General features: G+C 36.0%; 3 protein-coding genes across 4 annotated transcripts; 1 reads left to right on the top strand and 2 right to left on the bottom strand.

Annotated features, from left to right (window-relative positions):
- Positions 1 to 5,300: 5,300 nt before the first annotated feature.
- Positions 5,301 to 17,615, top strand: LOC134529444 (uncharacterized). Its single transcript, XM_063363591.1, has 5 exons — positions 5,301 to 5,510; positions 10,602 to 10,654; positions 12,597 to 12,725; positions 13,725 to 13,832; positions 16,476 to 17,615. The coding sequence occupies exons 1-5, from the start codon at positions 5,301 to 5,303 to the stop codon at positions 16,633 to 16,635; spliced, it is 660 nt and encodes a 219-aa protein (XP_063219661.1). The 3' UTR covers positions 16,636 to 17,615.
- A 40,002-nt stretch (positions 17,616 to 57,617) lies between these two features.
- LOC134529398 (uncharacterized) lies at positions 57,618 to 94,309 on the bottom strand. Its single transcript, XM_063363471.1, has 4 exons — positions 94,154 to 94,309; positions 90,015 to 90,169; positions 70,055 to 70,159; positions 57,618 to 57,848 (listed from the first exon to the last, which is right to left on the bottom strand). The coding sequence occupies exons 1-4, from the start codon at positions 94,307 to 94,309 to the stop codon at positions 57,713 to 57,715; spliced, it is 552 nt and encodes a 183-aa protein (XP_063219541.1). The 3' UTR covers positions 57,618 to 57,712.
- Positions 94,310 to 98,153: 3,844 nt separating this feature from the next.
- On the bottom strand, positions 98,154 to 106,918 carry LOC134529178 (uncharacterized). 2 transcript variants are annotated; one of them, XM_063363017.1, is made up of 5 exons: positions 106,891 to 106,918; positions 104,826 to 104,946; positions 102,642 to 102,841; positions 101,049 to 101,156; positions 98,154 to 98,520 (listed from the first exon to the last, which is right to left on the bottom strand). In XM_063363017.1, the coding sequence occupies exons 2-5, from the start codon at positions 104,937 to 104,939 to the stop codon at positions 98,373 to 98,375; spliced, it is 570 nt and encodes a 189-aa protein (XP_063219087.1). In that variant the 5' UTR covers positions 104,940 to 104,946; positions 106,891 to 106,918; the 3' UTR covers positions 98,154 to 98,372. The 2 variants fall into 2 exon arrangements, with proteins under 2 accessions (XP_063219087.1, XP_063219092.1); XM_063363022.1 differs by lacking the exon at positions 106,891 to 106,918 and adding an exon at positions 106,697 to 106,733.
- Between the last annotated feature and the right edge of the window lie 826 nt (positions 106,919 to 107,744).

Raw genomic sequence — 107,744 nt, 5'->3', positions numbered from 1 at the left:
GAAAGCCAATTAGTTGTTATATGTAAAAGTAACTATACGTTTTTATCAAACATACTAAGAATAAAAAAATTATTTATATTTAATTCCAAAACGATGGCTGTCTGTAAATTGTGGTGAGTAACTGAGTAGTGCATATATTCATAAAAAATAATGTAAATCGTCCGAATAGTGTATAGGCTTGTAATATATTGAACTCTGGAACTGTGCTTATTGAAGGCTGAAGGCAGCGTGTGCTAACCAATTGTAAATAATGTTACTTTGTGAGTCCAACAGCAAATATTAACAAAGAGCGCTGAAGTTCGAGCAGTTCGTTGACCAGCTAGCGCACCAAATATTTGCTTTGACAAGTCTGAGGAAACGTGCAACGTGTTGAAACGCATTGCTTCACTTATCAGGCGAGCGATGAACGACGCAGGGAATGTATCAGTACATGGGCAAGTTTGCTTAACTGTAGGAGATGAAACTTTTAAGGTAAATACTTCTATTTTAAATAATTTTCTTTTTCATTTTGATGTGTAAACATCTTAGCTCTCGGTTTACGGCATTTGGTAGGAGTGATTTCATGAAAATGGAACGGATATGGGCGACAACGGTGCTGCGTCTGTGCAGAAGTATCAGAAACCTAAAAAAAGATGGCGGATGCACGTGTATTAACATGAAACCGTTTATCGTCACTTTGGTAAATATTATGCTACATAGATACCAATCTTATTGGTTGGCCCAATGAAACTTTATAATAGTGAAACTAATCTGGAATATATTTTGTAAACTAAAATTGTCTTGTTACAAATTATTTCCAAGTTTTAAATGACTTAAAAATAACTGAATTTACAATAATTAGAAACCTTATTCTCCTTTGCGTTCGGTAACGATCTTGGTAGAATGGCATTAAGGTGTGCGTTTTCATAAGATTTAAGTCCTTTGTTCAAATCTCACCGAAATAATTTTTTTAACTTTTTAATATAGTAATATTATATAATAATAATTTTAAGTCAGCCTAGTAAGGCGAGAGTTGGTTTGTAGGAAGTATTTACAGACTGATTTCACTCGTTTAAGTGGAAACAAATACACAAACATATACTTAGCGTTATGTGTTTTAAAATGTTTTAGGTTAATATTTTAATGTAAAAAAATAAAATTATTAATTGTTTAAAGAATTTTAAAAAAATGGGCAATATTTAAACATAATAAATATAATTTCTTGCCAAAAATAAAGTCTAAATCTGAGATATATTGGACTTAAACTATCAGTTTGAAAAATACCTCAAAGAATGCACCACGACCATATTGCTTTAGAGAACCGATAAAATGTTAAAAATATGTGATGCCATTTTCGTACCTACACAATTTTCCTGGCTAATATACACCTATATATTTTTAAAGTGGCTATTATATATTGTTATGAATGTTCAAGTTTACAAAATGTATTCCGGGATAGTATCACTACCATCAATTTTATTTACCACAACAATACACTTATCCCCGTGGGTTCACCATCTTGACGACTTCAGCTCGTGGCTATAGCAGTTTATACATGCGTGCGCATTAGACTTTTTAACCTGTCCGATTTGTGTTGTGTAATGCGTGCTTATTTAGTTGCATTTCTGGTGCATACCAAAATTTCACCTTCAAAGTTCCTAAATAAGTATAAACTCAAAAACGATAGTACCATACTGCGAAACAGAAATATAGCTATGTTTTAAAGAGGGAAAGCATATTTAGCATTGTTTTAAAGAATTCCACGTTAAATTTGGTGTCCGAGTTTCGTATTATAAGTTTATTTGGAACATGAGAACTCATGAATTTTCTCGTTACCGAGGTTAGATGTTACACATCACTGACGAGTACTGAGGGACTCAATAATTTTTTTTTTTAAATTTGATTTAATATAACTTATTCCTTTTCCGTCTTTACATAGTAGTGTTTGCTTATTTATCAACATAATTGATAATGTTTAAAATACTGTGCTTTTACTTATTTGAAATGTGAGCTAATGATTCTAAACATAATAAATGTTTTAACGTTGACCCAAAGCAAAGAAGCTATTTCGTAAATATTTTTTTTTCTTTGTGCAAAAACATATAAATCTACAAAATACATTATTAATATTTTATCAATATTATTTTAAAAATACTGAAATGATTTAAAATTTTAACTTTTATCCATGATTGAATGTAATGCTTCACAACTAAAAAATATAAATGCATATAAACTGAAGACTATTAATTTAAAAAATAATGAGGGTAGGGTGTACAGCCGCCAGGATTTTGTTTAATGAATTTCCATTGAGTTGAACGGGAAGATTGTATATTAAATAAATATAATAGGTTAACAAGATTGATGTTGCTTTATTTTTTGACATGAATTTGATTAATGACTTACTTGATGGTCGGGCGGCCACGCCAGAAAAATTGCGACACCAAAAATTGCAACACCAAACCGCGACAAACTTGGCCCATCGTTCACAAACCACTGGCTCCTCTGACTCCATATCAACATCAGAATCATCAGAGAGAATATCCACGTCCGTTACTAAATATTTTCTGCATTCCCCGTCGCTTCTCGCGAGGTAGACGGCTGAGGCTCGCTCGAGCGCAAATTTCGCGCCTCGTTCGGGGGCTTGTTTTTCCCCACTGGCTCATTTCTCTCGGCTACGTTTTTCCTCATATAATACCTACGACACTTCTCGGCATTTTTAAATGCTTCTGCTCGGGTGAATTTGCTTTTTTTCTTTCTATTCTTTAATATAACCTGTTTTCTCTTAGACATTTGGTGATTACTAGCTCCAAAACTAGTTAGTAACTTTATAGTATTCTAGTAACTAGCACCATTCAGTGCTTACTCGCGAGCAATTTAAAGTTAAAATCACGCAAATCGGTCTATTACTTTCGGAGTTAAGCTCTCACTGACTTCAATTCGACGCTCCCTAACAACGCTCATTACGTCATCACCGCAAATGTTAACCGGGCGATTCATACGTAACGACCACGAGTTTTAAGCTGTGTCGAATCTTCAGCTGAAGTGACACCCATCCCAAAATTAAAGACATTCATATTCCTGTCGCAAATTCCTGTCAAAAAAAATTATAAAACTAAAATTTCCTATTCCAATTACAGCTTAACTCAAATATTGTTACAGTTTTTTTTTATTTCTTGTAAATATCAATCATAACAATTAAATATTATAATCCAACCACTGGCAGTAGAAGAACACCTATACAATGAAACAAGATAAACTCTCTTTGTCAAAAAATACTTAGTAGAATTAAAATATTTTATGATGTTAAATTGTTTCCATGATGTCCAAACACAATAAATATCACTTTAATACTTGCTTTTGCGATGAGTTAGAGTACATTCTCTCATGTAAATACTTAAAAATGATCGGTTGTATATTTTTTATTACAAGTTTCAACATAAATAAATTTAAGTACATTATATTTATTATTTTTTGGTTAATTTATTACTTTGCAATCAGATAAAATATCATCTGATTTAAAAATATTATTCTTGTTTAGGCATATTATTATAATATAATATGATGAATTTGTTTTACTCTAAAGATAGTTATGAATACGTTAAAGTATTTATATAAATTCCGAATAATTTTTTTGACAATTTATTCCCTTAATATTTTTTCTTTAAAAAAACATAGTAATGAAGTACAAAGTAAAAAGTACATAGTAATGACGCAATAAAGCACTCTTGAACAAGATTTAGTACCTATAGGTAACGAAAAATCCAACTTATGGCTTATACATATAACAAAGGATGGAGAAAAGACAAATTTAAAAGGAGTAAATTTGTTTTTGTTTGTAAAGGGAAATTTTGGAAAAGGAGGGGGAGGGGGTGTCTATTTTTTTATTTTGGCCTAAAGGCGCGAGTATATATTAAAATTTCATAATTTTTTCTTACATTCTGTTACTTTCTGAAATAATGTTTTAAATCTTTTAATAATTCTCATCACGTTACTTACAAATCTTCAACCCGTCTGGTAATAAAATGTTTCATCTCTTTTCGAACAATTGGAATCTGTAAACATCATTTTTTCCCTAATACTTCATAAATGTTTGCAATATTGAAATCTATACTAATATTATAAAGCTGAAGAGTTTGTTTGTTTGTTTGTTTGTTTGAACGCGCTAATCTCAGGAACCACTGGTCCGATTTGAAAAATTATTTCAGTGTTGGATAGTACATTTATCGAGGAAGGCTATAGGCTATATTATATTAGCAATAAGGGATCCTTACTAAAAGTCAAATTAAGAATCAAATGTGTTGGAGGGGGTTAGATACAACATGCAGTACACGTACGAAGTGTGTGTTGACAATGCCGCAGGCGCTAGAAGTCATATATATATATATATATATATATATATAAGCAAAATACCACTCACTGACTCATTCATCACGAGATCTCTAAAACTATACACCCGATTGACTTGAAATTTAGCATAGTTACTCATTTTGTGATATAGACGCTCACTAAGAACGGATTCTTCGGAAATCCGATCCCAAGGGGAGTTTTGGGGGCGTAATATATCAAAATTTCCAGTTTTTGGTAGTAAATCACCTTGGCAACGGCTGTTGCTTTGTTGATGCTTCATTCGTCTCTATGGCAACGACTATTTCATTGTTAGTTCAGTCCTCACCACCGTTGAAATTTTGCGGGTACTTTAAATATAAAAAATTGCCCTTTTTTTCAAGTATATATATTTTACAGACTTGAAACTTCACAGTAATGTTCCTTATGTTACGCAGGAAGACATTTTCCGAAAATTAGATCCCATGGGTGGTAAAAAAACCAGGCAACAGTGGGTACTTTGTCTGCATGAGAACAGGATTTTGCATTGTTCATGCCTTCTGCGTCTCCATGGCAACGGGCATCGCGCGGCAGTGGCGTACCCACAAGGAGGGGCATGTATAATGAGCGGCGCAAGAGTGATCTGCCTGTAGACTGCCGTAGCGAAGTACGGGTACATCAGTTGTACGTTGCGTGCACGAGTCGGGAAACCATCGGTGCTATTCATTTTCTCTCTGGTACATTATACAGCATTGTAATAAATTTTCACTGTATTTGTTTTATTTACCATTACTGTAAATGGGAGATGTGGCTTAATTTTTTTCCATTAGTATAGCCGTGCGAAGCCGGGTTCGGGCAGCTAGTATTTTATAAAATGACGATTTTTTCTGTTAATTATCTATTACTGACAGGTTGATACAATAATTTTTTTTAATTTGGCAATTAATACTCTATGAGATAGATTAACGGCTGTTTATGACAAATATAAATTTAAACCCATGCCTTACCTGGGACACAAACCCAGAACCCTCGCGCCGAACGCCGGCACGCACCCAACTGCACTCCGCGAGTCGGCACCGCCCGGGCCACGGCGAGTGCTCTCTGATTGCAGGGGCGTGGTGACGTCACTGGCACTGCTGTTGGTGCCAGTGGCTGCTGTGATCAGGATGCCTCGCTCGCTCGTCTTCATTGACGGCGGCACTTACAAGGTCAGTTTGGTTGGTTACGTGCGCTTATCTGATTTACCTGCCTCGTCAAGTCCGCGGTCATAACACTTCTCCCTTGAGCCCAATATCCACGGCGACACCGTTTGTGTGATTTAAAAATGACGACTTCCTTCAAAGTCCAAATATATTTTAGCTATTTGTTTACTAAACATTCGGCTACACAATATATTTTTATGGTGCTAACAGTAATGACACATATTAGTTAAAGGAATACAATATTTATCTAAAACAATTTTCATTGACTGATGCCATTGCTGGCTTACAATGGTTTGTCAGGAACAACCTCCAAGAACGACTACAGGAATGAATTATTTAACAAGTGATGAAAACGCCAACATCAGCTGAGGCCAAATTATACGTGCCTAGATAGCAATCAGTGTGAACCGACAATGGCAGATGTTTATGAAATTATTGCATTAATAACAAAAATATTCTATTGGGCAAAGAGTGGTGGATGGAGGTGAAAGGTAGCGATGAAAAATATTTAACCCTAAGGATCTATGGATCGATAAACGAAGAAAAATTATATGCATCGATTTATACATATATTTTACAAAACACTATTTTACTATTAATTTCGTACTTTAGTTCACGTGTCAGTACATTTACGATGGATGGATGAATAATTAAATTATAGTTTAACTGGAATGAGGATTAGTTTAAGAAAAATAGGGAAGCAATAATTAATGCTTAAAATTAGAAACCAGCCCAGCAATTATCTGGCGTTATTTCGGTAAGCCATGGAAACTGAAACATGATGGTCAGTCTATGTTTTTAACTCGGGTTCTCCGAAACACAAGTTCAGTTTTTCACCACTGCACCAACTCACTCGATAATCAGAGTGTAATAACTTAAAATAGCATTCTTGTTTTGATAATTGCTGACACATTTCGATTAATACTTGGCAATATTTCTTGTACGTCCGTAAAAATGTTTTTACGTATTTCTGAAGATCTTGTACCAAATGTAGGCGATTCTAATGTATTTAGGTGTATTCTATGAGAAACGGCCCATTTATTACAAATCGTAAAATCATTCACTAGTATCTTTGCATAAATTTACTGACAATATTTTTTTATTACAAGAGTTAAGAAAATACGTAATTAATTTTAATTTATGGGGCAGTTGAAACAAGTGCAGTAATTGTAGTGTATGTGGCAGTGTTTTTGACCAAAAAATGTCCTGTAACAAAATTATAATGCACTTCCATGGTACCAAACTATAATGATGTAGTGAAAATAATGTTAAAGCAAAAATTTGTATTCAAATTCAAAAACAAACACTTAAATTGATGATTATCACTTTAGTGGCGTTTGTTGAGTTCATTTCCACTTTAAATTCAGTTTCTAATTTTTTTGGACAAATGTTTAAAATTTAGTCGTGAACTCAGCTTCTTGTTTGTAAGAATACCATTGTAAATGAATCAGTCATTTGAGAAACACCTCATGTCCATTTTTTGTCGAATTTGAGTTAAACACACAACATTGTTAGTAAAGGCAAGGTACATCATATATGTATAAAACACATTTCCAATACGTAAACACAGTATAATAGATGTTCAAACATTCGTTCATTTGAGAAAAACCACATTTCCTGGAAATGTGTTGTTTCTCAAATGACATGATTTGTAGCTGGTGGCAGCAGTGCTCCTACATATTCTATGCTAACCTAAAGTAAAACAGCTGTAAATGTGTTCAGTTTGTTGTTTGTTCTTGTCACGCTTTGTTTCTGAGCAAATATGAGTTCAAGTGTATATTAGTAATTTTTAAAGTTTAAAACGTAGAAAAGTGCAGAATCAATTAAATATAATTGTGAAAGTGTACAAAAAGTCACGAGTGAAGAAAGAAGAATACGAAAATTGGAAAGGAAATTTAGTGAAACCAAAAGAACACGGATTAGATTGCAAGTAAGTGAACCTATAAACATAGTATAGCCTAATTGGTTTGCATATGCTTGTAAAGTTGGTGCCATTAAATATAAAGCTTACCTTGTTGAAAATTTTAATTATTTTAAACACTAGGCCTACTTGATTAACCTATCTGCCAAGGTTTGTTAAACATTGAAAAATATTTTTGAGGATGTTTCGTTTAATCTAAGCCAAAAAATTCAAAATATCTTTTAATTATTCACGTTTAACATAAATGTATAATATCTTAACGGCTTTTAATTATTTTGATCTAATGTTGTTTGTATGTATGTTTAGATGTAGATTGAAATGTATCCTGGATAAAGTTACAGAGGACAAAGAAACTGAAACATATATAAAGTTCACTGATTTAAGTACCAAAAGCGAATAAAATGCTTATCTTCAGTCATTGATTAAGTGCAAGCAGACAGAAAGAAAAAGACGTAAAACGGACAATGGTGAAACAATAAGTAGTAAACTAAAGTCGCATTCTTTTACATATTCTGTGTCTACGTCTATTGGAAATGTAAAGGTATGTAAACTTGAGTTTCTTTCTGCCCATGGCATTTGTTCTGAACGTGTCAAAAGACTATGTAAACTAATGTCACAAGCAAGTAACCAAGAGACTTACGAGGGAACGCTAAACCAGGATATATTATAAAGACTATTGACTACTATATTGCTTCTTTTCCCCCGACAGAAGCCTATTATACCAGTAGATCTTACAAATAACTAAACTTAAACCTGAATGTAAGAATTATGTGGCAACTTTTCAAACAAAAACATCCAGATCTGAGTGTTGACTACAAGTTTTATTTGAGATCCTTCCATGGCATTTTTATTTTACTTTTAGTAGGCGAATTTTTTTTTTTTTTTTTGCAAATGTGAGAAATTATCTGTCAAAATAAAAAGTCCCGCTTTAAATGACGCTGCTAAAAGAGTTTATGTTGCTGAGTTCCTTGTCCATAAAAGGAGTGGAAGGAAGATTTTTAAGACAATTGAAAATATCAGATGCTTAACATATAAAAACGTAGCTGGTATCAGTATGGATTTTATGCAAAACCTTCATCATCCCCAAATACCAGTCCAAGAAATCTTCTATTTGCGACAGTTGACGGTGAATGTTTTTAACATTCATGATATTAAAAGTAATAAAGCCAGGAAAAGGCCTAATGAAATTTACACATTTCTAGTAGATTATATCAGTGAAGTTCTTGATGCTGGTGTTAGGCATCTTCATTTTTTTTCTAATGGTGCAGCCGGACAAAATAAAGACAATGACGTTGTGAGGCTGATTCTACCCTAACATAAACCGGCCGATTTGACAGCATTCGTCTCTACTTTCCCATTCGGGGTCATTCGTACCTCTCATGTGACTGAGACTTCAGTGTTACTAAAAAATAAATTTAAAAAAACTGACACGATTTTTTTAATGAAGCGATATGCAGAGCTAATGTCACATTCATCTGTGGTTTATGACACGTTCCAAGTTGAAATTGTAGAAAGTGAAAAAGTAAAGGATTTTCAATCATGGTGGCCTCGGTTTTATAAAATGAATGTAATACCAACTGAAACTCAAGCTAGGAAGATTCTTAGAGAAAACAAAATAAAATTCAACATTTAAATTTTTATGGATTTTCATTACTCTAACAAACATGTGGGCCAAGTTAAAGCAAAAACCATTATTGATGGACTTAACGAGCATACTTTTGACTTGAAAAACAGGAAGAATATTCACAAGAACTTCCAACAATCAGTGTCTACCTAAAAAAAAGTGTTCCTATAAATATTAACAAAAATAATAATCGCAAGAAATTCAAAAACTCAAGTGACTGATTCAAATATGTATAAAAAAGGTTTTATGTACGTTCTTCATCTGTAATAACAGCGTTATCAGAATAAAGCCATTTATAACCACGTTAATTTCTTACTGAAGAGTTGGATTGTACAATTTTCTGCTAGAGTCACTTTGAAGAGCAAAATATAGAACATCTAATAACCATATTCATATATTCTCAAGTAGGTACATAAAAATTGCTCGTGTCTTATCAAGCTATTGATTGGTCTAGTATAAAGGTACATCAGGGAGGTATTCCAAGACATTTTGGTCAGGTAGCGAATAAGCACTACCTCGTTGGGATACAACTGTAACCTAACTCGCAGACTGTATTCCAGAACGTGTCTAAACCCAATCTCTGTTAGGTAACGAAAAAGCAACTCTGCACTAGGCTATAAACTGATTTCAATGAATTCTAGCGGACGTTTGGCAACCATCGATACCTTTGCTACGCCAAATATCCTACAGATAGCAGTACTAGCGTACGAATTAAATTCGGTAATTTAAATTTTCTCAGGTACTTTTAAATTGCTATTTTTTATTGTTATGACCAATGAAGTGTACAATCTGTATTCCAGGATAGTTTCACTAAAATAATGTTTCATTTGGCATTCAAAAACGCTTGGTACGTTTCCTGATAATCATAAAAACGATTGAATACGAGTTAATGGCACCAGATGCGATTCTGCCATGTGAACGAAATCAACGAAAAAGTTAGCTCTGAGCATGCGCGTAATATTGGCAACTGGCCATATATGGTTAAGGTACAGGTTTAGCATTTTTAACACCTGAACCCTGGTTTTTGTGTCTTGGAATACCGACGTAAAACAAACTTCATTTTTATTATTTGTTAAGTTTTTGCTATATTTATATATTTGGCTTAAAAAATCACGCTTTTCGTATCACATGTGTTTTCAGACACATTTGGCTTCCTCCACCAGACTTATACAATTTTCAGTTTGACACAGGTGGTGGGCTCTATAATTGAGTTTTCCATGTGATAGCCCCTTGATAACCAAAATAAAGTATTAACGTTTTATTTATTTGTAACCTTTCATTTTATGTGCACTTTAATTCCAAAATTAGGTCGTAATGTTACTTTAGGTAACGAAAGTTAAAATTATATAGATAATTAAAACAATTGGTAAGTAAAGTTCTAGATTGAATAATTTAATAAACACGTTTAATTATTTATCAATAGGTCTATGTTAATAAACAACAATTTAAATAATAGTTTTGTTATATATTTCGTAAATCTCAGTTTGTTATAGGACTAGCGGTTCCTGTAGAATTTCGGACAAGGTTTCTTTCTTGGTCCTACAATTTCCAGTTCCAGTACACACTTCCAGACAACATCACAGAATTCACCACAGTATCTTCCAGGCAAGTAACTAATAATTCGAACAAATAATATAAATTTAATTATACTTGTTATGAAATGATAACCACAAAAAAGTTCTTTCATAAGGAAAAAAAATTAAAAATTATTGTTCTTAAATATTATTTTTCTATGCTTCCATGGTGTATTTTAAGAATCACCCAATGGTTAATATTATATATATATATATTATATATATATATATATATATATATATATATATATATATATTCAGCGTCCATTTGTTTGTGCTCACAAAACTCTAAAAGTAGTCGATAGATTGACTTGAAAATTTAGACGCAACGTTGCGTTTAAATACGCAAATGATTTTATGGTAAAATTTTCCAATAAAATCCGGAAAATTTCCGGGAAGTCCTTCATTTTCAAAGTAAGAAGCATGAATTTTGATACTATAATTTTCGGTTTTAAATAAACATACCTATACGGTTGAGAACGTGTTTGGAAAAAAAATGTATACAATTTTTAATAGAATTTTTATTCGTTTTAATTAAATTATGATAATATGTAGTTTATATCGATATTATCTCTGGCAAGTCCAGCAAGAAAGGAGATTAGACTCTTCAGAGAATGAATATATTCTCGTTGAAATTCGTGAGCGAATATATATATAAAACATTTTTTCTCCGCCATCTTTGGTTATCGCTTGCCATAGTACGTGTTTCACGAGTTGGCTCACAAGAAGTCATTGGAAGCATTAGACGATACATTAAAAGAGTTGAGAAATAATCAGGTTCAATTTGATGAAGCCTCGGTGTTACTCTACGGTGACTTCAGGCTAACGCTTCCAGTTATACCTCGCTCAACACTAGTTGATGATTTGAATGCCTGTTTGAAATATTCAACTTTTTGGAGCAAAGTAAAAAAAATTAATTTTACAAAAAATATGAGAGTTCAGCTTCAGACGTAACCAACAGCTAACATATTTTCAAGACAATTACTCGAGGTTAGTAACGGCACTGTACCTACAAATCCTCAAACAGGAAAAATCAACTTTCCACCTAAATTTTGCAATATCATGAATTCAAAAGAAGAATTAGTAGACAAAGGTTTGAATCAATTATCGAAATCACGCATGGTTAAGTGGAAGAGCCATTCCCGCGGCTAAAAATGTTGACGTTAACGATATGAACAACATAATTCTAAACAGAATCGCAGGTGAAACAGTGACATACAAATCCATTGAATCCATGATAAACCAAAATTAAGTAGTGAATTTTCCAGCGGAATTTATTAATTCACTCGATGTTACTGGATTACTGTCACACATTATGAATTTTAAAATTGGAGTCCCAATATATAACTCCGAAACATCAATCAGCTAAAGTTATGCAATGGCACACGATTAGTAGAAATTTAAAAAAAAAGTATAAACATCCCTTAGCAAGTGATTTGGAACACAAAGTTTACTGAATCGTAACCATGGCTAGTTATCTTCAAGTAAGCAGGCTCTCCCTTATTTAACTGATATTTTTGCTAGTAAATTCAAACCAAAATTAATTGAGTAAAATATCATATGGCTTTTTATATAGAGGTAAAAAAGAGCTCTATGACAGTCTCTGCGTCATTATTTGTTTTATTTGTGTTTAATTTATCGGGGCATGGATATTATTTTAAGTTAATATATTTTTAAATTTTTTAAGTGAATATATTTATGTACAAATGTTTGCATATATTCTTTCATGCATGCATTCCTACATGTATGTATTTGAGATAACATAGAAGTACACAAGTAGTTTTTTTGCTTAATATATTTACAGCTTTATGAAGAGTTATAGTTGTTTTACAAATTTATTGAAAACATTTAATCAAAATATTGTTGGTAAAACTCATATGATTTCACTGTAAAAATAAATTGCCAAATATGCGAAAAACTTTAGCTTCGTAGCGTGCTTTGAAACTGTTTCATTTGGTGTTGTTTTACAGCAGGTCGTTAAGAAATGCGCCAACTGTCTTCCAAACAAACAATACTAACATCAACAGTAATACGACTGCTGCAGAGGGAGGTATTATCCACCGAGGAGTTATCTACAGGTCTCTGGAGTCTGCGTTGAGCAGGTGGGGTGTAATGGCTTCATGCATTCATCCACGTAATAACCAAATGGATGGCAACTCCCTTTTTTGTTTTATCTCACGTGAAACGATTCTGTGTGTGTAATAATTTTTTCACAATGATGTTTTTACCAGTTATTTTCTCATGTAGTTTATCTAAAACTTGTAATAACCCGCTGCTTCGCTCGTGCAATTTCAAGGTTTTTGATTGTATCTTGCCATTGAAAGAAAAGTATGTGATTATTAACGGACAGTAATGTCCATGCAAATTTTCAGAACTAAGTAAATATGGCAGCATGCGTTAAACAAATAAAACCATACCGATCCCATTTTTTACCACAGATGTGAACTCCAAAATATTTATAATTAACTTATATTTACAGTGAATTTTAATTTATTTTGACAATTATGATTAAGGACTCAACTTTTTTATTATTTAGAATTATATTAACCCATGTTCCAACTTAAAAAGGTGATGGTTCAGAAAACTTTTAATAAGAGAGGGTAGCTCAAAGTATTTTTTATAAATTACTACCAATATCTTGAATTTAGTTTAAATTGATTTAAAAATATTACTGTTTGTTAAATTATTCAACCATATTAACCATATTTTACCCTTTGAGGAATAAAACTTCAGCGAGAATGATAAAGGTACGTAGATGTTGTACTTTTTTTAACAATATCTCATAACACACATACTGATTGATTACATCCGATGATACGTTTTTTATGATAAAAATTACACCCCCTGTTTTATGTTTTTCATTCAACAAAACACATATCAAAGATTAGGCATCCAAAGTTTCTTTTTATGCATTTAACAAGCATTCAGGCGGGACTTGGACTTGAATAGCCTATGTGGTTTTTAAATGTTAAGAACGGTTTCGTTTGTGTTAAAACATCTGTTTCTGAATGTTTAAATTTTCAATTACTGTTTGCACGAGGGAATACTGACTCACTCATCAAAGATAATGGAGTGCTGATGTTTAGATGTTTACCTTGCAGAAAGGGCGTGGACGGTCGCGCATGCGTTCTGCGCAGCATATGCGAGGCAGCAGAGACGCCACTTCACCACGACGGGCTGATTGGAGAGTTGCTGCACACTGTGCTGACGTGAGTAGCTCCTGTTATACGAGATGTGGCTATTAAATAACAGGACTGATGCTGCTCCCAGCAAACTGCGAGCGTGTCGTGACATGTCCGAACATGACTGTGTCTGATGGTCCTTCCCCCACCCTGAGCCAAGCATTTATTATTTTATTTTTTTATTTTATACTTTTGGTACACCAAATCACAGATACATATATACTTTTTCAATTATTTAATAATTACAAAAGAAGAGCAACTTATGAAGTACACAGCCCTACGACAACTTAATGTTAAGCATTTAGAGAGACTAAATTTTCGATATTTGACATACATAAAACAAAAAATATTCAATCAAACTTTTACGTGAATTCAGGAGAGGATATACGTTAAAAAATAATGTTTCTTTAGCACATTAATATTTACCACATTCTCATATCATGAATACATTTTTTAATCTACTTTTTTATAATTGTTACTAAATGTTTGTAGTCTACCTAACGTTGAATGGTCATAATTTGTATTGAAAAAGATTTTTTTTTTTAGAATTGGCCCTCTGTGAGTACATGAATCAAATAAAGTGAGAGAAAATCTATGTGAGCTCCAGAAAAATTTCTAAAATGTTTCTTCTGTGTCACAAAATAATCTTATTACACTTCAATTAACAATAAAGCTCACTGTTGTATTATTTAAGAATTTGCTACAGTAATTTAAGCTGTTTAAAAACAGTACTTAGATTGTCTTCATGAAATTAGTGTTTTTTTTAATTGTGGTACACTTTAACTAGTACAGAGTAGATGAAATATTATTGTTTTCTTTTTCTATCAAAGTAACGGCAAAATTTAAAGTTATGTTTAATATATTTTAAATATTTGTGTTATGTCGCTGCTTGCATAACATGAATAATTATTATGTATTGAACATGTTTGGTATTGCGTAAAGACACATTTTATGTCACATAAATTTTTATGTATTTATTTAATTTTATTAATTTTTTTTTGCTCCCACGTAATTTTTGGTTTCCGTGTTGTGATTGGTTGCTGCCAGAACAGCGCACAATTAAATGTTTCAATCATCTAATCCTTTCATAGATTGTTGAGCCATTTAGAAGATCAGCCATATGTGTAATGGAAGATAGAACAAAATGTGTTTAACTGGCTAAGGTAGCTACTAAACTTTATGAACTTAAGTGTGATTAAATCGATTGGTAAATTTGTATTATTGTGACATTCGTACAATTTAAGTGTGTAGTGTGTGTCCGGTCGTCTAGAAGGCTTTAGTAATAATTTATTTGGCATTATTTACAAGTGTGCTAAAATTTGATAGCTTAAAATCAGTCACGCCGATGAAAGTCTTGTTGGTGATCTATGGTGAGCCGTTCATACACAGTCTATTGATCCCGTTGTGTTTTCTGGCACTTAGACGAGCACGTATGTAAGAGTTATTTTACTATACAAACAAATGTTTAATATACTTTAACATATTTTTACGCCAATAGCATCTTTTTTTTTGTGAAATACGCAAATACGCGGTCGTGTATATAATAGGCCTAGTACTACGAGAATAGCTGTAGGAGATAAAGAGCCCATGTAATATTAGCCGAGAATTGCTGGTACAAATTTAAACTGTTTGTTGCTGAAACTCCTAAGATAAATTTTAATGTATTTAGAAAAAAATCTGAATAACTGAGCTAACTTTTAGTGATTTGAGTTAAATTTTTAATTTATTATTTTTAATAAAGTTGCACGTATCTGAGATAAAAATTCTAAATAAGAAATTTTGTAGTGGTATGCCCATCATAGAGACGGTAGATACGGAAATTCGGAATTAAATATTATAAATTTTATAGATTGAAGTATCTTAGGAATATAAATAATTTTCCATAACTTTTTATTTAAGACTGTTTCATATCCAACCAGACTATAAAGTGCCTGTGTATAGTGTAAATATATAAACCTTGCCTTGTAGCGCATGTTGAAGTGTTGTTGTGTGCCATAAGCTAATGACGTAAATATTTTTAATTACTCTTTCCACGTTACATTGTGTTTAATTACAGTAATGAAGAATCCCTGATATTTCATTATTTGGGACAGGAAAATGTCATTGCTATTTATTAAATTTATCAGAAGCCTGTCGGTCTTGGTTTGATGTGCATCTCATATGTCATTCAACACATAACTGTGTTTAAAATTACAGAAGTTATAACTTAATATAATTTAACATACTTGTAATACAACTTACAGCCTTGTGTGCAACTAAAAATAATAATACAATATTAATTCACGCTTTTTTCTTGCGGTTATTTATCAAATGTTTATTTTCAATAAGGATATTGATCCTCCAAACAAATAACATTAAATTTACCCCTGAGCAACTTTAAAAATAAAATATTCTCGTTTTAAAATTGTAAAATCTTTTATGAAAGCTAATCATATCATTGCGTCATAAACACGCAGCGTAAAAATTTACCAACTTTATTTCAACAAAATTTTGGTTTTCTTAGCTTTTCCCCTTTTGTTCATAAAGTCATTACATGATTGCTGATTAGTATTTTGTTTGTGTTAGTGCGAATACTATAGTTATAACAGTTTTTATTAATTTCGAGGTGTTCCGACTGTGTAACGTAAATTAAAGCCATTCAATCATACTGTATAACATTTTTTTTTGTAGACCTGACTACGGCTCCAGCAGTGTGGAACTCATAGACGCAGACTACCTGAAGGCCCAGCAAGCAGGAAGGAGAGGCAGGGTGGACTGCAACTACCTGTACCCAGAGTGTCCGCGAGGGTTTGGTCTTCTGGATCTATTCACGTTCCAGCAATACCTCTAGAGAACCGATTACGCTTTCCGTGATATTCCTGTATGGCAGGATAACGATAAAAGGTTGAATTAATTATCTTGTAATGAAATCAGGACTGGAATTTCTAATATTTTATAATAATGATTACAAGCAAGTGTTTAAAATTTACCTTAATAAGTATAAATGTAACGAGTGTCTAGCAAATTTAACCATTAAAACTTTTTCAAGTATAATATACATTTCTTGCTTTGTTTCCAAACTGTAAGTGCTTATTAAAAACGTTACTGCAGTCAATGAAGATATTTTCGGCAGGTCAGTAGCTGCTCCGAGCGCACAGCAGTTGTGGTCTGCGAACCCATTCTGTTTCCTTCTAACGAGCGGGTCATCGGAGACTACTTCAGTGAGCCCGCCTCTCCTAACCGGGCCGGTCTCATGGCCTCTGGGTCGGGCGGACGAGATGACTGCACTGATGATCGTCTTACACAGACACTACACCTCACTCGCCCAGCGAGTGACTTACTCGTTGCCTATCCCTGTTCCCCAAACGGGCCGCTTTTTCCTTCACAAGCAGTTCCTAGGACGAATCGTTTCCATTACATGGTTGCTTCGTCGTCCTTGATCATGCAGCTTCGGCGCAGCCTGTGGGGAACTACTGACTGGATTCTGGACCGTCTGAAGAAGTTTCCCTATTTAAACCGTCCCGCCAATCTTCTAGAGAGTTTGACATTGTTCTTCGCTAGTCTTGGTTTCAAAGACATTCACGTGCTTCGTATCTGCGCGTGGCTTGCGGTCAGGCGGGGATCTCACGCACGTCAAAGGGCGCTACGCTGATAGGCGGTCAGCGCATGGCGGGCTCCGCGGACCGCGGCAGGTCCCAGGGCGACTGCAGCAGCGCGGACACCAGGGACAGCGGACAAGCGTCGGCCCACGGGCGGCAGTCCTCGTGCTCGTACGCCGACTGGTACTGCTGCTGGGGCTCCGGGGCTGAGTAGCTCCCCTGTGGAGGGAACCTGCAAGCACGGCGCAGCGCAACATCACGGAGTGCGTCTCGCGCATCACGCACAAGTAAACAAGTATGTTTTAGTTTATAGTTTTTTGACAATTGGTAAAAAAAATGTATTGTAATTTTGATGGCCGTAACGAAAATTGCAACATTACAGAGTGGGGAATAAGATTCCAAGATGGCGGAAAGTTCTAGAAAACCAAATGGTGGAATTCAAAATGGTGGAAAGTTTTAGAAAACAAAATTGCGGATCCAAGATGGCCGCCGGGGTAAAGGTCAAGGTCAAAGGTCATCTAATATGGCTGCCGTGATGTCAAATCTAAGATGGCGGACACCGACACCTCACGAGAATCTCTATGCTCGGAAGAACTAGTTGGCACCTCGCACCTCGGTCTGACCCTAGGTCCGATAATACTTTTCTATTCTACTGGCAATTAACTTAAAAAAAAAAAAAACAATATGGGTGTCAGTATTAACGCCCTTTCCACCAATCACTTATTTAGTTCTTGCAAAAAATCCAAAATTTCTATCAGTAACCTTTATTTCTTTCATATAATTTTTTTTTTTTTTTTTTTCATTTTACAACGAGTTTCGTTTTGCACCTCAGGCCAAACTATTAACCCAAAACTCTATCGCGTTTTCTAATACGTATAAAGCCAAATAATTAAAGCCAATTTATTGTATTCAATATAATGTCTTGATTGATTAACAAATATATCCAAAGCAATATTTATTACATCATATTAAAAAGAGGGACATATTGTTAAAAATTCTTGTAGAAGATAAATATCAGAACACAAAATTTTGAATTTTAAAAAAATATTCAATTTTATGATGTTATTTGAGGTATTTAAGCGAATATCTCCAAGAACACTTGTTTTGTTTTAAAATATAGTAAACACGCAAACACTACCAATTTTCTCACTGATTACTGTATGCAAAGGTTTTATACACATATGGCAAAGCATATTATGTGTTTTATAACTTAATGTTGGAAATATATTAATATAAAACAGTTAAAAAAAATACTAGATTGTTGCTTTACAATCTAACAAGAAATATTAATATTCATGTTATTAATAAGAACTTTTATAATAGTAAAATCATTTTATAAAACTCACGAGCAATTTTTTTTTATATTACAACTGCTTACCCACCTTAAGCCTCACTTTTACAGCCAGCCCTTTATGAACAGGCTGACATGGCCGGTATATTGTTTCGCAGGTGTGTGTTTACCTGAGGAGCACGTGCAGCAACTCTCTACGCAGGGACCTGCTGGGTCGCAGCAGCCACTTGGACTAGCACCTGCAATGTCCCTAAGTGGTTGTTTACCTGAGGAGCACGTGCAGCAGTTCTCTACGCAGGGACCTGCTGGGTCGCAGCAGCCACTGGGACTCGCACCTGCAATGTCCCTAAGTGGTTGTTTACCTGAGGAGCACGTGCAGCAGCTCTCTACGCAGGGACCTGCTGGGTCGCAGCAGCCACTTGGACTCGCACCTGCAATGTCCCTAAATGGATGTTTACCTGAGGAGCAAGTGCAGCAGCTCTCTACGCAGGGACCTGCTGGGTCGCAGCAGCCACTTGGACTAGCACCTGCAATGTCCCTAAGTGGTTGTTTACCTGAGGAGCACGTGCAGCAGCTCTCTACGCAGGGACCTGCTGGGTCGCAGCAGCCACTGAGACTCGCACCTGCAATGTCACTAAGTGGTTGTTTACCTGAGGAGCACGTGCAGCAGCTCTCTACGCAGGGACCTTCTGGGTCGCAGCAGCCACTTGGACTAGCACCTGCAATGTCCCTAAGTGGTTGTTTACCTGAGGAGCACGTGCAGCAGCTCTCTACGCAGGGACCTGCTGGGTCGCAGCAGCCACTGAGACTCGCACCTGCAATGTCACTAAGTGGTTGTTTACCTGAGGAGCACGTGCAGCAGCTCTCTACGCAGGGACCTGCTGGGTCGCAGCAGCCACTGAGACTCGCAAACCGCGCGCAACACGCAGGCTCTGCCGTTCAGGCCGTATCTGCGGCACACAGGCATCACATCACTCTACCAAGAAGCTTTCTTACTTATATACTTATCATTAATATTTTTTAAGCTATGATATCATGCTTTAGTGGTTTCCAGATTATGTTTAATATTATTTAAATAATAACCACAATAAGTTTACCTCATTTTACATGGAAATCTAAATTCGTAAAATAAATAACACATATTTTTTGTGTTCGCTATTCTTATCCTGCTTTTCTAAACTTAAATATTTTTACCTACTTCGGAGTTATATGTTATTACTTAACCATTCTTACACATTTTATTACCTCCTTATAGGTTATTTATAAATAAAGCTTTGAAAAGTATGTTTATAAAAAGCAAGGAACATCTTAAATTCGTATTTATTACTGACTATTTGATTATTTAAGTATGTATTAATTTAATATTTAATTTTATTTTTATAACTTTGGGATTATTTTAAAAATTCTCCTACAAAACTGTGCTTGTTATTTACATTAATTTTTTTATCTTCCTTTTTGGTAGAGTAAAGATACGTATTTATCTTTACACAATACTAATATTGTTGCACCCATTATTTTAAAATTTAGGGAAGTATTATAGTTAATTTTTTTGTATAATTTTTATTCAAACCTAATTTTTACATGCCAATTATATAACACTTAAAATTTTATTTGTTTTCTACAGAAATTAGCTAACACATTTTCAAATAAAAAACAAACAATTTTGAAAGAAAAAAAACTTTACGTTAGTCTTTGATTAAATTTTTTAAGTAATTTCTTGGAGGTCATTTTTAAGATTCGAAGATATGAATTTCTTAGTAAAATAAAATAATGACTTTTAAATGCCACTCTGTTTAAAAGCAAAAGAAAATATTAGAATTAGTGGATACACTATAAGTTTATTATTTATACCCAGTAGGATCCTTAATACTGATTTTTATGTTTTAACAATATGGTTATTAAGATAGACTGATTTCCCAATTTTATGCCTCTAAATAATAGAATAACGTAATATATAGGCTACTAATAATAATACTATACAAGTTATAAAGTCTGTTTAGTGAATTAAAATATTAAATAATACTATATATAGGTATTAACTATATTTAGAACTTACTGTATAGTTTATACAATTGTTGTCTATTTTGTATTTTTTTTTAGAAAATCAATCAAAACAACTTAATGGATTTTTCCTCGATTTTCAAAGTTAATATTTGAGGATTATAAAGATGGTTGATGTGATGTTATAATTGGGTGGAATGTTCTAGAAAACAAATGGCGGAATTTTCTATAAAACAAAATGCCGGAATCAAAGATGGCCGCCGGGGTCAAAAATCAAGGTCAAATTCAATATTTCCGCCGGAAGCGACGTAATCCAAGATGTCCGCCGTGGCTCCCTGGCTCCCCAGCCTCCAGCCCCTGCCCTCATACCTACTAAATACACTACTAGCATGCAGGGCGAAGAAATGCTGTCTCAGCTGTCTGACGCGGCGATAAGCTGGTTTTATGATCGGCACTGTAGGGGTGAGCTGCCGACTACTACAGCCAGCGCAACGCTGTGCAGCAAGTTATAAGTTATTTTTATCCAGTTTGGTATGGGTAGCAAAGGTCCGGGAATTATTATTAACTGTACTTAACCCTTCTGCAAAATGACTAGTTGAATGTGTACGGTAAACGATGACCTCCGATTCCTATATGGTATGGGGAATTTTACCGGAGATATTACGTCGCAGTAACTGTGCTGACTTATTTGACTTTGTGGAAGTTTAAAGTTCAAGTGGGAACGATCGGCGAGAAGATATTGGGCAAGAGTCTGGTTGCGGGAATTAGTGACACTCATTTGCCTTTTGGAGTACTGTTTGTTTTATTGGCAACGAAGAGTTAACTGCGAAGTATTAGCTGGAGTCAAAACAATATTTAGCAATGACTGACGATGCAAACTATTTTTGTCTTCGTGTTCTGTTCCCTCGGTACTAGGGCGCAAGTTGTTATTAGTAAGCAACGAAGGAAAGTGATGTTTTTGACGTGAAACGTATTTAAGTTTGGTTAAGTGGGGGTCACTTGCTAAAATCGCATGCAACGAAAACATCTCGCCACGGTGATGAGTGTAGCACTGTAACTACGTGCCAAGAGTCATTCATTTATATATAGTTGAGTAGAAATAGCTAGCCATTAATCACGGCCTCTGACTCATGCAGCTAGATGGCGCCAGTGCCGCGTGACACACGTTACAGTTTGGGCTAAACATTGACGCTTACAAGGCTTTCGTTTGCTTATAACTAGTCAGATTAAGACGGAACAGGTCGCGTTATTTTGATTTGTGGCCCTTTAAGTATGTCAAATATAAATAAAATTAATAATATGTGCCCATCAATAGCTAAAGTGGATTTAACTTTAATTTTATTGAAAAGCTCAGATTACTTCAGCTATGGCACTTCCTAGACGTACCAGTATGCATCAGAAACAGCAGGAAGCTGCTAAAAAGAGCAGAGAGGAGGCCGAGGGACCCCAACCACGGCCAGGCACCTCGACTGAACGGTCCCGAAGACGAAGTCAAGCACAGGAGTCACACCCGTGCCTTAATGCTGCTGGACCGAGCGGGTTGTCGCGGCCCTGAACTGAGACAGCCGAGTCGTCTGCAGCCCCAATAGAGGTAGACGAGACCTCCAGCCCATCAATGCGCACCCTGGGTAGCCAGGTTAAGCCCAACCTTCCTAGCGCTTCAACTCAACCAAAGCAATTTAACATGCGCCGGAGTACTCTAGGTAATGGGAGTTTGCCACAGAATGCTTTAGTAATTTGTTTATGAACAATGAGTTCGGCCACAAGTGTGATGTAGAATGTGATCGATTGAGGTTCTTGAAGGACCTAAAGGCCGCGACTGCAACTGCGGCCCAATTATTGAAGAATGCGTTCCCTGGTGAAGATACGGTTCGGTTCACGCTCTGCCGGAACTGCTCAGAAGTGTGCCCTCACTGAGAAGGGATAATGGGTACAGCTACCCGCCGTACCATATCCATCTGCCCAAATTGAGCCCAATCTAGGAGCGGCTGTTGACGAAAAGACTGCCATATATGCCGATTACGAAGCGCAGACCAGTACAGAATCATTGGCCAGGTTATCAACATACCCGTCGACGTCAGCAATATGGTGCAGACCCTGCCACGTCAGTTGGACGGCGATGATGAAATAAATGTAAGCATAAAGAGGGCCATCATGCATAAGTCATCGTTCTTAAGCGGCGTAGTAAGGAAATCTACAATGAAGGTACGGCTGCGTTACTTAGAAGAAAAGCAGCAGTATCGAGCGAACAATATCACAGTCGACTGGGCCATGTTGGAGCTTGACTTCGGCGGTAAAATCGCAGGCCCGAGCAGAGCGAACGAGGAAAGAACTGAAAATGCAGCTATCGAGCCATGGGATTGCCATCACGTGTCAGATTCTGAGATTAGTTACGCCCATCAGCAGACTATGCTATGGGACGAGGCTAAATGCATACTTACCTGTAGGTATATCACTCTACCATGCATCTCATTGAGCGGCACATTAGATGTTTCACGGAAATTACTGCTGTGGCGTATTTGATACCAGCTATCCTAAGATTTTTTATTTGGTTCGGCTTGCTATTTTCTTAAAATGAACTACAACAAATCACTTATATGAAGAAATATGATGTAACTTTTGTAATTATGTTTTTTTTAGTAGTATATTATGGGCTTCTAAGCGTGTAAACGATTTAATGTTAATTATTCCTCTTTATAATATAGAGATACAAAATGGTAATTGGATTGGCATATTTTTTTAGCTTGCACTCAACTAGGCAATAAATCTGTCAGGTTAAGAAGTTAAGTGGGATTGTAAATTTAAAGGTTAAATTGTTAGTGTTGTAACTTTTGTTTCGTATATAATGCAAGTGGTGTTGAGGTTATTTTTGAGCAAAAATTGAATTTTTTTTTTGGTCAAAGATAATATTATTGATACAATCACTAATTGCCACTACTTTTTCCTTTAATTTACAATTTACTGTCCCTTTTGAAAACATCGATTGTAGGGATTGGGTGCATGTGTTTATTTTTGCACTTAAACTCGGCCGATGGCAAGGTTTTCGGTGTTGGCAGGACCCCAAGAAGTAAACCCAATATCGCAACACATTATCTTTAAAATTTATTAACTATTAAAATAAAAATCGCCAACCTAGATGCCAAAATCTTTACTTCAACTACCTTCATTTTCAGCTAATATTTCCTCTTTTTACAGACCAGAAAACCAACACCAAATATAAAAAAATGGTTTTACCAAACATTAAAAAAAATAATATATTAACCTCAACATTTAAAGTGCAATATTTTTCATAAAATCAAATTAATTATTTACTTTGTTACCTGGAGTTCAAAAATTGTTGTTAGAGTGTAAGTTGTGTTTTATATATTTGTAAAAAAAAATTGAAAAAAAAGTGGGGTTAAGCAAGGTGTATGATGTGTAACCTTGCGATATTTTTTCCTTGGGGGAGTGAAAGGTTTAGTTTTATAGTCAGACATCATATAACCAAAAAAGTAATCACAAGGTTAAAAGAACTGAGTATTAGTAATTTTCATATTTAGTAATAAAGCATGTTCTTTTTTGAAACTGTGCTACAAAGGATGTGTAAAAAAAATTTTTTTAAAGAAATTATTTCTACGAAACAAAAAAGCAAGAGGTAAGAATTGAGCACATATAATTTACATTATGAGTTGCGTAGGTTTTTAACTATTTTAAAGAATTCTACCTCAAAGGAGTTAAAAAAAATTATAAGGTTAGTTGTATAGTAAACAATAAAATCATATCTGAAGAAAATCAAGCTGGAGGTAATAAATGAAGACAGAAAAATGTGCAGAATAATTTCCGTAGTGTGTATTTCCCATTTTAAAGAACTAGACCCTGAAGTTAGTAAAATGTAGGTAAGTTTTGTTTATAATAATAATAATCATGTGCTTGAAAAAAATCAAGCAGGAAATAATAAACTAAGCAACAATAAATTTTACAAAAGTTACAAAGCATGTTTTAAATATTTTATTGATAGTCTTTCTGGCACTTACTTGTCTAGTAGCTTTCCACCAGCACGAACTCAGAGCACAGGGCCTTTATCGCAACAGAGAACTTTGTCGTTGGATGTACGGTAAGTGCAGGTAGATTTTGGCACTTAGAAGTCCATTTGCTCATTCACCCCGCAGTGTCATCTGAATGCTTATCATACAATCCTAACTCTACGTGCCAAGCAGCTTTCCACCAGCCGGACCACTGCGCTCTTGTCCCAAATGTAAAATAAACTGCGTGGTTGGGAAATTCCGAACGTGCAGGTCAAGTTGGGCATAAAAAGTACAGTCGCGCACCTATTACTTAGTTTCACCTAGCTGCTTTATCGTACAGTCGTGGTACTTACTTGTCAAGGAGCTTCTCCAACAGCCTTAAAACAGCACTCCTGTCTCAGCAGTGAACATCATGCTTGGTGATTCCTGAATGAGCAGGTCGAGTTGGGCACTTAGAAGTCTATTTGCTCGCCCATCACGAGGTTTTACCTGGCCGTTTTATCGTACAGTTCTGTAACTTACTTGTCGAGCAGCTGCTCTGCCAGCCCGAGCACAGTACTCCTGTCATGGCGGTGTTGCTCATTTTGAGGAAGTGCGCTGAACGCGCGGGTCGAGTTGGGCAGGAAGAAGTCCAGCTGCTCACCCACCACGACGTTCCACTTTATCGGCAGGTTGAATGGCAGCCCCTTCAGAAACTCCACCAGCACCTGCTGGCATGGTCAAATGCTGAGAGTGGTTTTACACCAACGGTCGAGGACAGGCGCACATTGACATGCAGGTTTCACAGACAGGTCTGCTCGTTTCTGGGACTCATGTTCGAGAGTAAGACACTGCGAACTGAGAAACATGGCAGGATACTACTGAAGTACCGCGCCCCCTACTGCAGATTTTCACACACAAAATGTGAGACACACAAATTTCTTAATATCTCAGTTTGAGATACTTAATTGTATTTTATTTGTAAAAATTAATTTTTTGAAAAATATTATTTGACATTGAGCATACTAACCTGTAATATTTGACACAGCAGTATGGAAAACCTTGATTGAGTTGTAATAATATTTCTAATACCGCATCCAAATCAGACTCTAAAGCTCCAATTTGATTAATCTGTGAAAATGTCTGTAATGGTGTAGAGTATGTTATTTCCTTTATTTTGGCTACACCACACCATGCAGGAGCTTCGACAACTACTTAACAAAAATTTCGTCCAACCTACGTGGATATTTTTGCATATCATTTATCTTTCCCACCCTGATATGTTCTGCCCTACTCACACTCAAACACGCAGCTCAATGTGCGTCTGGATTTATGGTTTTGTAGACTACTTGTATTTACATGTGGCTTAAACATAAATTTCACAATTGACCTCCTGAACTGTTAAAATGAGCTTCTGTATTCAAAGATGGAAGATGGATTGCAGGCTTTCAGGGTAAATATATATAAAAAAACTATCTTAGCTATTTTGAATAGGCCTAAGCCACATCGAAGAGCACTGATCCTAATTAGATGTTCCTCCTACGGCTGGGTGCCAATGCTGGGGTTGGCCATCTTTGATTGAGATGTCAGGGTGGCCATCTTGGATGACCTTGACCTTAAAATTTGACATCTTGGAGTCCCTCAGTTTGAAATTATGACATTACATCCGCCATCTTAAAATACCGTAATTAATATAGTATTAAAAAAATAGGAAAAATTAAAAATTTGCAATAAATATTATAATTTTAATTTCAAAAACACACTAACATCGCGTAGCTTGGAGTCCTCAGTTCGAATCTGACGAGGCCATTCGATTCAAAATGGTGAATGGTCCCTCCTTATTGATTTCGTCAATCATAAATATCCCCCCCCCCCAACACTTATATCAATGAATATACTACGTCAACCAGTATGACATCATGGCGATTGTCTTGAACCTAGCCTTTTTTTTTATCGTTTTTTAGAGATCGCTGTCCCGCCAAATTGGTTTTTTGTTTACCCACTAGAGTGCAGTGGTAATATTTATAACCGGGCAGTCAACTATTATCATATGAAAAAAAATTCAATAATATAATTATTGGTTCGATTGATTACCGTCCTCAGTTCGATCTTTGTTCGATGGAAATAAAGGTAATTTTAGAGAAAAAATATTTATTTAGTTTAATATCACTTCAGATTACCATAAAAGTGACCAGTTCAAAAATGAAACACAACATTATCACAAACAATTATCATTACGTAAATTCTTCATTACAACAAGCAGAATGAAGCAAATTATTAAAGTATGAAGCGTTTCTTGGTATCTGCATTTGCTACCCAAGAATTAAAGAGAGGTAGCAGCAAGCGCCATCACTTGACGTAGGATCGTCCATTTATTCTTCTCAAAATCTTCGAGGTATTAGGTCCTAGGCTCCGATTCGCGAACGTGAGTCACACCGGAAAGTTCGGAACTGCAATTCGCAATGAAACCTTTCTCGGAAACGCCTTTCTACTTGGAGCTCCGCAAAATGTCTCTGACGTTAGCTTTAGGGTTTTCGTGGATATTTCTTTTTCGTGTTGGGAAGCACTGTTCGAAGCAGGTGACCTTCTTGTACGTCATAGTGCTTCATTTTTTTGGAAGAATGCAGCGTAGAATTCTATTTGCTTATTAGTATCGGCAAGGTATCCAGCCATTTGTAATTTCCGTTAGCAGTGAACTGTCACCACATCTTGGTGCGCAAAGTTCTGTTAAAACTTTTGAATACAAAGGCTTTGACATTACTAAATTTAGAGTAGGGTTTGATGCGATACTTCTTCATGAAAGCCTTGAAGGTCGCATTGTAGAATTCTTTGCTGAGAGCCGTTTCAAGGTTCGACGGAACACGACCATCGCGCGAAATGTCCGCCATTGGCTTGGTTACGTTGGTCGCATTCTTTTATTTCATAGGTCTGGCCCGAGCGAACTTGCTATTCATGTCGATGACAGTCAAATTGTAACTGTAAACTTTATTCATTCGGAAATATGGTATCATTGCATCAAGATTCGCTTGAGAAAAAAATAATCAAGTCCACGCAGTACGACTTTACATCGAAGGTATTTCCGTCTTGCAAGAGCGTGAAACGACTCCATAGGCAGCGGATATCTCGATGTTGACTTCGCCTACTGTTTGAGCAGTGTTTGCGCCAGCAGAAGAGACATCGGAGCCTTCCGCGGTTGAAGTTTTGTCACTGTTTTCAGCAACCTCGGGGACTTCAATGAACAACGGACGTCAATTGGTATGTTTAACGCACCAATGCAAATACTATGGTATGTCTTTCACTACAACTTCATATACTTATCGGCAATAAATGAACAGATACCCGAATAATGCACAAGTAAAACTGTTTCATTGCATCAAATGCAGTAAACTAATTGGCCGACAAGACAGCCTAAAACAGCATATAAAATCTGTATTGTGACACTTAAGTGCAAGCAAGAACCTTATTGTAAATTCCGTGGCAAAACCGTTATGCTAACACAGCATGCTTGACGACCTGAAGACGGGAACTGTCCATGAACACGACGTTAAGTTCGTCAAAATGCGAAAATTGTTTTGTCTTATACCGAAGTTGCAATTATTTGGCAGTCTATCCTTAATACTGTAAATCTACAAACTGAAATTTTATTGGATACACAATGTCACACGACTGTTGCATATAAATTAATAAATGACTTGCTTTGGGTGCGACTCTCAGTTCACCTTTGTGTAAGAATGAGAACAGACTTTCACAGTTACTAATCGGTCTTAATCCATATTCGGACTTGAAAGCTGAAACGACCAAGACATTTGTAGTTTCAACAATGGACGGTTCTTTGGCTCGTTCTCATCCATCACCTTAAACAACAGTAATGGGGCCGCCCGCTGCAGCAATGTCGATTGCGACGGAGATCCCGATGACAACTACACCGGCAGCGCTAGATGAGACTTTTAATATGTGCAGTTACGTGACCCGAGGCGAACTTGGTGTCTATAGTACAACGGCATTGAATTAATAATCTACTAATGCTGTTGGGCTATCATCGTCACGTATGCTTGATTATCGTTGCATCTATTGTGATCAGAATTAGTGTAGGATAGCCGGTCCGAGATCTGGCTTCTGGCTGTGGTGCTTGGTGCCGGTCAGTCATCTTGGATTTGTGACGTCACGGGTGGCAAAAATTCCTCAAAATTCCTCAAAAATGACTCAAAATGACTCAAAAATTCCCGTTTTAAGAAAAAAATTCCCATTTTCGAGGGAAAAATTCCCGTTTCGAGGGAAAATTTCCCGTTTTAGTCCTTAAAAATCCCAGCGGCTAGAAATGTCCTAAAAGAGGCTTAAGCATCCTTAACTCAAGCCTCAGTTAAGCCTCTATCAGGACTTGACCTTGACCTCGACGACCATTTTGGATCCGCCATCTTGGATTCACCATTTTGGATGACGTCATTTTGTTTTCTCGAACATTCCGGAGTTGTGTTTTCCGCCATTTTGAATTATGACCTCACCACTGCAATTTCCGTTACGCCCGCCATCTTTAAATTTACTATCCGATTTTAATGAAAAAGGTTTAAAAATTATAAAAAATTCACTTAATAAAATTTAATAATGTTTTTATAAAAAAACATACATTTACGACACGGAGCTCGGAGTCCTCGGTTCGAACCCGGTGAGGGCAAAAATAAATAAAAACGGCGACCGATCCTTCCCTCGCGGTGGCTGCAGGCATACTGACTCCCACCACTTTTTTTTCAAAGCATATATATCGTCAGGTAGTATGACGTCATGTCCGCCATCTTGAAAATCCGTAATTTTTATGTTAGAAAATCGGGAAAAATTCTAAAATTCATCAAAAAATTCACTCATTCAATTATGATTCATTCGAAACTTGGTTCGATCCCTGGCAGACAAAAAATAATTTTATGTAATAAATAATATCTTCAATAAAATCACGACCATAGTCCTACAAAAAGAGACTTTAAATACTCTACTACCAGCCTCGAAACGGGAATTTTTCCCTCGAAAATGGGAAATTATTTCTTAAAACGGGAATTTTTGAGTCATTTTGAGTCATTTTTGAGGAATTTTGAGGAATTTTTGCCGCCGTGACGTCAAAAATCCAAGATGGCTGACCGTCACCAAGCACCACAGCCAGAAGCCAGATCTCGGACCGGCTATCTTACACTACTATTAGAGTTTTGTACATTGAGGCAATCGTAAGTGCTATGAAGCATATTACTCGAAAAATCTGGCTCCAGTGCAATACGAGTGTGTCACATGTGTTAATCAAATGTCACGAAAAGATTCCCCGTAAAGACATTCCGAAACATGTAAAAGATTTGTTAAAATATAACGTAGAACTGAAGACAATGATGGAGAAATTGTATTTTGTTTGTATTTATAGGAGTGTAGAATTTATTCAGTAAATTTTGTTTGTAAAAATGTTTTGTTTTATTTTTTGAATGATTTTAAATGAAATAAATATTTTGAACATAAAATCAACTTTTTTTATCGTGCAAGAATCGAACTAAGGAAGGGAATATATCAGATAAACCATTATACTATTAAGTAATTTGTTAAGATTTGAGGAAATTTTCCGAATTTCTAGGTTAATGATTACAGATTTTTAAGATGGCGGCCATGATCATTGTCAAAATGGTGGATGTGATAGTAGTTGGCTGTCTGGTAATAAATACTACCACTGCACTCTAGCGGATAAGCCATAACCAATATGGCAGGGAAACGATCTCCAGCGGATCCAAGATGGCTGTCATGTCTTCATACTGGTTGATGATATATATTTTTTATATTAGCGGTTGGGATCTTGTATGATTGAGGAAATTAATGAGGAGCGGGCAGTCATAATTTTTAATCAAATGGCCTCGTCGGGCTCAAACCGAGGATTCAGAATTTCATGACTAAATTGCGAATATTTTTTTTTTAAATTTATTATAACTGTAGTTAAATTTTTTATTAATTAATATTTCAAGATGGCGGATGTGACGTCATAATTAAAACAGGAGATGTGAAATGTCAGAATGCTCTATAAAACAAAATGGTGTAATTCAAGCTGGTGAAATTAAAGATGTCACCTGAGGTCAAGGTCAAAGTTAAATGTTAAGGTTAAAGGTCAAGGTAAACGGTCGAAGTCATCCAAAATGGCAAACGTGACGTTACCATCCAATATGGCGGACCCCGGCACCGACACCACACTCGGCGCCCAGCCGTAGAAGGAACATTTATATACTACTATCCTATAGCAAACAACAAATATAAATTATCTTGGCTTTTGAAGCAGGAAAATACCTGCTGCAATGCAGGGTGAAAAGTCGGTATAATATATCACTTCGATGCGACTAAATTTCAAAGTTAATATAGGTAATATAATGGCAGGCGATCTGAGAATTATGCGTTACTGCACAAAAGAAAATAAGCATAACAATAACAAAAGAATTTGTTTTAATACAGTATTACAATGAATAATTAACCAACATTTAGTTTCAGCAATCAAATTAAACATATAGAAAACATTCCAAACCATAAATAATAACGGAGAAATGTAAGTTCAAATCCAGTTTTAGTTTAACATATTTCAAAAACAAAATTTTTAAACCATATATAATTTTATCATTATAAATTTATTTTGCAAGCTTTAGGATCCATTTTCTAGTAAACGTTATTGGCTTACCAGGTTGAGCTCTGCTGAAATGGTAGATTGTTACAAAGTTTCAATCTTCACTGCAGCAGGCATTTCACTGCCTCAAAAGCCAAGATAGTTTATAATTGTAGTTTTGGTATACGATAAAATTTAAATTAATATCAATACAACCTTAAAGATGCCAATGGCAATCAAACTCAGAAAATACCAAACATATATATGTAAACTGGGACACAGGAAATGAGATACTAAGAAGCCAGTGAAATAATTATAGCCGAAAATGAGTTCAAACCGAAAACCCCAAAATAACAGTTAAAAAAAATTGTCAACAATTACATGTGCGTTTAGGAAAAAATGGTTTTTAAATAGGTATATAGAGTAATTATTACTGTAGGCATTTAATTTTTAGTTGTGTCCAACATGAAAAAAATCAATACTTTGTGTTAAGAGAATTTTTATATTTAAAAAAAAAAAAGATTCAATTGCGTCCTTAGTTACGTTGGCAGATACTAAACCGGTTTTTGTTGGAATCTCAAAAAATGTTATTGCAAAGGTATAGCACGACTTGTCTCTCTCATAGCTGTTGTATATTTGAGAAAACTTTAATGTAGTGAAGATGTATTTAAATTTAATAAATTATTTTACTTACTTTAATTACTTGACAAAAGTTTGCATGACATGCCATGGAAGACCCTAAGTCACTAATAAAAAAAATAGAAATTGTTTTGAAAATTCATAAAATACCCAGTAAAAAATATGAAGAGTGTCATGCATTGATATTGGTATATGTGCGCAATGAAGTGGCTTGCCTGTGTACTAGACTATCTTGAGTCCAGTCTTGGGTGGAGTAAGCCGCGATGGAACCGTCGTTATAGTCATAAGTTATACACTGAATTAGGAGCACGCCACAGCCATTTGAGCCTAGAAGTATTCTGCATTTGGTCAAAAAATATATAAATGAATGTTCTTAAACATTTTTCCTTCTGCTGTGCATTAACTGTATTATTTTACAAATGTAATAGTAACATATAAATAAAACTGGCACCATTAAGTGTTTTATTGCGACGTGCCTATCAAAGGTATGAGATGACCTTTTTTAATTGATTGACTGTTTATGTTAAACTAGTTATATTACTCTTAATATAATTGTCTTTTAGATTTAAAATAAAAAAATACAGGCAAATTAAATTTTTAAAAATCTTAAAGAAATATTTGAAAACTAAAACTTAAACATATGACCACGTTATAAACGTGTGTTATCTGTCATTTGCCTTATACACTAAAGCATGGAAGGTGGGGAAAAAATATTATCATGGAAAAAAACAAGAAATGCTTCAAATTATCTTACCTGCACAGTGCTACCATCTGGGAACACAACGTATCTTCTTTTTCTCGTAAGTATTTCCGCACTAGAAGCTGTGCAAATGAAGTATGATAAAATTGCCACGCAAAAGCAACACGTGATTAAATTTAGTTTTTTACTTTCCATTTTTATCTCATGTGAATAACTATAACGTTTCCAGAACCTACCCTAATTCGTTATTATCAAAAATATATATTGTTACAATATATAATCATCTTTTCATTAATTACCAAGTTTATAAGCACGTATGTAATTAGAGCAATTTAAGTAAAACGTTTAAAGAGATTCTTTGTTACGTGCGCGACGTCCACTTCACCTGAGCACTAATAACGTTTGCTTCTTGTGAGGCGGAACAGAAGAGTGGTAACTGATGTTAATTGTTAACGGTTGTACTCGGTGCGTATGGTAGTGCTCCAGTTAATGAGCGCATTACCATCCTTCAGTGACGCGTAAAGAAACATGTTATACAATCATAGGTACTTAAGTACCTACCAAGTAAAAATAATACTTCGCCAATTTAAAATTGTATAAATAACAATAAATCAAAAATACGCCTTTATTTAAAAATAAATACAATGTAGAAAAATAACGATATATTAAAAGCGATCTTTATAGGTAAATTAACAAAATTTACTGTAAATATTCTTATGTGTGTAAAATATTTGGTGAATGTTATAGATCTACCCAATCAACGTTGTAAATAAAAGGTTGTTATTTGCACTGCCTTGCAAATAATACAGTTAGTGTCACATGACAGCTGCTACAGACCGAAATTGTTTAACCCTTATACGCATCGGACGTGCAGTAGTAAAGTGAATTGTAGCTGTCACAGAGTTTTATGGTTCGTAAAAAATAGGTTTCTGTACTATGTACGCGCGTCAGCTGTTATTTTATGTTTCATACACTAAACTATTTTGAAATTAAAAGTTATAAACACATTTGATAAAAAAATGTGTTGTAACAGAGAAAATATTTTACAGGACAATGAATATAGATTTAATAAAATTATATATGTATATATATGAGTTGACGTAATCCGTATTTACCGGACATTTCGCAGTGTGAAAACGGTATTTTTTTTGGAGTGTAATTCAAATACAATATGTAATATTTATATCAGAAAATTAAAAATGCTGATGGATGGATGGAGTCGAAAGTGGGTTTTGTATTTTCTAAATCAGGTAAAACCAACAATTTGTCTTAATTTAAATATCAACTGTGCAATATTTTATTAAGAAATGTGGTGTTTTTTTAATTCTCATGCAGACATTGATTTACATAAATATTTTTTTTTTCAAAATTAAATGTAGACTGTAATTTTTGAAAATGTGCAAATTGTCTTAATTTTTCTCAAAAAATTTCCTTTAAGTTGTGATAAAAAGTATATAATGGTTTTTATTAATATTATATAGGCAGTGATATTCCTCGTTTTCAAAATTCGATTACATTATTATGTACCAAACTTCAGCTATAAGGGGTGGAATGTACAATATGATGTTTGTTTTTTAAATTTTATCTTGACAGTGATAATCATATTTTATCGAAACAGATAAAGTCTTTATTTCCATTTTATTATATTTGTAAAATGGGCAAATATCATTCAGAAGTGCCCGAATTCCGTTTTTTTTTTTTTGGGTGGAAAAGGAAGATGAGGTTGTTTTTGCTAATTGGCATGAAAACAAAACATTTTCTAAATTATATGTTAACGGAATACATTCCTATTATTTTGAAAACCAGTAATACAATATTTCATGAATAAGTACCAAAATCTATTTTCAGGGGTGTAGTATTATATAAATATAGGTCTTGCGGCTGGAGACGGAGCGAGGATTAAGATTGTCGGTGCCCACCATCTTGTATTGTGACATCACGGCCACAATATAGAATAACTTTGATCTTATAACTTGACTTTGACATTCAAAATTAGTTTAGATTGGCCCAATTTAACTTTAAAATCCATAAAAATAATTAAAAATTTGTAGGAAAATATTTCTAACAAAAAATCTCAAAAAGTCTCAAAAAATAAAAAATAAAAACTATTTTTTGATGGAAAAATTCCCGTATTGAGGAAAATTTTACATTTTACTTCCAAAAAATTTTCGGAGACTTGAAATGTCCTAAAGTTTCTTAAATTCCCTTATTCCAGCCACCAGTGAGCCACGGGGAACTTTAACCTCGACCTAGACCCTGAACCGGGCTGCCATCTTGTTTTTAACATCAAGTCCGACATTTTGAATTCTAGAACATTCCACCATTTTTTATTCCACCATATTGCTTTCTATTACCTTTCTCTATTTAGGATTCCACCATTTAAATTATATCCTCATGTCCGCCATCTTGAATTGCAGTCATTATTTCCCAAAAATTGGAAAATATATCAAATAAATAAAAATTATTTAATAATGTTGAAATAAATCTTTAATCAAACAATTTCCTTGTGTCCTAGGTTTGAGCCAATGAAGGTAAAAATTAAATTTCCTTCCCCCATGGCTTATTTCTGGCAGACTGACCCCTAATACTAAAGGCAAATTATATACATTACGTTTGACCAGAATGACTTCATGACGGTCATATTATTTATTTTCCAAAAATTTCTAGGGTGTATGTGTGTAAAAGCTGGAGGGGATGTTTATATTGCACATGATTCACAACTGTTATGACATTTAAATCGTTGTACATAAAACACTATTAAGGATTTTACACTAACTCTTGAAAGGGTTAAAATATTTAGGCCCAATTCAATATTTATTGCATGTTAAATAATCTGAGAAACAACTTGTATACAGAGTTAAAATTAAGTTTAATTTCACAATGGGATACTGAAATTTAGAATCAAGCAAATAATACACAGCAAATTGTGTGTTGTTAAAAAGGTTATTTTGTAAAATGTGCATGTTTCCGACAGACGCAACAGCAACAGCAAGCAATGGTTTCACGCGCTGGGAAACGGAAGTTCCAAGTCAGTCGAAGGTAAGGAAGCGGCCGAGGCGAGAATGAAGCCCAGGAAGGACACAGGACACGAGCTGGTCCACGGCTCGCAGTCCTGATGGCTCGCTGCCTGGTCGTAGAGGTCAGCACCGGAGCCTTCGTCAGCTCCTTCAGGAAACCTGCAGTACAAGGTGCAGCATCACTTCAGGCTCAAGCAGTGTGGAGTACCTGGCACCATATCTGACTGCTTACGGAATATTTTTTAAAGAAAGTTTAATGTTTGTATCTCTAGCAGAGTTAGGTTAGTTAAGAAAAGCCGGAGTGGTTTATTTTAACAGCAGGAAATATTTAATATAACAAATTTAAAAAAAATATTAGTATTTTGTATCCCCGGTAATAAATTCCATCAAAAGAAACAAAGGATATAGTGAACATTTTAATGCTCTCGAAATTGACATAGTTTTTTAAAAACCTACAAAATATTTGTAGTGAAAATAATTCATTTAAATAAAAAAAAGTATTACATGTCTGTTCTTGTAATATGCCGGGTCAAAGTGCAAAGTACCAAAAGAAAAAAATTGAGACAAAGGTTTTCACTGAGCAACGAAAAACATTTCGTAGAAAAAAATTATCAAGATATTATCATATAATAGAGTGTCCGAACGCTGGTGCCGAATCAAGGAGCGATGAGACAGATGTCAACTTAGTATCACCATCTTGGATTTACTTTGATCTAAACCTTCGATTAACATAAAATTTGAAACTTTAGGAAAAATTTGATCCTCCGAGGTAAATATAATTTCACATTAAAATAATTACCTAAAAACTTTACTACCTTCTTGGTTGATAAAACGGGACTTCTAGTCAAAATCACTGGGATCACTATATAGAACACAGAAGCTACGTGTTAGGTAAAGACTAGGCTACAAGAGTGGGCGAAACTTCGGAAAGCTAAGAAATCTAATACGATTAATAATTACAAAGATTTGAAAAATTATCACTTCATATTAAATTTACTTGTAGAATTGAACAACAATATGAGGGAATGATTCAGGCATTAAAAAAAGATAGTCCAGGCTGTCCTCCCCCACTGGGAACATATGCACTCAATAGTAACTACACGCACAACAGCCACCCATTAAAAGCTGTTATTATATAAGAGCACATTCCATACAACTTCCACTATCATCCATTTCAGTTCAATAACTGAACGTTTCAGGAGGTTACAGTGAAATTGTAGTGAGATGAAATGTGGTAGCGGCCATTGGCGCCGATTGGCCGTGCACCAAGGGGCAGATATTATTGGCAAGTGTATTACTGTGAGGGTTGTTGATTTGGAAGTTTTTTTTGTGGTAAATTGGTTTCATTTATTAATAAATGTATCAATATATTTTTAACTCAATACTTTTGGTTGATAATAGTGTAATTAATGACAATAATACTGATTCCTCTAGTTTCCAAGTGATGATTTTGCAGTTTTTCCTGGAAACTAGGACGTCTTAGAAAGGAAGGTTCCATTCTGTTTCCATTGGCCTGAGTGGGTTGAGGATGTGAACTGAGGATATGGGTAAATTCTTCTAATTTTTCGCAACCATTTTTACAGACAAGAAAAGTATTGTCAACATAACGTAGCCAGATTTCAGGAGGGGTGTTGGTTTTATTCAGTGCTTCTTGCTCAAAACCCTCCATGTAAATATTGGCCATAAATTGAATAGCCTATTGCCATTCCATCTGTTTGCTTATAGAATTCATCTTTGAACTGGAAAGAAGGCTGTATTGACACAGAAAGTGATAAGTTTCATGAGTGATTTGATACGTATTTCTGTTCTTTCTTTCAAGGTGCTGTCATTTTCGAATTTGTTTATCACAACAGTAGGTAAATGTTTTTTCTGGTTCAAGCTTGTAAACTCATTGTTTGGTGATTGCATTGGTGAAACTATGTTATATATTGGAGGAACCCTCTACGAATTAAACAAATTATGAAAGTAAACAACAAAACAACAAATGAAAATTTTTACTGTTTTACCTGAATATGACATGAAGTAGGTCTTGCCACAGTGACTTTCCAGGACTTAGAAGAAATTTAGACTCGCACATAGTTCTCAGTAGACATGCTCTTCCGTTTACTCCATTCCTTAAAAGAAAATATTTAAAACAATAAAATTTTCCTTTCAAAACTTTGCAACACATAAAGAGAACATTTGCGCGTGTACTTAAGTACACATAAGAAGTTAAATCAGTTTTTTATTTAATGCACTACACTATTTTGAAATTAATAATTACAAACAATATAGAAAATTTAGTACCATAACTTTGTAACAGAAAATAGTTTAACAGCAGACTAGAAAAAATGTATATATATATATATATATATATATATATATATATACACAAATATAGGGAATTATCCTTAATTGAACGGGCTTTTCGCTGTGTAAAAGGATTTTTAAAGAGTGGCCTGATTTGAAATTAAAAATATACAGTTTTAATTCAGTAATTAAATAATTGGTTGTATTGATAACGAAACCAATTTTTTTCAATATCAGGAAATAATTTTCATTTTATTATAAATGCAATATTTTACTAATTTGTCATTTTCATGTGATCGAGATATGAAATGGAGGTATTTAATTTATAATGAATTTAAGTAAGAAGAATAACTGTAGTTTTAATACAGTTATTTTCCTACTCTTATTTTAAAAAAAGCTGTGGACAGAAATTTTGGTCGTGTGCAAAATTTCATTAATAAGTACTTATTTTCTCTATTGAGGGGTGGGAACGGAGAATGGGGTTATTTTTCTAAATCTCTTGTAGACAGTATTTTACCTCGCTATTTCCAAATCGGTTTCAGTTACAGTTATTTGGTCAAGTGTGCAAAATTCCATCAAAGAGAAGAATCAAATTTCAGTTTTTGTGCAGGAAAGGGAGATGTTTTTTTAATCAATCTAATTTGGACAGTAATTTTACTTTTTTTCGAAGCATAAGACGACATTAATTTTCTTTTTACTTCATTAGTGAGTTGTAAAAAATTTAATCCAAAATAATCCAAATTCTTTTTTAAATGGCTGGAGAACAGGGGATAGTTGAGTTTTGGAAGAATTTTAATAGGATTTTGACTTACATCTTATCTCAATCTGAAGTATACTGTATTATTCCTATTATTTTTAAATTTATTTGTGCAAATTTTCAACTAAGAAATATCATAATTCCACTCCAAGAGACGGGAAGGGCGGATAAGGGTAGTTTTTAGAAATGTTATGTATACAGTGGTTTTCCTCTTGTTTAGAATGTCAAGTGTGAAAATTTGTACTTATCTCGTCATAAAATTGTAGATATGTAATTATAAAAAAACACAAAAGAATTTCCCGAGAGAAGTAAACAAAAGTACCTACCTATTTCCTACAGCATGAGTAGAAGTGAGGATAGGGATTATGTGTCCGCTATCCTGTATACGTTGACCATTGACATTGACCTTCACCACTTGCCCAAAATGGCCAATAAATGACTCCGAAATTAGCCCAAATTTGTCAAAATGTCTAGATTTTAGATAAATCAATTCCCGACAAAAAAACATAAAATAAAAATTCGATTTTCAAAAGAAAAACCAAATTTGTTTTAAAATAAAAATTCGAAATGCCGCAAAATATTTTTACCTTTAAATGAACGCAAATTCCCCAAACAGGCTTTATTTTCCCATGTACAAGCCTCCAATAAGCCGCTGAGGACATTTGATCTCGACCACCATCTTGGAAAACGTCATGTCCACCATCTTGGATTATGAAATAATTCCGTTATCTTGAAAATTCGTTATTGTTATCAGAAATAATTGGAAGTTTGTTTTAAAAATTATAAAAAAAATATTTACATAAAATTTAAATAAAAAAGAACTTCCATCATGGTGTCCTTAGGACCAACCGATGAGAGAAAAATAAAAGTGACAGATATTTTCTCTTCGGAGGCTGCAAGCAGACTAACCTCTCACCACTAATATGTCCATGGTTAGATTCCTGGTCGATGAGATAGATATATTATGTTTTAAAATATTTATTTAATCATCCTTAGTGCAAAGAAAGACTCCTGACCAAGCTGAGAAAAATTATTACACGATATCATTTCACCTTCCAAAGAGGTCTTTTTCCATACTTTGCATAAATTTCAACAAGGTCATGTACAATGGCGGGCATAAATGCCAAGTATAATCTAACCACGAAGCCTTCTTTTTCGATACTTGCAGACAAGACAGGAATCTCCGAACTGTTAGAACTACAGAAGGGATTTTATCTATTACAAGAAAATAGGCGAAATAACTAAGCATGATTTACGCGTACTATAGGACTAAGAATTTCTGAAAAATTCTTTACGCTTACAATAGGGCCAAGAGGTGCTTGATCATTAAGTCATCAGTCCTGATTACAGACTTGATGACACTCATTCGAAAAAAAGGACACATATTCGACAAAAAAGACACACAATGAACATACATTCGACAAAAAGGACAAACACTGGACACACTGGTTCTTCCTGGCAAAACGTCTGTAGGTCCACGTGATCCTGGCTATTCCTGGCAAAACAATCTCTGCATGTATTTTTTTAATATGAGACATGCAATTTTATTTAGAATTTCATTTAATTGGTCAATTCCTGTTACCAAATCAGTATTTATAATATTTTTACTATGTATAACTAAAACAAAAGTACTTAATTATTACTGAGTCAATTAAAATGCCTTAAAAAAGGTGAGAAACACTATAGTACAAGACGAATGTTCTTCTCTTTGATGTCTAGCGAAGCCCTGCTTCACTTGCGAGCGTGAGAAAGCAACCCGCATTCCACAAAAAAATTATATACGTGGTGACATATGTTGGCAAAATAGGAACTACTCGCAATAAGATCCTTGCATAATATTAATTAACTCTTACTGATGAAATATAAAAATTCTTACGTCCTAATTCAAAAATTCTATGTGTTGTAATTTAAACTCCCAGTTTGTATCTGGTATGAGTCTCAGAAGCTAACATTTTCCGGTTCAAAACCTGCAGCGTTATCACCCACTACGATTTGTGTCTATAAAATTGATTAAAATGTATAAACAGTAACGGCTACAATATGTTGATAAGGGCCATAAAAACATTAGTAGGTAATGGAACTTCAACCTTATAGGGCCTATGCATGAGACAGAGCGATGTAGATGATCTCAAGGAACAAAAAGCAGAACAAATATGGTGGTATCCAAGATAGCGGCTTCCAACATAATAGAAAAAACCAAGATGGCGTCTGTGACATCATCCAAGATGGCGGATGTGACTAAATAATCTAAAAAGTAAATGTGATGTCCGATCCAAGATGGCGACGTGATGTCAAAATTCAAGATGATGGAATATTCTACCGTAACGAAAAGTGCAACTTTGGGAAGTGGGACACTTGACGTCAAGATGGCGGAACCCATCATGATGGCTGCGATCACGTTCAAAGTTCAAATTAAATGTCAAGGTCAAATTCAATGGTCAAGGTCATTGGTAATGGTGAGGTCAAGTTCAAAGGACAAGATGTAAACCGTAACGAAAGGTGCAACGGTGACTTCATCTAAGATGGCCGCCGTGACTTGATAATACAATATGTCTGACACCAACTCTCGGCTTCTCAGGTTCCAGAGCCGTGAACGAGGCGCCTGAGCTCTTATACTATACTACAGTTTTGTTTACAAAAGATTTTATAGCGGTAGAAATATTTTTAAAATTAAATAATTCCTTACATGTAAAATTTGTTTGTAATTTATAACATATCTTTTCTTTCCGCATATGGATGTGTGTCCATGTACGAAAACCACTTATACACACGTAAATTTTTCTACCCTCAGCTGAGAGTATTTTCTTTGTTTAGAAAACTTGATTCCACCCCCTAGATTATACAAATATACATCATAAAAACAAAATATGATATACGTTATTTTCAACTGTTTAGAAAGAATATATATTAATTTTAAAAATTCAGTACACTTTAGGTTCTAATATTAACTTCCCCAACAAATCATCGCCTGAGTATTGGAGTGTTCTATGTCCACTTTTTAGGTTTTTTATGCTATGGACACGAAATTAATATTATTATTCATTTGTACTATATCCACACACGTCTACGCACATAAAAATGTTTGTTCTTAATTTAAGACCAATATTATTTTGTTCTATGTCATGCTATTCATAGTTATTTGAACTTTCAAATGCTTATATCTCAGTTCCTACTTCAATGGACATAGAACACTCCAATTCTCAGGCGACGAAATTTATACAAACCGTAGGAAATATAGTTGTAATATTACTTTCTTCAAAACAACAAAAAATGTTAATATTAACCGGATGACTCTAAAGTGTTATTTTTTAAAAGTTAAAAAATTACTTTTTAAAGGATAATAAAATATTTTAACTACTCTTTTGGCGTTAAATTTATGGCAGAGTTTCAAATGTTTTAAATCACACTACTGCGTGCTCGTTAAGTACCACAACGCTCGCGACGAGGGGCCCTGCTGAGGGGCGGCGCACTCACAGGTCCAGGATGGCCTCGAGCTGTTGGTAGACGTGCCTCCTCTCCCGGCGGTGGGCCTCGGCGAGCCGGAGGTACGGCCGGAACCGCTGCTCCAGCCTCTGCCGCGTGGAGTTGGGCAGCTTGAAGCTCACCGTGTACTCCACGTTCCAGTTCCAGTTCGAAGGGAACGAGTAGTCCAGCAGCGGCTTGCTGAGCACCGACTGCACCTGCGCGGGTCGTGCGTCGACACGCGACGCGGCACGCAGTCCACACGTCCACATGTCCACGTGTCCCGTGTGTTCGGAGTTTGTGGAACTTTTTATAGGGATTTAATGTGTGGTCCGGATGAGCAGAATCATGTACTCAACCATGATGCCAGTAAAATTATCTTGTGTTCTAGTGGCACAGGCAATGACAATAATACGTACCTACCCTTGAAAAGCAGGAATATTAATTGACTAGGCTCAACAAAGTCTACTTATCACACGAATTTAATAGAAAAATGTCAAAAAAACACATAAGATAATGTCCCTTGTACAACTATTATCATCTGCGTGAGACATTAGTTATGCAGTTAAACACCAAAAATTATTTATGGGAGAATATACAAGAAAGTTAAATTAAAACCGGTTTTAAAGTATATTGTTTTAACGTTTATATGTGTGTATTCACCTAAATATAACATAGAAATATGATAATACTATTGTGTTCATTGAAAGAAATTATTATTTTTTCAACAAAATATAATTGGTAAAATATAGTTCGTGGAAGACATCACACATGCAGTTTAAATATAGTTTACAACCAGTAGAAACAACATTTAGTTTTGAAAAGCATGAACAGGAGCGCCAATTAAATTCATGAACATGGCTGCATAATTATATTAAATAATATCATATTGTTTATGCATATATGCATAAAAATAGTGCAGTTATTTCAGTTAAGTGAGATATAGTAGGTACCTTACATTTGCGTGACCATTATTTATTTAAAGGAGATAATTTTTAATATACATTTAGTTTACATATAGCCTGAAATCCTGTAAAAATATGTAAAAAACCGAAAAATTTATTACTCACCCCCAAACTACTTCCTTCAGGAAAAGTAACATATCTCCTCTTTCTGCTTAATAAATGTCCAAGAAACTCTTCGCAAAATGTGTGCGAAGCAAAAAGACTGATTACCAAGATAACAGCACATCGAAAGATCATTATAACAATTCGTTTTTTGTTTGTTAAAATATATAATGTTTTATAAATAAAAATATTATCCAATATATTGTATTACAACATTTACACTCAGAAAGTTATCAATAGAATTTAACGTGACATTCTAATAAATCTTAATAAATATAAAATTTGTAAGCTTAAGTTACTGTCGGAATCTACACGCAGAAAACCATGATTCTATTCCTTCTGTTAAAATAAATCTCTGTCAGGGCATAATTTTCCTGCAACACGTCCAGGGAATATCCGGTCACTAACTGTTCGCTAACATTGACGGTGTGGGTTTGCACCGAACAAACGATGGTAGTGTCTGAAACGGTGGTTCTTTGGAACAGGTAACCGTTAACATAGCCGTGAACCTTTCACTGCATACAATCATCATGTTTTCCGTAACTCCTTATTTACTGAGTTAGTTTGTGTGTCGTGAGGGCAAACCATTTTTTTTATTTGCTTCTTCAATGAAGTGTGGGAGACATGACATATTTATTAATTTTTGAAGCGCTACTGTTGAAATGAAAACTGTTAAGAGAGTTCACTAGTACTGTATAATAGCTGGTACGGAATCTGATGCTGGCGAGTGGTAGTGTTAGGGTCAAAGACCTAAAAATCTCTGACGTCACGGCGACCATATTGGATGACCTTGACCTTTGACATTAATCGCTATCTTGGTTTAGGCCAACTTGACATCAAGCATCCCACTCCTCAAAGATTACACTTCTCATCAAGGTCGCCCTCTTGAATTTTGATGTCACATCCGCCATTTTGGATCTGACATCACAAACCCGTTTTCGATTCTGACAGCAAGTCTGCCATATAATTTTCGTCTGCAGGAGGCTGCCACCTTGGATAATTTCACGACCGCTTTCTTGTCTTTTTCTGTTCTATTGGAAGCCGCCATCGTGGATATCGACATATTTGTTAATGCTATTCGATCCTAGAGAGCGCCAGCATCGCTCTGTCTCATGCAAATAAGGTCAATGTTCCATTACCTAACAATAATATTATGATACTTATCGACATATTAAATTCAATTTTTTACACAAAATACATTGGAAGCGCGGTGATTCTAACCATGAGAGCTCGGACCACTGGGTTGTAAAACATACGCATTTGACAGCGCGGCCAACGAGAAAATTATTTAACAAATAATTAATTAAGGTATAAAAATAACACGCATACCTATTCGGACTTGCAATTTGTTTTGATGGATTAATAGCATCACCTACTAAAGGGCTTTGCCGCCATATATTTTTCAATACCTCCTACTAGGAGTGCTAGTGCACACGTCGTCTGCTACAGAGCGCTGCCGCCATCTTGTTTTCAATACTCGATACCAGGAATGTTATTATCATGTAGTACACATATATTCTGCTAGAGGGCGCTGTCACAATATTAGCTTAGTTTTTAAATGCAAGAGGGCATGGCATCCGTCGTCATCTTGTCAGCCGTTTTGGCCGCCTTCTTGAAAATCTGTAATTATTAAAATATAAATTTGAAAAAAAATCCCAAAGTTCATAAAAAAAATGTAATCACAAAAATTTGATTGATTGGATATTTTATAGTTCTGGGTTAGATTTTTGACTGATTAAAAAAATTAAATTTTAGAAAAAAGTATTATTTATTAAAATTACCATAAAAGTGAACGGTTTCAAGAAATAAAACAACACAACTCTTTTACAAACAAAATATTTACCACCTAAATTCTTCTCTACTACAAGAGCAAAGAAACCAGGACATTATTCGCATTTCTCAGTTCCTACAGCATTCTTAGAGTGCGAAGTAGGTAATTTAGATGTCAAGACATATCTTTTCAGGGCAGTTCCACATGAGAGTTGATTAGCATATTTTTTACATAGCACAGAATTCTCAGTTCCGTTAAAAGGGCAGTGACATATTTCATGATGACTTGCATGTTTTATGCGTACATATGTCTTGCCGCAGAATATACAGTTTGATTCTGATGAATGCGCAACCAGTTCATCACAATCCTGATGTGTCTTTTTAATCTTCCATAGTGTATAAACTCACTACAACACCTCTTGCACTATATTTAATGCGTTCAGAGTTAATATAACAGTCGTATTACATAATCTCGAATTTTAAAGGTTTTAAAGTTTTCACAATAAGTACAGTTGGATGATGGAACAACGTTCGTTGCTGCGTCCTTTATCGATGTCAATGTTATTGTTGACATCAGTACTATAGTAAAGGGACTTTCGGGACAGTGGGTGACTGGTATCGGTGGCGGTGTCTGCTGCCTTAGAACCTACATCTCCGATGACGGCACAGCGGCCATATTGTATTTTGGCATCACGGCGGCCTTCTTGAAAGACATTTACCTATACCTTTGAACTTAACCTTTAATTTGACATTTTACCTCAGTCGCCATCTTGAATTCAGCCATATTGACATAGAGCGCCCCACTCTCTAACGTTGCACTTTTCGTTACCGTCACCATCTTGAATACTGACACGACATCAGCCATATTGGATCTGACATCACAGTCACCATTTCAACAGTCTGCCATTTTGATGTCGTCTGCTGGAGACCGCCATCTTGGATGATGTTACGACTGCCATATTGATTTTTTCTTTCCTGCTGGAGGCCAACATCTTGGATACCGACAGCTTTTTTTCTGCTGTTTGTTTCTAAAGAGCACCAGCATCGCTCTGTCTCATGCACATAAGTTCGATGTTCCATAACATGCCTATGTTATTGTGGTACTTATCAACATATTAAATATAATTGTTTATACAAAATACATGGAACCTCGCTGATTCGAATCATGGCAGTTCGAACCTCAGGGTTGTAAAAACTAGGCCAGTGACCGCACGGCCATCGAGACATTTACCAGACTTAGAATTAAATAAAGTACCTATATAAAAACATTCACACATGTTTGGACTTATTTAAAAAAAAATAGAAATAATAGCATCACCTGTTTATGACCGCACCAACACCGTTTATGTTTTAATACTCACTGCTATGAGCGCTAGTATCATGTAGTACACATGACGCCTGCTAGAGAGCGCTGTTATGATCTTGTTTTCAATCATCGACAAAGGAGTGGTATTGTCATGTTGTACACATATCACCTGCTAAAGGTAGCTGCTGCCATAATAATTTTATTTTTACCTGCTTGAGTCCAGTAGTTTTTATTACTGTGGCGTCCGCCATCTTGTATGCTGTCTTCGTCGCCATCTTAAAATTCTGTTTTTTTTAAGCTAGAAATTTGGGAAATATTACAATAAGCATCAAAGTAATTACTCATATATATTGATTGACTCGATGGATTACAGTGCTTGGCTCGATCCCTGATCAATATAAAATGTTTATTATAGGTAAAAGACAAATATTTAATAAATAATGTTCATAATCCTAAAGCGGCTTAAATTCCTCATTTACCAACTTCCAGTAAGCAAATTATAACATATTGACCACCATCTTGGATATTCATGATCATCAACATGGAAATTCAGAAAAAATTCCAAATATCATCAAAAAATCACCTATTAAAATAATGATTGATTCGAACCATTCATGTCCATGTATTGATACCATGCAGTAGAGTTAATTAATTGATTAATAATATATTAAACAATCTTAGGTCCGGGATCAAATAAATTTAAAAACCCATCAATATCACATCAAAAAGCAGAACAGAGGAGAAACACACATCAAGTACTAATGAGTCATGTGGTAAGGGCCATGTGTTCGATACCCATCTCAAACATAGAGCAACAATTTATTTTTGCCTTGCGTGGAAAATAACTTCTAATACACGTGAAGATAAAAGTAATTCACATACGATTAGTCAATGTTCCTAGATGCAAGTAGGTTAACCATAAAGTTAAAAAAAATTCTCAAGGCTGGAGGCAGAGCTGGACGAAATTGAGTGAGGGCCCCGCCTGCCGGCGTATGAAGAAAGACTTTGACCCGCGCGCGGGTAAAGATTTTCAAGCTTGCAGAAACATCCGAGAGACCAGCTGGCTGCTCGCTCGAGGCACGCAAGACGTTACTTTCCACCCCGTCTTGCTAACAGTAAAAAAAATCGTTGAAATCATAGCCCAAAACATGAAAAGTAGGCTACTTGTTGGAATCGCTTCAACGTAAGAGAAACGGAACGATAATTAGAAAACTCTCCTGCCAAACTAACATTTTAGCCCCCAAACATTTTGTAGTGCGTGTGATCTAACACAGAATCGAACCCAGATCATATACCACAAAAAAATATTTCGCCACAAAAATAACAAACAACAAATCTTCATACAGCCCCTCTAGCAGACGACGTGTGTTCTACACGAAACTAGCGTTACTAGTAGCAAGTATCGCAATTAAAAATGGAGGCCTCCAGCAGGTGAAAACAAGATAGCAGCCGTGATGTGATGTAATAATCAAAGATGGCGGCCTCTAGAAGACGAAAACAATATGGCGGCTGTGATGTCATAATTCCAGATGGCAGCTTCCAGCTGACGAAAACATGATTGTGGCTGCGATGTAATGAACCAATATGGCGGCCTCCAGCAGACGAAAACAAGATGGCAATTTCAAGAGTGTGGACAGATGTCATACTAGCTGCCGTATATATTCCTTTATATTAATGACTAGAGGTCATTCTCCTGGTAGCCCCCGTGGGGGAAGGATCCATCGCAATTTTTTATTCTATTTGGGGTCGAACTGAGGACTCAATGACATACGTGAGTTCTTTTATTAAAATTGTCTTTAATGTTTTAATATTTTATTCCAGTTTTTCAAATAATAATTATGGATTTTCAAAATGTGTGTGTGTGTGCCCAGTGTGATGTAAGGTTACAGACGTGGTTATCAAGTGTGATGAAAATTTGCCTTGACAAAATATGCTATCACGTGAAAAGAACTGGTTTAAAAATCATATATATGTGAAAGAATTTATTATGTTTATTCTTTATACATGTTGTAAAATTAAATTTATTAAAACAAAAATGTTTGTGCAAATGGGTTGTTTTATTTCTTGTCCCTAGAACCTTGAATTAATCTTTAAAATATTTTTGTATGGATCAAATGCTATTTAACTCAGTTCAGCTATCACTGGAGTTTATTTATATTTTAAAAGTAATTTTTTAACAATCTTTAGAATATTTTCAAAATTTTTTGAGCGGTCGTTACAGTAATTTAAGATGTGGGTTAAGATGGCTGACAAGATGGCGGACTCTACGATAGTTGAATGTCTGGTGATTGACGTTATTATGCTTTAGAGAGTAATTAATAAACTAATATGGTGGTATCACACTCTAGCAGACGAAAAAAACATGGCGGGGCCAAGATGTTTTTCGTGACGTAACATTAATGGAAGATTAATATGTCTTGGAAGTAGTAGTGGGGAGTCAGTCTGACTGAGCACATTAATAAGGAAGGAATTGTTGACATTATCGAAATTTATTAGAAACTAAATACTGGACATATATAATGTTATTAGTTTTTAAATTATTTGAAATGTTTGTGCAAAATTAAAAAAAAAAATTATTTGTTGATGGTCAATGTCAAGGTCAATACCCAGTTGCTTGAGTTTTTTTGTTGCCATTTTAAGGAAATTAAGTTGCAGCGAGAAAATGTTAGTCATTCTGAGTAACATCAAACGCCAGAATTTTTTACAGAAAAAAAAATGGAAAATTTCCTCTCGAAAAGGTTATTTTTCCATTCAAAAGGGGAAATTTTTGGTCATTTTGTGAACATTTAAGTCGTTTTTGAAACCCTTTGTGGAAATTTTGACACCAAAATGACCGACCTAACACCACAATTCAAGATGGTGGCTGGATCCACGCCTCCACGACTCCAGTAGATTGCGCTCGGTTTGGCTATTACGTACTACTGCTGTTATTTATTTCACGCACTTATTAATGTAATAATTATTGAAATTTGGTTTACATTTAATGTGAAAAATAAGAATATTTTATGTACTAAACCTCTTAGGTACTGAAACAATTTTGATTAAAAATGTTTAATTCCTATAACTTCCATTGCGTAGTTGAGTACACGACGGCTTTTTGTGCGAGGGATATCGGGTTTGAGTTCCGGATAAGCACTGGTCTAAGAATGTGTTTGAAGCTGACACGATGCGAACAGAATGACAACCTACAAATATGCGTTTGATAAATTTTGTTTCGATCGATTCCATTCACCGAAGATGATTCGAAGTTGCTTTCCGCTCACAGACGTTTCTGTGAGCCGATGTTTTTTTTTTATTTGTTTTTTTTCGTCTGCCAATGATTCCCTTCAATATTCCATTCTAATCGGATTACCTCTCATTCTCTCTATTACCCGGATGTTATTCACGAGTAAAAAGTACTCAGGTGGCTAAACTCAGTAAATTGTTTAAGAAAAAATTATTCCAGAATTTATTTTTTGTTAAAGCTCATCATATTCGCCGTGCCACCGTTCTCTCAATGAACAGTATCCACACCGACGACTGTAAATAATGTACATATTTATATAGTCCTATTTTGTTATTACTATAGTACATAATGCTTGTAATACGTAATAAACTTCTATCGAGTGCTTTCTGCAACTAGTGACCTGACAAACAAAAAACATTTAGTCCCGGGCTCCAATTAATGCAGAAGGTTTTTTAAAATTTTCCTTCAAGATTATCCTGTAAAAAATGTAAATAATGTAAATGTATGTCTATGTGAGAATAGTTTTAATGTTAACAAAACAAGTTATGTTCTTTGGTAAAAGAGCACTGAGTGCTGGAGTACCAACTACTATTGTACAATCCGTGTAAAAATGCATAAATAAAGACATGAATTTGAATTTTATCATATTCGCAAACAATTTTACTTTTCATCTGAATCATCGACTTATTTTTTTTTAATAACCGGAAACGTGGCTCTTGCATGTAAAAGAAAATGTTGTGGTGGAGAGTTGAACGAACCCTAACCATGAGGGATATGCGGTGTACGTTCGGCGTGTTTGCGGTTCAGAAGGTGACAATTACTTTGTGTTCGTATTCAGTTCACATGTTTGGCTCGTGACAGTAAAAAAGATGGTTAGTGACGTCACAGTCCACTTCGCTAAACAGTAACGTTGTTTAATGTAGACACTTAAGTTAACAGTTCTAAAATATTACTTTTGAAATAAATTAAAGGAAGAGAGATAAGAACAGATTTATGTTTGATTGGTTTCAAGAATTTTAAGGCCAAATAATTTTTAATCGTTTCATTTTATATATTTATGTACATTAGAGCACATAATTAATTAAGTGGAAGACCTGAAGTTACTAAAGACTGGCTGCTACATATAGTGTTCCCTGTGATGTCATTGGCGTATAGTATTTAATTATTTTTTTTTGCGAATGATTACAAATAATATAAAACTTACTCTATACACTATGCTGCGGTCTTAAACATTCAAAAAATGTGAATTTTTTTGCCTTCATGAAGGTCATTTTCCGATGTTTTAAGTAGATATAATTGATATGGCATAGAAACGGTTGAAACCAACCTCTCTTCCAGTTAAATGCATTGTTTTATCTTGAAAGATTATATGTATGTCAGTGCCCTTAAAATAATTTGTTTTTGTACAAACTTATCGGCTGCTATATAAAAATTTACTGCACATATCACTTTTAATCGTTTTTTAGAGACCCTATCATGTGGTCGGGTATTTGATCACTAGGCTGCCTCACAAAATGCTGTAGTACGTTTTAACGTTTGTTTGAATGAACCATCGCACAGTGGGCAAGAGAAATTTAAAACTGGAAATAATTGTAATATTATTTCATCTGACTCGTACATAACATATTAATTTTAATATTATTTTGTAGTCTAAATCAAAAGTAACTATCATAATTATTACATTCAGTTAAAAAAATCGTACAGATAAAACAATTAAATAACAAGCACAAAACAAATATAAGACTTTTATATTTACACTCATAATCTCAAAAAGAATATCATCTCTGTGTTCAGCTCTGTCATCACATCATCATAATCACAAAAAAAAATGTCAGAAGAATAGCTAGTAATATAATATAGTAAAACCATCTAAACAAACTACATATTTACGCTCAGAATTTCAAAACAGATCATTTACATATCAGAAGTTTCATCACATCATCATCATTATTATCACGAGCATCATCATCACAAAAATATGACAAGTACTAAAACAATACAATTTTCAAAAATCGTTATCTACACTAAGAATAAAAAAATCATCTCCTTCAACAAAACTGTCATCATAATTGTTATCCACATCGTCATCCACGTTGTCATTTACTTCATTTTTTTTTTAACTTTAAATAAAGATTTAAACAAGTATGTTAAGTTATGTAGTTTTTCTTTTGTATTTTGCTTACAAGAGGTAACTCTACCAGAACACAATTTTTAAAAAAAATATCTTTATTAGTTTTTTCTCGACTGCCCTTTCTAACGTAGTGCTCCATTTAAATATTGAAGTCATTACCTATTACAAAATTCTTGAGCTTCCTCTGGTAACTTTCATATTGGTAACAATGAATTTGATACAACATCAGGCCCGTGAATGAAGTATTCATGCGATGTTGGTGACATATTGTACCATGGGTATTTGTCTACAAATCTTGCTGTATCATGGGCAAACACACCGAATTTTCTACTTCAAATTTGTGTCCACTGGATATCATTATTATAATTTTTTGTATTTTGGTTATCAGTTCCTCATCTAGTTTGGTTATATCCGCAGAAATTTTTGCACTTTTAAAGAAGAGTCTTACTGAATTTCCATCATATTTGTATTCGAATCCTGGTTCAGTTTTGTCAACAATCAATCAAAAACATTCTTTGAATTCTTTCTGGAATCTAGCTTTATTTTGTGAAACAAATATTACAAACAAAATCGAAACTGTATCATTCACATAACCAAGCATTTAAAAATAAAAAAATATTTTTTTTTTTAAATTTTAACATTATACATGTTTTTAAGTTTTAAAATATAGAAATTGCCTAGCATACCTACGAACTAAAATTTTACATTATATTAAAATAAAAATTTGCTCCTAAAAGTTAGATTCCCGGTCAGATATTGCTAATAAATATCAGTACTGATAAAGCAAAGTATTATTATTACACTAAGTAAATGGTAATAAAAAAATGTTCCAACTGTGAAAACGCACTGCAGTGTCAGATATAGGTAAACCAGTAACAATTTATTAAAAGACATATTTCAATAAAATATACCAACAGTAAAATTAATTGATTCTGTTCTCTTTGATCCTTCGAAGGGACGATTTTGGGTTTAAAAATAAAGTTATAGAATTTTGAACTGCTTTTGTGTTTTGAGTTAAGTTTATGTAAAATGTTCTTGATTAAAGATTGAAATTTAAAATTAAATATTTATACAAGTTCTAAAAGAAATGTAAATAATTATTTGCAGTGCTGTACATAGTATGACATATTACAGTTCATAACTATTGTAAAAACAATTTATTTATTATTTAACTAAGATAATAATTCGAATACAGAAATAGAATGTTGAAATATGATTTAAGTCAAGATTTAAAAAAAAAAAACAACATTTATTCATATTTTTGAAAGAAATAAAAATATTTTATGCTACGGTTAGTTTAAGAATAATTGCGAACTGTGCCATTAGTAAAGTGGTGAGTTTGTCTACGACGATTAAATATATATTTTTTGTTGCAATAGCCTATAAATGATAGACGGACACATTTTGTAGGTTATTGCTCATCTCTATCCTAACTTATGTTCTTGTTTTTATGGAAAATTTTCCGCTAATTATAAAATAATCCCAGTTAGAACTTAAACTTAACTATTACATATATCATTGAAATTACGTGAACAAAATAATATTTATTGGGCATAGACACACACACTGGCAAAAATTCAGTCAGGAGAATCGATAAAAAATGTGTTTGCATAATGTTTTTCATGTGTTAAAACCAATGACAAATAATCTTTAAACTGTTATGACTTTCATACCAAACCAAAATTAATCTCATTTAACGAATAAACGCACTTGCCCCACAGTTAATTTGGTAGTGTATACATTATGTTTTCTGTTAGTTGAAAAGGAACTATTAAAATCATTGTTGGATATAACAGGGAGTTGAGGCATTTTACTGGGAGAGGGCAGTTGGTAATAAATACTCTTTATTGAAAACGGGGTATGAGGTGAAATGTGCTAGAATATTTTTAAAATAAAAATAAAGCAAATCAAAAAAAATATATTCTGCATTAATATAGCAGTCTCTTCACAAGAACATCAAAAACATAATAACATTGAGTCAGCCACTCATTAAACTAGTGGATATATTAGCTCGCTCTGCAGTACCGAAAAGCCTTGAGATCAATGACTGCAAACCATCAATAACTAGGGAGAATGTTTAAATTATTTTAACCAAACATTAAGATATTATGGCTCTATGTACACCATGCTATCCGCGTTATGAGCGTTGAAGCAATCATTCAAATTTACAATTTTAGATCCATTATAAACATTAGTCTTACGCTATACGTTCGATATCTCTGCTACAGAAACATCATAAGAATCCATAAAAGATTATTAAAATTATGACAAGTACATATTCGCTTTAAACATTATTAACACAGTTTGAATGCAAAATATTTTATTATAGTTTTGAAGAAAAGGCGTGTGCAATATTTAAATATTATTCCAAAATAATATTGCCTTCAGTAAAACAGGAGTTGAAACACCGTCGGACCTGCGGTGTGGATATTTAAACATCACAGACTGCGCGGCCAGCGAGTCGCCGCTGGTTGTCGTGGAAGAGAAGCCCGAGGCTCCGTGGCTCCAACAATGGACGCCGGGCAGCGACTAGTTGTCCAGTGACGCGGCCCGCCGAGTTGTCGCTGACAGGGATCTGCAGCGTCCTGCCCTCGCTCCAGGAACAGTGGACGTGCTGGCACAGGTCGCTGGAACACTCGCTGCATGCTATTCTTGTTAACAACAGAGGTCACCCAAGAGGAACCTATTTTTTTTCATTCAGAGTCCCTAAAGAGCTGCGAGGTTCACAATTGTTTACGTATTTCGTCGGTGAGAACATCGTAATTGTAACTTACGTAACGTAGCATACGTCGCTTCAAAATAGCTTGAAATATGTAAAAGCTTAACATTAGAAATCAACTCATTCACATGAAACTCTCAAGCTATCTACACAAGTTCCTTATATACGCAACACCTCTTGCGTCCGCCCTGTATCAGATGCAAAACGACACAACAGTCATTTGCTGTCAGAGAGTATGTCTTGACTTATATTTACACATGTATGACTATCTGCCACGTTACTTCCTAATGCGAAGTGTTGCGCCGGTCTCTTCAATTCACAACGGGTCCACTGCGTAAATTACTGTTTTAAGTGCAGCGACCAAAACAAGACTAAGTACATTTCCGCGCTTTAATTTTCTTTTACCAAACGTGATTTTTGAAAATATTCTATCACCAAAAATTAAATTTTTCGAAAAGATTCAATCACCAAATTCTTTTTTTTTTATTAGAATTGAGGAACATGAAGGCACCTTCTTTTGTTAAGGCCCACAATAATAAAGTTTGAAAGATTTTTTGGGTCCCTTGGATATATCGTTTTAGACAATGCGAAATATTTCCAGTACGTGGTCATTCGTGATTTGTTCTTTCAGTGCGCCTTGCGTCTCAACTACAGTAGCCCTTACTGTCCTAAACATGCTGAATCGAGGTACTTGATTTCATTAATCTTGTCTTCAATGTCACGAAGGATGGTGCCTCTGGATTCGATCCTGGTGTGTGGAGTCTGCTGTACTAAACAGAGCTGCGAGCCAATTTCATTGCGCGCACTTTTGTTTGTTGTGTGAGCGACAGCACTATATAATTTTATTGAATCTATGCAATGCAGCAGGACTATCTTCTTGGCGATCTTTGCAGATTTCTGTTGATAAAATAGGCTGTATTTCTCTCGCTACTTCCTTGACTCTCTTCTGCAACCTGTTTCTTCTGCTCTACTTTGGACGATGCAGAGATGCATTATCTAAGACTGTGACGACAGGTATGAACTAAGAAATGTGTCGCTTTGTTGGTAGCAACAGCATTCCAACTTCGGAACTGTGAGACGGAGGAAGCGGCTTAACGTTGTCCTAGTAAGGGTTTGGAGCGAAGGGTAGCAAGCTGCTCTCGAAGAAGATGGCTGGGCAACCAAACTGCGCGCACGGCCTCCATGACGTCCGCCCTGACGAGATACTGTTTTGTGTCGTATGCCTACTTCATCTTTTGAGTCTGTACTCCCCTACTTCTTCTTCGCGCTTGGGCAGTGTTTTTACACGGCGTTTCCTTTAGCTTTGTGATCTCAGCATACTTCTTCTTTAATTGACACTGGTCGTGTTAACGTGTAGAAAGTTGTAGGCTCAGCTTCCTAGACTTGGTTTCTGTGAAATATGATGAGTACGACTATAAAGTTAAAAAAAAACGTGTAAAATTTGTGTTCGAACTCCGTTAAATAACTTTCCATATCAAAAAAGAAATTGGCACCGACTTTCCAAATTTTAGTTTTGATATTGCTTAGATTTTGTAGTTTCAATTAGGCCGCGTGGCTTTTTGACTAAGCTACTTGCTTTGAACCACTTCTTAACTTATCTCGACTGCATTGTTAAATGCACTTGGCCACTCGCGCTGTAGCTGTCCACAGCACTCCATATGGAGCGAGTCACCTTGTGTTTTGATTGGACATGCACATTAATGTTTAGGAAACTTTACGTAACTTTTTGGGCGCATAGTTGCTCTTGTGATCTATGTATGTTGTCATGTGACTTTTACTTCCTAGAGTACCTAGTTGTTCAGAATGTTGGGTCTTACTTGTGTGTGGATTTCTTTATGCTTAATGTAATTATGCTATTTGTTTTTTCCTACTTTTTCCGTTAATACTGTTGGCGCTGCTTACATTTTAAGTTTGACTGTTTTGCTGCTTTCTAAAAATTGCATTTTGCGGGAGCGATTAAATTTCTACATTGTGAATGTTATTAGTCTTACCTTTTCGCGAGAGTTATTCTCTTGATTGGACGATCGGATTTATATTCTCATAATTCATAAGTTCTTAATGTATCTTTTGTATTACACATTTGTACTACCCTTAATATGATTACCGTATTATCGCTATGAAAATGTGTAAGGCCTTATTCATTTTTGTTGCTGCTTACAGAGACTACTGCATACTTACTGTCTAGGCCCTTAACTTTGCATGTATGTGCATTTATTAACCTCAGCTTAGAAGCTATTAGTTACTTATTAAGTGATTACTCTATTCACTTTATTAAACTTGTGTTCACGTATTTCGAAGTCCATTTATGTCATGCTATTATTTAATGTTATCATTGTAAATGTTAACGTAAAAAATTTAATGTATGAGTTTCATGTGGAGGTTAAAGATTTGAAAATAAATAATGTATGCTTTGTTATGTATGCCTAGTCGTTGTCAAGGGCTCTAAAGGATTTCAGTTTATGTTAAAGGTTATGGAAAACCCCTACATGCAACTTCAACTAACATTCTTTGTGACTTGTCTTCTGCTGGTTTTACAAAGGCCAGCTAAAATACATCACAGCTTTACTGGAAGATATTTATTAAAAATATGAAGTTGGATTAACAAGACCAAATTCTCACAAAACATCTTAATTGACAAATTCAGATGCTTTTAAATAACATTTTTTTCTTTTCATTTTCGTAAAAGTACGATTCCAGTTTTCAATTACAGAGTACCGATGCCATATTTTAAAATTTTGTATTAATTCATACAGTGTTTGTATCTGTAAAATAGTATTTTGCAAAATATTTTGTTAACAATGTGAGTCAAGTTAAGAACATGCACTTAGTAAACACTTTGCGTTTGTATGCTTTTTTTTACACATACACTCAATTGTACGTAATTGGACGCAAATTTATCTCAATCATAGCAAGAAAATATATAAAGTTAATATGATTTATAAACTATTTTACAGCACGTTTTGGGTAAAATAATGTTTTCTTTTCTAGAATATTCAAAAATATGGATTGATAAAAAAAAAATCATTAAAAAATTTATTTTCATGAAATTTAAGCTCGTGATCTAGTATTTAGAGAATTTCAAATAAATAAATAAATAAATAAATAAATAAATGCAATTCTGCTCTTCATTAAGAAAAAATATAAAATTTTGTGCATGTCTTAAAATGTTTATATATTTTTAAAAAAAATTTAAAACTAATTTATAAAATCTTTAAAATAAATTATGGAATAAAAATAAAGTCCACATTTTATATTTTTTCTGGGTTCGTATTAAACAAGTCTTAAGCAGTTGGATGATGCGGGGTTTGTTATAAACGAAACTGTGTGTTATATGAGTTAATGGCTGCTGCACAACTCGCCTATCCTAGTCCTCTGCATCCACACTTTCACTGTACGCCATCGCGTTGAAGATGGAGACCGGGCAATCTTCAGCTAAGCTCTCGCACTGCTCCGAGTCCACGTGGTAAGGGTGGACGTGTTCTCGCTCGGCATCCGGCACGCTGAAACAGCAGGTCAGAGGATTGTACGACATCAGCAAGGTTAGGACAATACTGTGCTTTTGGCGCTTGTTGATGCTGCGTAGAAATTTCTACACGTAAACACCGCCGTAAATGGCAGCATGAATGATGCTGCAGTGTTCCCTGAGAGTACGCTTGCAGAGCTGTACTTGATGTTGCTCTTAATAAGCCTGAGGGTCTTCAGCTTCCTGGGAGAGAAATGCCAGTACCACATGTCATTGTGACTGATGATGCCTTCCCACTTACACCGACTATTATGAAGGCCTATCCAGACCAAAATCATTTTCAGGCCAATCGCATTTTCAACCACAATTTTTGCAGAGGACGTTGTGTAGTAGATAATGCGTTTGGTATGATGTCAAACTAGTGAAGTATATATACTGCTGTCAACCATTCAGTTGGCAGCAGAAAAAGTGGATTTGCTGAAGTCAGTATGTTGATGCACTCTACAAATTTTTATTATTTTGCTAAAGAATGTAGATTATTTAAAGTCGTGCGTTGTTGAAGACACAACTACTATTGATTGGTTAGTGCTAGTATCTCAAGGCCTCAGCCAACAGGGTATAAATCTCCACAGCAAAGAAGCAGCAGTCGTTCGAAATGAATTGAAAGACTATTTCGGTGGTGTTGGATCTGTTTCATGGCAGGATACCATAAATCATCAATATCAGTGGTAATTCTGTGAGGTTCAGAAACTGCAGACACATTATTTTTTCACATTAATTTTATGCATGTAAGTCAAAATAATGTTGAATATATTGACTCTGTAAGTCACACTTCAAAAAGTTTCAGTCAATTATGAATTATTATCCAGTAACAAATACTATGTTTTTGATAACTTATCAGTAGAGCAGATATGTTACGGTTTTATATTTATACCAGATTTGTTCTAAATATTGAACGCAACCATAGCATCATTTCCAGACTTCTACCTGCCCCTTCACCACATGGTCTATTTCATTTATGGGTTGCATAACTTAATTCTTAGTGTGCATTTTGTGCGCATTTGAACACGGCTACATTTTACCTGCCTGGACACGGGTGGTGACAGAGACCTCCCTTGTGGTTTTCAGGCTAAAAACTTTCTCAACATCACCCGCGCCACGCCGCAACAAAATGTGAACATCAAATTTTTTGTTTAAGACCCAAGGACTTTCGGTGCCCACTGAATCAACACCGACATGGTGTTTGTTAATGTGGGACCAGACGGCCCCTTGAGCGATGCAGCATAAGTGAACACAATTTAAAAAATAATATCGAGCAAAAAGGCCCTAGAAGTCAATTTTTTTTGGTTTAATTTTATTTATATTTTTAACAAGTTTTACTGAAATATTTCCTCTTAACCACTATAGTTTTTGTGTCACTCGTTTACGATTTGATATTTTTATTTACATTTGGTCCCAGATACATTTTTCGTCTATGCGAGGCAGTGTTGGATGCAAAAATACTAAAGAATTAGTTGTAAACTCATAAAGTCATAAATATACAAAAATATCACATATACTTGAAAAATCTAATCATTTTAAATAATTTAAGTTACATTTAAAAACTTCTCTAGTTTTATTTATTACAATCATCTACTAATTTTTTTTAAAAAACTCTATCAGCTTAGTAAAAAAAAATGAGATAAGAGTAGTATAGGAAAGTATTTTCTGGCACAGGCGTCAGGCGGTGGAGCGTGGAGCCGGTCAATGACCGACCAAACTGACGTCACGGCGGTCATCTTGGATGACCTTGACCTTGACCTTTAACCTTGACCTGGAATTTGATCCTCAAAAATCGCCAAAAATGACCAAAATTGGGCAAAAATTGCCCAAAATTCCTCAAAAATCGCCAAAATTTCAATTTTTTTGAAAAAAATTTCCGCCAAAAAATCTCAAATAATTCCACAGTTCAAAAATTAGGATTTCGAAAATCCTCAAAAGTCGCTTTGCCCTAGAAAAAACGAAAACTCCTAAAAGCGGCTTAAAACTCCTAAGAGCTAGCCGCTTATAAGCCGCCGACCTTGAAAATAAGGATGTCATGGAAGCCATATTGGATGATGATGTCACCGTTGCAAATTTTGTTACGGCCGCCATCTTTAACTTTTTTATTTATTATCCGATTTTAATGAAAAAAAATTTAAAACTTATAAAAAATCCATTTAATAAAAATTTAATAAATTATTTATAAAAAATGTACTTTACGACACGGAGCTCAGAGTCCTCGGTTCGAACCCGGTGAGGGCAAAAAAAAAAAACAACTAAAAATGACATCCGATCCTTCCCTCGCGGAGGGCGCTGGCATACTGACTCCCACCACTTTTTTCAAAGCATATATATATTCACCTAGTATGACGTCATGTCCGCCATCTTGTCTTCGATGATGGAAGCCATCATCATTGTATCGTCGGCTAGAGTGCGCTGACGCCATGTTAGTTTAACTCTTACCCGCTAGAGTGCAGTAATCATTTATTACTAAGGTGCCCGCCATCTTGAAATTTGGCCGCCATCTTGAAAATCCGTAATTATTTAGCTAGAAATTCGGGAAAAGTTCCAAAATTCATTAAATAAATCACTCATTAACTTACATATCGATTCGACCCGCTCCTGTTCTTGGTTCGATACCCGATCGATGCAATAATGTTTAATTTTATGAAAAAATAATAATTTCAATAATCCATGTTAAACTTTCGTAAAGAGACTCTAAATCCTCTACTACCATCATCCTATCAGACGTCAAGACTACCATATTGGAAATTCGTAATTTTAATGCTAGAGATTCGGGAAAAAGTTCAAAATTCATTAAATAATTTTTTTAATTTATATACTGATTGATTAGATCGAATAAGGTCCTTGGTTCGATCCCTGGCCGATACAAAACAACTTTAATTTTAAAAAATACCACAAAAGCGACAGGTTTGAGAAAATAAAAAACACCACAAGTTCTTTCAAAAAAATTTATTACATAAATTCAATACACAACTACAAGTACAAAAAGAACACTGACAAATTACCAAAGCCTTTTGGATTCCACGTTTCAAACAGTCTTCTTATTGTACGGACTAAGCCTTTTACATGACTTTAAATGTCTATCCGATCCGTTCATTACCTCAGCCAGAGACGGACTGAAGTCCATATCACCAGGGTCTCACTTATATAGACTCATCAGTCGGTACAACACATGAGTCAAAACAAGAACCATGTTCATTATACTCACACTTAACTTTCTCGGAGCATTTTACATAATGAAGATGTAAGCTATCAAGACGTGAAATTAGTTTTTTGCACTTATTGCACTGAAATTGTATTCTTTTAACATTATTAGAACAACTGCTTCTTTCATGTCTGCGAGCATTTGAGGTGATAGTAAATGATGCGTCACAGTATTTGCACTGACGCAATGTACGCTCTTCATTAGTTGAAGAATCCATTGCTGACGATGAAACTTCGGATGATGGTGGTATCACGTCTGTTGAAATCTCCTCCACTGTTGACATCGTCGGTGCACACGGGATCTGCTCCTTCTCCGTCGTAGCTGTCGTCAAGGTTCCCGTAGTCGATGGTACAACCTCCGAGTTCAACGTTAAAGACGGTAAAGATGCCATCGAGGTCTCAAGAACAGCTAATTGACACGACTTATGCACCAGAAGAAACAAACTAGGTGATCCTTACACCGCTGTCGTCAGAAACAAACTGAGCGTCCTGCTGTCTAGGACTCGCTTATATACATGCACCGTATGGAATAATACGATAGTCAAATCAATAACCAATTACTAAAATACTAGAGTCAAATCTACAAATTAAAAAAGAGGATCATTTGATCGAAAAAAAAACTCTATCTCTCCAATATACGCCAGGCTCCAAGAGCTACAATTCACGTCATCAGATCCATCTACATTTTGCTCCTATGCTTCAATTGACCATTAGCTGCAAGTGCTCCAACAGCTCCATCAGCTCCAACACGTAATGTACGCAATGTACGCGCAATACATGCAATTTACAAGCAATAAATGTAATGATTACACAGTACACACAGGAAACTGAACGTACACACAGTACACACAGGAAACTAAACGGACACACAGTACACACAGGAAACTGAACGTACACACAGTACACACAGGAAACTGAACGTACACACAGTACACACAGGAAACGGAACGTACACACAGTACACACAGGAAACGGAACGTACACACAGTACACACAGGAAACGGAACGTACACACAGTACACACAGGAAACGGAACGTACACACAGTACACACAGGAAACGGAACGTACACACAGTACACACAGGAAACGGAACGTACACACAGTACACACAGGAAACGGAACGTACACACAGTACACACAGGAAACGGAACGTACACACAGTACACACAGAAAACGGAACGTACACACAGTACACACAGGAAACTGAACGTACACACAGTACACACAGGAAACGGAACGTACACACAGTACACACAGGAAACGGAACGTACACACAGTACACACAGGAAACGGAACGCACACACAGTACACACAGAAAACGGAACGTACACACAGTACACACAGGAAACGTAATGATCACACATACAGTAGCGGAAACACACACAGGCTTAGTTGGAAATCAGAATACAAGAAATAAAAACATTAAATTTTTACTTTCAATATTTTATTACTTCTCAACATTACACAAATACAAGTAAAAGAAGCCATTATTATATGTAGCCAGCTTTCCTCAGTTCGTTGAGTATGAAGGATATTTCTTTGATGCACGGATAGTTTCCTGCACAAAGCGAGCCATGTAGAAGTCTTAGCCGGTCAACCAATATGTTTGGATCTTTCCATGATGTGTAATCAATCTCTTCTACCACCATCTTACTTGCTTGTTTATTATAAATACTTTTAATATCACAATCGTCCCAGTGATCATAATAAGCATTATCAGATTTATTTAATATATCACGTCGTTTCCATCGTTTCGGTCTCAGGACACCGTCACATTCTTCGATCTTGTCAGCTTTAGGTGCTTCATCATAGTCTATGTCTTTGTCAACAGCCTCAGAGTCACTGTAACAATCACCGTAGAAGGAATCGTCTTCACCCAATTTACCGTAATAATTCGTTGTTGATGATTTCGAAGTGTCTTCATCGTCTTCATGCTTCCTTTTTAGGAGTCCATCATTTTTACAAAGTAGGAAAGATCTACTTGAATTCGGCTGGAATATATTCTCACTTTTCACGTTAAGGATTCTTCCATTGTCTTCATTCTTCCGTAAATCATCAACCTCCTTCAATTTATGTTCTTCCTCACGATCGGGTGAGCTAATACCATCACGCTCAGGACAAGGAAAATTATTGTCATAATGCAGATCACTCTTCTTTAGTCTAGTGGATCCATCGGTGTCCTCTATGCCGTAAGTAGTCTTGACTTTACATGTTCTACCATGTCTTTTTAAGCTGTCAATTCGTGTTAACAACCTGCTACAACGATTACAGCTTAACATGTTGCGTAGTGGGTTTCTAGCACAATCATTCTTCTCATGACGTCTAGCATTCCTTCTCATGACAAAATCCTTGCCACAGTATCTACAGCGGCTTCCTTCCGATTCAGCTATAGATATCAAACCACGATCCATGGTAGCTTCTGTGACTAATGTTAGATACAAACTGTCAGTTTTCTCCAATTGGAACCATTTCTTAAATATAGTTTTTGAAATATTACATCAGCGAGAGTTAAGTTATCTAATGCAAAGCAAATTGATGCAAGTAGTTCCGGCTATCGTCAACAGATGGCGCCACGTGTTGCTTGCAGGTAAATAATATTTAGTTCTTTTATGCGGGATGCGGGATGCTCACTAACGATCGCAAAAGAAGGATGGCTTCGCTAGACTCCAAGGAGAAGGAAGTCCGTCCTTCCTGTTAGTGCTTCTTAGATATCTCAGAGATTATTTGACTAAAAAATGTTTTTTTTTATTTTCCACCTGATAAAAATATTACAAGTGTTGATTAAGTAGCAGAAATTCACTAATTAAATATAACCTTAAATAAATTAACATGACTCATTACATAGAAAAAATCCTTCATGAAGAGATCAATTGCTCATCTGTAACCAGGAGCACTTGCAGAAAACCATCAAAATATTGCCAAGTATAATCAGGAGCACACGGAGAAAACTATCATAATATTGTCAAGAATAAACGGGAGCACACGGAGAAATCCACCATAATATTGACAAGAATAATCAGGAGCACACGGAGAAATCTACCATAATATTGTCAAGAATAAACGGTAGCACACGGAGAAAACCATCAAAATATTGACAAGAATATTCAGGAGCACACGGAGAAAACCGCCGCAAGTTTTCTTTGATATCATAAAATTTCAGGAAAAAAATAATACTAAAAAATAAAAATAAATTAATAAAAAATTTAAAAAATAAAATAAAATAAAAAATACATAAATATAGTCTGCTAGCTTGTGAACTTCTCATTGTTGAACAAAGATAGAGTTCTAGTACAAGCCAGAATTTTATGTATTTTTTATTTTATTTTATTTATTAAATTTTTTATTAATTTATTTTTATTTTTTAGTATTATTTTTTTCCTGAAATTTTATGATATCAAACAAAACTTGCGGCGGTTTTCTCCGTGTGCTCCTGAATATTCTTGTCAATATTTTGATGGTTTTCTCCGTGTGCTACCGTTTATTCTTGACAATATTATGGTAGATTTCTCCGTGTGCTCCTGATTATTCTTTTCAATATTATGGTGGATTTCTCCGTGTGCTCCCGTTTATTCTTGACAATATTATGATAGTTTTCTCCGTGTGCTCCTGATTATACTTGGCAATATTTTGATGGTTTTCTGCAAGTGCTTCTGGTTACAGATGAGCAATTGATCTCTTCATGAAGGATTTTTTCTATGTAATGAGTCATGTTAATTTATTTAAGGTTATATTTAATTAGTGAATTTCTGCTACTTAATCAACACTTGTAATATTTTTATCAGGTGGAAAATAAAAAAAAAAACATTTTTTAGTCAAATAATCTCTGAGATATCTAAGAAGCACTAACAGGAAGGACGGACTTACATCTCCTTGGAGTCTAGCGAAGCCATCCTTCTTTTGCGATCGTTAGTGAGCATCCCGCATCCCGCATAAAAGAACTAAATATTATTTACCTGCAAGCAACACGTGGCGCCATCTGTTGACGATAGCCGGAACTACTTGCATCAATTTGCTTTGCATTAGATAACTTAACTCTCGCTGATGTAATATTTCAAAAACTATATTTAAGAAATGGTTCCAATTGGAGAAAACTGACAGTTTGTATCTAACATTAGTCACAGAAGCTACCATGGATCGTGGTTTGATATCTATAGCTGAATCGGAAGGAAGCCGCTGTAGATACTGTGGCAAGGATTTTGTCATGAGAAGGAATGCTAGACGTCATGAGAAGAATGATTGTGCTAGAAACCCACTACGCAACATGTTAAGCTGTAATCGTTGTAGCAGGTTGTTAACACGAATTGACAGCTTAAAAAGACATGGTAGAACATGTAAAGTCAAGACTACTTACGGCATAGAGGACACCGATGGATCCACTAGACTAAAGAAGAGTGATCTGCATTATGACAATAATTTTCCTTGTCCTGAGCGTGATGGTATTAGCTCACCCGATCGTGAGGAAGAACATAAATTGAAGGAGGTTGATGATTTACGGAAGAATGAAGACAATGGAAGAATCCTTAACGTGAAAAGTGAGAATATATTCCAGCCGAATTCAAGTAGATCTTTCCTACTTTGTAAAAATGATGGACTCCTAAAAAGGAAGCATGAAGACGATGAAGACACTTCGAAATCATCAACAACGAATTATTACGGTAAATTGGGTGAAGACGATTCCTTCTACGGTGATTGTTACAGTGACTCTGAGGCTGTTGACAAAGACATAGACTATGATGAAGCACCTAAAGCTGACAAGATCGAAGAATGTGACGGTGTCCTGAGACCGAAACGATGGAAACGACGTGATATATTAAATAAATCTGATAATGCTTATTATGATCACTGGGACGATTGTGATATTAAAAGTATTTATAATAAACAAGCAAGTAAGATGGTGGTAGAAGAGATTGATTACACATCATGGAAAGATCCAAACATATTGGTTGACCGGCTAAGACTTCTACATGGCTCGCTTTGTGCAGGAAACTATCCGTGCATCAAAGAAATATCCTTCATACTCAAAGAACTGAGGAAAGCTGGCTACATACAATAATGGCTTCTTTTACTTGTATTTGTGTAATGTTGAGAAGTAATAAAATATTGAAAGTAAAAATTTAATGTTTTTATTTCTTGTATTCTGATTTCCAACTAAGCCTGTGTGTGTTTCCGCTACTGTATGTGTGATCATTACGTTTCCTGTGTGTACTGTGTGTACGTTCCGTTTTCTGTGTGTACTGTGTGTGCGTTCCGTTTCCTGTGTGTACTGTGTGTACGTTCCGTTTCCTGTGTGTACTGTGTGAACGTTCCGTTTCCTGTGTGTACTGTGTGTACGTTCAGTTTCCTGTGTGTACTGTGTGTACGTTCCGTTTTCTGTGTGTACTGTGTGTACGTTCCGTTTCCTGTGTGTACTGTGTGTACGTTCCGTTTCCTGTGTGTACTGTGTGTACGTTCCGTTTCCTGTGTGTACTGTGTGTACGTTCCGTTTCCTGTGTGTACTGTGTGTACGTTCCGTTTCCTGTGTGTACTGTGTGTACGTTCCGTTTCCTGTGTGTACTGTGTGTACGTTCCGTTTCCTGTGTGTACTGTGTGTACGTTCCGTTTCCTGTGTGTACTGTGTGTACGTTCAGTTTCCTGTGTGTACTGTGTGTACGTTCAGTTTCCTGTGTGTACTGTGTGTCCGTTTAGTTTCCTGTGTGTACTGTGTGTACGTTCAGTTTCCTGTGTGTACTGTGTAATCATTACATTTATTGCTTGTAAATTGCATGTATTGCGCGTACATTGCGTACATTACGTGTTGGAGCTGATGGAGCTGTTGGAGCACTTGCAGCTAATGGTCAATTGAAGCATAGGAGCAAAATGTAGATGGATCTGATGACGTGAATTGTAGCTCTTGGAGCCTGGCGTATATTGGAGAGATAGAGTTTTTTTTCGATCAAATGATCCTCTTTTTTAATTTGTAGATTTGACTCTAGTATTTTAGTAATTGGTTATTGATTTGACTATCGTATTATTCCATACGGTGCATGTATATAAGCGAGTCCTAGACAGCAGGACGCTCAGTTTGTTTCTGACGACAGCGGTGTAAGGATCACCTAGTTTGTTTCTTCTGGTGCATAAGTCGTGTCAATTAGCTGTTCTTGAGACCTCGATGGCATCTTTACCGTCTTTAACGTTGAACTCGGAGGTTGTACCATCGACTACGGGAACCTTGACGACAGCTACGACGGAGAAGGAGCAGATCCCGTGTGCACCGACGATGTCAACAGTGGAGGAGATTTCAACAGACGTGATACCACCATCATCCGAAGTTTCATCGTCAGCAATGGATTCTTCAACTAATGAAGAGCGTACATTGCGTCAGTGCAAATACTGTGACGCATCATTTACTATCACCTCAAATGCTCGCAGACATGAAAGAAGCAGTTGTTCTAATAATGTTAAAAGAATACAATTTCAGTGCAATAAGTGCAAAAAACTAATTTCACGTCTTGATAGCTTACATCTTCATTATGTAAAATGCTCCGAGAAAGTTAAGTGTGAGTATAATGAACATGGTTCTTGTTTTGACTCATGTGTTGTACCGACTGATGAGTCTATATAAGTGAGACCCTGGTGATATGGACTTCAGTCCGTCTCTGGCTGAGGTAATGAACGGATCGGATAGACATTTAAAGTCATGTAAAAGGCTTAGTCCGTACAATAAGAAGACTGTTTGAAACGTGGAATCCAAAAGGCTTTGGTAATTTGTCAGTGTTCTTTTTGTACTTGTAGTTGTGTATTGAATTTATGTAATAAATTTTTTTAAAAGAACTTGTGGTGTTTTTTATTTTCTCAAACCTGTCGCTTTTGTGGTATTTTTTAAAATTAAAGTTGTTTTGTATCGGCCAGGGATCGAACCAAGGACCTTATTCGATCTAATCAATCAGTATATAAATTAAAAAAATTATTTAATGAATTTTGAACTTTTTCCTGAATCTCTAGCATTAAAATTACGAATTTCCAATATGGTAGTCTTGACGTCTGATAGGATGATGGTAGTAGAGGATTTAGAGTCTCTTTACGAAAGTTTAACATGGATTATTGAAATTATTATTTTTTCATAAAATTAAACATTATTGCATCGATCGGGTATCGAACCAAGAACAGGAGCGGGTCGAATCGATATGTAAGTTAATGAGTGATTTATTTAATGAATTTTGGAACTTTTCCCGAATTTCTAGCTAAATAATTACGGATTTTCAAGATGGCGGGCACCTTAGTAATAAATGATTACTGCACTCTAGCGGGTAAGAGTTAAACTAACATGGCGTCAGCGCACTCTAGCCGACGATACAATGATGATGGCTTCCATCATCGAAGACAAGATGGCGGACATGACGTCATACTAGGTGAATATATATATGCTTTGAAAAAAGTGGTGGGAGTCAGTATGCCAGCGCCCTCCACGAGGGAAGGATCGGATGTCATTTTTAGTTGTTTTTTTTGCCCTCACCGGGTTCGAACCGAGGACTCTGAGCTCCGTGTCGTAAAGTACATTTTTTATAAATAATTTATTAAATTTTTATTAAATGGATTTTTTATAATTTTTAAATTTTTTTTCATTAAAATCGGATAATAATAAAAAAGTTAAAGATGGCGGCCGTAACAAAATTCGCAACGGTGACATCAACATCCAATATGGCTTCCATGACATCCTTATTTTCAAGGTCGGCGGCTTATAAGCGGCTAGCTCTTAGGAGTTTTAAGCCGCTTTTAGGAGTTTTCGTTTTTTCTAGGGCAAAGCGACTTTTGAGGATTTTCGAAATCCTAATTTTTGAACTGTGGAATTATTTGAGATTTTTTGGCGGAAATTTTTTTCAAAAAAATTGAAATTTTGGCGATTTTTGAGGAATTTTGGGCAATTTTTGCCCAATTTTGGTCATTTTTGGCGATTTTTGAGGATCAAATTCCAGGTCAAGGTCAAAGGTCAAGGTCAAGGTCATCCAAGATGGCCGCCGTGACATCAGTTTGGTCGGTCATTGACCGGCTCCACGCTCCACCGCCTGACGCCTGTGCCAGAAAATACTTTCGTATACTACTGATAAGAAGAAAAATTACTCGCAAACAATAAAAATTAAAGTAAAATCTTAATAATCAATAAGTCACAAATACTTTTTAAACACATCTTCTCTGTTTTTAATACAGGCTTGACATCTATTTTTTTGACAGAAAGAGAAAGACGAATGGTAAACAAAAGGTTTTTACCTGCTCTTTGATTGCTAACTTTGAGTAAATATACCACACAAGTCTAAGGAAAAAGCGCCATACTTTAGCGTGTATATAATAAAGTAGCAAGCATTTGTTGTATTAGAAATAAGGGCGTAATATTCGAGTCAGGTTTTTAATGTTTTGATAAACAAATAAGAGATATTCTATTTTGTATTCTACTCCATTTTCCCCTTACGTTTAATTTTTTAAAAATATCTGATGGAATTATAATACCAATTTTGTACACCCTTGTAATAAACAATACCTACAGGAGTTTATAAAAGCATTCGAACTTCATAAACGCGATTAATTTATTTATATTAGGTTAAAGTTGACCCTTTATCCTCTTTGATTCAATTTTTTTTTAAATTTATGAGTTCACAATTCTTTAGTAGTGCTACGCATCTAACACTGCCGTGCATAGACGAAGAATGCAACAGGGAATAAAGGTAAATAAAAATATCATATCTTAAACAGGTCAAGGAGGTCAAATTTCAGTAAAACGCAAGGCTAATATTTAAAAAAACTCAAAAGAAAAAATAGGACTTCTAGGGACTTTGCTCAATATGTATTTCCTAATTGGATCCACTAACACGCCCGTACAGTTTGTACAATCCTCTAGATTGACATGGTTTTAAAAATATCCGAGAGAATGTGAACTACTCGTGTGCGCTGCAACTTGTTCCCAGCTTGACGGCAGGAAGGGTTCCCCGGGGAACAAGCGTGAGGCTCTCCGCGCCACTCACGTGAAGATGCGCTTGAGGATCCTGAGGAAGAGGTCCGGGCTGTGGCCTCCGTCTGTGGCCTCACACAGCATGCGCAGCACGCAGGCCCGTCCGTTCATCCCACTCCTGTGGAAAAGGCACGGGCGACGTGGGAGCAGAAGGACCGAAGTCCATTCGTGTTGTCTTGTCTTCAATTATACTGACTTGATGTAAGTTTTTGGACATACGCCATTGCTAAAAACTTTTTCAATATTTCTGTGTCGTCATCATTTGTGGTTTTTTTTTTCGTTCTCTTAGTACATTTTTCTTTGTTTTTCTTTGTTTTGTTGACCATATTCCTGTCACGGGATATTTTGTGGTGTTTATATCCGTGTTGACAACAGCAATTTTTTTTACTTAATTTTGTGTTTTTTTGTCTTTTTTTGGGTTTCATTTATATATTTCTTTATTTTTAGTTTTTAGTTTTTCTTCAACAGAAAAAGTTTTTAGCAATGGCGTATGTCCAAATAACTGCATCAAGTCATGCACTCCCATTGCACAAATCTTTCAAAGATAATATTAAATTATACTGTTACTAAAATTGGAACCAAAAATCTGTATTCACTTTACACTTAGGGCACTGATTACTATCAAAAGTGTTTCCAAACAAATTCATATTCTTGTCAGTGTTCGTAAATATTATGCGATGCTTTTTGCAAGTAACATTTGAAAAATGGGTTCCTTTGTTATTACTTTTAAGAAACCAAACATTTTACACAGACTATAAATTTTCTTAAAGATATCAGATCTGTACCAATTCTCAGTCATGGAAATCATACAGGTATTGTAAGGAACATTCCTCGCCAGTCATGTGACTAGTATTTTAAAAATCAAAAGAAAATTCAGTAAATTTTAAAATAATATTCCTTGAAATTCCTTGTTTTATCCATACGAATTTTTAATAGTTACTTTTTATGCGTTAAATTAACTTCATATATATGTTTTGGATATTTGATGTTTAAAGTTTGCCTAGCGACCCATAGTACGTATCCTTTTAAATTTTGAAAATTTATTTTTTTGATATTTGCTGTTAATTAAATAGTTTGGAGGTCTAATGCTTCTCACATTGGTTTCATTTTGTAAAGAATACCTTAAGACTTACTTTTTTAACAGGAAAATTGCATAATCATAGGGATTTAATAGTGTTTCAGAATTGATGTAATTAAGTTAGTAGTATATAAATGGGGCTTCTGGCACTGGCTTCTGGCTGTGGATTGTGTGGATTGTGATTGTCTGTCCGCCATCTTGGATTGTGACGTCACGGCGGCCATCTTGGATGACCTTGACCTTGACCTTTGACCTTGACCTTGACCCCGGCGGCCATTTTGGATCCGCCATCTTGGATCCGCCATTTTGGATGACGTAATTTTGTTTTTTCGAACATTCCAGCATTTTGTTTTCCGCCATTTTGGATTATGACGTCACCGTTGCATTTTCCGTTACGTCCGCCATCTTTAACTTTTTTATTTATTATCCGATTTTAATGAAAAAAATTTTAAAATTTATAAAAAAATTCAATTAATAAAATTTTAATATAATTTTTTTAAAAAATTGTAATTTTTGGACACGGAGTTCGGAGTCCTCGGTTCGAACCCGACGAGGTCAAAAAATTAAAAATGGCGACCGATCCTTCCCCCTGTGGTGGCTGCTGACAGACTGCCCCCCACCACTTTTTTCAAAGCATATATAACATCATCTAATATGACGTCATGTCCGCCATCTTGTCTTCGATGTTGGAAACCATCATCATTGTATCGGCGGCGAGAGTGCACCGACGCCATGTTAGTTTAATTCTTACCTGCTAGAGTGCAGTAATCATTTATTATTGCTGTGACACCCGCCATCTTGAAATTTGGCCTCCAACTTGAAAATCTGTAATTTTAATGCTAGAGATTCGGGGAAAAGTTCAAAATTCATCAAAAAATTAACTTAATAGAATTCTGATTGATTAGATCGACTAAGGTCCTTGGTTTGATCCCTGGCCGATACAAAACAACTTTAATTTAAAAAATACTAAAAAAGTGACAGGATTGAGAAAATAAAAAACACCGCAAGTACTTTTAAAAACTTTTATTACATAAATTCAATACACTACTACAAGTACAAAAAATAATACACAGACATAGAACTAAAGTCTTGTGGATTTCTCGATGTCTGCATCTGCCACCCACGAATTAAAGCGAGGTGGAAAGCCCCACCACTTGACATAGGACAGTCCGTTTCTTCGTTTTATAATCTTCTCCACCAAGTACATATCAGGATACAACGTAGGCTGAATCTCTTTGGCATAGAAGCCGCCACGGATAGGTTTGTGGTCCAAATCTTCGAGGTAGTAGGTCCTAGGCTCTGATTCACGAACATGTGTCACACGGAAAAGTTCGGGACTCCAGTTCGCAGTGAAACCTTTCTCGAAGATACCTTTCTGCTTGGAGATTCGCACAATGTCACCGACGTTAGCTTTACGCTTTCGTGGATCTTTCTTCTTCATGTTGGAAAACACTGTTCGAAGCAGGCGATTGTCCCTTACGTCCTTTGGCTTCATTTTCGTGGTAGAATGCACCGCGGAATTATACTCGTTTATTAGTTTCGGCAAGATGTCAAGCCACTTGTAATTTCCGTTAGCCGTGAACTGCCGCCACATCTTGGATCGCAAAGTTCTGTTAAACCTTTCGACAACGGAGGCTTTGACGTTACTAAATGTAGAGTAGTGTTTGATGCCATACTTCTTCATCAAAGCCTTGAAGGTTGCATTGTAGAATTCTTTCCCGAGGTCCGTTTGCAGGTGCGACGGTACACGTCCATCACGCAAAATATTGTTCATGGCCTTGGCTACTTCAGTTGCAGTCTTTGATTTGACAGGTCTAGTCCAAGCGAACTTGCTATAAACATCGATGACTGTCAACATGTACTTGAAACCTTTATTCATTCGGGAATACGGTATCATCTCAACAAGGTCCGCCTGGAATAAATCATCAATTCCACGAACTATGACTTTGCGACGAAGGTATTTTCGTCTAGCAGGAGCATGAAGTTCGTGAGCGATTCCGGTTCGACTCATTGTATGTAGCCGGCTTCCCTCAGTTCTTCAAGTATGGAGACTATTTCGTTGATGTGCGAATAGTTTCCTACGCTAAGCGAAGCATGTAGAATTCTAAGGCGATCAACTAATTCATTAGGATCGTCCCAATATACATAGTCAAATATCTGTCCACTTTCTAGCTTTTTTAAACCTTCGCCATGTATTGTTAGTTCACTGAAGAGATTAGCGAGAATGTCGATTTTTTCATGATCTACGTCTTTATATACACCACTATCTGGATCGTTATCGCGAAAATATGCATTGGTTAGCTCTAGCAGTTTTTTGTACTCTTGTAAGTCTTTGTGAGAATATCCTTTAGGCTCCCTGCGAAACAGCAATTCGTACAGACCAGGAGTCCCGCGCGTTTTGAACTCTTCTACGCGAACGATATTTCCTGGTAGAAAGTCTATTTCTTTAGCACCGAGGAACCACTTATTATGTTTTCTGTACACTCCGTAGGTCGTGTCATTATTCCGACTTGTAAACGATATCAGGTATGGTCGGACCATTGCATTCACTTGATGTCCCTTTTTCGGTATTTTTTTCTTGTGCATGGTCTCTGTACTTGTTAAGTCTTCTTCTTCTCGATCTGGTTCATACTTTCTCTTCTTTACAGTTGGCATTTCATCTTCAACTTCTGTCTTCACAATGATAGCTGGTTCTTCCATGTTTTTAAGTTCGTCGAGGCGACTAGTGATTGGTTTAAATATCTCCTCATTTTCCATCTCACGTGCAAGTCTGGTTCGTCTAGCAAGTAAATATTTTTCACGAACAGACTGTATAGCTCGATGAAGGTCACTGGCCAGGTCCGACATTGTACTGGCTGAAAACTTATTGCAAGACCTCTTTATATACTTTTTTATTCATTCGCAGAAACTTCTTTCTTGTGTGTGGCAAAATCTTAATTAGTTGTCAAGTGAGATAGTGATGCTTTCAGACTACTTTGAAAAGTCCTCAAATCGTCACGTCTTTGTGCATTCGATACTTCGATCATGTCGCGAATGCGAGAATCCGAGGCTTCCACACGCAGGTCGATGGCAACGAGATACTCTATTATTTCGTTTTTCACACTTTCTACTTTTTGAGACAGTAGTATAATGTATTTGCGGATATCAGAGTCGGGGCATACAGTATGTCTGCTGCTACGACCGAATTTCGAAATGCTATGAATCATGTTTGACGATAAACTGATCGAAACCTCGTCTGTACCTGCCCTTATATAGAGGCCAGTCCTTTACGATGACTATGAATCCGTGCTCGTCTTTCCAACACAAGGAACACATGTCTTTGAATTCCTGAAACGACATGTCGGTGTTTACGTGGTCGTCGTAGGCGTGACGTAAATTAAGTTCGTCCATGCGAAAAAGCACTATAACATTCGCATTATCTCGTAGGAGATGTTTGGGTATTCTACTGTACGTCTGACACAGGTATACGCAGTCTACCTTGACGTGCCTGCCCATGGAAAAGTACTCTTGAATAATACCCTGCTTCTCGCACATTACATCGTCGAACACAAACACGGAATTAGGCTTTGCTTCGTCGGTAGACACCACATCGGTATTATCGCTAAACGGAAAATACTCCAGTCCTTCCACCGAGCGTAGAACAGTTGCTAGGCGCTGGTACTTTGGCTGTTGCAACGACTTGGAATACAAGTAAACGTTCTCGAACCGAAGACCGTTTGGCTCCTCCAGTAAACTCAGTAGAACGCACGTCTTGCCACAGTTTGACGGTCCCGCCATTATGCATCGTACAGCAGAAGGCAACAGTAAGCCATGTCGCGATTCGCGACCGCTAGTTTCATCGTTTTGCGTAATGCGCACGGGCAAACAAACATCTTGCTTGACGACCTGCATTGTACTAAATAAATTGTATATAATCAAACACATTTATACTTTCTGGTCAGTTGCGCGTAATGACTCGAAGAGGTAAGAATAAAAAACACAGCGGTGCAGGACTCGTGAACTCGCTGATAAACAATCTGCCATTCGAGCTACACATTCCCGGATACAGATTTTGCGGCCCCGGCACCAAACTAGCGAAAAGGTTAGCTCGCGGTGACGTGGGCATTAATTCTCTCGACGATCAGTGCAAGCAGCACGATATTGCGTATTCCCTCAGCAAGGATCTAGAATCCAGGCACCAGGCCGACGAGATATTGGCACAGGAAGCTGAAGAAATAAGTAAATCGTCGCACGCGGGTCTAGGAGAAAAAATCGCGGCCTGGGGCGTATCTAAAATCATGAAGACAAAGACCAAATTAGGACTGGGTGCTCGTCGACCCAGCTCCATCAAGTCAAAGACTAACTCACGCAAGACCAAACGCAAGACTGGAGCAGGCATACAAAAAGCCAAGCAAAAATTACAGACTCTCGACAAGAAGATTATAGGAGGATTTCTTCCTTTGCTTTTGCCTGCATTGGGTGCTCTCGGCGGCCTCATCGGTGCAACGAGCGGTATAGTGCGGGCAGTCAACACTTCGAAGAATGAGCGAAAGCAGTTAAAAGAAGCACAGCGACATAATGCAAGCATGGAAGCCATTGCCATAGGTAAAAAAAACGGCGCAGGACTGTACTTACGTCCTCACAAATCAGGCCGAGGCATGAAAAAGAAACGAAAATCCTAAGTTCTCTGCCGAAACGACCGCTCACCAACGTAGATTTAATAAAGTACGCACGCAAATTGAAAATACCAAATTTCCGCGGCGTGTTTATGCGAGACACTTTACCCAGCAAACCAAAAACCAACGAACGCACCATAATTAATTTAGACACGACTGCAGGTCGCGGCACGCACTGGGTAGCGTATATAAAGTCTGGAAAAAAAGCTACTTACTACGACAGTTTCGGTAATTTGAGACCTCCGCCTGAACTTAGGCGGTACCTGGGCCGGACCACTACACTGTTCTTCAATTACGAAACGGAACAGAGGCCTAATCAAACAAACTGCGGACACTTGTGTCTTCGCTTTTTAACTAAAAAAATAATTTAGCTGACAAATAAAAATTGCTACTTAAAGGTTGTGCAGTGATGATAATTTATTAGTCATGTCGATAACACTTACCTTGACAGGTCACGCATCTGAGCTGCGGGCGGTTCATTTCCCGCCTCTGGATTTAGACGGAGAATGGTGTATCGGACTCGTAGATTTTCAAACGTATAATGCCATACCGAATATCGACGAAGAAAACTGCAAGATCTGCTTCCTGAAAAGCGATGGGACCGCTCATGAAATACAGTTACCTGTTGGATCTTACGAAATTGACGACATTGCAAATTACATCAGGGATATGTTACCACAGGATGTAGACTTTCAACTGCGTGGAAATCCAAACACTCAAAAAAGCATTCTAACATGCAGTGAAATTGTCGACTTTACGAAACCTGGGTCCATAGGTTCGATGTTAGGATTCGAATCAAAGGTGTATGATGCAGGAAGAACGTACGAATCTACGCGCGCAGTAAACATTTTGCCTGTGAATGTCATAAGAATAAACTGTAATTTGGCAAGTGGAACGTATCTCAACGGAAGACTAAGCAACATGCTGCACGAATTTTCGCCGATGGTCCCGCCAGGATATAAACTGGTCGAAGTACCGCAAAGTATCATTTACGTTCCAGTCGTCGTGAAGTGTGCACACGAAGTCGTCGTCAGAATCGTTGACCAGCGAGGACGATTGGTGAATTTTCAAGACGAAGAAATTACATTACGGCTGCACTTGAAGCGATGGGCATAAAGTTCGTAACACCGAACAGTTATAAAAGAAGTCGTATTGACGTGAATAAGAACAGTTCTCTACCAGACATCGGTGCATTAACACCTGACAACATAAAGTATCTTCTTAGTATTGGACAAGTGCCGAATAAATATGGAAGACGAAATCCTCAACGTGGAAGATCCGGTCATTTTTGATGACAGCATTACGAAAATGGAATTGCACGAGTACCAGCCTTTCCTGCTCGGACCGTACGCACTTCCATCGGAAGTACGCATTGCTGTACAGCACCAAGATATTTGTACTTTACCTTCTCAGTCATTTCTACGCATAAGAGGCATGCTTACAAAAGCGGATGGTACGCATCCGACAACGACGACAATATCCTGCAATGGTATTCTTCACCTCATCGAGCGCATTACTTATGTACTCAATGGCGTCGAGGTAGACCAGACGAGAGATGTAGGCATAACATCTGCTATGAAAAATTACCTTTCGCTCACGCCAAATGAACTGACTGCTGCAAATATGACCGGTTGGGCTCTCGAGGATGAATATAAGCTTCCGGTTTATGCCGAAGGAAAGTTCGAAGTTTGTGTTCCTCTGTCCATGCTTCTTGGATTCGCTGAGGACTACAGGCATATAATCATTTATTCGAAACAAGAGCTCGTATTGCTTCTAGCCAACACGCACATTAATGCAATTGTCGTCGCTGCAGAAAACCCTCAAGATGTCTCGCTAACACTACAGTCTATCGAGTGGATGCTGCCCCACATCCAAGTGAGCACCGTTGAACGAGTCAAGATGTTGAAGAACATAGAAAATGGCAAGAACTTCGATGTGCCATTCCGATCCTGGAGCCTGGAAACTTATCCTGGCTTGCCTCATAGTCAGCGTATCAATTGGATAGTAAAGTCCAGCTTCGCTACGGAAAAACCAAGATACATCATCGTCGGGCTTCAGACCGGAAGACAGCTCAATGCAGGAGTAAGTCGCTCCTTATTCGATAACTGTCAATTACGTAATGTAAAAATATTTTTAAACAGCGAAAGTTATCCGTACGTTGATATGAACATGGACTTTGAAAGTGGAAGATTTCTTCTCGCATATCAAATGTATGCCAAGTTTCAGCAAGCTTACTATGGGCGGAGACAGTCTCCGATACTGAGTCCCGACAGTTTCAAGAACAAGGCTCCGTTAATGGTGTTTGACGTTTCCAAACAGGATGATCGATTAAATTCAAACATCATCGACTGTAGGATCGAGATATCGACTAGCGGAAATATTCCACCAAACACCTATGCTTTTTGTCTGATACTTCACGATCGGCTTGCATCGTACAATTGTCGAGACAAACTTGTGAAAATTCTGACTTAAATACTGTTTCGTTTGCGATAATAATTCAGTTACGATCGAGCATTGCTAGCGACAAGATGTACTGCAACCTGCAAGGTTTTCAGAGTCAAAACGGCTTTGTTCTCAAAGAAATTGCCGTCACCTCCGGAGACAAGACTCGAACCCGCAGCTTCCGACCTCCGTATCCTTGGAAACTACTAGACGAAAAAAGTAAACGTTCGAACGAATGGCTATGCAAATATTATCACGGACTAGAGTGGGACGAAGGAAAAATTCCATACCACCAAGTGAAAAACACACTTCAAGATTTACTAGTTCAAAACGAAACAATATACGTTGCCGGACCTGAACAGAAAAAATGGCTGAGCAAGTTGTGTGACGACGGAGCAGCTGAAATTGTATACTTACAGACCGACTACGGCTGTCCTTCCCTGCGCAAGCTTAGTGCAATATACGACGTGCAGCCACGTGACAAGTTTGAACGTGTCTGTGCCTGTACAAACTCGCAGTTAATGCAGAAATGGCACACACAGTGTTAGTAGGAGTCTGCATATATAAATGTCGTACCTATGTACGTGTCTTCAGTTGACGTTCGACCTGCAAGAAGATGTTTACGTTTCATCCTGCTAACGTGTACGTGAGCGCAAGACCTAGCTTCAGCAGTGTCGAGTACAGCTACTGGGATTCCGGGTATCTACGTACATATACAGAAACCTGTGATGGAGGCGCTCAGCATTGGCGGTTTGCGCACTTTCCTGTGTCCTACGAACCAACCCAGCAGCTATTATACTGTTGCGAACCTGGAAACTGTGCCGTCTATCACATGAGACCACACACAATCCTTCCTGCTAGCATCGATGAGGTAGTCGCCTCGTCTGCACGTGTAACACCAAACATGAGCGTGTTGCAACCTGTTGCTACCTGTGATGCTTCTACGCAGACGTCCAAACGGTGTGCGTCTCGTCGTTGCAGTTCAGGCAGTGAATCTGTCCCAACTAGCACTGCAGTAGAGCCAAGGCGCAGACGTGGTCACAGACGTCACCGACCATGTCTTGTCGGAGTTGACGACGTCGCAGAAGATGACCAGCTGGAAACCTGTGTTCCTGATCCCGTGGCCTGCGAACCAGTTGGAACCGGAGTCGACGAGTCAGTTCGTGCGGCATTAAAGACTTTGCTTGTGAAAATGCTTGATTCCTTAACCTAATGTGTATTTGTGTAATTTTTTTATAAATAAATGTGTAAAACCTGAACTTGTGTTTGTTTTTTATTTCTACAATTTTTAGGTACCCAATAAAAATTAATTTTAAATACAGACAATATTTTGACTAATGTAGTATTCCAGTAGACTGCGGGTATATAAGCGAAGTTCAGACGAGTGGAGCCTCAGTATACCTCTGGCCGCGGTGCAGTACGGACCTGCTCTCTTCAGTAAATTTCGTAGTTACTGCTCCAATGTCGACCGGGATAGACTGTTTACCGTCAGCAGCGGGGACTTCGATGACAGCAATGATGATGGAGTCGGAGATTCCGATACTGACTGCAGAGGAGACCACGGCAGCGGAGAGCTCAATGCCTGCGTTGTCGACAGCTGCGGAGATCTCGATACCGACTGCAGAGGAGACTTCAATTAATGAAGAGCGTACTTCGAATCAGTGCAAATACTGTGTCGCATCATTTACTAGAACTTCAAGCGCTCGCAGACATGAAAGAAGCAGTTGTCCGAATAATTTACTGAAACGAATACAATTTCAGTGCAATAAGTGTAATAAACTAATTTCACGCCTCGACAGCTTACATCGTCATTATATAAAATGCTCCGAGACAGTTAAGTGCAAGTATAATGAACATGGTTATTGTTTTGACTCATGTGTTGTACCAGCTGATGAGAATATATATAAGTGAGACCCTGGTGATATGAACATTTAGTCCGTCTCTGGCTGCGGTGATGAACGCATCGGGTAGTCAGCCTTGAATAATAGACCAGTATCTAGCTGTTCTTGAGACCTCGATGGCGTCTTTACCAGTATCAACACCGACCTGGATCGAAGGTCTACCATCATCAGTGCAGACCACGATGACTACGTCGTCTACAGCTACACCTGCTCTCTCCGCACAGCAGGAGATTTCGACGCGTGCAACATCTTCTGCAGAGCAGACCTCAACGGCTTCAGAAGTTAACATGACAGCAGTGTTACAATGGTTGTCAACAGTTCCAGTGTCATTGATAAAGGAAGGAGCATCCAACAGTGTTCCATCGCCCAACTGTACGTACTGTGACAAGATCAAAAACTTGAAATTACGTGATTATGTAATACACAATTGTAATAATAATTCTGAACGCATTAAATATCAGTGCAACAGGTGTTTAAGCAAGTTTAAACGTTATGGAAGATTAAAACGTCACCTCAGGAATTGTGATAGACTGTCTGTACATTCATCAGAATCAAGCTGTATATTTTGTAACAAAACATTAGCAAATATTCAAATTGCAAAACGACACGAAATATATCACTGTCCTTTTAATGAAGTCGATAATTCGGTTTTGTGTGAAAATTGTGGTGTACCATTATGTCGACCTGATAGACTGAATAGACATTTACGAACATGTAAAGGACTTAGTCCATACAATAAGAAGACTGTTTGAATCGAGAAATCCACAAGACTTTAGTTCTATGTCTGTGTATTATTTTTTGTACTTGTAGTAGTGTATTGAATTTATGTAATAAAAGTTTTTAAAAGTACTTGCGGTGTTTTTTATTTTCTCAATCCTGTCACTTTTTTAGTATTTTTTTAAATTAAAGTTGTTTTGTATCGGCCAGGGATCAAACCAAGGACCTTAGTCGATCTAATCAATCAGAATTCTATTAAGTTAATTTTTTGATGAATTTTGAACTTTTCCCCGAATCTCTAGCATTAAAATTACGGATTTTCAAGTTGGCGGCCAAATTTCAAGATGGCGGGTGTCACAGCAATAATAAATGATTACTGCACTCTAGCAGGTAAGAATTAAACTAACATGGCGTCGGTGCACTCTCGCCGCCGATACAATGATGATGGTTTCCAACATCGAAGACAAGATGGCGGACATGACGTCATATTAGATGATGTTATATATGCTTTGAAAAAAGTGGTGGGGGGCAGTCTGTCAGCAGCCACCACAGGGGGAAGGATCGGTCGCCATTTTTAATTTTTTGACCTCGTCGGGTTCGAACCGAGGACTCCGAACTCCGTGTCTAAAAATTACAATTTTTTAAAAAAATTATATTAAAATTTTATTAATTGAATTTTTTTATAAATTTTAAAAATTTTTTCATTAAAATCGGATAATAAATAAAAAAGTTAAAGATGGCGGACGTAACGGAAAATGCAACGGTGACGTCATAATCCAAAATGGCGGAAAACAAAATGCTGGAATGTTCGAAAAAACAAAATTACGTCATCCAAAATGGCGGATCCAAGATGGCGGATCCAAAATGGCCGCCGGGGTCAAGGTCAAGGTCAAAGGTCAAGGTCAAGGTCATCCAAGATGGCCGCCGTGACGTCACAATCCAAGATGGCGGACAGACAATCACAATCCACACAATCCACAGCCAGAAGCCAGTGCCAGAAGCCCCATTTATATACTACTTAAGTTAGAACGTGACTGGTTAGTAAAGGATGGTTACTATGTTTGGCGTGCAACTCAGGGCAGCTATAAGAAAATAACAGTTTCTATTAGCCATAACCAGGATCAGTTGATGCAATTATGTCGTCTAAGAGTTTTGTACATTTCTACGATAATAACTGGTTTAGACTCGAAGGATAGTTACTAAATATGTTGCTTGTAAGTTTATTTAAAAATTTAAGTGCAGATAATATATTTTCTATGGTGGATCATAATTGCACTTTGAAGATATAGTTTGGAAAATAAAAAGTATTTTTTGAGTGAATTTCTTCAAAGTTTGTAAGAAGATCCAGCGAGTGGAATTAATGTGTGATATTTTTATTTTGATTATAACAAATATTAGAGCCGAAAGTTCCAAAACGGTTGCCCGTGGTTCTACCATCTTCAGGCTAGACATTGGGCTCTAAGAACAGTAACTTTGTATTTATTTCCGCCTCGAGGACTCAGCTGCGGGAGTCTAGGAACATCGCAGGCGAGTTTCTGTCCGCTACTTTGAGGTTTGGAATGTGCTGAGCCCAGCGGGATGTATTTCATGAAGTAAGTCTAACTTTACCAAATGGTTCGAATTTGCTCATTCCAATGCAAACTCAACAAAAATACGGTATGTGAATGTATATGTTCACATATCTAGCAGGCTAATAATTCGATTATTATTCGATCTGTTGAATTCTTGCCTTAATTAATAATTTATATCTCAAAAACTTTATTCTTCCCCATTGTCTGTTCCATATTTGAATCAATATGGTGAAATATGTTTTCTTGTAATATAAATAGTTGTATTTTTTGTATCCCAGGTGTTTCCTATTAGAGTAGAGATTATTTTAAATTAAATTACCTGAACTATTCATAATTTTAGAAAAAATAATCCAATAACGGATATTTTTTTTGTCTTTTTAATGTCGTTAAAACGAGTGAGCGATATGTCAATTTCTGAATCGTTATCTTGTTTCTTGAACTGTTTACTCTTGCAAATCCTAGTAAAATCCTTCAGGTTTCCTGCGAAACAGCAATTCTTACAAAAATGGAGTCCCATGAGTTTTGTAATCCTCTACGCATATTATTTTTCATTGTCAGAAGTATGTTTCCTTAGTGTTTCCTTTGTCATGTTTTCCAAAGGTCCTGTAATTATTAAGCCTCGTGAAATATCTTAGGTATGGTCAAACCATTGAATTAATTTGGTGGCTACGTTTGTGTATTTTTTTGTTTCAATCACTCTTATTTTTGAGATGATTCATATTTCCTCTTCTTTGTAATTGGTACCTCATTACCATCACTTTTTTGGGCTCGTGTAATGGTTGGTTTTCATTATTTTTTAGGTTTTTAAAGACGGCTAGTGAGTGGATAAAATATCACTTAATTTTCCATTTCGCGTGGCAGTCGGGTTCATCTAGCAAGAATACATGTTGCTTGGAAATACTGTACGGAACGATATAGGTCACTGGCCAAAGTCCGATCTTGACCATCTTTAATACTTTTATTCGTTCGCAGTAACTTTAACAATATCTTCCATACATGTCCGCATCTATCTCTCTTCCACTCGATTGGAACAACCATCGATTTGACTTTTTCAAGGCACATTAAACTTGAAACACTCTCATTCGTTTCCAAATTTTCTTATCATCGTCCTATCCTTAACAGAATAACACAGATTGGAAGAAGTTAAATAGCAAACATGTATAAAAGTAATAGTTAAAATAATCTCTTCGTTAAAGTAATAAACATATTTGAATTAATGAGTGCAAATAAAAGAAAATTTATCAATTAAATTGTAGATTTCATTTCACTCCTTTGTATCCATTCAAAATAGTAATAATTCAATAAAAATTATTCAATTTTATTCATAAAAGTATGCAATTATTTCATCAATGTTTTGTTATGACGTTGTCACTTTAAACTATCGTCCGTAAACCGACTTTACAGACAACCAATTTTTTTTTACGGATTTCAGTGTCGTGAGTCTTGAGAACAGTATGCAGTTAGTTTTCAGTTCTCTGAGCGGGACTGCTGCAAACGACTTGAGAAATGCTATGGTTTATGTTTGACAGTAAACTATTCGAAACTTAAGTGTCACTGGCTCCTATGTAGAGGCCATCATTGACTGTTTAAAAGAATCCGTGCTCGTTTATTCAGCAAGGGCACACATGCGTTTAAATTCCACAAATTAAATATTAGATAAAACGTGTTCGTCGTAAGTGTGACATAAATTAAGTTCGTCCATGCAAAACATAACAATGATAGTCCATGGAAATGTTACATTTTTTTGGGCTTAGCGTGCGGTTTTCAGAGGACGCAATTTTTTTTTTTTTTTTTTTTAGATATGAAGGGGGGGTTAGTGTAAAGTTAAATCCAAGTTTGTGGGGTTGCAACCCTTGTCCCACGGCTGCCATCTTGGAAAAGGAGGTTCAAATGGTTTTTACGGTTTATCTGCCAAACTATAGGTCTCGCAAAAAATATTATTTAACATTTTTTGTTGCAAATACAATTATCTACAACTTTTGTCAAGTAAAGTTTAGTCGTATAACCATACATAAAATGGTTTTAAGCAAAAATCCATAAAAATGTGAGAAACAAAAATCTATTTGTCGATATAACTTTTTTTCTAATCATTTGACAAAACAATTATATCAGAACATTTTTATAGATGGTGTTTTAAGGAACAATATTTATTATAAACATTTTTAAATTTATTTATTTGTTAAGGTTTTTACAGCGCTCCGAAAGGAATACTATTCTTCAGTAGGTATTCATAACTATACATAAATATAAATACAAATATTAATGATTTGCCATAACTTCATAATCTTGTTATTTGTTTTATGATAATCTTTTTAATTATTGATAATACATTATTGTTATTAATTATTGATTAGAATCTCCATCACAAAACTGTGGAATTATTGATATTTAGAGTTATTTCAAATCGTTGAGAGTGTCATTACCGAGAATAATGCGCAGGTAGAAAATACCCAAGAGACCGTTTGGGAATAAAAGAAAATCTGCCTGCTATTATTATTATTATTATAATATTTTGTTGTAGTTGTTCCCCAACAAGAGAGTTGACCCGTCTTTACTGTCATTGGTGAACGTTTTTTTATCTCCTTATATGGTGGTAATAAAGATGAGAATTCTCTTGACAGCCTAAGATATAAACAATTCACCAAGTCAGTGACAAAGAGTAAATTTAATTTATCTTCACTTCCTCCAGCACAAGATACATCTCGCTTTCACAGCTTCCGAGTCTACCATCAGGTCCAGTCATGGCTTGGTAATTATAACGATCCTGAATACTGGGGCTGGAAAAAATGTGGAAAAATATTAATTCCAGTGCAGAGCTCTAAACCTCCAGCACCCCTGAGCTTCTACAATTAATTTTCTGCAGATGCAAAGGAAACTGTGGAGTGATGTGTGGATGTCGAAAATCAGGCCTCAAATTCTCTGCACTGTGCTTCCATTGTTCTGGGGAGACTTGCAGCAACATAATGAAGCTCTCGATATTAATTTAAAAAAATGATTTTGAAGATGAAACCACCGACATTGACGCCACTTTCTTCTTCGGTTCTCCTTCAAGTATTTAATATAGAAAGCCAACCAGATGCTGAGCCGCAGCCTGGTCCACCAAAAAGACCGAGGACAGAGTATTTGTGATTTAGAAAACTACCGTGGATTATGGCTAATGGGGATACCATGTAAAAAAAACGCGCCTCCAGACTCTACCTCGTAGGTGGTGGGGAAGATTCAATTATTAATTAATTACAATATTGCAATATCAATAATTAAAAAGATTAGCATAAAAAATAAGATGATTAAAATTAAGGCAAATCATTAATATTTATATTTATATTTATGTATAGTTATAAATACTGAAGAATAATATTCAATTCGCAGCGCTGTAAAACCTTAACTAAAAAATAAATAAAAAAAATTTATAATAAAAATTGTTTCTTAAAACACCATCTATAAAAATGGTCTGATATAATTTTTTGTTAAATGATTAGAAAAAATGTTTTATCGACAAATAGATTTTTTTCTCAATTTGTTATGTATTTTCACTTATAACTTTTTTATTTATGGTTATACGACTAAACGTTACTGGACAAAAGTTGTAGATAATTTTATTTGAAACAAAAAATGTTAAATAATGTTTTTTGTGAGACCTATAGTTTGGCAGATAAACCGTAAAAAACATTTGAACCTCTTATTCCAAGATGGCGGCCGTGGGAAAAGGGTTGCAACCCCACACACTTGGATTTAACTTTACACTAACCCCCCTTCATATCTAAAAATTAAAATTGTGTCCTCTGACAAATGCAACCCCAAATGTAACTTTTCAATGGACTATGCAGTTTTATTGACGCAGAGCGAATGGTTCGATTTTTGTTTCAGTAAAATAATTACTTTTTCAGAGTTACCAAAGCTTATTTGGAGGAACTGCTAACAACTAAATTAGAGCTAAGTGGGGATTAAATATTTTTATGCTTTTTTTTACATTAGATAGGTTTATTCTGCTTAGGGTACATACACATATGAATCAATGGAGCAGGGTTGTTATAAAGTACTTGCAATGTTATATGCTATGTCGCATTTGAAGTAAAAGTCGCTTCCTGTGATAGGCCAATCTGTAGGAACAACATAGCTTTGCATGTAAACAAGAACTTAATGGGATAAAAATATTACTTTTAAATAATCCTGCTTGAGGTAATCGCAGGTAACAGGGTCGTGTTGAGTGAACATTGGGCTTTATAAAAATTTAGATTTGTTCATATCTCAATAAAGAAATTAAATGCTATATTAAAAATGGAATCTTCGGACTTAAGAAAAACATAATTATTCCTTCAACTGCTTTTTTGTTTAGTCAGGCTCCGATCTAGTTTTTAGTTGGAAATCTCCAGCAAACGTCTTTTCGGAGCAAACTAAAGGGCTTATAGGTAAGTTTAATTTTCATTGTTTACTGACTAATGCTACATGTAGCCAAGTTTTCACTCTGCATACGTCCAACTCAAGCTCAAGGCTAGATTAAAAATAATAAAAGGTAATGGGGAAAAGGGTGGTATCTTAATCTTGAAACCTGTTTTTGCAGTTTTTACAGGCCTGTTATTTGCCTTAAAAATTATCCTTTTTATGTGAAGAAAGAATAACAGGAAGAATTAAATTTTTATTGTGCTGGTAACGTTTTTATACTACTACTATACCAGCATTGACATGATGGTATTTTTATAGTTTTCGGTTTGGATAGGTACTAGCAAAATGTTTTATGACCAATTAATCAGGTAGAAATTAAATAAAGTACATTGTAATAAAATTATACCCTCTCCAGATAATTTAACCTGCCACGACACTTTTACGAATGAGCTAACTATTTATCCGTAAAATGCTGTGGTAACTTAATAAAAACTTTAAAACAAATATTGAATAAAATCACTGAAATATTAGTCGTACATTCTTTACTAATAATAAGAATACGAAATGTCGGACTTATATGACAATGAATTTTTTTGGACTTTATTCAGCATGTTGAATAGCAATAAGACGATGACGACATGGTAATGGTAAAAGGTTAATTTATATTTTTTTAACTATTAAATATCAATGAATATTCCCAACAAGTGTCTTGATGTAAGTTTTTGGACATACGCCATTGCTAAGCACTTTTTTCTGTAGAAGAAAACTAAAAAATAAAAATAAAGATAATTCCCAACAAGTGATTAAGTTTCTAGCTGAGGGCCATCATTTTGATCAGAATGTGAACCATAGACTTAACAGAATTTTTCTTATTGAATGTTACCGAAAAAAACGAAGTGACGTCCCACGAGTTCGCGTATGTTCGCGTGACGATCGGCTTTCCTCGATAAAAGGACGAGATGAGTTTTTCCTTACTAAGACAGAGGAGCGAACTGAACTTTAAACGAATATGCTATGCAATTGAAGAAAAAGAGCGGTGCCTTCCTTCTGGAAGGAAGCCTTTACGAAACATGAAAGGGAGATCTCTACATTATGTCTCTTAGTGCATTTTAATAAATACTAGTTCTGATAATTTTAAGCAATAGACCGCCCTCATAACATTCTTAAATGTCTGGTCACCTCTTAAAGATCTAGTTACCAAAAAAACAACGCCACACCAAAAAAACACGCTTCACCCAGGTAAAACCAGATTGGGCTGTAATACCGCAGCATGGGTTAACTCCTAAGCATGGAGGTTCTGTGCCAATACCTGGGTGATATCGCAATTATACAAATTCTTTTTTTTTTCACGTAGTGCTACGTGAAAACTGCACTGAAATATCTGCTAGTTAACTCGCAGTCGATTATCTGCTTCATCTAATGCCCGTAGCTGCACGCGGAATACAAGTCATGCTTAGTGCATTCGAAAATGTGTGTTAGTCAATGTCTGGGCGATGACATGCCTGGTTCGACAGCGTGATCATTCCTTGGAAAAAAAACAATTTTTTTTTGTGTAAATAATGAGCGTAGCAAACTTATGTGGTTGAATGTAAACTTTACTTATGCCATTTTACACAAGTATATAAGGTTATTTCCTTTATTGCATTTTGCATGACATTTTATCTTATATACTACATACAATGCCGCCATTGCGCACCATCAACCCAGGAGCGTGCTCCATGCTGCCTTCTAGACAACCAGTTTCACTAAAGCGGCTTACTTTGGATTGTTCCAACAAAAAATATTTCTTTGTAGTTTTTCCTAATGGATTGAAATATTACGCAAAATTGATTTAAACAAACCGATAATAATAGTTACCTACATTATTGCCCACCTTCCCCACATTTAATTCATGAAGCTAAATATTAATACCAATTATTTACTTTTGGGTTGAAATCTTCATACATGCAACCTATTTTTGTTTATTTATTAAAATTTATTTTAAGTGGTTTTTGATAAATCATTACAAATTATACTATAACTTTTATTTTCAATAGCAAATGTTATTTAATTGATAAATTACAAAAAAAAAGGATTCATTTATTTTAGCCTTGTTTCTCGAACCTGCTGCGCGTTATCAGATTTGCTAAAAAAAAAAAAATAGGGCTGCATATTTGTAACGATAAAAATATGTCATATCAAGTAACAGATAATTAAGTAATAAAAATGTGCAATGAGTCCTACGAAATAAACCTTATGCTTTACTAAGTACATAAATAAATTTTCTAAAACACAAAATTAATATTAATGTTATTTTTTATACCACGAAATTCCTCAGACCGTATTTGAAATTCTGTATTTCTTTCACAAGTGTATGAAATATCCTCATGGCCAATCGTCAAGATGTCGTCTGTTGGCGGCAACGTCACTTGACTGCCTGGGAGGAGGTGCTTACAATGAACCCACGGCGGACATCATCGATCACTGATTTCATATTTTAGCTTTTGGAAGACTTCAGTATGTGGGCCACATTCCAAAATTCATTATTCTTTCACAAGCTTCATAATTTAAAAATAATCTTTAAACATTTTTCGTGACATTTGTGAGCAATAAAGGCAATAGATAACCTAATGAACCGTATGAGAAATTTTTAATGAACTATAGTCTCGCTCATAAAGTAGTTTAGGTATTACTTAGAAAAATTGGTTTCATAAATTTCATTGCCTTTTTTAAAATAATATTCCTTTACAGTTAAGCTTTTAAGCAATTATGTGATTTATTCCACAGAGAAAATATTACATAGTTTTAGGTCAAGAAATTTGGTTCCCGAAATCCTCAAAAACCGTTAATATGCTGACATCAGTAAGCCCAAAAAGAGTACAGTGCAACTAACTGTTACTACAACGTACAGAACTGTTGAAATTAATGGTTTAGAATGTTCAGTATTTAGGAAATATTACTACAAGTACTGAAGTTTGTGAACTGCTACAACCACATCACTAGTCTGTTCTTTTTATGCACATTTTTCACAGAGCAGGATCGTGCCATGGCTGGTACCGATTAGGTCTTTATTTGATGGAAACATTTGTTATTCTAGACTGGGTGAAGTAAATAACAACTTTACTATTTAAAGCATCATACTGCATGAAAACGAGAGTTGTAGTTAAAATTTTTCTGAGAATACAATTCATAAACTGCAATTTAATCCTTACTATAACAACATGCCATTAATAGACTTGTAACTTACTGGTCCATCATGGTCTCCACGTCCTGGTAGATGGATCTGCGATGGAACCTAGTCTCGCTCGGCATGGTAGGCAGGTCGTAGGTGAACTTGAATCCTATGGCCCAGGCGAATATAGTCGTGTAGGGGAATACATTTTCCTTGATGTTGTAACGTATCTGGTGAAAAAAATATACATACACATACTACAATTAATCTTGAGAAGCATTGACCAAATTTTACTAAGTTATAAACCTAACCTAATTTCTATTGCAAAAGGTGGTATATGCATTGGCTATTATCACTGCGACAGTAGAGACTGCGTGGACTTAATGAAAAATAGGTTATTTATGTAATTATTGGTGTATGCATGACTTTAAAATTAATTTGTAAATACTTATCATTAATGAAAAGTAAGTGGTCTTCGGGACTCCAGCATTAATTACAATAAAAACATTATAAGGTTATCTATAGAGGTTATAATTATAGTATACGAACTAACCAAACTTACGTCATAAACGTTTCCAGAAGAAACATTAAGAGAGTTTCAATTAAAAAAATCGAAGTTTGAACTTAACATAGAGAATGGCATCCTAAGATTTTTGGTTGCATAGCCAAAATATGAGAATGTTTCTTGAAAAAAGGTCATCATCCAAAAATGTTTTCATCATGAAAGAGGATTCATAATCTTATGACATAATAAAAGTTTGTAACAACACTTTTCTATTTTAGAAGACTGATATGCAGTTTATTTTGTGAAGCATTCAATTTAGTCCATTTTTATCTAAATGCTGTTCTATCTATGCTATTACTTGTATGGCCAATATGAAGCATCTAAAAATTGTGGCTAGTCTGTGTTAATTACTAAGTTATTTAAAATGTAATTTTTTCCTGAAATATTCAGTTAATTTAATCCTTAATCTTCTTAATATATATAAATCTCGTGTCACAATGTTTGTCCTCAATGGACTCCTAAACCACTTAACCGATTTCGATGAAAATTGGCATTTAGGTGTAATATTTTCCAACTTGAGAGATAGGATAGTTTTTATTTCGATTAATGGTCTTAATCTTATAATTTTAGAGTTTTCTAATGTGATGTATGTATGAGTTGGCAGAAAATCACCACGGCAACGGCTGTAGCATTGTTGATGCTTCATTCGTCTCCATGGCAACGACTATTTCATTGTTAGTGTAGTCCTCATCACCGTTGAAATTTTGCGGGTACTTTAAATATAAAAAATTGCCCTTTTTTCAAGTATATATATTTTACAGACTTGAAACTTCACAGTAATGTTCCTTATGTTACGCACGATGACATTTTCCGAAAATTGGATCCCATGGGTGGTTAAAACCAGTCAACAGTGGGTACTTTGTCTGTATGAGAACAGGATTTTGCATTTTTCATGCCTTCTGCGTCTACATGGCAACGGGCATCGCGCGGCAGTGGCGTACCCACAAGGAGGGGCATGTATAATGAGCGGCGCAAGAGTGATCTGCCTGTAGACTGCCGTAGCGAAGTACGGGTACATCAGTTGTACGTTGCGTGCACGAGTCGGGAAACCATCGGTGCTATTAATTTTCTCTTCCGGTACATTATACAGCCTTGTAATAAATTTTCACTGAATTTTTTTTTTTACCATTACTGTAAATGGGAGATGTGGCTTAATTTTTTTCCATTAGTATAGCCGTGCGAAGCCGGGTCGGGCAGCTAGTAATATTATAAATGCGAAAGTAACTCTGTATGTCTGTCTGTATGTCGCGCTTTCACGCCAAAACTACTTAACCGATTTAAATGAAATTTGGTACACAGATAGTCTAGAGCCTGAGAAAGGACGTTGGGTGCTTTTTAATGCAAAAAAAAAGGTTGTAAGGGGTTGAAAGAGGGGGGATGAAAAGTTGTATGGAAGTATCGTCATTTTTAGAGCTAGAAGCTTGAAACTTAATTTTTAGGCGGTTTATTCGATATAAATAAATATGACATTAAAAGTTTGTAAACGTTTTACCCTCAAGGGTGTAAAATAACAATAGGGAATAGGGAATGAAAGTTAGTATGGAAATATGTAAGGTTTATGTGAATGTTTTATAAGTTTGCGACAAGAGACAAAATATTAGAGCTATTCTGATGTAACATTTACGGAGTCATTTCAAAATGTGAACTGTAACTGAAACATTTTTAATTGCTAAATTTATTTTGAGAAGAATTTTAAGATAGAAACTAAGCGTGGTACAAAGGGTTATAAAGGAAATAATACAAGTGTGTTATGTCAAAAAAATTCAAGAAGTTTTTCAACGGGTAAACCTTGTTTTAAATTTTAAAATTAATACTCATTATAGCAAATAAAAAGCTTTATAGCACAAATGTTTTCAAACAAACATCGAATCATGTGGATTTTCACTGAGAATAAAATCATAAAAAACAATATTAACTCTTATATAAATAACTGATCTGTAAGTTTTCTTCACAGAGTAGTACTTAAAGTTCTTTGTATTATACTTAGTAACTTAGGTAGTGTCAATCGTTTCAAGCATTTATGTTATGTTTTATTGTAAAACTTCACTATTTAAACACATATTTGCTTACGAAAAATATTAGTATAAGTATTTGTACCCTTTATTTCTGCCAGTTTCTAGGGTAGAAGTAAATGTATATTTAATAACTTTAAACACAAGCCTCCAATTTTATAACGTCTTAAGTAACTAGTGACTTCTGTTTTCAGAGGTTTTAGAGTTTTCAGTTTGTCTTTATGTACACCATACGCCATGCGCCTTATTGAGCAATGATTCGAAGGGACGCAAGAGAAAAAGAGGCCCGAATTTCTTCGCTCAAGGATTGGCTGCGAGTCATTTGGAACTAGAGGTTGACCATTGACAAATCGGTCTCAGCAATTTCCAAAATACCAATTATCTTCTATATCGATGTATGAATGACTTATTGCTCGACGTCTTGTCACCATCAGAGCCATCACAGACGGTGAGGGGTGATCAGATGAGACAGAAGCACCCCAAGAAATCCTACTGGCCCCCTAGGCAACGTCCACAACGTTTCCCACTTACGAAAAATATTGGGTTTTACCCCAATGGGAATCTAACCCAGGTCATCTCGGAGGGAGGCGAGTGACGTCACCAGTCAACCCTGGAGTTGGCGCAGTGATTGGCCACGGGACTTGCATTCTAGAAGAGGCGGGCGGGTTCGGAGCCCAGACCTGCAGTCACGGTTTTCCAAGGTCACTCCAGCTGATGCTGGGAGGGTTTCTTATCTACACGCAGGCTATCTAAATGTCTGGCGTCTCTTGAATGAACTTGACTAAGGATAGAAAATATTAGACACGATCTGTATTACAGTGATATTACAGCTATTAAATTCACCAAATTATAAAATTATTTTCAAAAGTGAATTAAGTGCTAACTTGTTCATGTCCAAATGTGTTTTAATCCGTTGCAGAGATTACAGATATTCTGGGCTTAGTGAACTGTAGGTCATTATCAGTACTCTTTCAAGTATGCTTGATTATTAATCTGTGTGTAAAAGCTTCTGTTATGGCATCGCTGTCCACAATCCGCAATGCACAATTTACAGTAAAATGGTTTTGGTCTGGCACTTTTGGGACGACGGCCATCCCGTATTACCTAACGTCAATGTTATTTGAAAGGGGGAAAAAAAATGTGAAAAGGTAAAATGTAGCCTGATAGAAAACAAGAAACTTAGTACCGAAATGAAAACCGACAGTGACGATGAACTCTGAGCTAAATAATAGAAATAAAAATGCAGCTGAGTAGTGCGGCCGGACGAAGCCGGCATCCACCTCAAGAATCGGTAGGCGCGCGGCTCATTACTAGAAACCCGGAAAATTCGCGGGTTCAATGACCTCCAGGATAGACTCCAATATCCTCTACACACTCGGGCAAATGCCAACTGTTCATTGGCTGATGACTTGTGAGTCGTCTCGACTGGCTGGCCTGTGATTCGACCCTTCTATGAGTGAGGGTCTCTAATTGGCCCTCAGTCCTACAGATTAACAGTGAACCAATGACAGAAGCAGCACTAAGGTATAATTATTTGAATTTTAGCATAACATGAAATGAACCCGCGAATTTTCCGGGTCTCTGCTCATTACAGACTGTGGCTCGCCGCGGAATGCCGGACGGAGGAGGGTACTCACGAACAGCTTGGAGCCCTTGAGGAACACGAGGCGCCTCTTGACCCGGGGCGAGCGCGGGTCCCCGGCCGCCAGCGTCGCGACGGCCGCCAGCAGCAGCCAGCCCGCGGCCCCGGTGCGCATGACGGCACTGGCGAGGCGCCGCGGCGCGGTGCGCATGCGCGGCCGGCAAGGGTGACGGGCGGGGGAGGGCAGAGGTGGCCGACCCGCGCGTCATACTACACACACACCGCCTTCCACACACACCTCTAACACGTCACAACACATTTCACTCCAACTTTTCAGTTCAGAACCTTTTTTTAACATTACAATTTATTTCAGTGCTGGGGGGAAAACTTGAACTTTTACTTCTGGTATAATAAAAAATTACTGTAATAATAGTTCCCTAATAAGAATTAACGATCTGCGATTTTTAGAAGTAATAATTACGTTATTTGTTTTTAAACAGAAACGTTATTTGACATGCCTGTTGATTTGAATTCTAACGCTAGTTCTGCCTAGAGCTACGCAAATTTAAACACTCATATTTGTCTTTTTGTTTTAGATTTTTTATTGTTCACTGTTGAAGTTTCATCAAAAATGAGGTTACTAGAGACACAACGGATATCGGAAATAAATTTGCAATGCCTTTCTTCTATAAGAAAGTATAACAATTTTCCTTGAGTGATTTCGGGAAATCGTTGAAGAGTGGGGGATTCGAACCCTGTTCCTCTGGTGTGGGATCTGCTACGACTGAAGCACGTCGCTATCTAGCCTGTCTATCTTTTCATCAAACGACAACACATCATGACCCCGCAGTTCTACTAAGTTCCTACCGCGCGGTGGCAGGGGAGAGTTTAGGAGAACCGAGTATTAGGCGCTCATAACTTTGTGGGAGGTGAGGGAAAGCTTTCTACGGTATTAAGAGGACATTTCAATGTTTTTTTTTATTATTTACGTTACTGGTTAGCCAGAAATTCACTCCCTCGTCTTTTATCAAAAATTCATGAACTTTTTTGTGTGTTTAACAAAACATAAAATGACAGAATTTATTAATATTTATTTTTACTAAATGACATTCCATTCTTATTATACTTGGTCTTTAAAATTAATAAAAAGATAATTTCTAAGGAGCAAGTATCAAATCATTAAATATACGTACCTATATTCCTTTAGAAATTATTAAGACATTGTTATTATACTGTATCGCATATTAATTACAATAATATTTACTATATTATACTTTAAAACATAATGCTGCATTTAATTTTTTTTTGTTTTTCTCACATTTTCTGTACCAAATATTTATGTTCTTTCACTAGTAAATTCTGTCTGCTTACTTTCAGGTTTTTTTCCTGAAAGATGTTTTGAAGGTTTCACTGACGCTACCAGCGCTATAACTAGTGCTGAAAATTAAGAAGTCAATAAGTACATATATATAGGTACGTACTTAAAAGTGTTATTCTTAACCAAGTTTACTTTGTTAAAAGTTTTCAGTTAGCATTTAAAAACTCTGATTTTTTTACTTATAATCATTCTTTTAGTTGATAAGAATATATATATATATATATATAATTATATAAAAACAGAAAAATATTGATGCTCCATTAGCGTATATTGTTCATATTAATAAACCATTATAACATCTCGGCAAAAATGTCTTACTCTATTGAATGCAATTTCGATGTTTGGTGTATAATGTATAGCTATAAATATTCCTGTAATGATCTAAACAATTATGCATGATCCTAATAATGATCAAAAATTTCATCAAAATGAACTATTATTATAATACATAAAATTAATTGTTGTGAATCGATTAAGTATATAACAAAGGACAGAAATCGATTTAACCAATCAGTATATTAATTGCAGATTTTTTTATGAATTATGGAAATTTTTTCCGGATTTCTAGCTATATAATTATGGATTTCCAAGATGGCGTCCAAATGTCAAGATGGCAGGCGCTACAGTAATAATAAATGATTATACTGCACTCTAATGAGTAAAAATCAAACTAACAAGTTTTAAATGGAGTATTTTGGCAAGATTTGTCGAGGGAAGTCATCAAAACCATGTTGATAAGAGGTATTATGCTTTGGAGAATAAGTACAACTTTGATGGTCTGTACTATCCACAACCAATAAATCAGATAAAAAATTTTCAGAGAAATAACCCTGAAGTTTCAGTTAATATGTATGCGCTAAATGCGGATAATAAGGTGTGTCCGATTCGGGTAACCAAACAAGAAAGAAAAATTCATTTCGATTTGTTGCTTGTGACAAATGGAAGCGGTGCTGCACACTACTGCTACATCAAAAACTTCTCCCGACTTGTGAGACCATGGTTACAAAACATCAACATAAGATTTATGTTTGTAAGATGTGCTTTAAGTATTTCGCTAATCGACCGCGGAAAACAGGACGAAAAGCTATAGGCCTACAGTGTCTTGAACAGCACCAGATTAAATGCGGAAATAAATCTTGCACAGAGTCTGTTTAGGTTGAGCAAGACTTTAGTAATTTGTCTGTGATTTTTGTACTTGTAGTAGTGTATAACTTATGTAATAAATTATTTTGTTTTTAAATGTCCTTGCGGTGTTTTTATTTTCTCAAACCTGTCACTTTCGTGGTATTATTTTTAATTAAAGTTGTTTGTATCGCCCCGGGATCTAACCACGGACAAGAATCGATATAATCAATCAGAATATTGATTTAATTTATTCAATGAATTTTGGAATTTTTCCCGAATCTCTAGCATTAAAATTACAGATTTTCAAGATGGCGGATATGACGTCATACTAGGTGATGATATATATGCTATGAAAAAAGTGGAGGGGGTCAGTCTGCCAGCAGCCACCGTGAGGGAGGCTTGGTCGCCATTTTTATTTATATTTTTGCCCTCACCGGGTTCGAACCGAGGACTCTGAGCTCCATGACGTAAGTGTATATTTAATTTTTTTAAATAATTTTTTATTAAATTTTTATTAAATAAATTTTTTATAGATTTTAAAATTTGTTCAGATTTATTAACATAAAAAAACGGATTTTCAAAATGGTGGCCGTAACAGAAATTGCAACGTTGACGTCATAATCCAAGATGGTGGTCATGGTATCCTTATTCCTAGAAATGGCTTATCGGAGGCTTTAGACATGGATACTAAAGCCATTTTTAGGAATTTGTGTTCTTTCTAAGGCAAAAAGTATATATTATGAGGATTTTCTAAATCCTAATTTTTGATTTGTGGAATTCTTTGAGAATTTTTGGCGTAATTTTTTCCCACAAAAATGGAAATTTTGGCGAATTTTGGGCAATTTTGGTCAATTTTGGAAAATTTTGAAGGTCAAATTTCAAGGTCGAAGGTCAAGGTCACGGTAATACAAGATGGCCGCCGTGACGTCACAATCCAAGATGGTGGTTGGCACCACTGGCACCACACCCAGGACTCGTGTCCCAGCTCCGGCTATTCTAAACTACTATTATATCATATCTAAAAGATTTCTTATGGCCTGTTCTCATACGAAATACCAATATTAAAAATATTTGAAATGGTTGTATTTGAGTTAAAAATTTTAGTATTAATTTCGTCTTCATTATTTTTTATATTAAATAGAAGAATATTTTAGTCAAAACATATTCATAGTTTATACTGCTTCATTATGTTATAACTTGAAATACCAGTATGTTTTTTATATTCTTCGGCTATATGTACTGCTATCTTGTAGCTATCACATAAATCTTTTTCTCGCTATGTCATAATCGATTGTATTTACTTCATATCGTTACAACCCACCAATATAAATACACCTAGGCTTTCTTCGGCACTGCTGCTCCCTGCTGTCGTAGATTGGAAATATGTGAACTACTATTCACGTGGTCGAAGATTGTGCAGTCTCAGTATGTGGTGGCGCATCGTTTAGATTAATGATCCCTAGATAATTCTTGGGCTATAGTTTTGGATCTCGGATCGGAAAGCAGAATGGTAGGCCTACAACTGGCCATGAAAATAGTAATAAATATTCAGTACAGGCAAAATATTTTATTTACACCACTAATTGTCGTTACAAAGACATTTTTAAAACTAATCATGGTAACATTAACAATTTTTTTTTTCACAGTGCGCTTTTCATTCTCATTTCTACAAGAAAAAACGTAAAGTTGACAATCGAGGACATGATAATCTAACAAGAAAAGCGTAATACGATCCAAACGGCACACAAAAATGTTGCACGGTGCACGGCCGTCACGGGGAGTCGTAGGCGACGAGGTCCAAGAGGCCGTGTCCGGGCGAGCAGTCCGGGTACAGGTCGTGGCAGTCCGCGCCCGAGGACACGCCAGCGTCCTGCGCGCTGCGGTACTCGTCCAGGATCTCTGGGCCGTCTCCTGCAGGCCTGCCAACATATAGATTGAGGTGTACATTTCATTAAATAACGTATTAAAAATAATTTAGACAACAGACTAGTGCAAATATATTTTGCCTGTGCCTTTAACTTTCGTGTTTGGTCAAAATGAACACTTGATATAAGCTTTTGGACATACGCCATTGCTAAGCACATGTATGTCTATAGAAGAAAACTACAAGGAACCCAAAAGATAAAAACACAAATTAAGCAACAAATTGCTGTTGTCAACAGGATATAAACACCACATAATATTCCATAACAGGAATATGGTCAACAAACATAGAAAAACAAACAAAAATAGACTAACAGAACAAAAAAAAACACAAATGATGACAGCACAAAATTATTGAACCCCAACAAATTCACCACAACAGTTGAAACGAGAAAAAAACACGAAAAAACGAAAAGACGAAAAAAAAAACACAATAGTTTTCCAAAACAGAAGAGAACGAAAAAAATCCCACAAATGATGACAGCACAAAAATATTGAACAAACAAATGAATACCTATATTTTATGATTATTTGTCTAAAAATAATACTACACAAAATTGGGTGGACAGAAATTAAAACAATCAAAGATACATTTCCTTAAAGTTTGTTACCGGCAGACCTATTTGCTCCGGTAATGTTTGTCCTTTACTCCATATCTCCACGCGGATACTACCCGCCACACTCCGGACGAACACTGCCGGTGCGCTGCTTTTACCCCTGATGTAGCCCTCTTCACCCCGCAGCCCATCTAGTTCTGCATCGGATAGTCTGTGCGGCTTTGACCACCGTTTGTCCGCATTTCCGGTCATGTGGAAGCTGTCCTGGTATCGAATGGTCTACAAGTGAAACTTTGGCTGGGTTGATAGAGTGCAGCCGAGACGAGCTGTAATAACTCACATGGGAAATGAGGTTGAGTACAATGAACTTCCATCTTTATTGCCAAAAAAATATAGAACCTGCATATGACGGCATGATATTAAATTTGGCAAACTAAACCATTAGCTAGTCTTTGCGTCATACAACTTGCAGAGCACAGAATCTATCTGGTTTGTAGGTAGTTATGCTACTTAAGAAGCCTGCGGAAAAGGTGTCAAAATTGCTGAAAAGAGCGAAAGAGGACAGTAACCAGCAGATAGGTGCTGTCTCGTGTTCCACTGCCACCGCCCGGCGCCTCTATTGACGTCCCCATACCCGCAGCCCGCCTCATGGACTTGGAAGTTTGGTAAGCCCGCTGCTCTTCGGACATGTCGGACATGCTTCAGGACTTAGTCTTGTTCTACGTAAAGACATTAACGTCAGAAGTAAAGTCTCAAAAGGAAACCGGTTGAGCACTGAGTGAGTGTTGTGCTTAGCGAGTAAGCGAGTGACGCCGCGAGTTAATATTTTAATTCGTTGTTCAATTCATTGGAGTTTGCTGCAAATTTAGTGGTGACTTGTTCATGAGTGTCTGTCAGAATGCTGGGCTACCCCGAGGCGGGGCTCGCAATGTGGCGAGGCAGGTGTTGTACTACGAATGCTTTAATGGCATTTTTTTTTTCGAGCGGAGTTGTCTATGCCATGAAACATTACTGCGTCTACTGGACTGTGGTTATGTGACAAACGTTTCTACCCGAAGTTACTTAGGTCTCGTCTCCGACACTCGTTGCGGGACAGGAAGAGGGCGATCAAACACTCCACTTGTGTCTTTTGGTAGTCTGTTCTTACAGTAAATAGGCAGGCGACTTCCCAGTGCTTGCAGAGGAAGGTTTTTTGGACGACGTGGGAAGAGGTACTGACTGTAGTTCCTCCTGTTGGCAGTAGGAACGAGCAGCTACTAGACTGTTCTACTCGTTGGCAACTTGCGCTTCGCATGCGAGTTGCTACAAGCTATTCGTCCATCATTATCCTATATTCTACGAGGCCAGTAACGAATGTATTTGCTACCGCATTCCTATGAGGTGAAATTATTAAGAATTATCCCAACTCTCATGTTTTTTCATTGTCATCAGTGACGGTGGTCATTTAATATTTTGTCCAGTTATTTTGTAAATTTCTTATAAAGGCCTATTAAAATATTCATGTCAGTATATTATTTGCAGAGAGGTTGATTGTTTTAATGTCTTTTCTTGGCTTTAGTTTTGATAGCTTTTGAAATTGGGTTTTTCTCAATTGTAATGTACTTGCTAATAATTTATGACCAGGTTTATTTCACACTAATTATAATATCCTACATTTAAAAACGCTGCTATTAAGCGATCGTGCGAAACTGTAACGTAAACATTTTAATGAAATTAGTAACTTTATATATTGCTTTAAAAGAAAACAATCACTATCATAAAAAACCATGTTGGTCAGAGCATCTTCTCTTTGTGGTGGTGACTACTTGTAGCTTGATACGGCAGAACCAAAGCAAAATTTGAGTGAGGACTGGTGAGTTTTCCATTAATAATATTCAGCTAGAGCAGATGAGCGTTGAGAGTAGTGCCACAAGAGCTGCACAAATCGTAAAGTGAACATAGTGGAAACGTATAAAGGGAAAGCTCACGTGAAGAAGACGTGCAGAAGCTCCCCCAGCAGTCCGTTGTGATGCAGAGGTGCCTCCGCTACTTGACACACAGTGCGCAGCACGCATGCGCGCCCATCTACCTCGTTCCTGAATGAAGCAACACACCAGTTATTTTGCAACCTGATAGATCGTTCGCAGTGAGGTTTGCACGACTTACTTTTTAACACAAACTTTAACTAGGCCATTACTGTGTACCAAAATTTATTTAAAATATGTACAGGCCTATTTATTTTTAGTTTGATTTCAGATTCGAAAATGATTAAAGTAATGCTCACATCTTGTAGTTAATTTAATTTTTTTTAAAGAGCGCGTAAAGATAATTCAAAACATAAAAAAGTTTATTTACCGGCAGGTAGGCCATCAAGTAAATTATTCCTATTTTTAAGCCATTTTTAAAAAGATAAAGATATTAAAAAATATATAGTTCTAACTTATGTTAGATTTTGCTATCTTTAATCACACTTAAATTATTTTTTCATATGGAGGCTTTAAAATTGGTTCCACAATCATTTTACCATCATTTGCTGTTTTTGCCTGAATCTGGTGCAGTAATTTCCAAAGGAACAAAGCCAAGATATTTTAACTGATTCTGGCCACGAAAATCTCATGTCATTGAAATGCCCAATTGGTGTTCGTTCTAAAACTAATATAATAAGCTTACTGCTAACTCTATAACTATTGTGTTTTTATCTTTTTGATAATACAGGTATTCAGTATAAATAACTAAATGAAGCATGTTTTTTAATGCTATTTTGCTAACCTAAGAATTTAAACGTCAAGATAATAAATAGCCTATTTATATTGATTTGTAATTAAAATTAAAAAAAAAGTTCACTATCTCCCATCAAAAATGGTCTGCATTGAATCCCGACGGGAAAACGTCGTGGACGTTGTGATGTGCTTGTGGTTTCTTCGGTGTGCTCCCGTTTACCCCATCCATTAATTATTCCTTTGTTGCTTCATCAGCATTTCATCACCTTACATCGTCTCTATGACACCGCTCTCGAGACGAGTAACTATTCTCAATCTATTTTTTTTTTCGCAATGTTTTAGGGGTCGTCCATTAATCACGTGATGTTTTTTTAGCAAATTTTTAACCCCCTCTCCCCCTAGTGATTTGTGGTGAGGTTTTAGACTAACCCCCCTCCCCCCCCCCAAATAAATCACGTGTATTTTTTTGGTACAAAACATTTTTTTAAAAATTTCATAATATTATCTTTAAATAAAGGTATAATCTAATTTAATTCTGGAAAATTAAGCACAGTGATAAAAATGTTCAGACACACATTAAGGTTGCAGGTTTATTCTCACTTGCATAAAAATAATAAAAGGAAAGGCTTATAAGTAGAAATCGCGTGGAAAAATAAATACACGTGATATCTCTCTACACCCCCTATAACCCCTTGGGATATTTCGTGATATTTCCCGACCCCCCCCCCCCCCCCCCTTTTCGAGCCTCACGTGATTAATGGACGATCCCTTAGGTACATTGAAAATATACACAGGTTAATTAGAAACACCGACATAAGAGTCACTGAGAAGAAGTAGTGTAGTGAAACATGATTGTTTGACCTGTCGAGGTGCTCCTCCAGAGCCCGGTAAAGGTGTCGCCTGGTCAGCCACGTGTCGGCGGGCCAGTCCCTCTCCGGCGCGCGCGGACTCTGCCTGATCTCGGACACGTTCTGCGGCAGCTGGTACTGGAACTGGAGGTTCACTGCCCACGACAGGAGCTTCTCGGCCATCCCCACGGGCACGCTGACGCCCATCACCAGCTGGGGGACGACACGTCACCAGCACACGGCCCTTCTCGCATCAGCCGGCACTTCTACGATCCAGTGGCAGTGTCAGGATTACTCCCCATACTCTAGGAATCGGTAAATTACAATTCTTAAGCGCGCAAAAATATACATTTTTTTAAAGAGCCATTTACTTTGGAAAATTAAATCTATCAAATTATTTGTATTACAAAGTCGTACCCGCTGGTCTCTTCTTCAGGCTTTGATCCCATATTTAGTATTTATCACGAACTATCTTATATTTCCCGTTGAATACAGGCCTGTGAATATGCACAGCTCCACTCATTTTACCAGACGATATGCATAATCTCGTGTGTCCAGACGTTCTGCATCTGGTTCCTTGTGAGTGCGACAGTCACTTGTGTAATGGACATTCAAATTCTTCTACATGCTCCAATGCAACATCGGCTATACCAGCTAACATGCCGTCTGGTATTAAATTACTTTTAGTATAACACTATAATAACTAGGGTACTAGTGCGTGGCACTTTCTATAGACGCGCAAACTAGAGACTTCCGCGTACAGGACGATATTTTCTGTGTTTTTAGGAAGATTACAGTCTTTATTCACAACAGTGAAACTTCGGAAAATGCTGTATTTTTATTTAATTAGTAAACCCAAAAATCATCGTACACTCAACAAATATATATCGCCTTTTATGTCTTTGATAATTTCGATAGTACTGCACCTGTTGCACACCCTGAAGATCGCAAGAGGATGTGTTGCCGGCCTCTATGTGTTTCTCTTCCCCTTCTACCCTGTGTGTCCATCACTCACTCCTTCTCCTTTTCCCATTTCCCTTCTTGGCGTGGCAAATACTAATTAAACATAAAGAGTTATAATGCTATGTAATTCTCTTTCTCAATCAGGTCATTTGACGACAGTGATTAATCAAGGTGGACCCTACAAGGTCAATCTTCAGGTAAAACATGGCAACACAAGATTCTTAGTTATATTTATTCATCTGCATGTGGTAGAAATGCATTTAAAGTAAGTGTAACTTTCTTACGTTTTGCAGACTTAAGTTTTATTTTCGGTTGTCTACCTTCCTAATTTAGGTTCGCTATTGCTTGCTTTTATGATTTGTGCTTCTCAAGAGTAGTATCAAAAACATCGTTTTAATATTTAAAAAAAACAGCAACTTGGTTCTCAGGGGGTGGGGAAATTAAACAGTTGCAGTATTAAAACAAACAAAAAATCATTAAATTACAAATTTTTTTCTTAATACATTCCGGCTAGCCTTAAATGGTGGAAACCAGAATTCACATCGAGATGAGTCAAACACCACGGCCTTATTAATGGCTCGTTAATTTATCATGAATCTTCGGGAGAGGGTATTTATGTCTTTTAGTGCCACCTATTAAGCTTGCGGTAATCCACACATATGACAAAATCATTAACTTTTTCCCTAGCCAAAACAAATCTTGAGCACCAACTAGTATCACAAGGTCTGACAATTTTATTCTGGATGTGTTCCTGTACTATTTTATTGATGATTTATCGTTCTCCAGGTAAAACTCGTTAAGGTACTAAAGAAATAGGTGCACTAACGACTGTATCGAGGAAAACCACCTCATATTTGGTACGATATATTTGATTAGTATTCCAGCTTAACTCCGATACTTCTAGAGCATTCCTACTAATTTATATCGTTGATATGGTGGTAACATAGGATTGATATCTAGTTTTGTCACATCATACCATCTTGTTCCTTCGCTTATAAAACTGTAGTAATTTCTCCGAACGAATTTTGAATAGTGTCATCAAACTCATGTAAGTAACCATTGTTTCATTCCATGATATAAAACTACTGAGTGACTCACAGGTGAGTATGTTGGTTTAAATTTAAGATATTTGAAAGCATTAATACGTGGATGTGCTTTATCTGCACGCGAAGGGAAACGTGAAGTTGTTCTCGCAAGGCCGGGAGCCGAGCAGGGCGCAGGTAGGCATACATACCTTGTGGAGGCCGCCCTGGTCGGGGTACACGAGCACTCGGCCGCCGTCTGCTGCGCTGCTTGCGGCGCTAGTGAGGGCTCTCGTCGCCAGGAGCAGCACAGGTAGTAGCTGCATGGTTCACCTGGTGACAGACATGCGCTAGGCCTTACGTGACACCACTGCTGTGATTAGGGAGGGTTCAGCTGCTCGCAGTAACAATTATGTTTTATGCTTTCTTTCTAGTTCATTAAGGCTGGGTCTCACACGCCTAATTGGTTATTTTCTGTCATTCATCTTAAATAAAGGATCACCCTGTCAATAATTTCCAATAGTGATCTTACATTTATTGTTGAATTGAAAACTGTACAAAAACTATATTTACTAAAAGTTATTTTTGATCCTTAAAGTTTCACGTGAGTTTTTATATGTATTAACACACGCGTTACGTGGTACTAGTATAAGATAATTTTTTAAGTTTATATCTTTTAATAAAATTTGGGACGGAACACAAAATTCATGGACAATATCGTGGTAAATTTTCATGAAGATTCCCCAAATAATAGTTACCTACTGTAATAAATTGAAGTAACGAACAAAGTGTATGAGACCGAATCTTAATGTTGAGTCCACATCTTTTTAGAACAAAGCGTATTAGCTGAAGTTCGATTCCTATTTAAAACCACTTAATAAAATAATTTTCTTCGCGAACAAATATTTTTCGGCACCAGTATAATTATATGGAAATTTTACACAAAAATTGTAGCATTGAAACCACTAGGGAAAAAGATATATAATAGCTATATTGAAGCAACTTCAGGATTACTGCTAAAATATTCTTAAAAATATAATACAAACGTGTGATAACATAACGACCAGTATTATAAAGATGGCCAACTCATCGGTATATGTACAAAGATATTGTCTACCAAATGTCTCAGTTCATCACATCTTATTAATTGAGAACCCTCACCATTCACCACATCTGTTTTTATCGGCCTTTCAATAATCCCAATAGCTATTGCTTTAAATTACTATCACAGACATGGTTGATTTTTGAAACACTATTCACAAAAAAATTACATTATTTCAGTGAAGAATGAAGGATAAAGTAAAATATAGGATATTGTTCATATTATATTACTCCGAGAGATTTGTGAAAATTAAATTCCAATATTATAGCTAGAAATTAGTGTATCAGAGTTTGTCAAACAAGAGAGTCTGAGATTAAACATTCAGTTCTTTAGATATAATATTTACATATATAAATAAATACATAATCACTAAATAAAAATGTATTTTTAAAAAATTTAATTTTTTAAACATAAATATTACAGCCAAGTATTGAAAATCAAATATTATGTTATCACATAAATCTTTACATATTTTTCATATGCACTGACAATAGTGTTTATTTTATATATATGTGTAAGATATTCAGTAGAATTAAATTAAATAATTATTAAATATGGTTTTTTTAAGAAATAAAAAATTACTTTGCTGGCAATCTAAAAAAATAATAATGATTTGTGAAATTTAAATACCTACCAAACCACCTACTTCGTTATAATGAGCAAATGCCAAAAGTCAAAATAAATAGTTTTTATTTTTGAAAAATCTTTATCTGAAAACATATATAAAATATGTGAGCTTATTCAATGTCATACATAGTCAGCTGTAGTTCTGCATTAAAAAGACTCCGTTTAGTTTAATAGTTAAATAATCAAGTTTTCACATTATTTAATACGCAGTATTATAAAATAAATAAAGACAGAGCAATCTATGGTCGAACAAAGCATTCCAAACAATGAAATTACTACCAGGTATGTTGTCAAAAAAAATTGTTCAATATTATATGGTGTAAACCTTCCAGGCTATATAGAGTGCATTCGTACCCGTGCTTTTAATTTTATGAACCGCCTATGAATGGCGCCATAAATAAAGGATGAAACCCATTGCCAGCACTTCTAAATGAAGGTTCACTACATGATTATGTATATATATTGCAACTCCTTTTTACACAAAAAAACCTGGCATCTAATCAACAGTACTCAGCCACTCCTGGTCAAACAAGTAAAAACAAACCAACCTGTTTCAAGAAGCAGCCGTCGCGAAATCAGAATAAAACAACACTCAAACGAAATATATTGTCAAGCTAAGGACAGGACGAAAGGCAAGTAAAGTCCAAGCGTGTTAAACGCACCCAGTAGCAGCTGATGAATAATGGAGCGCGTGAGAGGTTGTCGGCAGTTCGTCAACAACATTTTTCTGTTCGCGTTGGTATTCGTTACCGCCAACTCTACCTCCTCATTAGTCAGACTCCCCGTCACATACCACGTTTCTTCACTTGAGCCAAGTCAATAGTATGGATGCCCACGAAGAGTGGTTCCGTTACTGTGTGTGTAAGTGGTTTCTTGAATGTTAACAGAAAGTTACCTTCCACACAATTAAAGTCCGTAATCACAATGGAGGTCACGCATTTCGACGTGAATACGTCTTTAAAATTGCTTCCATAGTGGGAGGCAATTCAAAAAACGAATGATAACAAAATCGGGGGATACTGTTTGTTGTTGCAGCTACATATCCACCATCTCCTATTACACCCATAGATAGCTAAAGCATAAAAGAATTCGTTACGGTAAGTGAGGACTGTGACGCATCGCGCGCGGTGGAGGGGCAAGCGCCGCCATTTTGAGGTCATTTTTCTGCTTTTCGAGATTTCCATTTGGTATAACTTTTGACTCGGAGAAGCTACGACGTTCGTATGGGTTTCAATCGCCAGCTCTCGTCAAAATTGATCGATTGCGTATATAAAACATTAGTGTAAAATCGTTACAATGAATATATATGGTGTTAAAATTTAAAAATAGCGTATTTTGTATAGAAAATATTACCTGTTACGTACACGTATTCACGTACAACACACGGCCGTGTCCATGTCAC

This window comes from Bacillus rossius, chromosome 1 (genome assembly GCF_032445375.1).
Source record: "Bacillus rossius redtenbacheri isolate Brsri chromosome 1, Brsri_v3, whole genome shotgun sequence".
Taxonomy (NCBI): Eukaryota; Metazoa; Arthropoda; class Insecta; order Phasmatodea; family Bacillidae; genus Bacillus; species Bacillus rossius.
This window is presented reverse-complemented; position numbering and strand designations above follow the sequence as displayed.

What these genes read in the sequence shown, in the direction of transcription:
- LOC134529178 (XM_063363017.1), bottom strand. Translation starts at nt 104,939, where the DNA reads ATGCAGCTACTACCTGTGCTGCTCCTGGCGACGAGAGCCCTCACTAGC. An exon ending in ACCAGGGCGGCCTCCACAAG is followed by an intron (nt 102,842 to 104,825) that starts GTATGTATGCCT and finishes GTCGTCCCCCAG; the next exon opens with CTGGTGATGGGCGTCAGCGT. An exon ending in CTGGAGGAGCACCTCGACAG is followed by an intron (nt 101,157 to 102,641) that starts GTCAAACAATCA and finishes TGCTTCATTCAG; the next exon opens with GAACGAGGTAGATGGGCGCG.
- LOC134529444 (XM_063363591.1), top strand. Translation starts at nt 5,301, where the DNA reads ATGCCTTACCTGGGACACAAACCCAGAACCCTCGCGCCGAACGCCGGC. An exon ending in TTCACCACAGTATCTTCCAG is followed by an intron (nt 10,655 to 12,596) that starts GCAAGTAACTAA and finishes GTTTTACAGCAG; the next exon opens with GTCGTTAAGAAATGCGCCAA. An exon ending in TTGCTGCACACTGTGCTGAC is followed by an intron (nt 13,833 to 16,475) that starts GTGAGTAGCTCC and finishes TTTTTTTTGTAG; the next exon opens with ACCTGACTACGGCTCCAGCA.
- LOC134529398 (XM_063363471.1), bottom strand. Translation starts at nt 94,309, where the DNA reads ATGCGCACCGCGCCGCGGCGCCTCGCCAGTGCCGTCATGCGCACCGGG. An exon ending in TCAAGGGCTCCAAGCTGTTC is followed by an intron (nt 90,170 to 94,153) that starts GTGAGTACCCTC and finishes TTTTTTCACCAG; the next exon opens with ATACGTTACAACATCAAGGA. An exon ending in GTGGAGACCATGATGGACCA is followed by an intron (nt 70,160 to 90,014) that starts GTAAGTTACAAG and finishes CCTTTTCCACAG; the next exon opens with GAGTGGGATGAACGGACGGG.